General features: G+C 43.5%; 5 protein-coding genes and 1 long non-coding RNA gene across 23 annotated transcripts; 2 read left to right on the top strand and 4 right to left on the bottom strand.

The window, feature by feature from the left end:
* Positions 1 to 1,030: 1,030 nt before the first annotated feature.
* On the bottom strand, positions 1,031 to 7,451 carry LOC133162251 (monocarboxylate transporter 2-like). Its single transcript, XM_061291327.1, has 5 exons — positions 7,218 to 7,451; positions 5,857 to 6,077; positions 5,037 to 5,180; positions 4,128 to 4,952; positions 1,031 to 2,788 (listed from the first exon to the last, which is right to left on the bottom strand). Exons 2-5 carry the CDS (start codon positions 6,071 to 6,073, stop codon positions 2,520 to 2,522), a joined length of 1,455 nt encoding a protein of 484 aa, XP_061147311.1. The 5' UTR covers positions 6,074 to 6,077; positions 7,218 to 7,451; the 3' UTR covers positions 1,031 to 2,519.
* Positions 7,452 to 9,139: 1,688 nt separating this feature from the next.
* Positions 9,140 to 13,975, bottom strand: kbtbd8 (kelch repeat and BTB (POZ) domain containing 8). The gene is made up of 5 exons (XM_061291326.1): positions 13,903 to 13,975; positions 12,173 to 12,380; positions 11,769 to 12,075; positions 10,836 to 11,655; positions 9,140 to 10,594 (listed from the first exon to the last, which is right to left on the bottom strand). The coding sequence occupies exons 1-5, from the start codon at positions 13,916 to 13,918 to the stop codon at positions 10,131 to 10,133; spliced, it is 1,815 nt and encodes a 604-aa protein (XP_061147310.1). The 5' UTR covers positions 13,919 to 13,975; the 3' UTR covers positions 9,140 to 10,130.
* Positions 13,976 to 36,880: 22,905 nt separating this feature from the next.
* Positions 36,881 to 58,624, top strand: lrig1 (leucine-rich repeats and immunoglobulin-like domains 1). The gene is made up of 18 exons (XM_061291653.1): positions 36,881 to 37,890; positions 44,371 to 44,442; positions 44,988 to 45,062; positions 47,280 to 47,417; positions 47,620 to 47,763; positions 48,216 to 48,359; positions 48,503 to 48,646; positions 49,548 to 49,691; positions 51,006 to 51,086; positions 51,971 to 52,042; positions 52,590 to 52,661; positions 52,751 to 52,914; positions 53,022 to 53,363; positions 53,847 to 54,128; positions 55,162 to 55,596; positions 55,773 to 55,907; positions 56,580 to 56,825; positions 57,136 to 58,624. The coding sequence occupies exons 1-18, from the start codon at positions 37,688 to 37,690 to the stop codon at positions 57,315 to 57,317; spliced, it is 3,075 nt and encodes a 1,024-aa protein (XP_061147637.1). The 5' UTR covers positions 36,881 to 37,687; the 3' UTR covers positions 57,318 to 58,624.
* LOC133162448 (uncharacterized) lies at positions 47,620 to 55,166 on the bottom strand. Of its 2 annotated transcripts, none has more exons than XR_009716223.1 (4): positions 55,016 to 55,166; positions 52,532 to 54,754; positions 48,480 to 50,040; positions 47,620 to 48,369 (listed from the first exon to the last, which is right to left on the bottom strand). It is a non-coding gene; the product is annotated as an uncharacterized LOC133162448 (long non-coding RNA). The 2 variants fall into 2 exon arrangements; XR_009716222.1 differs by lacking the exon at positions 55,016 to 55,166 and having other exon boundaries at positions 47,620 to 47,911; positions 48,178 to 48,369; positions 52,532 to 52,756.
* A 915-nt stretch (positions 58,625 to 59,539) lies between the features above and the next one.
* On the bottom strand, positions 59,540 to 78,413 carry slc25a26 (solute carrier family 25 member 26). Of its 3 annotated transcripts, none has more exons than XM_061291655.1 (10): positions 78,258 to 78,412; positions 77,221 to 77,377; positions 76,463 to 76,581; positions 73,085 to 73,189; positions 72,955 to 73,002; positions 65,322 to 65,366; positions 63,607 to 63,676; positions 62,655 to 62,719; positions 61,663 to 61,736; positions 59,540 to 60,080 (listed from the first exon to the last, which is right to left on the bottom strand). In XM_061291655.1, the coding sequence occupies exons 1-10, from the start codon at positions 78,288 to 78,290 to the stop codon at positions 59,981 to 59,983; spliced, it is 816 nt and encodes a 271-aa protein (XP_061147639.1). In that variant the 5' UTR covers positions 78,291 to 78,412; the 3' UTR covers positions 59,540 to 59,980. The 3 variants fall into 3 exon arrangements, 2 of the variants coding, with proteins under 2 accessions (XP_061147639.1, XP_061147638.1); XR_009716221.1 differs by having other exon boundaries at positions 60,005 to 60,080; positions 61,663 to 61,955; positions 78,258 to 78,413; XM_061291654.1 differs by lacking the exon at positions 59,540 to 60,080 and having other exon boundaries at positions 60,917 to 61,955; positions 78,258 to 78,413.
* Positions 78,346 to 100,279, top strand: LOC133162444 (death-inducer obliterator 1-like). 15 transcript variants are annotated; one of them, XM_061291636.1, is made up of 19 exons: positions 78,346 to 78,484; positions 80,941 to 81,058; positions 81,438 to 81,547; positions 85,475 to 85,528; positions 86,401 to 86,516; positions 86,741 to 87,719; positions 88,350 to 88,737; positions 89,020 to 89,370; positions 90,236 to 90,461; positions 92,174 to 92,708; positions 92,789 to 92,948; positions 93,057 to 93,173; positions 93,239 to 93,394; positions 93,612 to 93,768; positions 94,154 to 94,613; positions 94,833 to 94,980; positions 95,070 to 95,159; positions 95,240 to 95,435; positions 95,616 to 100,279. In XM_061291636.1, the coding sequence occupies exons 5-19, from the start codon at positions 86,435 to 86,437 to the stop codon at positions 99,824 to 99,826; spliced, it is 8,256 nt and encodes a 2,751-aa protein (XP_061147620.1). In that variant the 5' UTR covers positions 78,346 to 78,484; positions 80,941 to 81,058; positions 81,438 to 81,547; positions 85,475 to 85,528; positions 86,401 to 86,434; the 3' UTR covers positions 99,827 to 100,279. The 15 variants fall into 15 exon arrangements, with proteins under 15 accessions (XP_061147620.1, XP_061147627.1, XP_061147628.1 ...); XM_061291643.1 differs by having other exon boundaries at positions 94,836 to 94,980; XM_061291644.1 differs by having other exon boundaries at positions 93,239 to 93,346.
* The last annotated feature ends 43,410 nt before the right edge of the window (positions 100,280 to 143,689 follow it).

Raw genomic sequence — 143,689 nt, forward strand, 5'->3', positions numbered from 1 at the left:
TGGTAAAGAATACTAGAAACATTGCTTTTGAGACTTAAAATTAAAGATTAAAATCGTATTCTTTCGGTTGGCAGGAGAGCTGAGAGGGCAATAGCTAAAGTTAACAAATATAATAAATAAATGAATAAATACAAGACAAAGGAGAGAGTGCAGCGAATGAACAGGCCCGAGGCGGCAAACCTACTGAGCCAGTGCCTCACCTTACTTGGGGACACTTGAAGTCAGGAAGTAAATGATGAGAGGGGGCATAATATCGTAGTGCCCCTATGGGAGCCTGGAGGTGTGCGGTGGCCCAGATTGCTGCAAAAATCTGACCCCGGCGCAGCGGGAGTGATGCTCCGTGAATTAGCATGTCGGCGGCCCGATGCCCTGTCATGGCAGACCCCACGCATACGCATAATAAACGCACTCCATCACCTCACCTCGCTCGGCCCGACCACGCCGCCCAAAGATAGCATATTAATTATAGATGTATGTTAAATGACTTTCATTACCTCCACTGCTCAGCGAGTGGGACAGTGACAGGGATGATGGATGGAAAAAGGTTTGCTACGCCTCCCTCAAGTAGTAAGCGTTCTTGCTTACGTTGCCAAATTCTTCTCAAAACCTTTTGTTCTTCATTGGCCGTCAAATATTACCAGATGTTCTGGCTTTTCCAGAATTGAAAACGTGCCATTAAGAATTTGATCATAATTGCCTCATCATATTTGTATGTATCTTCTCAGTTAGCTTGTACCTGAGTAAAATACTGGTTTGCAATCACAGGCGGAGCTAGATGTTGGAGCGTGGGACTCCCCCACCCTCCCGAAATATGCTTGAACCACTCCCTGGTGCCAGCCCGGATAACTTCCAAGAAACGAATAAAGAAAAGTAAGTAAAGTGTTGTATTGTAGCGTATTTTTAATGACAATGTGTTATTTCAGGTATGTATCAAACTGCTATCCCTTCTCATGAATCAGTACTGAATTAGACGGTCTGTTTCAAAAAGGTTGGTGACCCCAGATGGAAAATGAACCAGAGACTATGTTGATTAAGGAGAGCAGGTTGAATCAACACAACAGAATGCAATAGCACGATTCTGAGTTTCTCAACCTTTATTGAACCAGAGCAGCCAGAAAAAAAAAAAAGCAAACAAAAGTATCAAATCTTGACTTGGGGCCCAAAGGCCACAGTGTGTGCACACATGTCACTGTGAGCCCGTTTCACTGTGGTTTGATTTCATCCCAGCCAGGGAAAGCGTTCCATCGGCGCGTCTCATGCTTGCTCAACAGCGGAGCGCTATCTAATCTTTGTTGCTCTCCAAATCCCATTCAATTTCTTCTCCTGATAGATGCCGGCGCTCTTTGAGCCTCGAGGGAACACATTCTTTCTCGGCTGCTCGTCTCAGACCGGCCACTCGTGTAAGACCGCTCCCGATTCATCGGCTCAGCCGCCGATTGTAAACAAGGCGGATTTGATTCTTACAGATGCAAAGGTCGGGAGAAAGGTGGGTGGGTCATCAACATTCTAGACGCGCTCTCTCATCTTATATGTCGCTCCATCCGTGCGGTCGGTCCGAGTTGTCATGATTATGTTTGGCTTTAATAGGCTTGTTAATTTAAGTGATTGCAAATAGACTCGTTTTATATTCAGTAGAGTCAAATTCATTTCAACCAGTGGTTCTTCACCTTGTTAGAGGTTTCATATGCGCATTCACCGGATTTGTGAAAAATATATGTTTTTTAAATTCAAGACATAGATGGTTTTTTTTTATTGGTGCACAAAATGAGCCGTGGATGAACATCACCTTGTTCAAAGGACAAAATCAACACAATGCATAAACTCACAACAAATTGCATACCTACACGATAAATCAGGTTTGTTCGGACCTCCTCGGTGGAGGCTCTGTCGAACCCCTGAGACCTACTCACCGAACCCCTAGGGTTCGATCGAACCCAGGTTAAGAACCATTGATTTAGACGTACCGAAGAAGTAATTCACAGTCTGGTCACTGACGGAAAGCAAAGGAACCGTTTTACACAGTAAGAGTATCGAACACTTAAAACAGTCAAGTTTGGTTGACAAACACAGTCTCAAAGGTCAAGCAGTAGGACTCATCAGTGCAATGTTGTCAGGAAATGGCACAGAGGAACATATATGGCCTAGTGATGTAAGTACGCTGAAAAAAAAAATGTCGGCTTGGGGGATCAGTGTAACATTGTACTTTTGAACAGTAGAAAGGAGGGGCACGGACTGTAGGTGAAAGGTAACAAGATAATAAAACCTTGGAGCTGTTTTGAGTTATTCAACGTAAGCGCCACTTAGGTCCTGGGAACGATAAAACAAAACAAAAAAAATCTGAGCCTATCTCTGGAAGAATGAAGTATTCCATTTAAATGGAATGTCTTCTAAATAGAATTCATAGTCTATTTTGTTTTTTATACTGCCACATTGGATTTCATTGAACATTAAAAAAATAGGGTAATGTAAACATCATTTGAACCATATTCTAGCCAATTACAATAGACTTGTTAAAAGTGTCAACTTTTAACTGGGATGCTCGCTAGGTCTTCTTTACACTCAAGCACGTCAGACTCCTTTGGACAAAAAGTGTGAGTGAGCCCGCTCGCCATCTCGGCCTGGTCCTGGCCTACTGTGTAATTTGCATTTGGCTGTCGACGCCTTTCTTTTTCCAGCATACGATAGTTGTAAATATTCATGATGAAAAGGAAGATCCCGCCGGTAACAATCACTGCGCCGCACAAGAAGAAGAGGTACTTGTAGTCTTCAAATTTATCCACCAGTAAACCTGTGAGGAAAGCAGACAAGATGGTGAGTGGTGAAAGGCTAAACTGCTCGGGCACACCATCATGATGAAAACATTTTTGAAGAAACACCCAAGCAGCAGAACGCTACCTGAATGAATTCATAAAGGTGCGCTAGAAACAAAGCAAGCTTTAAATTGAGAGGGGGCCACGGCCCACCCTGTATCTCCAAAAAGGCAATTTTGACAGCTGCTACCAAAACAAATCAGATGAAAAAAAGGAAAAAAAGGGCAAATGTGCCTTTGGAATCATTTGACGCTTCCAAATTCAGATGTGGATCAACTGACAGATGACTATCGGTCTCGCTTTCAGTGTGTGTATGTGCATTGAATCAAAGTAGCACAAAAAAAAAGATGATGCATAAAGTGAGCCATCGTTAAACTTTGAGCAGATGGAGAACTTTTCACCGTGACAGCTCGATTTGCGTCATCAGATTGATAGCTGTCATATGGTGAATGCACACAAGTGACCCCCATGCCCATTAAAAGGGGCTTGGTTTGGCAAAGTCTTAATGGGGTCCATCTGGCATTGTCACCTTTTGTACCGAGCATAGTCCAGTTTAAATACGACGCAGGTCCACTGACTTACAGGGTGGACCATCATTAGATATCCAAAAGCTCATTAAAGGGACTTACCCGCATTATTGCTAATTGACTTGACCCAAAGGTTTGGCGGAACCATAACAAGAAGACAAGTCAGGGTGGAGGTAATAATTGTGCCCTCTGGAGGAGAATGCAAGATGTGCAGGGAGCCTCTTATTTAGTTCACCTTTTTAAATGAGCGCCTCGAAACAGGGTCACGCCAGACGAACCCGGGGGCCTATCAATTTCCACCTCATTAAAACTCAGGTTGCCGGCCGGCACAGAAGGTTTGGAGGCGTGCAGCTGATTAAGTTTATGCAGCGTCAGTACTTATTCAAAGCCTTCGTTTTGGGGACTCCGATCCGTACCGCTGACACCAACCGATGCACCATGAGAGAACTGATTTGTCTTATTTAGTTCTTCGGAATTGCATTTAGACACAGATTCCGGGCCGGATAGAATTCAAGTGTCCCTTATGGATGACATTATAGCGATTAATGCTCATGGAACAAAGAGTGCACTGTTTGCAATTAGCTATGACCAATGGCAGAACATCGTCTGTGCTGAGAAAAGGAACAGCTGAGCTGTCTCAAACAAGAAGCACGTGTGTTATTTGATTTAGTTCTCGTGTGGTAATTATGTTTTCCATTCAACTTTGGTTCTGAGAAAGCAAGTTGTTTGCGAAACTCACTATAGCAATACATACGTGACTAAATAATGGTTTTCAGCAGATTTAAGTTACCTGCAGTGGGCGGTCCCAGCAGCATGGGGACGCACTCAATGATGGTGACCAGTCCAACGGCACGAGGGAAGCGTTGATTTCCCATCAGATCCATCAGGCACTCAAAGATGAGGGCGAAAACCATGCCGAAAGCCACGCCAAAAAATACGGCGTACACCACCAAAAAGGTGAAGTTGGTGATCAGTGGACAGAGTAAATGGCAGGTGCCATTGAACACCATGGCAAAGCTGAAGAAGTACTGGATTCGTGGTCGGATCCACTTGCTGTTGGCAATCAGGCCTGTGCCGGGGCGAACAAACATGTCCACAAAGCCCATAATGGAGAGCAGATACGCTGCCGAGTATTGGTCCACGCCACGACTGATGGCGTAATCTTTCAGGAACATGATGGGTGCGTAGGCACCGAAAATGAACATGATGTTCCCGATGAGGTAAATAAGAAAACCTCGATCTTTGAAAAAGGACCAGTCAAAGATGTTCTTGGCACCTCTGCTGCAACTTTGCTTCAGTGGCTTGGTGTTGGCGTTATTTGATTGCTCCTCCACTTCTTTATTACTTTTACTACTTTTAGCGGGAAACGAGGTACAGGAAGCGAGGGGTCTCATCAAGGCCCCGGCCACACAACAGTTGAGCATCAGAGCCCCGAGGATAAGAAGACTTCCTCTCCAGCCAAACTTGTCCAGTAGAAATTGATTAAAAGGGGCTAGGAAGCACAAGAAAACAGGACTCCCTGCCATTGCGAGACCATTGGCCAAAGGACGCTTGGCCAGAAAATACTTGCTGATGATGGTGATAGATGCATTCAGGTTTAAGGCCAGTCCACAGCCTGCGGCGAGACAAAATGGGAAAATGAGTGAAAAGATGTCAGTAGCAAGCGTGACTAACCAAAAAAAGTAGTAAAATATCGTACCTGCAATGACGCCAACGCACAAGTAGAGGTAAACGATGGAGTTCCCGAAAGAAGCCGCGACCATGGAGGCCCCGCACATCAGCCCCCCTACAATAACTATCGGTCGGCTTCCAAAGCGATTGACCAACGCGCTGCTCACCGGTCCTGTGAAATGTATTGGACATTAAGAATTGAACAGAAACCCTTCATTGGTATTGTATAAGGAATCCTGGAATAGATGAATTAATTTCCATCGCAGCATTTTCTCTTTGCCCAATACAAATTGGAGGTGGAGCAGTGGACTGGAACTAAACTAGTGGGGTTGTCAAACCAGAGAAGCAGGAAACCTACTCCTTTGTAAACCCCTTCGGGACTGTAGGAGGCAGATCTCGACAACAAATAGAGGCAGCAAACATGCAACAGTCGTAGATAGTAGATACGCAATGTTGTGTATGCGTGGGGGGGTCAATGGCAAGGCTCTGTCTCAATCGCGTATGTTCCATACTGCACTTCACCTATCATTTGACTCCTTGAGTCAGAGTTTTATCTAGAAAAGGCTGTCAAGTCTCTCTCGGAAGGGGAGGGGAAGGGGGACCCCAGTTTGTGGGACCTTCCGCTGATGTATTTGCGCTGTCGCTTTCCGCCATTTGGTGACATTGCCAAGGACGATATGATGAAACCTATTGCCTGAAACTCAGATGAGGCAAATATTTCACCAGTTTGGCCTCTTTGAGTTAAGGTTGGGTGAGGCAGAGATTTTTTTTATTTTATTAGTAGACGATGTGATTATGACATTGACTGAGAAAACCACAAACCCCAGAGGAGTAGTGGGTGGACTCACCTCCAGCATACATGGCTGCTAACATGATAGATGAGATCCACGCTATGTCACTCTCGCTGGCTTGCAAGTCTGATCGGATATCCTTGAAGAAAATGGAGAGGGCTTTGGGTGTAGAGTAGGCAAAGCCAATGGAAATATGAGCCCCAATCACGACCATCCAACCCCAGCCACCATCTGGTGGTTTCAAGGCCTGCTTATTGGTTGGTGTAGAGGACATGTTCCTAATGAGAGTCAAAAACATGTTATTTATTTCACAATTCGGAGAAACCTTGACTAATTCAAAAATATCTCATTTTGTTAGTCCATCATCTCGGTATGGCGTTGTTTTGTTGTATGATTGCTTTAGAGTCATTGACGAATTATATGCTGTATACTAGATATAATTTGAGTACGTTGATTTGATTGGTTAGAAGGTTTCATGGGCTAGTGTGATTGAGTATAAAAGACCCGGAAGTGCCCGGGCTCATTAGTGATCAAGGCGCATTGTGACCATGTCCGTATCAAGTGCCTTATGAGATCGACGCTGTTTTATTTATTGATTTCTTCAGCGAACGATCCTAAAACGCAAGAACTTTCCATAAAGCCCGTCAAACTTTGATCGGGAAGCCGCCACGTACCCCAACTACGACGCGCACGCAAGCGCCCGTGGCGGGTACGCTTACCTGGAGCACCTGGAGGCCAGCGTGGACCAAGGCGTTCAAGAATGAAAGAAGGAAAAAGAAGAAACTCAACTGGTTCGTGAGTACACCGAAATAATGACGGAAATGTATTATGAGTGGATATTATTATTATTGTTATTGTTGTTGTTGTTGTTGTTGTTATTGTAGTACAGTACTGAGGAAAAAAATCGAATCTATTACATCATTCATTCACACTAGTTGACGTCACTAAGTCGCGCACAAATCAACATGTGCACAGTTTTGCCGTACTATTGAGGGCAATGAGAATTCTTTCGCAGCTTTCCATGTCTCTCGTCTTCTACATCACTTGTGTTTAGTATTTTTCACCCACTACCGTGTACACTGTACGGCACACAAGTAGTTTTGACCTGGTAATAATCAACATGTGACAGTGAGCGATCAATGGGAACTGTAACGTGTTGCATTACAGGGAAACGAGACTTGCAACCTATTTTAACTGTAGTATTTATACGAATTATATACATTATACGTTTTCAAGAATTCCCTAAAGTGATGCCACACTGTACGATTAAAGTCGATCGCTGATCGCCTCATCTCACGAGTGAATATAATACGTACTGTAGTCGTGCCTGAACAAAAGAAAAACAAACTTGCACGTTAAGACGGTTTAGGGCAGCACTTCCGAGTCGCCGGAAAATATTGGTTTAGCGAGGAGCTTACCTTTTGTTGACAGAATTCGCGACGACTAAAGTGAGTCGTTCAAACTTTCATAATGCGGCTTTTGTCGTTCACGCGTCACCCGGCGAGTAGTGGGCAGGCTTCCAGCTACCACGTGCTCCGCCTGTACTTTAGTATTTGTACTTGAGTATTTCCCGAGTACATTTACTCTGCATTTGAAAACATTCCAAACAGCTTATTCTCATGAGGGTCGTAGGTTATTTGATAATAGACCGCTAGTTTTTGCATACTTTAGTCATGGTGGGCTCGTTACTATGTTGCATCCTCCGGAAGAGGATTAGGGCCAGTGAAGATAAATAAAAGGGGGTGACAAGATTCTGACTTCCGTTGCATCCTTTAGTCATACTGGGCTCGTAACTATGTTGCAACCACCGCGGATATCCAGACGTCAAACTGAAGTAGCTCTGAATTCTACTGAGCAGAGAATGAACGAATTGAGTTTCACTTTGAATTATTTTATTTTCAAGTTATGTGCAACGTGAATTTCACAGTTGAGCTCAACAACCACTATAAACCATAAGCCCAAAAAGACAAACCAGCAAAGTGGAGAGAAAAAGAAAAACATGAGAAGTTGAGTTAAATGCACAAACGTTTGATGAGATGAGCTTTGTATTGCAGCCCAGGGCCATGAACTACCTCTTCAACATACAATAGATTTCATAGCTTGTAGTAGTCTGTCATGACTGGTATTTAAAATGTTTAGTTTATTGATCTGCAATGCTTATGTTTGGTGAGAAGGTTCTGTACTACAGTGTAGGGGGGAAATCAATTCAAATGTATTAGTCGTGCAGGCAATCTTCTCAGAGCAGGATTAGTCTACCAAAACTAAATAGCAAATAACATAAGCAAAGAGAGAGAGAGAGAGGGGGGGGGGTACTGAAGACAACAAAAATCATCTACTCTTCAAGTTATAAAAGAAACTGAAGTTTAAAAACTGTGCAAGTACAGCAAACCTATAGTACAGTATAATACACACAAAAACAATTAAAAATACAGTACTGTTTCAGTAGAAATCCTGAGAGTTCCCCATTGCTCACTTACCAACTGTAAATTGTGTGAATGAAGCTTTAACATCAACTCTGAGCTGAGCCGTTAAAGTCGACGCCTCTGGTATTATGTTTTTTTTTTAAATGAATGCTTTATTAGCACGTAATATTCTTTTCGGGTTGATTGTAATAAGGTTGCTGAAGCTCTTTCAGAATGTGGGCCACTCTTGTGTAGTAGTGCAAAGCTGACACAGGAACCAGCATGACAAAATTGACAGTAATGTACTGAAAATGTCACACGGGCAGAGAAACACCACGTAGCTGTGGGACGAGTTCTTCTGTAAAAGATTGTCAAAAAAAAAAACAAAGAAAAATAAAAGCAGCACCAAAACTCTTCGTCCACTGGCGGCGGCATGTAAAGACGGATTTGTGGCCTTTTTCACAGAGGTGCTTCTTCAAGATGAGTTTGCAGTTCAGATCTGTTGACGTGAGAGCCATTCAGTGCAACGCCGAGTTAAGACTTTCCCGCTATTGTTCATCATGCTTTTTCTTTCGGCCACAGGCACGTGGGCATCTCGAGCGATCTGCACAAAATGACATGTCGCTCCGAGCCGTGCTCCAGTGGAACTAATGTCATTTCCATACCGGACGAGCACACAAAATAATCAACGCACTTTGACTTAAGTCATATAAAGACATGTAGCCTCATCACAGTTCTGGGAATTATTGCTACAACAAAACGCTTTCCAAATTCCGGATCAGTTATTACAAGATCGCAAATGCATTTTTGTGGAAGGCTGTTTTGACCTTTTAAAACTGGTTAGAATGAAACTCTAGAAAGCAATCCAGACCGAGCTCAATGCTGTTGCTTCATTAACACAAAACATCCAGAAAAGTCCTTTTTCTTTTTTTTCCTCCTCCTCCTCCTCCTAATGGAATAGCTCTGAAGTCTCTGAGGTAAGCGTGGTAGTTGGTCTGAACTTCCCACTTAGTGTTGACACAAAGTTCACTCTTGTCATTTCTCCAATGTGGAGAGGGAATATTCCAACATTACACATCACAAATTGTCCTCATGTGTGACACACAAAATGGACACTGACTGAATGAAAGGGTGGGAGGCACGAGACCCCCTCCCCCCCTAAGCAATTGGAATCTAAAACCAAAACATGAAAACTGCTCAGAAGCCACACACAGTGAATTGTTTGACACACAGTCGCTTGTGGAGGAATAGCGGGGGGCATCAAAATATTATACAAGCTTCAAAACCTACTGTAAATCACAACTAGACTTCAAAATAAGTCACCTAGAAAAAAAGGAGCTTCCGAGATTTGACTTGCAGGGCGGTTGGGGTGGCGCAAACAAACCTCAGAGCCGGCAAACTAATAATGAGCAATGCTATTCATATTACCCGTATGAATATATAGTTTATATATATATACTTTTTATATATGTGTGTGTATATATAGTATTTGACTTTATGCTGAGAAGTAGCATTAGTATCTCCAGAGTGCACGCCATGTTTACATGCTTTTGTAGAACATCGGTCATGTATCCAAACCAAATGACAAGAGCGTGGCTCAACAATAAGCAACACAAATTGAGTAATTGCACTTATGATTCGTTGTACGGTTTTCTAGGGCAAGCATCTGTGTGGGTAGTTGGTGGTGGTGGTGTTGGTGGTGGGGGAATACTGCCATTTTTTTTAAAAGCACCCCGGTCTTGATCTTGTCAAACCCAAAAACGTTTGACCGCTTAAGACGTATCGAAAACTTATAGACCCCCCCAAAAAAAAAAAAAAGGTCTTTGTGGTGCAAAGCCGAGGTAACACCAGGCACAAGGCAGGCAAAACCACACCGCTCGCTCTGCCTCCCAGATTGGGTTCACAGCACAAGCCACGGCCACAGCTTCATCAAAGCACCCGCTGTAGACACTGTGGATAGAGTTTGGCTACCACGCATTCAAAATGGCGGCCCAAATCCCAGAGGCGGTCAGGCGTCTCGTAGACTTTGGTCCATGCGTCCGCCTGATCGTCATACTGGTAAAGGGAGTTCTTGCGGCTGGTGCGGAAGACGTGCTCCTCCACCATGACCTGCGTGGCCCGTACAAACAGGTGCAACTTGCCTTGCAGCAGCATGGCCTTGATGTAGGGGCTGGTGGCTGGGTCAAAGGGCAGATCCCTCTTGTGGCTCCAGCTGTTGCGCTCAATGTCGTAGACCTCCACCGTAAATGTGCGCTGGTGATTCTTGCAGATGCCGGCAATGTAGTAAATGCAGTTCTTGTAGAGGGCGGCCAGAGCTTGGCTCCGGGGGACGCTCATCGGGGAGAGGTGACTCCAGTAGTCCTTACGAGGGTCGAAGCAGAAGAAATATTCACCTGTGAAGAGATAAGGAAATGCAATTCGTGGTCACTTTGTTGTGTGTTAACTTTGGCGTAATTCTAACATGAAAATGTAGCAGCTTGAAGTGTAAATGTTACATTTTCAGGGTTGTTCGCCCCTTCCCTCTCTTCCATCCCAAAGTGTTTAATGAAAAAGCAAGTCCAGGCAGGATACATTTCCAACGTGAGCATCTTGTACGCAAAAAGGCCTTTGTCCCACTAAGAGGGCTTAACATACCTTGGAGGACGTAGATCCGGTCTCTGTACTCCACAGCGCTATGAAACTCCATGGCCACCGGCATCGGACTCACAGCCGTCCAGCAGTTGTCCCGGGCGTCGTAGCATTCGACCGATTTCAAAGCGTTGCGGCCGTCGCCTTCGTATACTCTGCCGCCCAACGCGTAGAGCTTGCCGCAACAGTGTACCAGTCGGCAGCCGATCCTGGCTCGCAAAAGTGGCGCGTGCGGTAGCCATCGATTGCCAGCGTGTTCGTACTGCCAGAAGTCGCTCTCAGCCCGATGATCAATGCACACCTCGCTGTTGCTCGGTCGGTAGCCCCCGGCAATGTAGATGTCGTTTTCTGAGGACACCAGGATGCCGACCTCTCTGAGATCGTTGGGAGGTTTGCAGAGTTTGAACACCCTGCCCGTGGCTGTGTCCAGGCAAGGTACCGTCTGCTTCTTTCCTGAGTGTTTGTGAGCGGCATCGAAGCAAATGACCATCTCGGAAGCGGTCATTCCCAGCCGCTGGGGGCAACCATTGGTGCCGGTGAGGCGGGCTTTGGCCTCGACTGGGTCTTTGGACAGGGAAAGGGCGCAAGCGAAGGGCGCGGGGATCCGACTGAGGAAGGTGTCATCCAGCAATGGCAGACGAATGCACTGGGAGAACACGTCGGCCAGGTGAGCCTCGCGCCCGCTCAGATCGTGCTCCAGCCAGCGAATGATGCTCTCGTACACATGTTCTTCTTTCTCCACGTTGAGGTCGTCATTGTTCAAAATGCTGACCAGCTGCTCCTTGGTCATCTGGAGAAACTCTTGCTCTCTTGAAACACACAGGAACTGTCACCGCCCACCAAAAAAAAGAACGACATTTACAGCCGTTAGTCAAAGCATTGGCGTAGGTAAGAGACAGTATCAGTGCATCTCAAATTCCCAAGCTCGATTAAACTGACCTTTTTGCGAATGTAGTCTTGAGAACGTTCCTTCAGCTCTTGGTGCCCGTACGCATCTGCAAACATGAAAACCCCAATACAGTTCTGCGGGTCCAGCCTACTGATCATAAACTGGGCACACTGGTCCTGCAGGGCAGGGATCTGGAATATGCTGGCTGCGGTGAACAGGGCCTGAACGTTGTACTCTGAGAGCGTGACCCTGGACGTGTAGGCATAGTCCAAGACGAGGTGCATAGATTCCGATTCCACCCCAACGATTCTGACCTCCCGTTGGTTGCTCTCTGTAAGGCCACTCGTGAACATGGACCTGGTGAGCACGAAGACGCAGAGAAGACCAAAATCAGCTATTCACATGCAGGAGTGCGTGTGTGTGTGTGTGTGTATTTTCTTTTTAACGTATTTACCTAAAATATGGGCTAATTGCGGCAAGAACATTCCGGTGACATGAGAAGGTCTTGCCGTGGTCCACCTCTACGACAATGTCTGTGAGCTGGGCTTCGTCGTACAAAGCTTTGAGCTGCTGAAGGATGTTGCAGGCGTGTATGGCATCTACCCCATTGTAGTTGGTGCTTGGCGGTGTCCCATTCTGAACTTGTAACAGCTTCCCTACCTCTAAACACAGAAGAAAGCGCCACAGATCAGCATAAAGGCTGGTAAGAAACTATTTGAAATTGTTCATTAGTTCTAACAGAATAGTTGTAAATGACAAAAAAATGACAAAAGCCTTTTGTTTTTATGTCATATTTATCTTTTCTTTCCAGCATATGCATTATTTACAGATCTATTTAATCCATTTAGCACCTTCATGGTGCTTGACAGTCGATACCTGAAAATCAACAAAGTTAAGGACTTTGAATCAAATAGACCTGAAGTTAGCGAATGATTGAGTTTGAGAACAGGCTAACAAATTGACAAATTTTTACTGGGCCCAATGTGTTTTCAAAAAATTATACCATTTCATTCAGTTAGACCTTAAAAAACAATAGCACTTTTTTGTTTTCAATTTAAACCGAAATTACGGATTAACTTTGTATGTTTGCAAAAAAAGTTAATGAAGCAAAAAGAATCCAAAAACCATCACACATTTAATCTGCAAGCAGGTTTAAGAATGATATCCCGAAATTGTCATTGTATGTTTGGTAATGGTTACTTAGTTGTGATTCATGAGGAGTCTTGCAGTAGAATACTTTCGGAAAAAATAAATGGGAAAGTTATTGTTTTACATACGTTTTTCTCTGAGTCCTTTTGTTGTCAGTCTTTTTAACTATTTGAAGACCACTAGTTGAATGCATCAGTCAATAAACTTTATGGTTCGACTGTTTTCCTTGCGTTAGTCCGTTTGTAAACATGCTTTGATCTGATTTTATGCAGTGGAGGGGGCGATAAAACTTTCACAACAAATACCTCGTGTTGAGCAACGCGAGCTACTTCACAAGACAAAGAGTTGAAACAAGGGGATTGCCAAACACAGCGGCGGATGGGAGCTAGCTGGCTAACTGATTTTCTTTAGTGGGGAGGATGGACGCTGCAGAGGCTCAACGCCAACTTTCCCAATCGCCAACATAAGGCACGTCGCTGGTGGTCAAAACCGCAACTGTGATGATTCGAAGAGACACATTCGAAACGTTGTCTGGTAGACAACCACGCTAAACTTTTAGCAGACGGCTAATCACCTAGCTAATGTTTAGCAAGATATCACTCAAGCATTACCAGATCAAATTCGGTGATAAAAACTTCAGATGCTTTAAGCTCTAACCTACATCTCTGCTCATCAAAACAACCTACGACGCGGTATATTTGTCATTAGCAATGATAAACGACGCGACGGCTTGAACTTTCAAACCTTTGTTTGTGGTGACGAACAAGTGTTTACACAATCAGCTGTAGGTAGCAAGCTAACCGGCCGAAAGTTAGCCGCACGGCTAACGTTAGCCGCAAATCCAACCTAGCGACAAGCAAACACTTTTGAGGAGTCATTTATAGCTCGGCCTCGTTTAACAACAACGCAACATGTCACGTATAGGTACAACATCGTTGACACTTTAGTCCACACGTCTAGAAGCACATCATTTATAACGTAGATCGTGTTATTTACGTCTAGGTTGTACACAAAACGATGAAGATTTTCGCTAACCTGCACTGGCAGCCATTCTCTCCAGTCTGTCTCAGGGGGGTAGCCCGAAAAAGCGTCAGAGTGCACAGTGGAGCCACGGAAACAAGGAAGAGCCAATCGGACGCCGAGGCACCAATGTGACATCCAATCACAATCTTTCTATCTAAAATAGGGCAAAAAAGTTTATTGGCCTAATGAGAACATGATACACATTGGTGCAGTTGTCGGTGCGCGTAAATATTCCATAATAAACCAAAAAGATCAGGGCAACACTTTAATTTGAATTTAAACTAGGAACAAATAAAAGCAAGTTGATTTATTTTTGCCTTTACTTTCACTGTGTATCAGCTGAACATGTCAACTTGAAATGTATTACTATCCAACTCATTTCAAGTCATCTTTATTAATAAAGAAGACATATCATGTAAAATCATTTTTTTAGCTTTTATATACATTTTATTGTGCACTTGGAGTCTCCAGGATTGTAGAAAAATTTAATCTAATCCCTCCAGGTGCTGCAGAGATGCCTTTAAAATCTGTTAGGGGGACATTTTTTACTCCATTCAATTTTCTATTATGTATTTTTAACTGTTACGTCACAGTCTTTGGGGCGGCACTACCAAACAATGTATTGAGTGTGGCCAAACGGTTTCACAAATCCGCAAACTTTATTACTGGGAAAGACTTGTACTCCAAAATCAAGGATGCCAAAGGTACAAGTGGAGAGAGCTGTGGCCTCTGTTTTCACTTTTTGTGAATGTACAGCGATATCTCTACTTACGAACCTTTTGAAAACCTTTTGAGGCTTGCAATTTCTTTGCATTTACTCCCGAACCAATTTTCGACTTCCAACTGATGCCCCAGCCAAACCCGCACTTTATCTCAACGTTGCACCGGTGTCACTTGTTACACCCTTTTGGCTACACCCCTTTGACATTAAAACTTTCACGTCACAGCCTCAATCATCTTTACAAAGACAGTATTTAAATACTCCATTAATTGAAATAGAACAGATTTTCAGTATATCGCTGATATTTGAGTAGAAAAAGAGTTGTGAAATGCTAGTCCATATAAAAATGCTAATCACAATTCAACTTGTATATAAGCATCATTTTTATAAAGAATAGTATTAGTTTAATTATATATAATTCTACAAAATGTACAATTTTACATATATTTGGTTGCAAAAGAAGAGCTACAATATTGTTATACGAGAACAGTATGGACCTGGAGAGTGTCCTTATCTTTGCTGAGCAGACTAGAAATGCATTCTAACATTGTCAAATGACAAAGAGGGAGACAAATAAGACTACAAGTGCAATGTAAGCGAGCAATTTCACATTTTCTTTCTCTTGATTTCTTCTCATTCCGCCACGGCGCAGCCTGTGAAATTGGGCCAAACGTCTGTTGAATGAGACAGAGGGGCTTCCTTTGCTCGCATTTATTTCATGATAGATCTGCTTTCTGTCGCTCGGTGATACATTGAAACTGATCACCTGATGCATTCTACCTGTCTCATACAGAATTTTCCGGTCACAGCAATATGAGCACGAGATTTATTGTTACAGTGTGCAATCAGAATGTGCGCTTTCAGTCTGCAACCGTGCAGGAATGGCCCACGCCAGTGGAATTAGAAGAGGCATCTCTTGAAAATATATACGAGCAGTGTGCTTTTTTGCTTACACTTGCCTCGAGAGAGAGAAAAAACAGCTGCTCTATTTCCCCACAGGAAAGTCTGCCATCATTTTCTAAGAGCAAAAGTTAATGGGACTACTTTGGAAAAAAACAAAAGTCTTCGTTTAAGCCATTTAATCAGACCATTTTATGTGCGATAAGCATAGGGAGTTATTTCTAATGGTTGTTTTGAATCTTCTGTCCCACTTCCCCTCAAATCAAACTTCAGGAGGTGGGGAGGGGTCCTGGCAGGAACGTGTAAAACTGGATTAGAAGACTCCCCTGTTGTGTGCTACCATGCAGTCATGTGTGAATCCTCGTCATCAATATTGAGGCAGTGGCGCAGGGAGATGTATCAGCAAATTCGATTGCATTCGAAGAAATCTGGGGTCCCACCAAAATGCACTGGGATGGTCCCCCCCCCCCTCACAGCCCCCCATCCACTTTCCTTTGACATCATTTCATGCCCCAGGATTGTATGCTCCATCACGTCGATGTAATGTAGCTCACAGAGGCAATCATGCAACCTCTTTGGCCTGGAGGGCTGCCTGCTAGGAGGGGCCAATGCAACTTTTGCACTTCATCAGCTCAGTCATACAATAGATGCCACACCAGTCTTCACTATTTGAAACAAAATATCTCACAGTAGCGTGTGCGCTGGCTCGAGGCCTTTTACTCCATTTCTGCGCCGTTCCATACTTTTCTGATTGAATCCCACCGCCTGCTGAAATGTCCAGATTCGGGAATTCTATCTTCTCACTGACGAAGGGCATCATCCTGGATTTTGAGGATACTTATTGATATTGGCTTGTATGCGTAACGGACATTAATATTGCATGTAACAAAGGCGAAGGGATTACATTTGATACAATGCTTGTCTAAGTATGCCCGAGGTCAAACGAATAAGGAGAAATACTCTGTGCCGTGTGTGTTTTGGGAGGTGAACATTGAGATTTGTTTATTATCAGGAGAATCAGAAGATTGATTGGCTTGTATGCGTCGCCTCAGGGGAAGACACAGGAAGAGGACAAACAAGACCGTTCCCAATGGACCTCTCGGAATCGGCCTCAGGGAGGTCGAACCGGTTGGACGAGAGTAATACTTTGTTCCACTGTGAGTGCTCTCGCTTTACTGTGCGCGGACCCAACGAGCGAGCACATGTATTATTCACGGATCCCGCTGGGTGATGAATGAGAGCCCTCCTTGGTGAAGTGTTGGAATATTCACCAGTGCTTATCTCTTTTAATCCGCTGACCTCTGGCCAAGTCACTTTAACTGCGCTTCTCAAACTGCAGAAGCAAGTTTGTTTAGCAAAGGCGTTTATCAATGAGGTGATTGCTGCTGATGGCTTTTTGATTGCATCACATTGGCTGGACATTCAGAATTGAGTTTGGCTATGTGTATGACGCGTAGTGTAAAAAGATGATCCTGAAATAGTTTGTCTAAATATGTGACGTGGTGTTGATATGATCTTGAGGAGATGAGGTGAGGCGTTGGCTAGTGTGCAAAAGGAGCCTTTTTGACTGGTCATTATTGAAGTTGGCTGTGACCACTCCCACAGCGGTGCAGCCCTTCATCTTTAATCTTAGAGGTCTCATACGCATCTGCTTAGAAATATGCCACGCTGGTAATGCTATGTTTAAAAATATTTTTATATTGCTGTGTGTGTGTGCGTGCGTGTGTGTGTGTGTGTGTGTGCGTGTGTGTGAAAGAACTAAACGGAGAATTCCTCAAAGCTTTCGAGTCCACATCTCGCCGCCGGCTATCTCCGTCCTCGCTCATCTTCGCCTCTACACGGCAACTTCTCTCTTGCCTTCTTGTTTCATTTCGATCCTGATTATGTGCCCGTCTGCCCAACTTTCAATTTCTCTACCAATCATCTCAAACTTGCCCAACTTTTTCAACGACAGGAAATTTTAATTCTCACCCACCATAGCATCTCTCCCAGTCTGACAGCAGGTGGCCAGGCCAAGATTGAAAACACAGTCATGCGCCTTCTCACACACACATATACACACACACTAGGAAATAAAAAGACGGAATCCTCTCACTTTTATGCCCATGAGCGTAGCAGTGGTTAAGCTTGTTGGGCAATTAATGGTGCTCCTTGTGGCTAGGAGGAGTTTCTCTATTCTAAGCAAAGCCTATTCATGAGCTGAGAGATAACCCCTGCGCCTTCATTTGTATCAAGGAAAGAATAATTACCCCCCATGCAACTAATTTGTCTCCGTAGCTACTATGTGGTCGTACGCTCTATCTGGTTAAGGAGCTATCAGTGCTATCGTTGCCATTCTCTAATACACACTTCCCTGCAGGCGTCTCTCGAATGCAGTGAGAATGCAAATTTATTTCCAGATGTACTTTTGTATAACACTGAACATTATTTCTCGGCTGGTACGCTAGTCCGATTGCAATGTCGCTGATGTTCAAATTTGGTTAGGTTATGTATGTTCTATTAAGAGCACAATTTTTTAAAATATATTTTTAATTTCAATGGCATTTCTTTTAACATTTCTTGACTATCTGTATTTAGTATTATTATTATTTTTGTTATTTGTTAAATTACTACAAGCACGTGTTTAAATAGAACAAGTCAATGTATTGCAGGTTTTTTGTTCGTTTTTTTAGACTTAAGGTAGCAGCAGCAGCAGCAGCAGCAGCAAGGCTTTCTTGGGAAGAGCAGCATTGCCATCTATCATCTGGAAAAAGAAATGCATGCATTCAAAAAATATAAATCTCTAAAACAGTGAAAAGGTTCCGTCAATCAAAGTGCATTACAGTACAGTATCCCAAATTCAGGTGGAACTCTTTCACCATTAGTCATTCTTTGCTCTGACTTTTATCTTTATCTTATCTTTACCTTTATCTCTTTATCTTTAAATGGGTATAGGCCTTCTTTGACCAATTTGGTTTATCCTTTTATTTCAAAGTCCCTCTTTTGCTTAAATCCAATATTTCAGAAACTATGAGGAAGCCCAAAAAAAGTCAGCACAGAATGAATTTCGGTAGGATAGATAAACCCACGTTTGATATCACTATCATCTTTTTTCTAAGTCCCAAGCAGTTGATTTTCCTTTTTTCTAACTCCTCCTTCCCTCCCTCCCTCCCTCTCGCCCTCCATCCTTTGCTCTTCAGCGCTAACAGCCCTTGACAGCTGGAGATGAAATTGAAATTTTGATATCAAACACCTACAGAAAGGAGCGCTGACCTTTGATCAATGCACTGTTTGATGTCGTGACATGAAATTTGCATTACAGGAGCTCGGGCGGCCCGACGCTACCACAAAGGACTCATGTCAGAAGGCTGTCAGGGAGCTGCGAAGGTCAAGGATCTATTAGAAACGAACAAGCCCTCCAATCCTGCACAAGAGCCCGGTACACCATTTGAAGCTCAATACACCGAAATAAAATAGAAATTTGATCGCCACTTACAAAGCGGCCACACTCGGGCAACCATTTCGTGTTAGTCGGACTGATAGCAAAGTATACAGAAAGAAATTCACTCTGATGTTGTGTGTAAATGTTTTATTGGAATTGATGGAAGCACATTTCAAGCTCATACTAAGTATACAACAGTAGTCGACATTAAAAGGGAAGACCAGTTGAAATAACAATAACTGCTGTGGTTCTACGAGTAATATTGCATTAGTGGAATTACAATTAAGTAGTAAAATCCAACCTTTTTTTAAATCCATCTCAAGAGGGCGGTTATCCCAATTTGAGGCGATTGCTGTTGCGAGCCACTGGGAACATACATGCGTCCCGCTCTATGTCGTCTATTGATCTGTGAACAGATGGATCAGCGGGTCACTGAAGCTGTTCAATTATTCACAGCGACACATCATTTTTCACGCCAAGATCTGTTTCATAGCACCAAAATAAACCAGTCAGTCCGAGTGACCATCTCTCATCATCAGTGTGCGGCCTCATTATACCGCCGCAGAGGAGGTGAGGCAGGGTAGAACAAAATGCGGGGGGGTGTAGACTTTTGCTTCTTTTACTGAAATGTTTAAAATCATTCCAGCCAAGATCCCACTTCTCATCCACAAGTCATTTCCGTGGATAAAAGTAGTAGAAAATGGATGGATGGTTGTCCCCCGTGCTCCAATGTGTATCTGGGGTCACCAACAGAACAATTATGTATGGCATTACCTCACTCCACATATTTTCTGACAACTTTACGAGGCAAGGCTGAGCAGGTCAGACGGTTTTAAGACTTTGCTGCCCTGATCAATAATTTTGTTCCCTGTAATTATCTCACCATTGCACTCATCAATTACATTTTCGAGGCTAATTTCTTGCCCGCAGATGTCCATTCTGCGAGGGCGTCCAGTGGAGCCGGTGGGGGAGGGGCTGATTAATGTAATCTGTCTCTCTGTCTGAAGTTGGCCAGCACTCACGGAGGCTCGAATGCACGAGCTCGGTCACATGACACTTGACCAAGTGAAATGAGCTGTTTGGCGGCCAAATCATTATGTTCCTCTGATGAGCCAAGTTTGCAGAATGTTGAATAATCCATCAGACAAACCCCCCACCCCACCCCCACCCTGCTCCCCTCTTCGAGGACATTACTCCACAGCATCATATTTGGCGTTCTCCTAATTGAGAATAAGAATCGAATAAGAGAAAGATTGGCCAGGGCAGGGTTGAGGTCAGGGCTCAGTCGGTTAATAGAGTGAATTAATTGAGGCAGCCAAGTTTCCGATTTCCTAGTTCTTATTTTCAGTAGTATCATTGTCTGGGATGCAGATGCATATATTTGATTTTAATTTGTAATTTGATTGTAAATGTATTCCAATGTGTTCTTACCCCCTCCAAAATAGGCCTATTGTGACCGATTGTGATTTTTTTTTTAAAATATCAGTGCATTTTTATTTGTATTGTAAAGAGGGTGAGAGGGCGATAAGCTTCTGCATTCCTCGAGTATTTTAGATTTTTCAACAGCACTCAACAGCGCTGAAGAGCCTTCTTGAAGTACCTTTCCTCTCCACAGGGGGGCAAACATTAACCATTATTTGCATACAGTGCAGACCATAACCATTTAAATAAAAAAGCAAGGCTTATATTGTTTATGAGAATTATTTGAGTGCATTTAATAAGAAAAAAAAGTTTTACGTGGTACATTCACGTTTAAGTTTAATTCAAATATAACCCCCCTCAAAATGAAGCATATCTGAATGTAAAGTTGGAAATTTCATTAAGAGCTTCACTAATGAATTCCTTTGAGAAATATTTCCGGTTTATTTAGAAGGATTTGGTGAATTAGTCTTTTAGTTAACTGGTGTGTGTGTGTTTAACTAATTTCTCCCTTTCAAAAGTCACTCTGCTTTTGCCTCGGAAATTAATTTTCCACCCCGATAGACAAACTTTGCTATTTCATCCTCTTTTCAGTTTTTTTTTTCCGCCTGAGGCAGGAAGCGAACACAGGAGGTTTTGTCTTCTGCTGTAGTGCCCCCCACCTCAAAACACCCCCCATCCCCGTTCTCCCGGCAAGTCAACTTGATGTTGGGAGATGAGACGGGAAACAGGTGTCACCAATGACCTTCAGTGTTCAAACACCGCAGGCCTCACAACGAGGGGCGCTCCAAGGAGTTGGGGAGGGGACCTGACCTCCTCTCCTCGCAAGCTACATTACCAGGACCATCCCCACCCTCCTTATCGCCTTAGCAACAGTGACAAATATGAACTCATCTCACCCTCCCATTTTTGCCACTGGGGATTATTTCTGTCACAGCTGATGCGATTCCGGATTGTGTGTTTCACTGCAATACTTCAATCGCATGTGAGACAATGTTTCTCTTGGGCTCTCACCTCCACCTCACATCGCTATGACCCCGGGGATAAAGAAGGCAACACATAGTAATAACCTCAAAATCCCAGCCGGGGGCTTATGTGAAGCCCGAGACATTATGGAAGTGAGCTGCCGAGAGGGATAAACGTGCGTGCGAGTGCGTGTCTGCATGTGTGTGCGTGCACTTGTGTGTGTCCATGGCACTTCTCTCAGCGCCTCCATGCTGCTCCCTCATAAAACAGATTAATTCCACAGATTATCAAGGTTGAATAAAGTACTTACTGTTAGCCAGTGATTAGAAGAAGTTGATGCCTTGTTCAAACGTACTCAATGGGTGGCCAAGTTGAGGTTAAAGACATGATGGAACTTCGACAAAGTGACGGGCACAACTCGACTTTGTGAGAAATGATTGGGTGGGAAAACTCCAGACATAAGGTGTGGAATAAACAAAATGATCCGATGTTTTGACAATAAGGATGATTTTGTAGAATAGATTTTAGGACGCTAGTGGTCTATAAAGGATTTGGATACTAAAATCAGTTCAACCCCGGTTCTGAAACAAACATGCTGAATCATCAATTTGCTGTTATGCTGCTGCAATATTGTTTTACTTTTTATGGACTAATGGTTATTTGGGTTGTGCATGCATGGCATGTCACTGAGAGAAGCAACTGTTTGCCATAAAGACAGATGGCAAGCAAATGCATTTTATTGCCCGCTTTGACCACATGTGCATCCCGATCACATCAGTTCTGAAGGCTGCGTCGGACGCAACGTCTCTTGATCAGCTAAGCTCCCTTCACCGTGAACGTTTCAGATCTGCAAGGATGCTGTGATTCAAGACTTTTTGCATGCCATCTCCAATACTGTACATTCACACCAGTGTACCCCCCCCCCCCCCATCTCTCAATGTGTGCATGTTTATATACAGTACATGCTATGTGCACATTCCGAAGATGTTTGTGGACGTCCGAGTGTCATATTGCCTTCCTATGAGCCCGGAGCTACAAGTCACACCTGGTGTGTGAGAGCAGTTCACCAGCTGCTCATGATAGAGTGTCAGATGCACACTCACACACACATGCACACACAAACACACACCAAATATGCATTGCATGCTCACAAGTGTATGTTTGCTCTGTTCATTCCTGACACATTTGCATTTATACTTTCGAGTCGTGCATTCACATTTGCCTGTTGGTGTCACGCACGGTGCAAGAATACATTTTTGTCGCAAGGACACGAGCACTGAATGCTGAAACGGAGAACTTGAATGCACGAAAAGAAAACGGGATTCTATTTTCTCCCCCCCACCAAAGAAATTGGAATAGTTTACAGTATGCATAGGAAGCGGTAACCAAAGGCTTTAAAATAATGCAAGTCATTATTAATTTATCAGACATGTAAAAAGTTGATTTTATTATCCACCATTATGCAAACCAAAGTATCCAGTATGCAGACTATTTTACTATTTAACTGTTTGCACACAATTTAGTAGTAGTGCTAGTAGTATTTGGAATCTATTTGGAATAGATCCAATATGACAAACACAACTTTTTTACGTCAAAGTGCTCAGTATCCAAGAAGTCGCTGTCAGTTACAAAACCGTTGGTGAGCGTTAGCAAGATGTTGTCATCTTTTTGTATTTGTTAAGGAGGAGAGATGAGGATGAGGCGGAAGGCAAGGAAAGCACCATGCCTCTCTTCGGACATAGACAAGACCCCTTTATCCAGCGTCGTCCGAGTCGAGGCTCATAATTGGACTTTTGTGCTGTGTGTGAATTCTTCGCCTGCACACTTTCCCAGACTGCTTCCAGCTCACAAACAGATTGGAAAGCTTGTATGCAGCAGGAAATCAAATTGTGTCCATGTCTCACAATAACAAGAGAAGGACTTTCAAAGGGTCTTGCACCCATGAATGTGTCGGTCCAAAACTCACAGACTCTCGCGATCCATTTAAATTTGCAGGAGAAAACTTGACAGGAAAAGGAGACTGGTTTGTTTTTTTAGTTTTTCTCCAGGCGTTATTCAGATTACTAGTGAGCACTGCGGCAAGTTGCATGGCAGGGAGGAAAGCACCGCATCTCCAAGGTAACCACGGGGCCTACAATTGTCTCAAAGTCCTTTAGAGCATGCAGCTGCAATGGCACTCGTCTGAAAGAGCTCTCTTTCGGCCATTGGCAGTAAGAGCGAGGAGAAAGGGGGCAAGAGGATGGAGGAGCGGGGCCTCCCTTTTCAAGGTCTTTCAAAACAACAAAAGCATTTCTATACTTTTTGTCCTCCACTCATCTTTGTTAAATTGCCAATCTTCCTTGACATTCACTCCTGTCTGTCTCTCTCTCTCTTTCGATGAAACAGAAAGTAGTTTACTGACAAACAACAAAACAATCATAGTGAATGCTTTTCTAGAATTAAAATTGATATCATACTACCACTAAAGTGAGACACGTTGCGCAATCGATTTGAAAGTTTCGTGTTGGACAACAAACAGCTATCCGATGTTTCCATGGCTGAAGGTCCATGTGTCTCCTTTTTAGGCAGTCGAAAGCGGAGTGTAACAAAGCACTTTTTGTAATTCAAAGCATACGAGTACGATGGGCCCTGCTTGGGATTGCTTCCAAATCAATAGTCATGCTTTTTGGATGGAATGTAGTTGCAACATCTGCTGCCTGAGGTTGGAAGAACAGGTGCCATACAGCACCAAAGTGGCGTGAGAAAGCAACATTTTCTGGGAGGGAGCATGGCAGAACCAGCTGCTCAATGTGTTGTGTGTGTGTGTGTGTGTGTGTGTGTGTGTGTGGGTGGGGGTATTTTATTAAATCACCAACAATAAAATGCATTAGATTGTAAAGCCCTGGAATCAAAATGGTATTCCCCAGAATTGTTTGTTTCCCGTTGGGCAGTATTGTCTAACTGCTCCGTGTTTCTTTTTGTAAACACACCCAAATATGTCGGGAGTTCAACAAACAGCAAACTTTGTCGTTCCAAGGCCTCGCCACAGAAGCCAGCCTGAAGGAATTAAGGAATTTCACCACTTGACTTCAAGTGGGCAGAATGTCAAGTCAAGAGACTGCAAGGTGTCTCTGAAAGTAGACAGATTGCAAAAATACATTTTGTTTCCACATGATGTTTTTTGCAAGTTTGTTTTTGATCAGATTTGGATGTTTAAAAGTGGTGTGATGTTTCACAGAGAGGGAATTGTAAATTCCAGACAGCTTTAGGTAACAGCTGGTCTCTGCCCTGGAATGAATGTGAGGCTCATGGATACTTTGTCAAGCGTCCAAAAAAAAAAAAAAACTTATTTTGAATTTCTATAAACTGTTCACTGATTAACTGTAATGTAATTAAGATCTAGAACATAGATATCAAACTCAAGGCCCAGGGGCCAGATACGGCCCGCCCTGTAATTTTATGTGGGCCGCAAAGTCAAATTTTCCATAGACATTATGTCATAACAAAAATTACAAAACGGCTTCACTTTTAAAAAGTAAAGATATTGCTTGCAATTTTTATTACCTTTTTTTTTTTTTTTTAATATTTGAACAGTTTTTATTAGTGTCTGATTTCAAAACAAGTTATTCATTAGTTTGTTTTGTAGCCTATACTTTTGACAATCAGAATAGCCCTCATATCATCAATTATAATAGATGTGGCCCATGACAAAAATGAATTTGACACCCCTGATATAAGCTTGCTCAAACTTGCTGCTGGTTGCTAAGCAACAACACAGGAAGTAACCTGGTGTCTTTTTCCACTGTTTCAGACGTAAAGTAGATGGAAGCTCGGCAACAATCCGTCACAGTTGCAGCAGAAAGTTTGCTTTGCTTTTAATTGCGCACCGCTTCTTCTCCTATCGAACGTACTGCATCCTGACATGATGCTGGCAAATGATCAGAACAGCCTGAAGACCCAAGTACGCTGTGGGAGGTCTATGAGTGTTGACGCTATGCCCAGCCGGATTATATTGCATTTAAAGCTGATGCATATCAGCAAGATGACTTTTCCGTATGGCTCAGAGTGTCACATCAATTGTGTCGCTTTTATTCGTGTGCTGTAATCACCAAATCAACTTTGAGTGAATGTCTACCTTCTTAAGTTACTGAATGGAAGCAGTGTTGACTTTAAAGAGGAGACCGCTGAGTATCCTCCCGATTACTTTACCTCATCTATCACAGCACATAATCTGGACCTCTCTTGGGTTCTCACTCACAGATAGCTAAAGGTCAAGACCATCAGCAACCTTAAATGGAGCCAGCAGTCTATAGGGAGAAAAGACACTGAGGAACAAGGAGCAACATTGGCACAATGCAATCAGTCCTTTTCAAACCCCCTGAGAAAACGAACTCCTTCGCTCCCATTGAAGCGGTCCAAGTTGTAGACAATAACGATGCAGACTTTCCCTATAGACACCCGGAGACTGAGGTCTTGCAGTATCCCTTACACAGTTGAGAAGTTTCTGCATATCCTTGATAAAACAAAAACCTAAAAACAGATTCGTTCAAGGGAGACTGTCTTACTAGTTTAGGTTGCATGAGGAGAAAGAATCGTGTATGTTTCTATTTGGGTCGAAGCCAAGGGACAGTTGGGGGTGGAGTGCCACACACCTGTTTCCCCTAATCCTGCCATCAACCTTTGAGTAACTAGCGTGAGTTTTTAGGGAGTGGTCTTTGGTCCTAAAGGGCGAGGACAGTGTTATTGTCACCCATTTAGAGGATGATGGGGGACACGTGGCGCACTCTTTGGAATGCTGGCAGGGTTGAGGGTGAATGAAGGCGTAGCAGGTGCTTGGACGGAGGTGCCAACGCAAATCAGCGTGGCAAGATGTGGTCAGGGTGTGGCGGTCACAAGGAGGAAACTGAGAGGGGGGGGTGGTATCCAAGCAGAAATGAAAGAACACCCTGTGATTGGCCAGTAAGCAGTCCAGGGTGTACCCCGACACCCACCCAACGTCAGCTGGCTCCACCTCAGAAATATGACTCAGCTAGAGTTTCCCTTGTAGCATCTCCTTTCAATCACTAGGACTTGACTAGCTTTACACATATGCCCAGAAACCTGTAGGTCAAGCTGTTACTCAACAGAAACCGGATCTTCCTTGACGGGTGCCCTCACTAAAATGCCAGTCTCCAACCTATTGGAGTTAGAGCCCCTCAAGTCTACTTGGGTGGCACAATGTACTGTTCCAAAACTAGATCTGAGGTGAAGCTGGTGAAGCAAGCACGACACAAGTGGTAAACATGAGCTGGGGAATGTCTGATAGAAGTTCAGAGGTTAGAAAGAAGCATGCCTTGGCAGGGACAGAGGGACATAGCCACCTGGTCATCTGGGTTAATTATAAATGAGGCGAGCCACAAGGGGGGAAGATGAGCTGGACAGCTGCCGCTTCACACTCACATTTGAAACACACACACACACTCCAGACTACAGCCCATGCGCATTGTCCACTCCACTGAGCACCGGATCCCAGGGGCCCAACATGGCGGAAAAGTCCTTCAAAGCAGCCAGGTGGAACTAGGGAAAAGTTCAGCATAACAGCCGGTAAAATATTTTAAACTGTTTTTTTTTTTTTCTTAGACCTTTCATAAGAAACTGTAAAAAGAAAAAAAATATTCCTTGGGTTCATCTGGCATAAGTCTACAGCGTTCGTGCTTTTGAAGTTCATTTTGCTTCTCTAATCGATGTCAACATTATATGTAAATACTCGAAAGGTTCACAATTGGTTGTCCTAATTCAAACATAGATTTGTCAGCACCTCTTCTCAGCAATCCCCTTGGGGATATGTCCTCAAAGATAGTTGTCTGTCTAATTGTCATATAAGCGTTTTTCTATGCTCAAGCAGAAATCTGAAACCTCACAGGTGGAAGTAGCCCCCCCCCCCCACACACACACACATCATGACATGCCACACACAGAAATTGTAGTCAAATTGATAGGTTGATTCATAGGGAATAAAAAGGAAAGCCACAGGAGTTTTACAAATGCTAAAAGTAAACTTAGCTAAATGTCATGTTAACCAACACGCTGAATGAAATGAGATGATATGAAAGTGAGACGGCGAGAAATTTCATAAACTTGATCTGATGCCACCAACTCCCTCACACATTATGGAATTATGCACCGTGTACCCATATCAGTCATATTCAGCACTCCCATTTAGACTTGATAATATTTCGCAGGCTGAGTGGTGATGGATGTAAAATGATGATGCAGGCTGATTATTTTGTGCTGATCCAGTATAAAACTCAGCAGACTATAGAGTCACAGCTACAAGAAATTCTTCTCGGGTTTCTCCTCCAGATACAAGAGAACAGAACAGAATGCACTTGACCTTTGTATTTTTTTTTGTGTGTGTTCCAGAATATGTAATATTAGTTGAGCAGTGCTGCAAAGTGAAGATTACTGACTCAGTTTATATCCAAAGTCTCCCATTTTGGAAGTACTCTTGCATAACAGACCGAAAACCTTTGGTCCAAAGATGACATACCAGTTTAGCAGCCCTCTCAGTACATAGTACAAAGTACTGTATCATTCTATCATCAAATGACACAAAGATTTATTGCATTTCTGCGAGAGACAAAGGCAGCTGCTCGAAACTTGCTGTTTACGGCAGATGGCCTCAATAGCATCCAGCCAAAGATAAATAAAGAAAAAGTGTCGATCGGCTGCAAGTTGAGACCAGCTGTTGCTAGCAGCAATGGAGCAGAGAGCCGGCCGGGTAGCTGACAACGACAATCGTCCAGCGCAACGAGAAGGCAAGAGGTGAAGTGGCAGCCGTGGGAGTGCTGAAGGAAGCACGGGGGATGAAAGGGATCAGCTCAGAGTGTTGGATGTGTGATAGCGTGGTGTTGGGCCAAGGCCTGAGGAAGTATCAGATGTGACACATTCATGTGAGTTACTAGGGGATGAGTCGGTCTCTGTGACTGCTCGCCTCAAGTAATACTGACAGACGTGCAAAAAGCAGGGACACACCCTTGAGTAGGGTAAAAATATCAGTGAGCTCCCAATGACAAATAAATAAATCATCATTATCGATGAGTGTGTATGGGTAGAACAGCTGAGTATTCAAATTGGAAATGCACCGCCCCAAACAAAGTGTTGTTACCTAATCTGCTGGATTTGGGACCCCGCAGCGTGCGAAACGTTGTTTAATCCCTTTTATCGAAGCATGCACACGTATTGGAAAGCGTAAAAATGTCAACCAAAGCCGTGATACGGAACAGACGTCTTTTAGAAGACAACAAAAAACATTTGGCATATGAGAGCATTCTTCATGCAACACGGATAAAAGGATTCAATTAATCCCAAATGTCAGGCCGTGTGTATAAATCACCAGGCAACTTCAAAAGCCATAGAAAGACACCTTAGACTTCTCTTCTATTTGTCTTTCAGTTCTGCACGTGACTCCAATCGGCATGCGACAGTGTCACGGGTAACGCGAGTGAGATTTGCTTCGTCGTTCTCCATTCCACCCATCGTGACTGACAGCTCGACGTTCAATAATTCATCCGGCCTGGGCTGTGTGAAGGTCAGGAGATCATCTGCGAGTGTCGCTGAGACGAGGTGGAACTGTCATCAAACATTCATTAACGCGCTGTACTGCCAATACCTTCTCAAAATACCCAATCTCTTCCGCTAACCTGCACCGATTTGCACTCAACGCCACCGACGCCGTTTCATGCTAGCTCATAGTTGAGGTTCAAATTCAGTGCAAATTGTTGCTAGGAAATATTTTATGGGAAGGTATCTTTACCAACCCAGCCAAGCAGCTGGAGAGACGTTGCAAAAGCAATGACCTAATGCAAGTCCACACGTGCGCACAGTCACAAAACGCAAATACACACTTATCTTAATCCGGCACATATTACGCTCTACTTACTCCTCGATATTAGCCAGGTGCTGCTGTTGTTCGCCGCAGCATTTGTAATCCTAAACTGGAGCCGTTGGATGCATCCATATCAGCTTGATCCGATCAATGACTTGTTGCTATTGGTATGCCACAGCAAATGGAGCAGCTGTTCCAATACAAGACTTCTGCCTCCATTTGTTGAATTAGTACATTATCTCATCCAAAAAGACATGAGAAAATAGTCATGTGATTTGACTGAGGATTTATGGAATATGTGAGCAGTTGTGTTGGAAGTCAGAGGATGGAGCCACAGGTGTTAAACAGCTAAGCACTTTAGCGACTCGGGCGGGGATAGATGTTAGTGAAGCAAGAAGGCTTCTCCGACAAGCCCCTCTGCAGAGCAACTCAAAGCTAAGAGGTCAAAGGCCACAGGGGGCGCAGTGGGCGACAATGGAAGCCATTTGTTTGCTTGTCGTGGCTCAACAGGTGAGCACTGGCCGGGGGACCGGCTTCTCAAAACATCTTACCCGATGAGGAGAAGAAAAAGAAAAAAAAAAAAAACATACCCCCATGGACTCAATGTCAGGAATGTCCACCGCACACGGTCAGTCACTCAGCACATACACGTCACAACAAGCCGCGTTTGCCGCTGTTCACACTGCACTGTTTGCTTTGTAGCTTTGTGAGGGGAGCTTACCCTGTAAAAATGCGACAGCGCTGAGGAAAAAGAAAAAGCACGGCCACCACCGGTGAACAGCTCAATGTTTGTTTTCATTTGAATGTCACAAGGTCTATGTTTTTTTGGGTTTGTTTCTTTCCCCCCATGCACCTGTGGAGCAACAGCCCAGGACTGGTAGCATTGTTTTGAATGTGATCCAGCCCGAGGCTTTGGGCCAGAACAGACTTATTATGTATGATTGTTTCCTTGAACATCTTGTTGCACCCGTTCCTCCTTAATTCAGACTTTTCTATGTATCGCACGATCACTCGAGCTTTTTCAGCTCATTCATAGAATTTGAATGAGGTTTTCAGCAACATTTTTTTTTGGAAGGTTCCTGATGGGCCGTGGAATCGAGATAATTACATTCAAGCGTTGTCGTTTAAAGAGAAATGAGCTGCAGGAAGTCATGATGGCTTCTTGCATCTGGTTGTTGTGTATCATGGACAAATTCGTACTTGGTCATCGCTCGTAATCACGCAAACACTCAGAACAAACAGGTTGAGGGTGTGAAAATTGTCCAAACATCTTATCCCCGGTGCAAATCACATTGTTCTGCTCTGACGAATCGCCACTCTGCAGTTCCACATTCCGGTGCGGTTGTAATTGTCTGCTTTATTCCGATTGTTTCCAAGTCAGGTGTTGAAAGACGTAGCTGAACGGAGACGTTGGGTTCTTGACAAGTTGTTTGGATCTTTCTTTTACACTGGAATACATGAGAAGGAAAATGCTTTTTTTTGAGAGCGAGTGAGATTTATCTTTACGAAACACAATTTTGTCCACTTAGTCCTGACTGCAATCATGAACAATCCACAGTGGGTAGTCTAATCTTCTCTAGGGCAACTAGATCTTTGATACAAAGTTGGCAATGTCAAACTGACTCCTTTTGATATCTCATAATACTGTAACCCTAAAGTGAGTATTCCTAATATCTTTATATAACGGGGATTATCCTAAAAAGAGCAGCGCCTGAATTGAGCGCACAAGCTAATTATCTCCTTTGGTTTGGACCAAGAGAGGAAAACAAAAGAAAATTCAGAACTGTGGCACAATGTCACGCCTCAAACCTTCCTAATGTGCCCGCAGGTTAAAAAAGCACAATAAATTGAGCACAGGTGTGTGCGTGCGTGTGTAGGAATGGAGACGATCAAGCAGGTTTGACACGCAGAAGCACTCGACGGCAAAACGAATTGCCTTCTGATGTCTGTGGAGCAAAAGGTTAAAGAGATCTGTCAGGATAGAACCATGACGGGGACGAAGAAGAACTGCGTGAATGACGAACAAAATGACGATTGCGTCACTTCAGCGGTCAATATGGTCAAGCAAATTAAAAATATTGAATTGAAACAAATATGGGGGTTGTTTATGCTGCCAGTTAATTACTGACCTCAAAACCACTGAGAAAATGGATCTTTATGAGTGTTGTGCAGATTTGGCCAAATGCTACCACATAGATCACACGGAAGACGTTAACGTCTTGTGTAATTCCAGATGTCAAAAAAAAAAAAAATTGACATTTGACGGCATGACGAACTCTTGTGTAAATGTGTTCTGTGTGGCTTTTAGCGTTTGTCAGGGTCCAGGGGAATGTTAATACAGCACACGTGGCGTATTCATCTTAGTGTTAGTTTTATAGTCGTGCCTGATGATGGGCCACTTCCTGCTTCGGATCAATTGATGCTTGCTGCCAGTCGTGGGTCAAGACATGATTTCAGTTTCTCAAAACCCGAAAGTTGGGTCCGATGTCATAGCTGCTAAGTCAAGTGATTGTGTCAAAGGCAAGTCTCATATGTCTGATTCATATGACCACAATCATTAATAAAAAAAGGATTAATTTTACCGTGGATTATTGAGTCCTTTACTGCTGAGAAAATTCATGAATGCAATAAATAGAAGTCAATAAACACCCTTGGGAGGCGGACATATTGTGTATCATAACGTCACAGCAAGTAGTTGGAATTAAATGACGCTGTGTACAATCATTACTTAATTTGTACTTTTAATAAATCCACACAGAGCCCTCAGCACTCTTGTGTTGATTTTAAGTGTGCATAACATGGCAGCCTTTATCCTATTAGCAGCAGTAGATGCCCGAAGGCAATAAAAGAGGAAGTCATAAATAAAAAATGAAAGAAAGGCACGTAAGCAGAACACTTCAGCACAAAATACATTTATTGTGTTTGTGTGCCTGTTCAGTCAAGTATGCTTATTACAACACAAATGTTTCTTACAAAACAATTTACAGATGATCTAAAGTCACTCATCTGATTAAATTATCATTTGTCTTAATAAACGGGGATGATTACTACTGTACTTCACAAAAAGCAAAGAAAAACCGGACTAACTTTGGTTGGTTGCTGTGAACAAATTACAACTTTGAGGTTCAGCGTGGCATCATTTGCCAGCGCCACAGTCAACCTCGCCCTTTTGAACTCGCCCCAAACAACGGGCTCACCGACAGCTTCATTATAACATGCTAATTTCCATGATGATTGATTAAAGTAAGCCGCTTCTCTTCAGTGTCCCGCACTGACCCGTAGAGATGAATGTACAGCGGAGGCATAACAATATGCAAAAGCTCAAGATCCTTTACCACACTTGTTTTTTTAACATTCCCTAAGTTCCGATCCTTACTTATTCAGGCTCTTTTCACAAGGTCTCTATTGAAGCCAAGGAAAAAGGCTCAGCAGAAGCAGGTGGTCGCTCTTTTCTTCTAGGCAGGTATAGAGGGGGGCCGGGAGCGCTCTGCATGAGCGAGTCCCACTCCTCCATCCCTCATTCAGCTCCGCTTTAGCTTCCACTATTCACAGAGGCCCTATTTTGTCAGGAGCAAAGCAACGTGGGGAAAGAAAGAGGGATCATCCTTTTTTTTTTTCCTTTTTCCCCTTCTTTGTACGGCACATAGTCGTACAAGTGGTCCCAAAGCCTCTGCTAACGAGCAAGCCTCAGACAGAAAAGAAGGTTTCTGGAAAAGAAGAGGCTTGATTTATATGGACTGCTTTTTTTCCTCTCACTGATGGAATGTCAGTCTTAGCCCGCTGGGTGGTTTTGTACCTTTAGAATATATAGAGGAAGTCCATGATAAATAAAGCTTACACTGAATGTGCCAGTGTGCATTCAGCAAACTATAAACTTATTCAATCATTGTCGTTATGCATTTCAGGGGGAAAGTAAGTGGGTTAAACGTGTGTGTGTGTGTGTGTCTCCAATCTGTGCGTAATCAGACACGGTGTGTGCCAGGAATAGCAATGTCGATGCAATTACATAGATATAATTTCATAAGTAACGATGCAGAATAACATTCAAAGAAATATAAACAACATATCCCAAAAGAGACCATTTATGGCCCTTTGTGCCATAGAAAAATATCCAGTTACTTCAATTAAATGGAATTTTCCACCACTGGCTTGTGGTGTGTTTGAAGGTCTTAATTGAATTTGAACCAGCGAGCCACTGTGAGTTAGCTGGCTAATTACATCTTCGGTGTGGATGTGCTGGGACTGTGGTGTCAACCAACCGTGTAATTCATCATAGAAATATTTTGCTCAACTGCTGAATACATTCGGAAATAGAGAAGCTGGAAGAATGGAAACTTGGGTGACCCATTAGTCATTTTCTCGTCAACACGACTCCCACGACAAAGACGGTGTGAGATCCTTTGGTGGTTCGAATGCAGTAAAAACAGAGAAACAAAGCGTGCTGGCAGACAAAACGGTGTTTGGCTGCAACAGATGTACAACACAGAGGTCACCTTTCAGAGAGCCAAACGAGCACATTCCTCTCCTTACATGGAACGAAAACAGTTCCAGGCCATCGCTTCTTTTATGAAATATTCTATTCACGAGGCTTATTAAAACAAACACCTTGCCCGTCTACGTACGGCCTCGCCGCTTCATCGTTGTCAGCGCGGTGTTGACACAAGTAAACACCTGCTGAAAAGACGTGGAAACCAACCGCCATTTTGCTCATACTTTCAACAATGCATACCTTGGTCGCGGCTTAAACTGTTAGCATAACACACTGGGCGAACACCTCTACCCACGCCCACCACGTGACAGAACAGGTCAGGTTGGAGATGTGGAATGGCGTGTCTCTCATCGCTTGCCACCGGGCCACCGAGATACGTGTGGAACCGATGACAGAAAGTTGGCACGGGAAAGCGCTCCTCATTAGACAAACACGGAGAAGAAGCTCCTCATGCTTATGAAAGACGGAAAATGACGAAACCATGGGAAAGAGAAATGCCGTGTTTAAACACCTGCAAATGTTGCCGAGGTGTCAAACAGCTGTCATGTCTTCGAGTACTTTTTTGTGTCCTGATCCGTATTCTAGTATCCTTCATTGTACTTTTCGCTACATCTGTATTGCAGCTTAGCAGCGAGCGCTCTATTGACACACAGCCTTTCTGCTTCCTATTAGCAAAGCATCCCCATACTCCCGCAACAGCCGTTAGCCATCCAGTCCCAGTATGGCCAGTTGGCGGCCTTTCACGCCTCTCCATTTTATAGCTGATGAATCGCTGCAGCAGATGCTTTGTTATCTTTGAAGATTCCAGAAAGACAAGCATGATGAATCCCCCATAGGCCGCGCACATCCATCAACCATTCGCCAGACATCATGATGGCCCCAGAAATGCGTGCACCTGAGTCGCATGCGGCTTTCTGTGCCAGCTTTCCACTGGAGACTTGCCTGCGTTCAAGAACAGTATGTCCATCCCAGCTATGAAAACAACAATATGGTTGGTGTCAAAAAACGCCATACAGAAAATGGAAATCTGGTGTGGTCGTTACGTTTTTTTTTCCACCGGGCATTGTCACGGAAGCCTCACGTGCACTCCGCTCATCCGTCGCAATTTCACACAGCGGCGCAAAAGCCGGCGGAGTCTACCAGTGAAAAGGAACCAGTTATGGTAGCAGATGTCGTTAATGCATTCCTTTCCATGTCAATTCTTTGCAGAGCTCATGGAGGTCATAAATCTGCCACAATCACTGCAAGACTGTGCCGTGTCTAAGGTTTAAGGCAAATAAGGTTGTATGACGCTTCTCAATTTTGCAATGAATTTAAAGTTGGACTTTACAAAATGAACACCTTTGGCTTCTCGTGTATTTGCCGTATGTCACACTGCAGAGATTTACAGTTGGACTATTGGTCAAATTTTTAACCTGTTGGATTAGTTAATAGAGTGCTATTAAAAGCAAGTCATGCAGCGAATGAATCACACAAACATTTCCCTTAAAATAGATTCCAAAGCACCTGATCTGTTGTAGGCGCGTGAGAATACTGTGTCAAGCATATTTGGGGCAACCGGGGTTGGAGACCACATCACTTGTTGCGTGCAAATACAGAAGCAGAAGACAAGCTTTTTTTTTTTTTTTTTAATTGTTGGTCTTTATTTTGATACTCAAACATGAGAAATGCATAAATCATCACTTGTTTCCACACATCATTAATATCAAGTATGCTTGTGAAATACACTGTAATTCGTTTTGGCTGCAGGATTTTACGTGTCTGAAAACAGCTACAACTACAGCCTTAAATGAACTGTTCTAGACTGAAAAAGAGTTGTGATTAGTTGTGAGTTTTAAAATACCGTTTAGTGAATTTAGTAACACTTTTCGGAACATTAAATGAATTTAATTCATGATGTAACACATGATGTTTCACATTGCTGAAATGGCTTCTTGACACTTGTAGAGAGATGGAGGCCTCACCTGCAATGTGAAACCTGCTTTTATTTCTTGGAAAAGAAACAAGAAACCAAACCACTGAAGTGCCTGCAGTGCTGCAGGTGCGAATATCTGTTTCCCTGTAAGCATGATTAATAGTAATGAAATGTGGGACTTCTCCCAATACGGAACAATCACCCGTTCCTTGACGTCATCAACCAACAAACACAACATGTCAATGCCTGGTAAGTTATGAAAAAAATATTTGTAGGTAAGGAGTCTCATGGAAAATTGATTTACGACCTATGTGCATTACTGAGATGACATAATGTACGATCATGATGATTTGAGAATTGAAAATTATGTTTGTTGATCAAATTGAAATCTGAATTGATTTTAGGTACCTACTAAATGATATTTAGCTAGCTGTTGTCTGTTTGGTCACACTGAGCTGTGATTGGCCAAAGTAACTGTGATGTCATTTTCAATCGACAGCAAAGTGGCAAAATGGCCGCCACCCTGAGACCGATAAAAACGGATGGATTTTGCGGGTTAATTCATCGTCCACGCACGAAATATTAATCAGAGTTTAGCCCTGCTGTGGCGCATAAATCAAATTATTATAAATAAACCCATTTCAATTGGTTTCATTGATTGGAAAATTAGATTCCCCAAATCTGCTGCATCGTGTACCTACACGGCTCTTTTCAGAATTTATTTAAGATTAAGATTAAAGTCCCAATGATCGTCACACACACACTTGGGTGTAGTGAAATTTGTCCTCTGCATTTAACCCATCCCCGTGTGATTTTAATCCATCCCCTGGGGGAGAGGGGAGCAGTGAGCAGCAGCGGTGCCGCGCTCGGGAATCAGTTGGTGATCTAACCCCCCAATTCCAACCCTTAATGCTGAGTGCCAAGCAGGGAGGCAATGGGTCCCATTTTTATAGTCTTTGGTATTTCCTTTTACGGTCGCCTCAAATGAAAACATAATGACATTTTAAACCAGTTTTGTGATTATGGCTTGTTGTAAAGCGATTAGCTGGGCTGTCTCCGGCGCTGGCGGCCCCTTTAAGAAAGAGCGAGAGTTAGCGAGAGGAGGCGGTGTTTGAGGTTTCACACCCCGGAGTGGGAAACTTGGGCGGGTCTTGACACCGCTGACTGACAGCGGCCCACAACGCCGCAAGTCGGACGTACACGGTGAAACCAAAAGAACCAATCAGGGAAAGGTGTTTGCGCTACGTCATTTACAAACAACCAATTACAGCGCTCCGAAGGTGGCTCTGGAATCACTGTTGTGCTTCCAACGTGGGACTACACTAACCTACCAGAAAAAAAAAAAAAAAGGAAAAGTAAGCCAGAGGACAAAACTCATGGTGGCGGTGCACGGTCAAAAGGAGCGGGACTCTTCTTTTTCTATTACTCGGACTATTTAGTTTTTGTGCTTACAGTCTGCAAATAATAAACCCCCGATCGGGTCTCTATCGGAGTTTGGGGAGCTTTTCTAAGTTGGACTGGAAGTTGGATTGAAGCAATCGGGACTGAGATTTGAACGCTATGCTTCGCTCGGCTTGCTACCAACGCTGGAGTTATTTTTCTATGGAAAAAGTTTGGGGCTCAACTTTAGTGTGCGGGGGACAGTAAACTACATGCGCATTAAGTTCATTGTTGAAGCGACGTTGACTTTGCAACTTGCGGGCTTGCTATTGCCATGTTTCTAGTGATCCGGGCGCACTGTGCCCTTTAAACGTCTTTTTTTTTTTGGTTGGACGTTTGCAAACATGTCACTCAAGTTGGTGGGCACGCAGAGAATGTAGCGTTAAATGTTGCATCAATGCGTAACAATCATGAAAGTGAGTGGGAATTGACTTTTTTTTAATGACCAAACTGAATCACATTCGATTCAAAGCGCGCCTCGGACATCGAGGAAAAAGTTCAACCTCTGTCCTCAATGACTTTTTCCTGTTTTATCACCTACCTTTTGCCTATCGTGCACAATTCATAGGAAACTTTGAATATGCTCTAAAGTGCATCCAATTTTTACAAGGCTGCACTAATATTCCAGTTTGCGGGTTCTGGAGAACTCAGCCGCGGGGCTCTTAGTAACTGGATACAAAATGGCGGCGTCCTCGGGACGTTTTGGATATCCCTCTCTTTGTGTTTTTTATTTATTTTTATCACTCGAACTGTGGATCAGTCATGGATTGACATCAGAGTTGCAGTGTGCACAGAACTGTACCTGCAATGGAGATTCAGTGGACTGCAGTCATTTGGAGCTGGCAGCTCCGCCTGTTGATGTGCCTGTCAAGACGATTTCATTGTAAGTGAATCAATTATTATATGAAGTCCCTTAATCACTCTGTAAATATTTGATTATAACTTGAATTGCTACTGTCGGTCTGAGACTTGAAAAGTTTCCATTTTTTTTCCTTATCGTGTCTGGCTATTTTTGCATAAAGCTGCAAGACCCGTCAGCTAAGTCTCACTCATTAACCATCAAGAGAAGTTTGCAAAGTCTGCTGTAACCTTTTGTTTTGTCAAGATGAAGGTATTCTGTTAATTGTGCACGAGGCCAAGGCTGTCAGGCCCAATGTCGTACCATATTTAGCACTGCTGGATGAACTGTCCATTGCATCATCTCACGATGGTGTTTTATATGTGCTTAAAGTGAACACACGTCTAATAATTAGGGGTGTAAATCGCGGGTTTTGTCACGATACGATATAATATCGATATAAAGAACTACGATACGATATTTGCCGATATCTTAAAGCCTGCTGCGATTCATTCACGATATATCGCGATATAGTGCTCTACGATCGATTTTTTTTTTTTTAATAAAAAATATAGAACAATATCCTGATTTATAACAATTCATACGCAAAATCAACAAGGTACTGCAAACTCTTTATTTAGGAAATTACAAGAGTATTGTAGTATAAAAATTGCTTACTTTAACACTGAACTTTGATGTCGTGTTTTTTCTTTAAATGTGCGGCGAGATTTGTGCTCCCCGAATATTTGATCACCGCATGGCAGGATTTACGAACTACAAGTGTCTTGGCCGTTGAGTCATCTTTTCTTTGGAATCCGAAGTGCTTCCAAACGAATGACTTGAAGCCTAAAGGGGAGCAAATTTCCTCGTCTTTTTGGACACTAGCCATAGCACCAGCCCAGGAGCCGCGTACTAATTGTCGCCTCCCCTTTCACGAGCGTGCTCTGCTCACAACACAACACGCCCGGAAAAAGGAAGCAAGCCACAATGAACTGGATTTCAAAATAAAGTCGCGTCTAATTCCGAGGTCAAACACGGCGATATAAATCGATGTTTACCTTTAGCATCGATGCCAATAAATCGTAGAGCATTATATCGATTAATCGATGTGTATCGATGTATCGTTACACCCCTACTAATAATGGCTAAGTTTTACAGTTTTTTTTATTGTTGTTGCACTGGGTCATAACTTGACGTGACTTCACTTGGCAACTGGAGTATTACGATGCTCAATGGATCTCAGAGACCACCACTACTTTTGATTGCTGGCGAATTGTGTTCACGCCCACAACGGCGCAAACACAGGTTTTTAACTAACACCAAGCTGAGTGCTTCTTCGAAAATACGAAAAGAACTGCCAGTCAAGTGCAGCACTGCATGTGTTTATTGATCATGTTTGCAAACACCATCATGGTTGCCCTGGCAGAAGGTGTGTAACTTCTGTTGAGCTAGCGTCGTATCATAACAGCTCCATTTGCATCATGTAAAATAACTACTGATCCAGCGTGATCTCTTGAAGTTTTGTTATCTCGGGTGAAACAAGCTTTACAACTTTTAAATGATTGTTTTTTTTCCAACCACGAGGCTACATGCTTCTCTGCTTGAGCTCGCCGGTTTTTGGCAGGCAACTCTAAGAGCAACTCTGTTCCTGTAAGGCGTTGACCGCGCCTCGATTACGCTAACTAACCACAAAATGGTCATTTCAGGATTTCATGAAAGAAGCCATTTTTATTTACCTAAACATAATTCTTGCAAAATTACGACAGTTTATTTGTGACATAGTTAAAAAGAGCTATTCATATCATTACAATAATTAAATCCAATATCTACAAGGAAAGTGCAAGACAAATTACTGTTCGAGTTGGCGTTTCAGTAACGAACACGGAAGAGCAAACAACTCATCTTTTGCCATCCTGATTTTAGGTGGTTCTTTGCAAGAAAGTGGATATATAATATTATATATAAGAATGATGAAACATGATGGTTCACCCTTCGAATCCATCCGAGTCGTCCTTGTCATTTGAAGTCATTCAAAGCAGCTTTCCTTCCTTGCGCTCTCAGTGCCTCATCTTATTTTCAGCCACAGTAATGTGCATAAAAAGCACTTTGCCCACCGGGCACTGGGATTAATGGTATTTTTTTTAAAGTAAAAAAAGAAAAAGCATGTGCATTATTTGTTTTGACTGTTATTCCATGATGGGCTAGCAGATATAGTGTCTGTCTCACTCGCCCGCATTTCTCACAAGCAAATGTGCTTTATTTAGTACACAAACCGCATTCTATTGTACTTTCCAGTGTTCCCTACGACACACAGTACAGCTCAAATTCTGGTGCCAAGCCAGCGGAAGCCAACTACTGAATGATCCTCTTTGTACCTCAGCATTTCCCAAGTGGTTTTCCAAGTTCCCTAATATACTGCTTGTCCCTCGAACCGTACCCCCAAAGCTGACTTATTGGTAAACAGTCGCCCTCAGGAAAGGGATTTGCGTCGGCGGTTTCCCGGTTGACGACTGGCCCATCACACGACCTCCGGGAATCTAAGGGTGCAAGTCGGGAGGACTGTGGTGGCGTTTTTCTTTTTTCCAGCCTCCCTCATGCGATTGTTTTGTCAACATTGCGGTCCGCCGCCGATCCCGCCTTCAGGCTGGATCCACTCGCGCCGCCGTGCGCTACTTGACCGCCACTTTGTCCGAAATGGCTTTAGTCCCATCCCATTACGTGCTTATTAGTTATCTCGCCGCATTTGCTGTCAAGATCAACAGACGGGACAACAGCTAAATGGAGACACGCTCGATGAACGTTTGGGGTGGCCGCGTAGCAACAACAGCGGCTCTCGGTGGGGTTTACAGCACTTGTGGTTTCACAGCAATTTCACACTAGGCCGCATTGTAATCCCGCGGGATTGAGAGTGAGTTTGTTTATTGCCATAGTTTCCCTTGCTGTGTGCCTTGCGTGTTCCCTGGCAGATATTTTCAAGTCACAGTTTGACCATCACGCCGGGTTTTGGCTGATGTTATGTTTGGCCCCGATTTTCATCAGCTGTTCTTCGCTGTGGGTTTTTATCAGAGGTTATTGGCATGAGGTTAGAGGTGTAGAAGAAATACGTAGAACATCTCCTTGGTAGAGCTCGCGTTAAAAGATAATAGCTTGGTCATGCTGTGCCTCTGGCTACTGCTGACCCTTTCGCCCAAATTTCTCTTGTTTGCAAAGCGTTGTCTGTGCGCCAAAGCACATGGCCCCAAGATGTGGCTCGACATCCTGCCCGGGAAAACCGAAGAACTCGCCCTCCCAGTCGGAGTGGCCGCAAAGGCTGGAGGAACTCTTATGCTGCGTTGTGTGTGGGCGAGGAGTATTCTGTGTAACAGGTTCCTGCTCTGTGTTTCAAAACAGGCACCTCATTTCTTAGTGTTCCGTTTTAGCTTCAGGGTCATTATTTTTTGCTTGAAAGTGAAGGATCTCCTCATTATTTTGGTTGTGAATGAAATGTTTCTGTGGATTTATGACTCCAATTAACTGTCACCATCATTTGTTACGCCAATGAAGACGAATGAGCCTGTCTGAGAAGAATCATTCAGGACGACATTAGCTTCACTTGCGTGTTAGGGGATCAGAAGCAAATTGTTTCTTTCTTGAAGGAGCAGCCTCACTATCATCCATAAAACCTTGCAAACGAGCTTCTTCTCCTGCTGTGGCCTTTTGTGGTCTTCTTTGCAGTTCTCGCAATGTTCTCGTCAACAGCAGCAGTTTTTTTTTCTTTACCGTACTCGCTCAACAAGTGTTACAGTAAAGGACATTAGAAATAATTGAATTGGCTGCGGCCAATGTGCAAGTGGTTCAAATTGATTTTCCATCTTTGCTTGGCTTCACAATCGCTCCTTTTCCCACTAATAGACCGCACTGTGATTTTCATGTAGGTTACACAACGACAACTAATGCGGTGACACCCATGTTAAGTTTAACTTAGCACACAACAGCAAGGTCAAAAAGCCACTTCACGTTTCTCGCTAAATTACCAGGAATGACTTTTGATAATTTTCTTTTCCATTACCGATCCGCATTTTAGATCCGACTTTTACTTCATCGCTTCCCTTTAACTGACACGTAAAATGGTATCCAGGAGCTGCTGCTAGTTTCTGTGTACACCCAGACGGCAGTTGCCCGGCTATAAAGCAGACCCCTGATGACAGTGTGTTTGTGTGTGTGTGTTTGCATGCGCGTAAGTGTGTGTGTGTGTGTGTCTCTCGGACACACAGGGTTATTATTTGATGAGTTTTACGATGCTATGAAACTGACCACATTTAAGGGCGTTTGTGTCCCCGTGGGGTTGAAAGAGCCTCGTCACTGACATCACTTAACGCTCTGGATGAGCAAAGTTCATACAGCGTTAATGTACAATAGGAACAGGAAAGAATCATGATGATGTATCGCTGTATGTTCTGACTTACATCATGTCATGTTATGACATCATCTTTACACTCTGGTCCCTCAGCACCCATACATAGTGCAGCAAATTTTGAAGAAAAGCTTTATCATCTCTTTTCGGCTGAACTCCGTGTTTCTTCACTTTCGCTTTGTCAGACCGGCCTTCGCTTCCTTATTTTACTCCGAGAAAGATTTCTCGGTCGGCAAGTTTGACGCTAATGTCTTCGATTAGCCGCATATCCTTCCGGCGATCGGGCCACTTAAAATGACAAATTCTGACCTACACTCTGAGGTGAAGCGGACTATAACTAACCACACGCACAAGTTATGAGTCACAAGTAATAACTTCAAGTTGTCGTTTGGCAGACTTATTGGTTTTGACTCTAAAGGTATTGAGTCAAAATCAATAAAATGTTTTTTTTTAGTGTCCACAGGAGTTTGTGGATGTGATTACAACAATATGTGAAGCATTTGCAAGGCGTTCTCTGTACATCCTTTCACAGCTGGTTGTAAGGAACAACACGCCATCTTGTTTTGTCTCCCGTCAATCAATCCCAAATGACTTGGAGGAATCTGTTCTGTGCACTGCAAAATTCTTTCAGATGCAATTGCTGGGCCACTATCTGGAAAGCATTAACCACGCTTAGTAGTCCCACTTGGATGAGGGAAGGAGGGAGATAAACTCCTGTTATCAACATATTCTCATACAGTAGGTGTTAAAATGCCACCCATCTTATCTGATCGGCAGGAAAATAAATCGGGCTGAATGAAGCGAAGACAAATACACTTGTCGAGCGTATGCCGCAGTTGGCTGGAAAAAAAAAAAGGCCGCATGCAAACAAAGGAATGCTTTTGTTTGTTTGCCGCGACCTCTCGCACCCGTGTAGCACTTTTGCCACATTTTGCCTGCGAGGCTGTGTTTTCCCCAAAGCATTCCTCGAAAGCAGCGGCGGCCCCAATGAAAGTTGCCGGATCGTTTTTTTTTTTTTTCTTTTTACACTCATCTTTGCCTTAAATTGCCTCCTGTTGCAGGGGATGACAATTTAGTGATCTAGACCACAAAGGGAGGTGGCCCATTAAACGATCATAAAGCAGACGCACATGTACAACTAACTCCCTGTCAGGCCTGCGCCCGGAGGGCAGACACATGCTCGGCTATTACTTCGTCACCCTCTCGAACAAGGAGAAAGACACGTGGAGGGAAGTGGTCATTATCTGCAATCAAGCCCGGGAGACATAAAAGGAAAATGCGTCGAAGGGGGGAAAGAAAAAAAAGGATTTGCAGTCGTAAAAAAATAATCGTATTGTCTGACATGAACTGTCTTTTGTCGGGGGCAATGACTCTTAATTTTGATCAGAAATGAGTCCGGTAGCTACGTCTTTGCCGTTTTCCTCGTGAGGCACGAATGGAGGAATGTGGCGCGTCAGGTAAAAGTGTCCGCGAACAAGAACTCATTTCTCAGCAGGCCTGCGAAACATTCCTGGTCGCTCTCTCACGTCTGGACAAACGGATGGAGGGGGGAGGGGATGGGTAGACTGGGATCTGCAGATTCCCTTTGTCGAGTAAACGCCAGCAGCAAACACAAACGCTGCTCTCACTGTCCGATCCTCTGCCAACGGGCGGCGGCGGCGGGCCAGCAAAGTAGGAGGTGTGTGCGAGACATACCATAAGTTGGCCTTGTTTAGGCCTGACATTAATTTGATGAATTTGGCATGGGACACCGTCTGTGAAATGCAGATGTTTGCCCTTCAATGCCCCCGTGATGCTCACCCCCCCCCCCCCCCCTCCTCCTCCTCCTCCTCCCCCTCCCACGTTGTCTGAGGTAACTCAATTGCTGAACAAGTCTCTCATCCTCTGTAAATCGAGTGCCGGCTATTAAATCTAAGTGCAGATTGATTGTCCAGACGAATGGCCTGTTAGTTTTGTTTGTGGAGCGAGCGAGCAGAGAGAGTTCCTCCATTGATAGTATTGATTCCGTCCTGCTTGTAGTCAACCGGATGATTTTACACTTTGTTTTCAGTTTGAATTAGCTTGCCTGCTGCACATTATTCACACTGCAAATTCATTATTACCACCTTTTTCTTTTTTTTCTTTTCTTCCAGAAATCTTGGCCACAGCAAGCTGACTGACATCAGCACCGAAGTGTTTTCCAACCTATCAAATTTACGAGAGTTGTGAGTATTCATCCACACCAAACATTCACTGTGTATATATTTCGGAAACGGTTTCACCGGCACTTCTTAAAATGTCTGCCAGGTCAGCACAAACAAGCTTCAGGTAACCTACTTATCGTAGTTCGGCTAATAAAAATGGGAACGTCTGTATTTGGGACGCCATAGCTTTATTTGTTCCCACACACGCAATCGGGACCGAGCTTCTTTTTGCGGCACGGCTTCGTCAATTTGGTAACGTTTTGCGGTCGACACTCGGTAGCAGCTTCCTCGTCGGTGTTACCTTGAGCTAAGCCCGATTGAGAATAAGTGGTGGTTTTCTATATTAAGCCTCTCCTCCACCACCTGATATTGTAGCCAACACTGGCCTTGTCAATAATTTATACGGCGAGGAGAGGACTTGGCTCGCTTTCACTCAACACAAAACACACAGAAAAGCTTAGCCGCACTCGTGACATCATCAGGCCAACCAATTCTGTCACACTTGTGTCACTTATAATTTGAGTTTTAAAGTAGTCTCCATAACCTGCGCGTTGGTGACTTTTCAGGCGGCTGGACCACAACGAGCTGACCTCCATACCGGATTTAGGATCGGCGGCTTCAACGATTGTCGCACTCTACCTGTGAGTAGACAGCGCTGCTTGTCGCCAGAATGATCTGCCTCTTGGTATTCTTAGGCTACTGGCCTCTTTGAAATGCTCTTGAAATAGTCTCCTGACATCTGTCAAGGATGCAAATGCTTTTACGTGTCACTTTTAGAACAGTGGCACGAGCGCTACAATGTTACAGTATCATCCAAAAAAATCACAAACTAGATTTCCATTTGAGCTCGTTGGGTATCATTCTGAGATTTAAGAGTATAATCTTATTAGGCAGACATTTGTGTTATCTCGTAAACTCAACGTTGTTTTCTCCGAGTCGTGAAACCGGGCCTGCGGGTACTGGCCGCATTGGCATCTCACTGGAGATTTATTGCCTTATTTGGGAGGGAGGGAGGAAGGGAGAGCGTACGTATGTGCCAGTGCTTGTCTGCGTTAAAAGCAGGAACTCTGCAGACAATCTTTCAAATATAAGTTTAGTCTATAGTAAGTCATAATCTGAAAACGGTGGACCAACGTTGCCAACTTGACCTAGATTCAATTTAACTCCTACTAGTCATTGAAATGTTCAGAAAGGGTTATCTCATCCACACGTTTAATTTTCTCCACACCTTGCTGGAGTGCGGGCCGCCCGCCTGAAAACCTGCAGCCGCTGTCATCTTTTGGTTTCAGTGGTGAGCATTGCAAGGGTGGCACCTTAGCCTGGTGTGCTCAGAAGCCATCCCGAAGCCTTTTTGTGGTCAGAGTCTTTCTGCTTTTCCTCACGACAGAAAACCTCTATTCGCTCCAAGCATGGAAGTAACGCCCCTCCAAATAACCAGGGGGGCTTTTTTTGGCCGGACTTGAAGCCTGTTGCCAGGGAAGAGCCCGCGGGGGCTGACAGGAGAAGAGACGAGAGGGAGGGGTCCAGTATTTACAAAGCCACACAGCTGAAGTGAAGGCCCACCGAAGCACTTGCAGCTGCAGCTGTCCGTCACATAGCTTACAGTAAAATGGGTGACGGCAAGCCGGGGGAGGAAGGGATGGTTGACGTCACTGTTTGGCGCGAGAGAAATAGTGCACCAATAAAGGACATTGTCCGAGGGTCATGTTAGAAAACAGAAGTTTAAAAAGAGAAATGAAAGTCGACGGTGGACGGTAAGAACATAAGGATGGCGCAACAAAGCGTAAAAATGGTGTCATAGTCACTGACATCGCCCTCCATGTCAACTTCAAATACCGTTATAATACAGACTTTGTCTCTTTTTGAACGGACCTCCTAATTGCCTTCAAAGATAGCGCTGGTCTTAAATGACCGATGCGTTGCCTGCATCAAAAGAAGTGTCAAGAAGGAACCGGGCTCGTGCTAATCAGATGCTCGACGGGCCACGTTATTGAGATTTGGAATTAAGTACAGTGGATAAATCTCCCGGACTTCAAAAGCCGAGCAGCAGCGATTCATCAAGGTTGTCACCAACAGTATGATAAAGACGGCCGCCAGTGTCGACCGGTCAAGCGTTCATAAACGCCGCCATTGTCCGTCCCAACTTCAAACACGCCGGGCGCTCTGTCTCTCTCGCACAGCTGGATCCTCGAGCGTGGGAGGGAGCGAGTTTGGGTGGGGGCCGGCCGGCCGTGGTGGAACTGGAAGGAGCGAGAGAGGTCAATCTCTTCCACCAGTCTGAGGCTGATCTGTTTTTCCCAGCAGAGGTCACCAGCTGTTGACCCTAGCTCACTTCTTAACTATCCCCTATTTTTCTCCTCCCCCATTCTTTTCCCTTCGCGCTCTGTGCTCAAAGTAGCCACTGTGTGTTACTCTTGTTTTGTTGTTTGTGCGCTCGCACGGTTCGGCCTGAAAGCATTATGGCCCGTGTTTATTCAGGTGGGCACTGCGGCGTGACCCCCTGATGCCCCCCCCCCCCCTCGACTAATAAATGAGCATGTGTGTGTCCATTTGCTAGCTGAAGGCTAGAAAGGAAGGAGGCACCGACCGACCTTGTTTTGACAGTGTTGGAACACCTGCTCTCTTTTGCTTTCTTTGGCTCTTTGGACACAAACGACCCTGGGAACGAAAGCAGTCGTTCGCAAAATATCGCGGAAGCTTGATTGAGTATGAAGATGGGTTCAATTAGTGTCTCCCCTCTGGCTTTCCTGTGCGGAGGTCAAGCGCCAATAAGACCGATTTGAAGCGCTGCTTATGCAACCAAACGTCAGGCATATTTTTGTTTGTTCAGTAAAACATCTCTTTTTGCTCTTCCTCAGACATCATAACAAAATCCGCAGTATTGACGGCGCACGAATCCGAAACTTGGTTTCCTTGGAAACCTTGGACCTGAGCAATAATGACATCACTGAGCTACGAGGGCACTCCTTCCCCGCAGGCCTCCGGATTAGAGATTTGTAAGTATGGTTCAACTACTCATTAAATGCAGTTACACAATGAATTCCGTGTTAAGAGCACTTAATGTTTTTTCAAGCCTTTGATGTCGATAGGAAACTCTCAGTCCTTCCATTTGCACAAGCATAACAACGACATCGTGCGACCTCACCCGAAAGAAGAAATGTGTGTAGTGAGCGTGCAGCTGTGTTTGGGCGTCCTCAGGTACCTCAGCAGCAACAAGATCAGCACATTAGAGCCAGGAGCGCTGGACCGTCTCGGCTCCACTCTCCAGGTCCTGAGATTGAGCCGAAACCGTGTCAGTCAGATTCCCGTCAGGGCATTCCAGCTCCCGAGGCTCACCCATCTGTGAGTGCTTTTGAATTTACATCGGTGTGAAAATGTGGGTCAAACGCAAGCAAGTTGTAGGAACAAACATTTATTGGCTTCTTCCAAGTTCATTCTTCGTCCTAGCTTCGCCAAACTTCCTTTTACTTTGGCTCACCGAAGTCGGACACTGTGTACACAAGAAGTATCGATTGTCTACGCCTGTGACTGGAAGAGTAAAAGCGCTTTTGGAATGGAAGTCTAACCTGTTTTGACTCTTATCAGGTTCTACAGGTGTCTTTTTTGTCGGCCAGCCAATTGCGTGACGTCAAATTAAACACAAACAAATAGGCCAGGTTGTTTATTTCCTCCTTTGAGGGCAATTCTTTTTCCTTCTTAATTGCTGATGTGATGAAACAGTTTGTATGTTTATTTTATTTTTAAATAGTTCATAACCTTTTGTCATGATTTGTGTGCTTGTGTCCAACCCGCAGCGAACTGAACAGGAACCGCATCCGTCAGGTGGAAGGTTTGACTTTCCAGGGTCTTTCCAGCTTGGAGGTGCTGAAGCTCCAAAGAAACAGCATCAGCAAGCTGACTGACGGTGCTTTCTGGGATCTTGCCAAGATGAAAGTCCTGTACGTATCTCTGACAAGACCCGGAAGACATTTATTTATGTTCAATCTTCGAATAACGATAAACGACTTCTTATCTCTGAAACGCACGATTCGATTTTTCATGGTTGTCATGATTGATACCTGATTGATTGTTTGTAATCCAGACACTTGGAGTACAACAGCCTGAGCGAGGTGAACAGTGGCTCCTTGTATGGTCTGACGTCCCTTCAGCAGCTCTTCCTCAGTAACAACTCAATAACCCGCATCAATCCTGACGGTTGGAAGTTCTGCCAGAAACTGAGGGAATTGTGAGTGCCTCCTCAGACTCCAAATCAAATTTGTTGATATATAATTATTCCATTTTTTTACCGTGTAAAATATCTACATCCATTTTATCTTCAGCAATATGATCTTTCTACGTTACAAGGGTTAAACGCCGCAGCGCTTGTACACTCAATATGCTCTAGGAAGGCTAATCCTGTTTATCCCATAATTAGACCTGAGCTCAATAGCTTTGGAACTGTTCCTTTGCTGTCTTTTTCTTCATCCCTTGAGTGTATGCCATCTCGTGCTCGCCGTGTTGTGGTAATTACCGACGGATCGCATTTGCCCCCCTATTGTCAAGTGAAGGACAAGGTATTACCTGAGAGCCTTCCTCCTTCTCTGTTGACATGAGCGTCATTTCACTGCTATAAAATGCTTTACTCAGCTGAGGCGTTACTAACTGCGAGGTGGACCGGCTTTGCGTGTTTGTCCATGTGTAACAGTTAGACAAGATTACCAGTTAGATGTAAGTTTACCGTTCATATCTGAGCGCCATATCCTGTAAACACGTCTATGAATGATAGATTGCCTCCTGGCTGTCCTCTTTGCGTTTTAGTGGTCCTTTGGCTTTTTTTTTTTTCTTTTTATCAGGCGCTCTGCATATGTGAGCAAGAGGAGAGCTGTAGGAAGTCACAGGAGGAAGACTCACATATTCAAACTCTTGTTGATGACTATTAGTAGTTACTTTTAGGTGTTGTCCAATGTTTGAGAGTGATCCACCCATCTTCCTTTCCATTTGAAATTTACCGTAAATAAATGTCTAGTACGCACCCCCCCCCCCCCTCCTTCCAAAATCACTCTTAAAAAACATTTTTTTCTTCCTCACTGCTATGCCCCGCTTGTCCTAATTGCTGTGTGTGTCTCACCCGCATTTTCTCTCTCCAGGAATCTGTCGTATAACAACCTGACGCGTCTGGATGAAGGCAGTCTGGCTGTGCTGGGGGATCTCCACACCCTCCGTCTGGGACACAACGCAATAAGCCACATCGCCGAGGGAGCCTTCAGAGGCCTCCGGGCTGTGCGCATCCTGTAAGTCTACACCCCCCCCACACCTCATCTGCCATTAGCAAGTCAAAATTACTCCTGAGATGTGCCGCAGGGGAGTAGTGAAAGCCGAGATGTTGTCATATTTGAATAGCTCTGTGAATATGCCATGCTGATTTGAGGTCTTTGGTGTTTGATTTCAAGGTTTGATCACATAGGCATTTTTGGGACAAATTGTTCCGTGTTCACTTTTGTCACAGTTTCTTTGGCAACTTTCTGGTCTTTCTTGCTTTGTTCCTTTTGTTTGGTTTTGTTTTGCTCCGAAAAGAGTCACTTTGCTGCCTTTGGAACTCACGCAATAAGTTCCTTTTTTTTTTGTTGCAAGATCTTCAACCTGTTGGGGAAAAAAAAAACATTAGTACGTGAAAGACGAAAGCCTGGTGATTGCACTGTGGGTGGCAGAGCCAGGTAGTGTTGTGCCCTCACAGCCTCTCTCTGCACACTGGCATTCCTCCTTTTTATTTTCATGAACACACACTTTATCTGTTCCCTCATCCTCCCCGTTCATCCCGGCACTCTTGTGTCTTTGAGGCAGCCCTAATTTAATCAACCGAGGGAAGAACAGCCATAGACCGGGCCCGAAAGTTAGCCGGGGGAGCTTTAATTGGTCCTGCTTTGCTGGCTGAGCTGACACGCCACCCGAGCCTGCGGCGGGGTGTGAAAGCTCCAAACAAGCCCGCATGGTCCCCTTATTCGGCCACGGGGGTTGTTGGCCCATCGCACCGCCCCCACCTTGCTCTTGAGCGCCCCGCCCTCCCCACCCGACACCCACCACCACCACTGGCCTTGCTTTAACAAGCCAACAACCATTCACATCCAGCCAGCCAGAAAGAGTTGGAAATTGGCAGGTCCAGTTTGGCAGCCAGTGGGGGATGAAAAGAACAAGGGGGGGGGGGGGGGGGGCAGTATTATGTTATTGTGAAGACGGTGATGGGTGGGTGTGGTTGGCCAGCAACCTCAAAGGTCTTGAGTTTGAAAAATGATTTACTACACTAGTGTTTGTTCCCTTCCTAGACAGCTGGCCTTGACTGTATCGTGAGCGAAAGCAAGTGAAACACATTCAGCAAGTGTTAAGGAACTCCCAAAAAGAAGGTTTTCTTTCAGTAAATCTATTCAACCTTTGCCCGGCCATTGCTAAGCTTGCTCTGTAACCCACGAAGACTTCTGGCCCGAGAGTACAGCAGCAGAGGGGCTTCTAAGGCCAGGTGTGAGCGGGCAACCCATGACGAAGAGCACCGACCGAAGCTGTCCTCCTCGCGACGTTTTTATCCTAACCCTCTTTTCTCTCATTCTCTGCAGGGAGCTGGACCATAATGACATCTCAGGCACAATAGAAGATACCAACGGGGCCTTCTCGGGTTTGGACAGCCTCAGCAAGCTGTGAGTCTCTAATTCTTGTTTTCCCCTTTTTAAATTGGCCTTTCCCATTTTCACCATGAACCCCAAATAGTTTTCAAATTGGCACGTAGTTCAATGTGACAAGTCGTCAAGTCTCCCGGGATGGAGAGTCGGTGCTGGCCTTTGAGTAGTAATTCCTAGTAATCAAGCCACAGGATGAAAAGACGATGTCCAGCCAAGATGGTTCTCAGTGTGTGCGCCGCTAAAGGAGAAAGAGGAAGAGAAAGGGCCTTTTCTTCACACTGGCGGGGGTTCGCTCCCCCCAATAGGCTTAGTTCCATTTCTTCTCCGTGCTTGCGCTCGACCTGCCCCCGCTTTCACACTCTCTGTTGTTGGGAGCTGAGAGAGGGTGAAATTGAAGGCCGCATTCAGTCATCCAAATCAAACGCCTCACACGCCCCGAACCCTGACCCCCTACGTCTTTTGTCAAGTGTGGGCCCGAGCGGCTCGCTGCATCCCGAGCCTGCTTAGCTGAGCCGTGGGAGGGAGAAGATGCAAAAAAAGAAAAAAATAGTTGGCGGCACCTCAAAGTTGTGTACACAAAGGCGTGCTTTCAATAATTCTTAACGCAAATTGCATGAAGATCCAATGGAGGGAAGGACGTGGACTCCAAATAAGAAAGCAGCAGCTGGCTGAGCTTCTCATGTAGTAGCTTAAATATCGTCACAAACTCCGTCGTGTCATTGCTAATATCATTCCACGCAAACACAATTTCGCACACTCACTCTTTCACCTTTTGGCTAATCTCTAGACAGTTCCGATTTCCATGTTTTCGATCCCCCGCCGCTTATCAGATTCAGCCTTGCTAATTGTGCTCCACTCTTCTCCCCATCCCTGCGTACTTGGTCCACATCCATCATGGTCAGAACGCTTTTTGGAAACAAGATCAAGTCCGTGGCAAAGAAAGCCTTCGCTGGACTCGAGACCCTGGAACACCTGTGAGTATTCTACAATGGGTGGGGTTCACATTGTCTGGGAAGGGGGGGGGAATGAATAGCTGGTGAGGAGATGCTGACTTCAGTATGTAGCAAGGGGGGGGTGTCAAATTGGTTTCCCCTTAGAGGGCCATCATGACTCTGAAATCACATAATTGTAATATTTTTGCTTATCATGTTATAGATACTAATTTGGAATTTAGAAGCCATTGAAAAAATGTTCAACTTGGTTCAGTGGATTTGCTTTAGCGGGCCATAGAATGAGTTGGCGGGCCGTATGTGGCACCTGGGCCTTAGGTTTGACACCAGTGATGTAAAGGCAGAAGCCACGGCAAGCGCCCAGCTGCCTCTTCCTCGCTAGCCCGGCACAACTTCAACTATGACCTTTTGGCTTCCTGCCGCCGACCAGGAACAAAGGCTGTAGAACATGTGGTGCATTCTACCAGCCGATTGCAAATTCCCCTAAGCTTTTTCGCAACCAGGCATACACACCTGGATTCGGTTGTATGTATCTGAGGACGTTTGTTGACTTGCTGCCGCACCCCCACAGGAACTTGGGCGACAATGCGATCCGCTCCATCCAGCCCGATGCCTTAAGCAAGATGAAGAACCTCCAAACTCTGTGAGCACTCGCCACATCATCCAACCCACATTTTACCTGTACACGTTACGTCCCAAGTTGATTTTCAGGTGCTTGCTTCTTCTCCGCAGTCTCATCCAGAGCGACAGCTTCTTGTGCGACTGCCAGCTCCGCTGGCTGCCTGAGTGGTTGGTGGCCCGCGGAATACAGAGCGGCGTTAACGCCACGTGTGCCCACCCTGAGGCTCTCAAGGGTACCAGTGTATATCAGGCTCCATCCAGCAGTTTTTTGTGCGGTGAGTAATCTGTTTGTTTGCTATGCAATCGTTTTCATTCAAATTCCGTACTTACTTTGACGTCGGCGTTTCCCGTCCCCTTCTGTCGTCCGTCCTGGACTCTTTAGATGACGTTCCCAAACCCCAGATCAGCGTCCACCCAGAAACCACAGTGGCGGTCCTCGGCAGCAACGTGCGCCTCACCTGCACGGCCGCCAGCAGCAGCTCGTCACCCGTGACCTTCACGTGGCGCAAGGACCAGGAGCTGCTTCGACACGCCGAGACGGAGAACTACGCCCACGTGCGCCCTCGCCCTCAAGACGGGACGGGCGGAGGCAGCGGCGTGAAGGAGTACACCACTATCCTACACCTGCGCCACGTGACCTTTGCGCACGAGGGCCGCTACCAGTGCATCATCGCCAACCACTTTGGCTCCACGTACTCAAGCAAGGCCCGTCTCGTCGTCAACGGTAGGCTTTGTTGGTACGAATGGAATCGCCAGAAAATCGACGACACGGCAGTATTTCTTTTGGGGGATTTTTTTGTACCGCCGTTGACAAAAACAAAACAGGGCTGTGCAGCCAAATCACGGCCATCAGTTATCTGCTAACGTGTGCGTGATTACATCACTTCCGCCAAATAAAACGTCTGTTGACATTGCGCTTATCTGCCTTTCAATTGTTCCACTTGACAGAGGCGCAATTGAGTTCGGTAGCCATGCGGGAGTTTCTCCTCTTTCGGCCGAACAAAAGTCTCCACTCTCTTTTGCCGTTCGTAACAAATTGATTTGACTCCATGACAGAAGCCATTTCTCTACCGCTCTGCCCCTCGGCCTTTGTGACAGAATTATTCTTCGGTTTGTCATCTTGGTGTCATGCCTATGAAAGCTTGCAGAATTGTGATTCCGCCTGCGTCCAATTTAACGCACGTTTTTCGGTCTGCTTGATCCGCAGTGCTGCCATCTTTTGTGAAGACACCCAGGGACAGCACCATCAGAACGGGCCACACGGCTAGGCTGGAGTGCGCCGCCGAGGGCCACCCGGCGCCGCAGATCGCCTGGCAGAAGGACGGCGGCACGGATTTCCCCGCCGCCCGGGAGCGGCGGATGCACGTCATGCCCGACGACGACGTGTTCTTCATCATGGACGTCAAGCCCGAAGACATGGGCGTGTACAGCTGCACGGCCAAAAACACGGCGGGAACTGTGTCTGCCAACGCCACGCTCACCGTGCTAGGTAGCGTTCGCTTCTGCTCGTTTCGGCCCAGCGTTGATGCTTTTCCCACAACTCCAAAGGAACGCGCTTGTAAATAACTCCGCTCTCGTGTGGGAAGCTGTAGAATGGCCGGCTTTATATTTTTCCTTTCCTCAGCAGCTGTGGCCTTGCTGTGCGGGTCGGGGGCCAAAGGCCAGCGTTGAGGGTCAAAGGGGATTGTTGGGGGAGCGAGCGCGACTCACAGAGGGATGTTTGTTAGACATTCCCAAACAACCCCCACCGTTACACCTCCACTCTCTGTGGGAGCGACCGACACACGTTATCGGCCGCTCTGTCTTGTTGGTTCAGACCGAACCGAGCTCACTAAGATCATCTTTGTCTTCTCTTGTCGGGAATGGAAAGAATAAACGCGCCACCGTTTTCATCGGGTCGCCCTTAAACGAGCTCTGGGTGGCGGTACTTGAGACCGGGGCGACTGAGGACTAAGCCACTCAACAAACGGGAAAAACAGAAGCGAGCGGCCGTGCTGATCAACTGAATCTGTGAAGGAGCGGCGGGGGTGGGCGCGGAGGGGGGTCGGGCGGCCTTCGATGGGCCCCCTGTCTGGAAAATCCTCTCGGTGAGAAAAATGGAAGCCCGAGACGAGCCTGGAAAGGAGGAGCGTGTTAGTTGGGGGGAGTGGAGAGAAGATTGATAGGAGAGAGACGGAACACTGAAGTGGGTTAAGTGAGATCTCTTTATCTGTGTATGTCCTGCTGTGAGGGGAAGTTCTCAGTATGCACACACACACACACACACACTGGTCAATGTGCTCCATAGTTGCCGCAGAAACATTTGAATTATTGTTCTCTAGAGGCTTTTGTCCCTGGAGAAATCCTCTTCGTGCTAAGTGAAAAATATTTCCTTACCTTAAGATGTTTCATGATGTTCACAGATGTCAAGGAAAACAGTTCGACTGCAGCCAAGACGTCTATATTTTTTTCGATACTCTGAATTCAGTTTGTGCTGGTTAGTTTGTGCGACGGCTCAGACGATATTCCCTTTGGCCTTGCAGAAACCCCCCACTTGGCGCAGGACCTGGAAGATCGCAACGTGGTCGTAGGCGACACGGTGGCGCTGCAGTGCAAGGCGCTGGGCAGCCCTCCGCCCCGCATCACGTGGCTGCACGACGACCGGCCTCTACGCCCCTCCGACCGCCATCACTTCACCCCCGGCAATCAGCTGCTGGTCATCGGCGCGGCGACCCCGGAGGACGCCGGCCGCTACACCTGCCTCATGTCCAACACGCTGGGCACGGAGCGCGCTCACAGCCAGCTGCTGGTCACTCAGCGCCGCGGGCCCTGCGCCGCCGCGCCCGGCCTAAGCACGGTCACCATAGGCATCATGGTCATCGCCGTGGTGACGAGTATCGTGGTCACCTCCCTGGTGTGGGTGTGCATCATCTACCAGACGAGGAAGAAGAGCGAGGATTGCAGTGTCACCAACACGGGTTAGTCTTCTTCAGCAACACGTGACTTAGTTCAAAAACAATCCTCAGGAATGTGGTTTGACCTGTTAACCAGACGTAAACCCCCGAGGGCAACTGTATTTTCGCTTTTTTGTGGCCGCTCGTCGGAAATTGAACTTTCGGGCTTGCTCTAATTCTTGCGACTCTCCCACCTCCAGATGAGACTATCGTTCCTCCCGACGTGCCGAGCTACCTGTCCTCTCAGGGAACGTTGTCGGAGCGCCAGGATGTTTGCATCCGCGTTGAGGCCGCCAGCGGACCTCAGCCCAACGGACACCTCGTCGACTCGACAGGTAGCTTCTAACCTCCATCTCAGATTGGCTAATAATCCATTTATGGGTTGTTAGCGCTTTTTAGTTTATGTCGCAATCCGACAGCCTGAATTTGCTACATGACAGCTGCGGGCACAATTCATCTGATTGCGTCTTGGTGGCTGCTGTAAAAATAGAAGGCATTAAAAAGGTAGCGTGCAAATCCTATTGTGCGGCCTCAGCTTTGATTGAGTCCAATTATGTGCACATTTCCTCATACCTGATTATTTCGCCTTTATTTATTTTTGGGCTACAATCGGCTTACGCCTTTGAATGTGATGTGTTTAGTTCAGAGCCTGAGCTTTGGCTGCCTTTTTTCCCGTCGTCTAAACAAGGCATTTCATTTGAGAGTAGAAAACACTTTTTGTAGATTGTTGTCAGTGGAAACATTAGCTGGCCTATTTAGTATGCTTACGTCATTTCGCTTCTTTCAGTCCCTTGCTGAAAGGGCAACAAACTCACTCTTTCCGATCAGAAATATTTGCAAGTAGTTAACTTTTTTTGTGATAAAGTCCAATTATATTGACATTTAAACATGCAATTTTAGTCATTATTATTTTGAAAATGACCAATATCAAAATGAATTGGTATATACTGTGCTACACTTTGCTACACTACATCCTCACATATGATTTGATTTTAAATTTCCCGCAGGTTTCGATGGTCCGGTCCTGTGCACGGATTGCATGGAGAGCAGCGAGCTCTACTCCAAAGACCCGGACTACCAAGTGCACGGCTTTGCCCCGGGTGGGCTCGGCGAGTATCACCAGCAAGCCGCCCCTCCGCCCTATTCGCAATGTTCCTCGGCGGATCGCGCGGCGCCCCTCTGCAACGGGATTCGAAAGGACGCTCGAGGATTTCCAAACAAGGTGCTGCAAGTGAATCCGCACGACAGAGAAGGTAAATCAGACATGCCCGCTGGAATTTCAGATTGCATGTGGAGGCAAATACTGCGTCTCGGCTAGTCACTGTTGATTGATTAGCGAAGACCAGCGCTTACAATGTAACAGTGTTGCATGCCCCGAGCCATGAGTGTGCGGGCGCTGCTGCCAAGCTCTTAATTATACGCCTCAACATGTCTTGCTGATTGTTGAATTGCTCCAGCGAGACTCAGACGCGGCCCGCAGGCCACGCTTCCCTTAGCGCCGCTGGACGACACCACGCAAGCAAATCTCATATTTGCGTCTCTTGTTCTTGTCTTCCTCCCCAGCGAGCAGAGCGGAAGGAACACCGGCCGCGTACACGTCGCAGGAAGATACTTTTCACCCTCCGGTGAAACTGGTGAGCCGAGGACATGTTGGCAATGACTGTGAGCCTGAGCTCAGACAGACTCTGCTGTCCAACGGGCACGCCGTAAGAGCCTCGCCCCCCCTGAGGAGAAGCATCGATTAGCGGTGGATTCACTCTAGCTGCATGGACCTGTTTTTTGTTTTCTTTCTTTGCACTGGGAAATGAACTGCTACCTCATATCGAGGCCAAGCGCTCCCGAGCCGCGTGGATCTTGGAGCGCCGAGGGGGGGGGGGGAATCCGGAGTTTGAAGGCGGAGCTTGTGTGGGTGGCGTCCCATCTGAGCGTATGTGCTGTACATAGTTTAAAAACCTTCTGTTGGGAGGTGACCACTAAGAATTTTAGCTCCAAAAAATGTGACTTGCTTTTGAAGCAAACGGTGCAGTGAAAATTGATTTGCCCTCTTCTCGAAATCGTTTCGCCATATTATTTTTTGTTGGATGATCTTAAACATTAAAGCGGGGAAACAATGCAAAGTAAGAATTTCAGCGGAGGCCTCGCCAAAACATTTTCACGGCACCGTAAATGTCGGCAACCGTGTACAGTACGTAAACGTGCAGGGACATTAGACTGTACATAAGAGTTTTCTTATATATCTTTTACAAAAGAGTATTTGGATTTATGTGCATGACAAAGGAGTGATAGTATTTTTATTCAAAAGACAAACAAAACAAAAAAAGCCCTTTTTAAGCTTTTACCAACAGCCAGCTGTGGTGCCTTATTGCATGCTCAAAGTGTCGTAATAGCAAACTGTATGTGAACTTTTACCGAGAGACACTGGTACACGATTGCAAGCGAAACACTTGATTGCACTTGAATGTTTGCTTTTCTCTCGAGCGAGCCCACCGGTCACAGCCAAATGCTTATTACTACTTTCATCATTCGTGGATGTTGTATGAAGGACAAGCTTTTGGTGTCAATGATGTCAGCGGTGGACGGGGTTACCATGCCAACAAAAGCACTTGTTTGCTCCCTTGGTAGAGGCGGCGGCAATGCAGGTTTTTATTTTTTTTTCCTCAAACAAAGAAGCTTTGCGTCTTGACTTGAGGTCATCGGCGGCTCCAATGGCTGAAGTTATAAAGATTGTCATTCAAACTGACGTTCAGCTGTGTAGGCTATTAATAATAATGATTAAAAAAAAAAAAAGGTCGCCGCTGTTGTATTGTTACTGCTGTAAAGTGAATCCGAAAGTGACGGCCCCGTTCTCAGCATCACTGCAGCTTTAAGGCAAATGCAAGTTGCGCCCTTTATCTGAACTGCGACCCTGTCGGGGTCAATGAAAAGGGACAAACAACCTGAGGGAGTTCAACTTTTAATTTATTAAAACACATTGAATGTCTGCGTTTAAAAAAAAAAAAAGCTAGTGACTGCCATGGTATTGAGGTGTCTAATAAAATCCCATTTGGCTTTACAGACTCGCTTTTCTAAACAGAATCAAGGTGTGTTTTGTTTTGAGTCACACGGCCGACAGCCGACTTGGCGTTTAACACAGATCACGTCCTGCTGGTTATGGAGGAGTCATCAATTCAAATGAAGCGTGCACACCAGACATGGAACCAAAGACCTTGATCTTCAAAGCGCGCATGGAGAGACACGCATACGTAGCTGATTTTCCCAACAGGAATGTCTTCTGAAGCTCCAAAGACAGCAGGCATTTTTGCCCTTATGCGGGCTGTTTAAAATATTAGCCACGGAGGGTCAGTCAACGTGCATTCCAGATCGAAGCGGGCCAGACGGCAGCCTCGACCATTTTTGTCCAACAACCTGGTGACAAGCGGCTTGACAAACAATCCCACCTGTGTGGCATCTGTTTTCCCGTATACGCCCCTCAACTGGATTTATCACGTTTTCAACAGACTGGCCAATGGAGAAGATTGCTCAAACAAAACAAGTAAAGGAACAAATCTACCACAGGGTGTCCAGTATTGAAATGCAAGCAGATGTAAAAATGACAAGACATTGTGACCGTTTTGAACGAGCAATATAGAGAACCCCCGGTTGCTCAGTCACTGAATGAGGTATTCAGTGTAAAGCATTTTGGATGGTGGTAAAAACCTTACATGTAACCAATTCATATTACAAATCATTTACACACCACCCGAATGACTAAAGTAGAAAATGCCCACGATTAACAAACTTTTGCAACATGACATTAGTATTTATCGGAAGCACTACATCATCAGTTTCCCAAGATCTGTATTTAACAGGAAAATGTCACTGCACTTCACAAAAAGTACACTGAAATCATGCTCTTGACCAAATTTACCCAATGTGAAATGTTTGTTTTTTGTTTTCATGCCGAAAAATATAAAATCAAAACACCAGACACGTTTTCACATAAATGTTTATTAAAATAATAATAATAAAAGTAAATTTCAAACCAGCAATCTAATGTGAAATCGAGATTGTTCACTCTCGTTCACTGAAAAGATTCGTTCTTTTGAACCCATCGTTCACTCACGACCCAACAAGAGTAAGCAACTCCGGTCCGGTATGTTTTCGATCTCCCTGGTGCAACACTCCTGATTCAAACGATCAGGAATGTTACGCGGCTTCTGCTAACCTCCCTAAACATCTGACCATTTGAATCAAGTGTGTTGCAATACAGAGCCACAAAAAACAGGCACAAGCATTTGCCTACCCGTGTATTAAAGGAAGGCCTTCGGGATGTAACGGTAAGTAACCACCGATTGTGCGTAACGCACGATTTTTTTGCTGACAACAGTTCTTTGGAATGAGCCGTCAGCTACGTGACGTTCACTGACGCTTACGACAGCAAAGTCCGGCGAGTTTTCTCGTAGGCTCCCAGGAAAATAAAGCCGCCCATGCTGATGAAGGTCATCCTCGGTATGCTGCCTGCAAACAACCTGCGGACAAAGACAATTTTAGACGATCTGCTGCGACTATTAGCCGTAAAATGCTACTCCCTACTAAAGAGAGAGAAGGAAAGGGAGCGAGAGATTCCGAGCGAGATAGACATAGAGATAGACAGCGACATCGAGTTCGAGTTAGATAGCGACATAGATAGCGAGATAGAAGTCGAAATAGATGGCGAGATAGATAGCGACATAGAGATAGATAGAAAGTTAGAAATTGAATTTGACAGCGACGTAGAAATAGATAGCGAGGACGAGATAGAGGGCGAACTCCAGCTAGATATAGAGATAGAAATAGAGATCAATGTAGAAATAGAGATAGATATTGAGCTAGATATGGAGACAGAGATGGATTTAGATATAAATATAGACAGATGTAGACAAAGATATAAATATGGATAGTGGCTCACAGCTGTTTTATGAATTAGGGTTCAGCCCCCAGCCCTCCAATTCATGACCCGAGCCTTCCTTAGTCTTGCCAGCCAAACGACTCATTTTGACACAATTTGCAGATTGAGATTTCCCCACCCTTTTCCATGAATCGTTTTAACGACAGTCCAAATTTTCAGTTCAGGGATTTGAGGAGATGGCAAATTTCACCCATGCATGGTAATGACTTGTTGACCTAAATGTAAAATCCAGAGAATGCAGGTAAACGAGCAAAGAGCGTCCCATTTCACCCGTCTGCGATGGCTGGTTTTGGCTCATTTCTTGTTTCGTCTCATCTAGCATTACGTTTTCTGTCTGGTACGATGCCCACCCGTGGACTTGGGACGTCAGAGCTGAAACGTTTCCCTCAGCTCCCCCGCGCACCCTGACTCATGTTGACGTCGCAATCGGACCGGCTGCTATGCTCTGGTATTTCCCCACTGTCAGCCAAATCATCTCTCCTGAGGAAAGAGTCTAAAGATAGCTTCATGCTTTTACCCAAGCATAGAAGAACTGCGGCTATTTTCTAAAAGACAAAATCCCCAATCTGCTCGTGTGGGCGGGTTTTTGTGCCAAAATGCAAAGAAAGAATTGTCTTTTGAACTTTGCCTTGTGAACTGTGAAAGCGGCCTAGTCGAAGAAGTTGTCAGTTTGGCTGCGTCACGCCGCTCCCTCCCCGCCTGAGGTCTGCGGGGCACGCCGCACACATGGAAGCGCTTTGGAGCTCGGCTTCACCGCAATTGGGTCCATTAACATAATTGGCGCTTTAAAGCCTCAGCAATTTGTACAGGCCATGCCCGAGCGCGAGCGGCAGGCCTTTGGCCCCGCGCTACGACGGCACCCCCTTCATTTTCTCATCATGGTATGGTTTCCCTCAAAAATAAAACCGCCTTTGCAAAACAATTCCCTTTTTTTTTTTTTTTGGATCAACTACAACTACCGTCGCCATCAATACGACACGTCCAAGACATGGCAGAAAAAACTTTTCCCGCATCTCCAGGTGTGGTTGTATATATTTACCTCCCTCCACATTCAGGCCTCTGTTTTGTCTTGTAACTTTCTTACATGAGGAATGAGGTCATGCCAGAAAAGGAGCCGGACTAAAGATGTCGTGGAAGGTCAAGCTCTGCCTCTACACACTCACCCGGTAAGCCCTTGCCGCTTCCACACATCACAAAGCACCAGTGGGATGTTGCCGCTCGCCGTGGTTGAGCCGGCCTAGGACAGACAGACAGCGGGAATGAGACACACAATAGAGGTGTGATGAGGGATAAAAAAAGTCTGCTTAACTTCCTGCTTTGCAGAAACGAGAGAAAGAGAGAGAGAGAGTTTAGTCTTCAGATGAGCTTCCTTCAGCCACCGTCCACTTGACCCTTTACTCCTCATGGACAGCCAGGTGAGAACTCCCGACAAACAGCCAGACAAGCAGTTAGAATCCTGGTCAGCCATTTGCCCAGCCAAACATGCACACACAGACACACACACACACACAAACCTACAGTCTAGTGCTCCTTATTTACACAATAAGGCTTAGCCGGCCGGAGAGTTTTGCATCCATCTCTGTAGGGTAACGCACACCCGCAGGACGAGGGTCAAGTCAGTGCACATGGCAAAGAGACACAAAGTCAGTGTGTGGTGTGCGTGTGGCTGACTGAGCATGAAAGAAACAGTGGGAAGCGTCTGCAGCGAATCCTGTCAAGTCGATCTGCTTGAAGGAAAAGGTAGACTCCCCTCCACGTGACATGAACGATTGCGGCTGTGACAGGGGCACATCGCTTGCGTGTCAATGCGACTGCGCCGTGAGAGTTCCCGCGGGGACTCGAAACATTCACGTGTGTTTATGATGAGAGGATGTCCCATGAGGAGTTAACACGCAGAACCTTCTGGTTCGCCTCTCGGAGACAAGCGGCCTTGAGATGGAAACTCTTGACGCAGTCCTCTCTGGTCCGCCCCCACAAACATGTCTGCCCAGCACGGTGCGCAGTCCAGATGGGATGACAGATGTGTGTGTGTGTTTCTTCAGTGTCCCGGTTCTACCTCATTCAGTTCGCAGCCTGCGAGGCATCACCTGACAGGCTTGTTTAAAAAAGGGCCGTGTGTGCGTATGCAAGAGAGAGCAGAGAGACGTTTGCATACCTTGGCGAGCATAATCCTCGTCTTTGCCACGTCGAGAGGATTGGTAACAAGCGCTGCCACCGCGCCTACAGCCAAACACAAATATGAGGTCAGAGCCACATTAAAGGCGCACTGTCAAACACAACATACGTTCGGGTAAAATATAAAAGCAGCCATAAACGGTGAAGCGTCGTCATGGCGTTCATCATGGGTGATAATATGATCCATCTGGGAGCTCCTCTGTTAGGCTACAAACACACACACACATTTTGAATCCATCTGACTCATTCCTCCCTCGAGCAATACTCGCTGACACCTAATCAGGTGATGACCTGAGATGTGTGAGCGTTGTGCGTAGTAGTTGTAGCGGTGGTCGTACTAGTGATGCGGAGTTGGTGTGACAGGCTGGCTATGATTCTATTTTCACATATCCTTCCCAATTTGGTCTTCGTTGGCTTCCTTCCAACTCCTCTGCCTTCCTCGACAATGGCGCACCTGTCAAATGGGAAGTGGTTGAAGGCTGTAATGCCACCTCCAAATGTTTTTTTCTATCTCTTGGACAGGTTTTGTCTGTTCCATGTCATTGCACCCTGACGGACTCATAGTCCGGTGCTCAGGAGGTCGCACAGCTGCAGGGACCCATTCCCTAGAACCGGCTCCTCTCATCTCCCCTGATACTCATCCAAGCTGAGACGAGACCATAAAGTCTGATGTGGTTGCTGTTCATTGGCTGACATTTTCCCTACTGACAAAAAAAAAAATCCAATTTAATGCTGTTCAGTCTGGAATTGTTTTTTTCTATTCTCCCTTCATTTGTCTCTCCGCCAGCCGATTTGCTGTGTGAGTGAGGCTGAGCTTTACCAGCTGAATGACCCCCCCTCCCCCAAGGCTGGTCTACATTGGCCTTTTCACCTCATCCAACCATGGCTCCCCTTCCACCTTTTCCCAAAACAGCACCCATAATCCGTCGCACCTGCAAAAGCTCCGCACAGCGCAGCTTGCCAAGAGTGGAGCGTGTGACCTCGTCGCTGTGACCACTGAGTCTGCAAGAGAGAGCAAAGTCAAAAGAGTTGATGAGAAAGGATAATAAAAGAGAAGAAGAGAAGGGGAAGGGCAAAGAGGGGAGCATTTTGTTGCTTGCTCCGGTCAATGCAGACAAGTAGGATAGTAGGAGAAGCAGGAGAGATTGAGGTCATAGTTCCCAGATGCACCCCGAAAGAGAAGGCCTTTGACAGCAGGAGACAAAGGCACAATTGTGCCTACCAAAATGCAACTGTCAGAAATCAGGACACACACCGAGATACGCACACACAACGGCTGTGCAAATTAGCTGAACCATTAGCCCCCCCCCTTAACATTGACGGAATGTTTGACGGTCCCCTTCCAGTGCCCCCTGAGACATGATGTCACCCCAACAAAACGCAAGAAACCGCTTTTAATGTGTCCGGAGCCATGCAATTAAAGGGGGAGACAGGCCGAAGGCGCGGGCCAGGGAACACATTAAAACATTTAATTGTAAAAGAAAAGCCAAGGCGAGACGGGCACGGGTGGATTTGTAGAAGACGTTATGAATTGTGAGCAATGATAATGGTGGGTGAAGAACCCATTAAACCGAGATGGGACCATCCATCTTTTCGCTGCCACTAAGGGTTGGTTACTCAGCTGTAAATATGTAACTGTATTAATCACTGGGCACTATTATTGTAAATGATGATATGAAGAGATAGGACAGATGCAATAATAAAAAAGGGGGTATTTTAAATGGCAATAAAAATTGCTCCCTTTTTTTTTTTTTTTTTAAAGACAATTTGTAATTTTAGTATTGAAACAAAGTCAATGCATAATTTGACTTTGCGGGCCTCATAATATGTTGTAGACCAGGGGTCCCCAACCCCTGGTCTGCGGACCGGTACCGGTCCGTGGATCACTTGGTACCGGTCCACCAAGCCGCACAAATCGACGTTCAATTAATTCAGGCGCTCGTCCCGGTCACGTGACATGTTTCCCCCAGTCGAGCCCGCAGAGCTAGCAAAATGAGTAACAATTTATTTTGAAAAATATATAATATCCGCCGGTTCAGGTGAAGACGCTCGTCTCGGTCACGTGACATGTCACCTCAGTCGAGCCAGGTAAGCCTAGCAAAAATGAGCAAGAAACAGAGATGTTTGCAAAGCTTCTTCGGAAAGGGAAGAAGGCCCAATGAGGAGACTGAAGAAGAAGAGGCTACGACTTCGAAGCAAAGCTTGATTTAAAAAAAAAAGTCCTACTTCAAATTTGAATTTTTCGTCACAGGTGACTGACTTGCCAAGCAAGCCCACTCTGCATAATATGTGGCGACTGGCTAGCTAACGAGGCAATGAAGCCTTCAAAAGTGCTTGGGCACATGGAGACCAAGCATCCTGTATTAAAATTACGCCGGCTCAGTGCTCTCACGAATTCAACGTAATGGTGAGTTTTATTTTCATGTCGTTTATACTTGTTTTGTTTTTATGCCAGTCGTACCATTTTATTTCATCGTATTTATATATTGATTATAAATGTATTATTTATTTATACAAATGTATTATTTATTTATATAAAGGCCGGTCCGCGAATTTATTTCTGACACGTAACCGATCCATGGCGCAAAAGAAAAAAAAGGTTGGAGACCACTGTTATGGACCAACCAAGGAAGTATGTATAACGTACCTTTAAATATTCCCAAAGTGGAAACTGCACCAGAGAAAACGGAATCTGAAAAACACAATATTGGAATTCAAGGAAAACCAAGTTAAAATAAAGTGACACTGATCTTTGATGCTGTTAGGATTTGATCACAGCAACAAGGGCATCATTCAACCATCTGCGCTTCTCGTTCCCATCTGTTTCATCGCACATCTACACAAGTGTGTTTATGACATTTCACGAGCTAATTAAACACTTGGTCCAAAGCGAGTTGACCTCATCTAAACAGTCAATCTGGACATAGTCAAACTCAGCACGTATCTAACAACATCTGCTCTCAGAGCGCGGAGAGAAAAATTGCCAAGCGCTTTGCAAATCATTTACAACTAATTGGAGATTTATTTGGACTTGACAAAGTTTGTTGCTGAATTGGGATTTTACAGTCGCAATTAGTTGCTCCTAATAGGGCTGTTTCTGCACGACGAGAGCCAGACTGAAGCGAGTTCAGGAGCAGGTCGCGAACAGTTTAGTGAGTTTACTGAGCTCTGCAAGAACATCCCCACTCAGTAAAACAAATATCCGTCGAGAGGAAGAGTTAAGAGAGTTTCGTGGTGAATGCTCGACGTGCGTTTCTTTACACAGCTCATTTCTATCAACTTTGTGACTGCATAGCAAGAACCATAAAATTTGTAGTGGCTGTGGCTGACTCTGCTCCTCTGTCCTCTCTAGGCAGACAGAAGAAAATCCAGATGATCTGCAATCTTATTAAATGTAGGTCCAGCCAGGACAATACAAGGAATGAGAGCCCCCCGCTGTTTTCCAGCTGTGAGCAGGTGAGAGGGTTCTTTTCCAAAGAATAAATAAAAGCACCCTTGTCTTTTATTAGCAGTCCAAAGAGTTTTGCAACCTTCCCAAGCCAAGGAAACAGATAGACTTTTGCGATGACATGCGGAAAGTGGAATTTGAATGCGAAATTGTCTTTGATTATACAGCAGCCTGCTAATACAAATTCTGAGACCAATCATAATGATAAGAACGGACAGATGGGTTCTGGAGTGGATTTGAAAAAAACAGATCCACACCATATGCATGCTGGTAAAAGGCTGAAACAAACTGCCATAGTCGTCTTTTGTTTGACCGAGATGACCATTTTAAAATTTGAAGCTCAGACCCCACCGATCCGTAACAGACATGGCTCAAATTCTGGACTGGCTCCAAACCCTACGTACTGGCTTGGCACAGACTACAATAAAAACAGATAATCTTTTAAAGTAGTGCAATTATATGGAGTTGAGTCTATTCTGGCAAAAATCCTGTCAAAATAAGGCTCAGCATCTTGGCTACATAGTGAAAACTTTGTTCCAGGAGCTCAGCGGCATCTGCTCTCAAAGCCCTCAAACATCTGTGTTATCCGGCTGGCCCGCAGGGAGACGATTCCACGGCTGGGAAACAAAACGATTTCCCCGCATACATACCTGCCATATGGCTAGCTTATATTTTTTTGCATGCGAATATCATTGCGCTTGATTATTTATGACCTGTTGCGGGCGTGTCGGAGATGAAGCGTGAGACGTGCTCGCCGACACATTTTGCGGCTGATGGATTGTGACAGCGCCACTTGCTCTCCCTGTCAACTTCTATATACTATTCATACGGAGATGTGGACTGCGTCACTCTGCTAATACAACTCCAGCTTGTGTGTTTGTGTGTACAAAGTATCGTCGCCAAATGTATTAGCGGGGGCTTTATTAGTATTCCGAGAGGCTTCGGCCTGTCACAGGTCCTTAGGCGCTCGGCGGAGGGCAGAAAAACACATGTCAAAATATATTCCGCATGAGCCTGATTGGAGGACAAGCCAGTTGGCTGCAATTTGACAAACGACTTTTAATAGGTCAGACTGCCGCTTGTGCATACTGATGAGGTTTTGAAAAGAGAGCAAGGCAAGATGATGGATGTCGAGACAGAAACAAGAAGGCAAATGGATGAGCAGCGGCGGCCATGCCAACCGAGAAATGGTATTAGTCTTCTTTCTGCAAATATCTCATCCTCATATTTTCTGAAGCGAGAAAACTTCTACTACTAGTTGCTACCTTCTAAAAATAAATCAGCATGTTGTTGGTGTATCGTCACAATCGTATCATATTAAACAATCGGACAGTATCGAGCCAAACAATCAGAGAAAGATGTAATCCGCTAAAAATTTGACAGTGACGATGACCAGTCGCCCTGTACGTAAGCAAAGAAAGTCAAACCTTGAAAAGAAATCAGGAACAAGTATGTGCTGAGTCTGTTCCACACTTGCCACCAGATGTGGAGCAAATGATTCATGAGCTAGAGAATGCAGCTGGATCCCATGTTAGTACTTGATACCCAATGACCACTGCAAATCCATCTGTCAAAATGTCCCTAAGCCCTTGGATTTGGAATCCACTGCAAGAGTTATGGAGCATTAAGAATTTCAGATGCAATTTATAAAACGAGCGAATAAAATTGGATTGGAAACAATCTCGGGTTGATCGGGAATTAAGATAACGCTTGTGCTGGTGCAGCACATTTAGGTGCGTTAAGTCGTTTTCCAATTGCATCACACTCTACTTTTTCCAAAATTGGAGCCCCTATTTGATCCGATCCAACTTTTTCTTCACAGAGGGATAAACTCCATCTGAGAATTCGGACAAAAATGTTTGTAAAGCAACGTATATTGTGTAATGTCATAATAATTGCTGGTGATTAACATCAACTGATTGTAACAAAAGAATCCTTCTCAAATACTGACGGCTATCTACGAAAAATGTATAATACAAATCAAATTTATAATACTCAAATGTGTCGAAACAAGTTGCGTTAGGATGATTTTTTTCCCTAATAAAAAATCCAGATGGTAGTCGGATGGGGAAGCGATCAGCAGTGGCCATTGTCATAAAGTCAAATGAAAGTGGGTCAAGAGAAGACCACAAGTCCACGTTTATCTGCTAATATGACATGATCGATTCTCTTAAGGAAGGATGAACTGTTAGACAGATAGATATATGACCAAGTTGAAAATGTAACAATATTTTCAAGTGAATATAAGTTTAAAAAATTGCATAAAAAGCGAATGTTCAAACATAGTTATCAGTTGACCGACTTATTGCTGTTGAGCGATTGCTGGCTGTAGGTGACATTGCTTGGGTTCTTAGATTAGGATTGTGTGTGTAGACAATTTGTGTTAACTTTGTCCTATGATTTTACAGGTGTGTTTGTCTACTTGGATATTGTGTTATCATTTTGAAAATAAGAGTGGGAGTGAAATCTCTTCAATGCAACATTGAGTAGATGCAGTAACAATGAAAAGGGTGACTTTGGAAATTTAATTAAAATTCATGGAATAAAAGAACTCAGGTTAGCCACCTCTCACTTTCCAAATGTGTACAGTGTAACTGTAAGGAGTGTTCACCCTAGACTAGAGCGATTGGCAATCACTCATCTGAGCCTTTCCAGATCCCCTGTGCTGCACAAACTAGATAGAACGTGTCTGACTGCACTTGCTGAAGAATTCCACCTGGCAGTTTTGAATGCCAAATGCTCAACTCCACGTGTGTGTGTGTGTGCGCGCGTATTTAACAAACCAAACCGGAGAAATTTAAGCAAGGGCATCTCCCACAAGCCAATCAAACAACTGTCTACTGTCGCCTCAAGCTGCTTCATCCTCGCAAATGTCAGTGTGGGTGCAGTATTCATAACAAATGAGGACATGTTTCGAGGGGAAACGAGGAGACAAGGGAGCTAATTAAAGTCGAGTAAAGCATGTTAAGGAATTTGGTAGGCCGCGCGCGCAAGTGGCGATTTGCTGAAAAAAAGTAAACAAGATTTTAGACTCACTAAAAGGAAGTCTAAATGGTGGCACAGGAGGTGTGATGCGTTTTTGGTGGATTTGATGCAGGCGGATAGATTTGGTGCTGCGGGGATGTGTGTGTGTGTGTGTGGGGGGGGGGGGGGCAGAGTTAGACTGCGCTTTGTATTGGACTTGCATGAGTGTGAACTCTGTGTATGAATAAACATGCCTCTTGATTAATGATTCTTCCTTCACAAATAAGTGAGACGAACACATTGATAACATGGCATCACGCCAATGTAGCCTCGGCCAAGACTCAATCAACAGACGTTAGTGTGTAATTGAGGCACCGGCGCTCCGAAAACGACAGGTCAAAACTGACTTGGCCAGCAGCAAAAACCCTCGCCTGGATAAGAGAGCCTAAGTTGAGCGAGGCGATTCGAACGGAGATTCAATTCAGCCCATTGATTTTTCTTTCAACGTGACTTGATCCTTTTAGCACAGCAGACGAGGGGGCAAATTTACAAAGCAAAGGTGTATCCATTCCCAACAGTCCAAAACCAGTAAAACCAGTTGCAGGAACAGTTGTTGGCTATGGTCCCGGTGTTTATCATCTTGAAGATTTATAATATTTTGAATATTAACTGTCCATGCAAAACTGTGCCCCTGAGAGTATTTGCATACAAGTTGGGTGGGCTATTTCACAAAGTTTCCGGCCTTCATAGGGAACACTTGTGTCGTTTCTGATTGTACCGTATTGAGAGGACTAAGAAACAATTATACCGTATTATGATTTTAAAGCTAAAACAATAAATATAGTGATAGCTTTATATTTTGCAGACATGTAGATTTAAAATTGCAACAAAACTACACATGATTCCTCATAGTCAGTCCAACTGAGCCTGTTCCAAGAAAGCGAAATGAATGGCTTTGAACTGCTAACCTTGGCCGGTGTTGAGACAGATAATGCTCCTGCTGCAACTGACACTTAAGATCACTTTCGTGCATCGGACATTGAGCAGTGACATCACAGCGTGCCCCTTGACTTTCAGGCATTTTGTTCCAGATGCTGCTGGGTCGTTAGCGGCCCTGCGACCAAGATGATGGCTGAGGCAGAGGTAGAAAAAAAAAAAAAAAGCGAGGGGGTTTTGTTAGCAGAGGCGGGAACAAAACAGAGGGACACGTTGGGTTGCCAGGGCAGGTGCAGTTTTTCAGAAGCCCTCTGGGAATAACGCAAAGTGCAGGACAACCCTTCATGTACACAAAAAAAATAAAATCCTAATTTAATTAATAAATTCGTTAAAAGTCTTTCCCTAGCCTTGTGTTGTAAAAAAAATAAAATAATAATCTCTTTAGTCAAATGCTACTCATGGACTGCAGTACGTTGTATTAGGTTACTTGTCTGCTAAACCCAAGTAGAACAGGCATACTTTTCAAGCGTTATTTTAGCATCTTGCTGTCGAGGGAATTATGGATCACCTTTAATCTGCTCCGCTGGCACTAAATTCCAAACGATAAGGGCATATTCCTGAAACTCATTTCCTTTGACATGACATCCAATCCACTCTAGTTTCACTTTCCTCCCAGCCTCCACCTACCACAACTCTACTGCTCGACACGATTAAAACCACATGTAGGGCGCCAGAGGTTTTCTGGATGGATTGACGCAAGCAAAGTTGCGGGAAGAAAATAAGGCCACGAGGCTCTTAATGAAAACATGGCCTCAATGTTAATGTCATGTGAACGGGCGGGTGGCAGGTGCAAAAACAACCACAAGTGACCCTCCGCATCAGAAAATGCCAGCGACTAGAACGTGGTAGCAACTCTGAAGGCACAGACACCTGCTTTACAAATAATATCCAGAAATGATGAATTGAGCTTGACATAAGTGTGTCTGTATGTGTGTGATCCATAGGCCTCAGGGGCAAAGCCTTCAAATGCCTTATCCAGAAGAGTCATGGGCTCTTCCAGAGTCAAGTCGGCACCATGCAGAGCACACATGTGCAGGCCTGACAGCGCAGCAGCAGATCTCTCCGCATCTGCCAGCAAAAGCAGCCTGACACTGAAAACTGGTAAACTATTTTTTTTTCTTAAATTGGATACTTTTTCCCGATGAGTCTCATCTAATGAAGTATCTCAATGTGTGTGCACGTGGGAGAATGGCAGTTGCATCTTTAGCGTCATTGCAGATCACAAAAAGTCAGACAAGCACACTTGGTCAGGTCAAGTCACGTTAAGGGCCTTATCACCCAAAAGTCAACAAGTCATTTAAGGCTTCTCTCAAAGAGCAAATACTAGATGAGGCAACACAGTAGCTAATCTGAATTGTCTTACTGCGTCTAATGACTTGAATAGTGTGCAGTGAGTGCGCTCAATAGTCAATCAACTGGGGCTCAAGGTGCCTCAGACTGTCACTTTCACTTAAAGCCACAGTCATTATACCCACGAAACCAATAAAATATCTAATAGCTCATCTCCGACTCATTACGCCGTTTCAAATTGGTGCAGTTTACATCAAATTGAACGTCACCTTACAGAGCTTTAGATGGAACGCTGACGGCATGTAGTCAGTGTAGTGGCTGATATTCCAAACTCAAGTGTGATGAGGTGATGGAGCGATAAGAGGGGGGGGGAAGTAGAGCCAAGAGAAAATCTGATATCCACTTTCGGCAAGACTGAGATTAGCCTGCCACCTTGTGGTACAACAAGGCAATGCAAAACATATAACTGTTTTTTATTTTGTTTTTAGCAGTACTATCCCAAAAACAAGTCAATCAATTTCATAAAAGTTTGTGGTTGTCTCTCTTTTTTTTTTTTGTGGTTACAAATTCAACCCAGATGTGACAATTTGCCAAAAATGACACATTATGGATTTACGGCTTTTCAACTGTCTTGTATACAAGCAGTTGTTTCTTTTGAACAACCACATAAATCACAGTCATGCGTCTAGTTCTGATAAAGTGCCTGAGAGCGAGATGCTCTGCATAATTGACACGATAACAAACAATCCCATCCCCATCCTCTTGCTCGACCCGCTTGCATCGCCCCCTAATGTGCTATCATGCCCATCAGGAATGTCTTCTGAAGGCTATGAAATGGATACACAGCACAGGTAGGACCCCAATTAGTCGGTGGGCCAGAGAGGAGAGCGGCACGCCACAGCTCATAAACAAACTTATCTTGACAGAGTCGCTTGGCCAAAGCAGGGAGATAGGCGGCTTGTGAAGGGGGCAAAGAGAAAACGGATTACCTTCCCGACAAGCGTCAAAGCCAATCACGGCGCGGGATCCTTTGCTGTTGCCGCGCCACGTATCCCCGCTGCCAACGCCGCGATTCATCTGCCCGTGTTAGTATGCACGCAGGTCGTGCGCCGGGCTACAAATGTATTCATTTATTCTGAGTCCCTGCGAGAAATCACAGTGTTTTGTTGTCCTTTTCTCCCCCCCCACCCCAGCTGTCCAGATGGAATTTGCGTGAATAACATCAGTTTAGTGAGGCAGAAAATAAGTACAGGCTCGCACGGCGGAGGGGACAAGATTACGCCCTCTCCCACCTCCACACACCCAAAAACAAAAAGAACAAAAGAAGACAAGTGTCACCTTCATATACTTCTTTGTGTGTCTGAACCCTCCCGTATTTGCTTCCAGAGTAGCTGGAGTAGAAATCAACTTTGATATTTGACTATCGTTTTTAGTCTCAAGAAAATCAAGCAACTACGGTTGTCGGATGAAATAATTTTTCATTGTTATGCTGTTATGATGCAAAGTACTTGATAAAAAGAGTCCTTAGTTTGATAAACATTGGTACTAAACGTAAGGAATGAGAAAAGAGAAATAATCGTACCTCTCTGAGGACTGTACTGCTAAAGCCTCTGTACAAGCCTCGGACACCCTGACAGGAAAGAATACAAATGTGATAAACAACACTGAAAAGCTGACAAAAAAAAACAAATGAAGTGTCTCTATTGTTGTACCTCTTCCTTGAGTACGACCACAAGCATGTGGTATGTGCTGAATGACGTCGACACTTGCGTCCTTTGTTTAACCACCTCTGCGGGCACTCGGATCAGACACGCCACCTACAAGATGGGAGAAGAAGAAATTTTAGGGAAACTTTCCCCACCGTGCTCTGGTCAAAGGAGAAGTTACAACTGCTTTACTGCCAGAGTTCCGACAATTAACATGTGAGAACAAACAGCAGACATGTCACCTGAGTGCCAGGTCAAAAGGTCACCAGGCGTACTGTGTCGGTATCCAAGCCTGCGCTGCCATCAAAATTGGAACACCCACGAAGACGTTACGTGGCGCTTGGTTCCGACACATCGACCATATGTCGAAAGCAAAAGCTAGACGTGACTATTCCGGCTTCATGAGTCCCATTTCCCCAAAAGGGCTGGCAAAGCTGCCCACCTGGCGACTAGACTTAACCCATCGGTGGCTCCAGCTAGTCCAACAGATGTCAGAGTGCCACTGTCACTTTGGCCACTACACAGAGGAAAGCGTGAGCAAGCAGTTGCAATAAAAAAAAGAATTGTGACTCTTCTCACTTCCTTATTTAGCTTCAAGCTCGAACAAAAGTTTGAGGAGATGGTCCCTCGAGGATATTGCTATAAAAAAACAATATGGGGGGGGGTAAAGGCAATCCCAACAGCTGTTAGAGGACTCCAGTCACAGACAAAAGGGTGACTTGGGAACAAGTCCGTGATTATAGGGAAGACGTGACGTGATGAGCTTGCAAGCACAATCAACAGTTGAACATCTGAAGCATGACAAGTGGCTCAAATCGAAATGTAATTCATTTATTGTTTGCTGAGTGCGTCTTTGGATAACATCATGTGAACTTGACTTTAGTGGAAGACTCCCAATCTCTGGTCAGGTGTTGAGTAATTTTAAGCATGGAGCAATAGCACCACCAAGTGGTTAAATATCCACATGCCACCCCTTATTATGTCAGCCGCGGTCATCTTTTTTTTCTTTATACCAAGTTTATAATACATTGCATGACATGTTTTTCCTAAAACAATCTTTCAAAGAATCAAAGTAAGGAGGCTTAATAGAAATAAAGTGTCCCTGACAAGTCATTGCTGATTAAATTGGACTGCAGTTGAGATATCTTTTCTTCTCCTGTCACTGCAAAGGTGAATTCAGAAATTGGATCGATCAATTCAAACAAATAGATTAGGGACACTTTTCATTTGGAAGTTGTTTGGGTAGATTATGCAATATGCTAAAAACAATCTTAGATCAGTGAAAACGAATGTTGACGTGACAGGCAAACTGCTGCAACAAATGGGAAATGATCAACACTTTTCCCTCTGTCTGCAAATATGATTAGGACATACCATTGCATGACAGTTTATGGAGATATATTCATTAAATACAAACAATACTTGACAGTTTCTGTATATTCAATTAAATACAAAAAAGGCAGAATAAACATGTGAAACTTGTTCATTTGCGGGAAAACGTAACCAGTTTTCTGCCGTTTAAAAAAATCCATTTGGACATTATTATGATCTCTCTGAACCTCATCAAATTAAAACCTTAAAAGATAAAGTAATGGGGAAAAATATAAGACACAAGATGGGTGGAGAGGCTGGAGTAAAACAGGTCATGCCGAAAAAAGCAAGTTATGAGGACACGGGATGTCTCCCAACTTTGAAACAACAGCCAATAAATCAACAGAGCGCAGCGCTGCGCTTCGAGGCAGGCATGGATTATTTCTCAGTGCCAACTTCAAGTAGCTGCCAGTTTTACCATCTTCGACTCCCCACTATATTTTCCCGTACATGGATGTGAGGTAAGAGAAAGGGTACGGCAGGGTGGGTGGAGCGGCGAAAGAAGGCTGCTGCCGCCCGCCTTTGACAAATGAGCTTTCACAGCAGACGTCGAGCGAATGGGAATGAAGATAAATCTGATCTAATGGCTGGATAACAGCCTGGCCGAGCCTGACAGCCACCATCATCTTACACATTCTTTATGGGAGCATCACCAAGATGCTGCAGCTTGGTTGGTGTGTGTGCAGGTGTGTCGCAATGACTTTTGTTTACACGTGAGCCCTTCCTTCACACAGGCTACTATGGAAATAATTATTACACTTATGACAAAGATTTCAGACATTAAAGAATTTTGAACATAATGGTGACCAATTACTTGCTCAAGCCATAAATGAGCAAGCAAATTAAATAGTAGTAGAACCTACAATTAACTTGTGTCGCCACCTATTGACAACAGAATAAAACAAAAGAATATTTACATCGTATGTCATTTGAATTATATTATAACCTAACATATTTAACTTACCATAAAAATAGAACACCTAAACTAATATAAGATTTATCCAGCAGTGTGCTTTAAATATTTTGAATTTAGATTTTAGGATGCGTTTCTTACTTAAAGAAACTTTAATCCAACATAACGGATCATTTGCCTCACGCTAATTTGCTCCACTAACATTTTAATGACTCCTTTCATCACATCCACACCAGCCTAAGCTCACGGAGCTGCCACACTCACAACAGACCAATAATGAAGACTCAAGAGACAATATGTGCTTGCGATTGCATCATCGTGCCAACATTTAGACCTCGGATACGACTTAGCGCTAAAGTAGCCTTTTCACGGCCAAGCCCGAAGATTACTCTTTTGAAGCGCACGCACGCGGAAGGCCGACTCAAGTGGGCTACTGAAACTGCTCTGCTCCACATTTCCATCTTTGATGTGCTCAAATCCAGAACGGGGGGAAATGGGTGAACGCTAGTAACGAACTCGGCCTCACCTTTCACACTTATCTGGCTTTAGCCACGAACAAAGAGTTGAAACCGAGTGCAATTTTTTTTTTTTTAGGGGATCATCCACTCCTGCAGTGATGTCTCTGTTATAATGATCCTTGCGAATGAATTTGCACTAATGTGAAAGTCAACGGCGCGAGACTCCGCAGGGACGCAGACCCGCGGGGAATATAAACCAGTTTCATAAACATGCAAAACTTGGGGAGATTACATCCATCGAAAAGCCATGAATACAGAAAGCCTCGTGCCGTGGTATCGCAGGGGGGCATCCCCTTTTTCTGTACCCCCTATCCCTCTACTTCTATGCTTTATGCCAATATGAATACCCGTGACCCACAGAGCATGACTGTGAGAGTATAGGTAGAGGAAATGACACTGCTCTTAGCTTTCAGTCACTGGAGAAACCGGGGCCAGCATGGTGAATTAACTAATGAGATTGTTTTTTTATCCAGCAGGGGAAGTAAATACGGGCATGGCCCGAGAGAGAGCCACCCAGCTGGACCTCGAAGGCAGAGAGGAACGAACTGCATCGCCAAATACAACAGCGGCAGTCACACTTACCGTCTCACCCAGGGAGGCCGCCAGCATGTGAGTGACTGAAGCCACCGACGGGTCTTTTAGCATCCCGCCGGAACCAAGGAAGGACTTTGTGTACTCGTAGGTGACAAAAAAGGCAGCGGCTGAAAGCAAGCAAAGCGGCCAAGTGGTTAAACCGAATATTATTTAATTTGCCTCTCTAGCAGTGACTGAGCTCACCGGTGGGAAGATTGTTGCGTGGGTTGCATTTGCAAAAACACAAAACACAGGAACTGCTAGCGGCATCAGCGGCTATGTTCAGTTAGTTGTATACAACATCAGGGAATCCTTTTTTGTTTCATATTTAAAAATACAGATTTTCTTTCTTTCAATATTTCTATTACTTTGAGGTGTTTTCAATGCATTTCAATGGGCGTGTCAATTGCATTAGCTAGCTCTGAGATAGCAAAAATCCATGTCCTATTGACTCCACTGAGTCCACTGTTTATCCTTTTATTTTGTGGCTGAGGTATTCACTCTCATTTTTTTTCCCCCAACCTCCGTGGATAATAACAGAATGCTAAAAAGACGACTTCATTGGGCTTGTAAACACTTAATGACCAGAGGTGGCAAATCAACCACTTGACCGGAAGGTAAACAAGCTCATTTACCTACTGTTTTAAGTACATGCACCTTTGGCTAAAGCCAAACTGTGGGTTTTACTTTCAGCACCTGGATTTGCCGCCTCTGCATAAGACAACAGAACAACACAGTGCTCGCTGCAATCACCCTCACTGTCTTACCACTCGGAAATGAGCCGAGAGCAGCAGATGGGACCCCTGCATAGATGCCCCTGAAGCCCCCGGCCCTGTAGAAGCCTTGCTGGCTCTGCAGTCTTGTCTTAATGGTGTCCAGTGGGAAAAGGGTGAGGTCCACACACATGCCGGCACACCCTCCAGCCTGGGGAACATAATAAGCACTGTTAAAGCTATAGTGCCTTTTCTATTTTTTATTTGCTTGAACAGTTTGCTTGTACGGAGCATCATAAATTTTGCCTGTCGCTTTCTCTTCTAATATAAAACACAAAAACTAATAAACAAAGAATCTAAGCATGTAAATGTTGTAATACAATGATAATAACTGAAAGAAACTGCTGTGTTGTGTCTAGACTTTAGATGTAATTTTTTAGCAAGATATGCTTCACCTTGCAGAAGGAGGAGTCTGGAAAATTCATCACTAACACTGCAAAAATCCTATGAGGATAGAAAATGTTTTTTTTTTTTTTAAGTTGTTAGTCTGACGACTTGTTGAATAAAGTGTGCAAATACTGCACTTGCAGTGCAGGGCCGCAGGGTGAGGAGTGTCTTATTATAAATTAGACTGGATCACACCCTCAAAACCCGCTTGAAAAAAAAACCTGAAATGATGGTAAACACCTTGGTAAGTATTTTTAAAAATTCACAATATGTTGCTTTAAGTAACTGATATTTGAGACAAAACAGAAAAAGTGCTAACATGGTAATAATAATAATAAGAGCAGATAAATATTCATTCATTTATTCATCTTCCAAACCACTTATCTCCATTATCTCCATAGTATGTGAGGCAGACGTGCGCCACCGAGCCGCCCTGTTGTTGTGATAAAAGTAATCCCGATAATGTTCTTTCAATTATAATTGATACAGTTCCTAGAGAGAGATACAGAGCCTGTCGATATGCATGGAAATTAAACTGCTGTAAAATAATTTCTGTCTTCCGGTCATTGAAACTGTCAATCAGTCTGCACTAAGACTCTTTCATTTAAATACTGTCAAAATAAAAAGTACAGTGCAATTCATACCACGAGGGACGCGATGAATTCTCGGCTCTCCATGATCCGCTTTCAATGCTTCCGATCGCTCGCCTAAACTATGCTCGTGTTTGGCAGGGGGCGAATGGAAAACACGCCCGTTCAGGGCGCCGCCATGTTGACTTCCGTGTTTTGACGACGTCACAGTCACATGACACCAAACGCCAACAACAACGACAGGAGGTCAGTCTCCCCGGATGCAGTACATTCAAGGACCAGTAAGTGTATTTTGAATCCCAAGTGTTTATTTTATAATCCCGTAAAATATTCGTTTTAAATCATCTAGATGAGCATTATATTTTTGATCGTTACATTATGCAAAATCTTGGGATAAAATGTGACGAGTGTATGTTTGCATTCACGTTGAATTTTAACAATATACATTAGAATAGTTGCAACGTTGTTGTCATTGATTCATTGATTCATTGAAAGGTAGAAAGCAGAGGGAAGAGTCCCTTGTCAGCTCCTTCACTTCCCGGACGTTGAAGGGATGCTACCAAGCCGCGGTTGAAATGTCGGAAAAAAGTCGGTACCGATACCGCGGTCGGCAGTTTCACCATTCAGTCTGTAAACACTGCGTCAATACTTCTCTTGAAACTTTCCTCTGACTGGGCTGTGATACATGATTCGGGTAGGCGGTTCCAGCTATTAACTACACGGGTAGAGAGAGTAGCGTCCCTAGTCTCCCTAGTAGTAACCCTAACCCTAACCCTAACCCTACAAGTTTATCAGGATCCACTTGTTCTTGTTTGTGTCTGCATAATTTGTACCTTTCTCGTGCCAATTAGCGGACGTTACTTTTTAATATATACGTACGTACAATGGAGTCAATTGTTTTCAATGAGAGGGCAGCTGTGTTGCTTTTTAAGTAACCTTGTCAAATGTTTTCAATGAGAGGTCTGTGTCTCAATTGGTTGGTTGCCTTGTCAAAAAATTGAGATTAACCGTGTCCTTTTTGTGGTCTGATAGCGTGACTCATGAAGGGGCTCTGAGCTGCTTTAAATGCACGTTTGTACCCCAGATTTATGATTAAATAATACTGAGTCCTTGACCGAATTAAAAAAATAAATAATAATGTGCTCATATAACGTACTTTAGCTCAGTCCAGAAATTCAGGTTTCACATATATTTGTGATGCTGTGGCGTAAATGTTTTCTTTTCCAGTGACAGACCAACTCGGTTATTTATGGGCTACTGTCAGTCAGGTAGTGTCTCCTATTAGAGAGGAGCAGGCAAGGGGCTGCCACCTTCTTATTCAGCCCGGACCCAATGATGTCTGGGATGAGTGCGCCCAGTTTGAAACGCTGTGCCCATCATCTATCTTGTTGAAGCGGGTCTCGGAGGGATCCCTTCGAATGTGAGCCTCAGCTGGACTTGGACTTGGATGCTGTCTCATTCTCCTGATGTATATTAAGCCCGAGGAAGGCTAGACAGCTTCACTTACGATCTCCTTCTCACCTTTTTGTTATTGTTATAAAGCAGTGAGTGGGACCTGGTTGGTGTGTGGATTAGTTTAGACTTTCTATCCTCAATTATTATTCATTATTATACCAAGTCATAGAATTTGAGAGTGCTTAATAAATAATTAATTGGTTCTACATAGTTTGACTGGTTAATAATTCATTTTTTTTGGTAGTTTCTAGATAGGATAAGTATTTGTTTTAGTATGTGTTTCCCCTTATATCCACACAATTAGTCAGGTATGCCAATAATAGAGTGGATTATGTTTATTGTCATGTCATAGTTGAAGATCAGCTCACACTTGATGACCAATAGAGGTCATCTGGAGTGGTCCTTTACTTTCAGCTGCAACTGTAACTTCAAAATTCAATTCAAAGGCTGTCTGCCCAATAGAAGGTGTGTTGCGTTACCCTGTGTAAGGTTAATAAGAAGCACTCGGAATTTGTGCAGATTTGCGGAGAGCACCATTGATCTCGACCCAGTCAGAGTATGATCTCTGAGATGAAAAGGGATGAACGAGAGGGGAAGTGATTCACTGTCAGCCACAAGTCAGCAAAGGGCAATTCTAGCCCGCAGGCCATCTTTGAAAAACTGAAGAGTAAAGCATGGTGGATTAAGCCACAACGTGGGGAGGGAGAAACCCAAGCAGCCAAAAACTCAAAGCGTCATTGTGGTAACAGAGGTTTGCCTCTTCTTTTTTATTTTTGGCAAACATGGCAGTGTCTGTGAGGATAAACTCTCGAGTCAAAGGTTTAAAAGACTTGCACAGGTGAGAGAGGGCATATAGTGGTCTTTTATTTTCTATGGGAAGAAAAATGAGATACCAATGACTAAATACGATGTGCTAGGCCGAAATATATTGTGCCGTCGTGGGAGCTTAAAAGCGCTCACACACAGCAAGACTTGAAATCTTTCTCGTTGAGTCTCGAGTTTCTGAAGAAATGCCTGTGAATTATATATTAAAATTAGATCATTTTTTTCAATCTTTTTTTTTACGTATACCAGCGAGCACCATCTGCGATGACAGTTCAGAAAAGCGCACATCAAAGTGATATTATTCATGAGAGAGTGCGGGCGAGCCGCGTGGCCAACAAAATTGTTACTCATTAGGCAGTCTTAACATTTGCATCATTAGGCCAGCACAACAGCAGGAGTGGGCCGAGATGCAGCGAAGCGCCTTTCAAATCAAATCTTTTGTTTTTTTTGCCTTCAGGATGATGTGCTACAAGGCTTCCTGACAAGGAGCGAGACCAGAAGGGAGCAGCGAGAAGATTCTCAAACGGAAGAGAGCGGAAGGTGACAGCGAGAAAGGGGTAAAGGAGAAGAGAAAGGTTAGAAAGAAAGATGAGAATAAAACAACATTCATTATAAATTCACTGAATCGACAAGCTGTCACACCACCGTGCTGTCCGCGGAGCACACAAATCCCCGACACGGAACAACTGTGCCTCCATAACGCCACCCGAAACTTGAATTATTCACCTTTGCTTGCATTTAACCTCTATAGTATATGAGCGACCTATAAAACCTAGCTAACATCCTGTCATAATCCTGTCTTCCCATTCTTTTTTTTTTCAACACAAAGAATTTAACACTGCTAGGCCCATCAGTGAAATATGAGCTGCCTGTAGCATATTGATCCTACGCTGCGAAGATGGATTGATCACAGACAAGACAAAGCAATGGTGACGCATTCTTGTTCTGCTGCAGAAGCGGCGCCAGTGGCTCGGGTGCTTGTTATTGATTCCTGAGATGAATTCGGCTGTGATGCAAACGCTTGGATTTGGTCCTCTGTGCTATTGCATTTTCACATCAACCAGGTGAGCTCAGGGAAAGCCTGTCACCCACACCTTTGTCTTCCCATCCATCTAGTCTCCGCGCCACTTTTTGTCGTTAGGGTCGCGAGTGTGCCGGGGCCTATCTCAGCTGGCTTCGGGCGAGAAGCATGGTACACTTGGTCGTCAGCCAATTCTACACCTTTGACTAACAATATGGATTTTAACGGGCTGGAAATTATTTGTATGTATAATTAAACACAGTTTGTGTTTCTTCTCGAATGAGAATTGTGCCCAACTAATTGTCACAACTTTGTCTTCAACAAGGAGTAAAAACTCTGCTGGAAAAAAAAATTCTCCATAGCCACATTTACTGCGTTTTGACTACACAACCATCACACGCAAAGAAAGCAAGACAGAAGCGACACATCCACTAAACCTTAACCTAAGTGTTTGATGCCGCTGTTCACATATTTATGAATGAAATACACAAATGTGTTTTTTGATAGAATGTTGTGATGATAGGATGAGGAAAAAAAAAAGCACAAAGGTTTTACGGTCAAGTCTCCCTTTTTTCCCCCAGGACAACACTGAGCAAAAACTCAGTCTGTGGCACACCATGTCTAATTTTTGTTACGAGATCAGTGAACAAGTAGTTTCATCTTTGCGGCCAGACGTTCGTTTCTGGAGATGGATCAATAGCACTGGTTCCCCGTTTCTCTCAAAATGAGAACTCTTAAGTGGCTTTTGTGGAAAAAAAAAGCGGATTTCTAGGCGGGAGGGTCGATTTATGCCATGCACATTTAATAGAAAAGAAGGAGCAGGGTAGGAGTCCCTTGAATGTGTGTTTTTGAGCATGCATGTATATCTGTGAACCCTTGGAGTACCCCCCTCCCTCCCCAACCTTCTCTGTAGTTCAATGAAAACTGAGAAGCTCCATCCCAGTAAAATATGCACAAACATGCTCGGCAATCTTGTCCTATCTACTCGGAACGTGGCACCTAATAGAAATATGGATCTGCTCTGGTATGGTCTGTGGCACATTGACATTTGATTTCATGAGCCGATACAATGGCCCCAATCCGTCTGCGTGATACATTGACACTTTTGTGACGCTTTTAGTCACAGGAGAACTCTTGACAAATTGTCAACATGTAAGTGGGAAATGTTTTAACACTGCTGGGAATAAAGTGTTGATAAGATTGACCAGAGCAAAGGAAAAGAACACGCTTCCCTCAATGTTCACCTTTGGTTGAAATCGGAAAACTTTTCCAAACTGTGATAGTGATCCACCCCACGCCCTGCGATAGACAATGAATATGAGTCTGAAGCACAAATGTTACATCAGATTGTCCTCTGCTTGCGAATGATGACCTTTCAAATAGCAAAGAGTGAGAGCACTGAGGGAGAAGCTAACCTTTAAATTTTAAATAACATCTGGATAACGAAGGCGGTTTTGCTGCAGTGTCACAGTGCCACCTTGCGGTGAAATGGTGCAGCACACTAATACGCTATGGAGCAAGTGTTTCCCAACTTTTTATGTCTTGTATATCCCTAAACTTTTTTTTTAAAATCATAGCATACGACCTACCTCATATGGGATAAGGACTCTCTAAAAGTAGAACGTAACACAACTGATCAGTAAACAAAAATGATTTTATTTCGTCCCCTTAATTTGGACAGTTCATTCTTCTAAGACTCTATAAGCATTCATTCTATAGGCATTTATATCTTCTAACATTTGACACAAAAAATGGAGCTCCCGTCAATAAGTCCCGTTGCAATGTGCTCGGCGCTCGCAGGTTAGGAAATACCACAATAGCTTAGTGCAGTTAATTTGTATGTTTAAGATAATTCTGTGTAAAAACCAGTTTGTTCACTGAAGGTTAGGCGATACTACTGTAGCGTACTGCAGTTATCTTGTATGTTTAAGATAATTCTTCGTAAAAAACAGTTGGTTCACTGGAGTTGAATGTGCATGAGGCATCTTTTTAGAAATCATAATGTACAACTCCATTAGCTCTGCATGCATAATTGATATATTTCACATTTGTGAGCTGTCAGGTCATACATATACTCGCATTCGTATTCAGCATATGGCAATGTTCCCATCAAGTACCTCGTCAAAGAAAGCCTTTTGGGACTAGCGTATTTGACTTATGTGATAATAACCAATTAATGTGCTATTTTCAGAATTCATCTCTTCAATAATTGCTGCCATCAATATCTGATGAACTGACTGTTGCCCTTGTTTGCAGAAACATAGCTAGGGATTTTGATTACGCTCTGCATGGTTATGAATGATTACATCAGAATTACAACAAATACACAACAAAAAGCCCAATGCAAGGGAGGGTTTCATGAAATAAAACGCACACAATAGCCGAAACCTTGCGCAACACATTCATAACACAAGCAAAATCAAGTCTGAGTAAAATAAAATAAAAACTTTCGCTGATCTTAATTTACTAATGCCAGTCATGTCATAAACCACATTCCATCACGCAGAAATAAATACCAAACGCGTGTTTGTGAGCATTTACACTCCCACTCCGGTCCACTGGGGAGCGGTAGTGAGTGAGGGCGACGCGCGCCCTGTCGATGCTCAGGTCAGCCATCTGGCGCAGTCAGCTAGCTTCAGCAGTATTTGGGAAAATGGAGGCACGACCGAAGAATGAACGAGGACATATTCGTATCTCTGCCGTGTAGGTGGGTAGAAGATTGAGGGTTTTTAGTCGCTTTCTGTGGATATTTGTGGGATGCATCCGATTCTTTAACCAAGCCGCTAGTTCTAGTTGCAGGATTTTCTTTTAGTCGACGCCTACTGCAGGAACGTAGGTTGAGGTTGAACGTGCTTGCTTATTCTTGCCAAACAACTCGCATGTAACCGCTATGTAGGCTTTGGTGACAAACGAGCGTTGTTCTCCACGAAAAAGAAAAACACTTATTTAAGTCGTATATGCCTCTCCAAATGGCTCATAAGGCAATTTATCGAACTCGCTAGCCAGGTAGCCGAGGCTCGCGGTAAGTGGCCGTTTTAAAAAAAGATTTTTTGAAATCCAATATTAAATTACATTACTAAATTTAAAACTGCGATCAAGTGGAATTAAAAAAAATACGTACATTCGAATTTTGCTTTTACTTAACAGCGATTTGCCCAGCTCGGTTCTTTTAAGCAATAAACAACGCGGTGTCGTGTTAGCTAAGGCGGTTAGCAAATGAGGCTTTGCGGCCATTACATGTTGATGTGCAGCCACACGCATGACCCTGTTGCGCCGATCTCCGCAAAGACTGACTTACATTCGAAAGTGTTTGACATTTTACGTGATCAAACTTGTAGTACGCCATTAATTGATCAGGCCCTGGATTGCATTTGTTCAGGGCCGCGTATTGCCCCGTTCTAGACGTATTAACGTAACGTCATCAGCTAGCATAGCACTGCTGCTAACCACTTTCTCGACATGTTTACACAGTAAAAGGTCGCCATTGTCTCTTTTAGCGTGTCCACAATTACGGTACTTAAATTGTGCATTCGTAGCTACATTTGAGCTTGTCTTTCCAATTTGCGAACATCGCGCCCAGTCACGTGGCACGGTGCTGCGCCACAGGCGCCCTTTCGGTGGAGTCACATCAATCTCACCACCAATTCTTTATAGTGAAGGAAATTACTGCACGAAGATACCTTATGAGTTGCGCAATATATTTTATGTTGCTAAAGGACTGTTCGACGCTATGCTATTGAATCGATTGTTTGTGGATGACCAAAAATACAGGATCAAATAGCACATTGTGTTCAAGTCCACTGTAGTTGGAAAAGGTTGGAAATGCCTTCACATTATTTGAATCTTAACAGTGATTGGTGTATTGCTGTGTACTAAAATTTTCTTGATACATTTTGATACTTAAGAAACTGAAATAATTTATTTGCTCGTGAGGTGCATCCTAAGTTGCATGTTTTTCTTCTTCTGGCAGATCTTCAAATCCTGATTGTAGTTGTGAAGCCTTTGTTTTGTTGAGGAATTGCAGGTACATTCTTCACAATATTAGTTCATTTTCTTTCTTAGGCCTTTAAACCTTAACCAAGGCACAACTATATACTTTTGAGTTTAGGAGTGAAATATATTAGAAATGAATTGAACTGTTCAACTTCAATTGGATTTTATTGCAGTGCAAGCAATATTTTAAGAAACACTTCCCATTTGATTTGTTCTGCAGCTGATGTATTCTTATACATCCTTTTAATTTTTGCATTAGGCAATCTGTATAAAAGATGAGTAATAAGGGATCCGTGCCACTTGTGTTACACTCGCGTGGCTGACATACATTTCCACAGCTTCTTACATGGTTTTGTATACATTGCAGCTAATAAAATAAAACTGTAGCATTTTACCAATTTCTTTAAATCTCCCATTTTTAACAATATATAAGTGTAATTATAGGAATCACCGGGGTTCCTGTGCTTCCATAAAAGTAAATAAGCCTAAAAGCTAGGCCTTAATTGGCATTAAAAATCAATCAACATTTTTTAACACATAATAATTTTGATTCTATTTTTGTAAATAGCATCCAATCTATTAATGAATTATAATTCTTTATAAAAAAAAAAACAGAAATGACTTGTGGTAACCGCAGCACCTTTGAATAACGTGACAATAGGAAGTTGAGCTTGTATTTTGTTTCAATTGGAATTCAAATGTCTTGAATTTATTCTGCCTTGAGGTGTAGGAACCCTGTCATACTTTTCAAGGCTTGCAATGATTTGCACAATGATAACGTTTTTGAAACGACAAACTTGAAGCAAATTCTTAAATTCATTCCCCATTTTCCGATGAGTAGAGAACTGCATTTACCCCCTTTGCACTTCATTAGTGACTCTGTTGTGCTCTTCTCTTAACTAGTGATTCAGTTTCAAAGTAGTGATTGACTCCACCCATGGAGGAGAATGTGAGCCCTGAGCTCTCTCTAGCTCATGAGCCAGAACAGAGCCAAGACCATATGGATAGCTGCTCTCAAGGTACCTTGAATGAGCTTGTTTTTCCCCTTAACGAAGGCCGGGCATATCTCCCTTGCATTGGGTAATAGTGTGGTGGGATTTCGTAATAACCCTAAACAACTTTAAATGGGTGGAAATTAAAGGCACACAAGGGGGGAAAAAAATCTAGTTGAGCACTGAACAATAGATTAAGTATTTTCAAGTTAGCTTAATTTTCACATTATCTTTTTGTGACGTGTCCACAGGTGATGGGGAAGAGCGACTCAGCGAGCCAACGCAAACCATCCCGACAGAAAGTGACGAAGTGGCAGAGGAGCCAATAGAGAAAGCGGACGGATCTTCCAAAGCCAACAACGAATTGAAGAAAACGTGGACATTCCGTCGCTCCACTGTTGCTCAAAGAGAGATGCCAGTGGAAGCAGCACCCGACAACCACGAGAGCCGCTATCCTGTTCGCCGAAGCGGCAGACAGTCCAAACGTACTGACAAACTGGAGGAATTTCTCTCCACCACGAAAAGAGTGCTACGGAAGAGCGCGCCGCCGTCCCTGGAAGGCGGGGATCCTCCTTCGCAAACCCCAACTGATGCAGAAACCGCCTCTGAGGCCAGCTTTGACGGGAACGCAGACGCAAAGACGGCGGAAGACAAGGCCGAGGCGTCCGACAGGAGAACCCGAAGCAGGACGAGGGAGCAGACTCGACGGGCGACTCAGCGCGGCAGGTGGACACGCCAATCCCAAAGCGCCACGGTCAAAGATGAAGAAAGCTCAGAGAACGAAGACAGCGAAGATGGCGCCGAGCCGCAGGACAAAGATGCGGAGCAATCTGGAAAAGGGGCCAAGATAGAAGACACAAATGCTAATAAGGAACACCAGCCTGGCTTGGATATGCAGACAAAGGAAGAGCAAAAGAAGAAAAATGTTAAAGGGGAAGATCAAGAGGAGAATGACGACGACGACGACCATGAGGAGACCACAGAAAAGGGCGGCTTGTTGGTAAAGCGCGGCCCAATTCGAACATACGTGAATAAAAAGCGGGCGGCAAGTTCAAACAGTACGTCTGCCAAGGGACAGACTCCCATGCAAGCTGTCGGCAAGACAGGCAAGCCTCGGGAACAGGAGGACAGCGACGACGGTTCCTCTTCCTCATCTTCAAGCACTGATTCTGACGAAGGATACGACCCCAATGCACTGTATTGCATCTGTCGCCAGAAACACAACAAAAGGTTTGTTTTGAACGCTTCACTGGGTGGCACATTCCAAAAAATAGCGAAACTTTAACCTTCCCCGGTTGTTTTCAAACCCCACTGCTTATCCGTGTGTGTTTTTCCTCCTGATATTGTTCATGGCAGTTGTGAGGAGGTAGTGTCGATTTATATGCGGCTTTAGCTATTTGCAGTTGCCATGATCCCTAGTGATTACATGTCTTAAAATCCTATATTCTTCCCTCATTTCCCCAAACTGAACATGCATAATAATTTGAAATAGAATTGGTGAGGAAACTTTTCTTATGTTAGATTTAACATTGCTGGTGTCCGGCTGACGCCTTATATGTCCAAATTTGGGCAATTTAATGTTTGCTGTCAAATCCATATTTGTCAGTCCACAGGTGTTTAAAATGGCTTGATCCCTCTCATAATGCAATATTTAGGGATGGCTCAACAAACCATTTTTTTCTTGCTGAGAGATCAGCTCATGTAGAGGCCATATTTTCCAGCGTGGCGGCCATCTAGAGGCGTTCCTAGACAACCTGGGAGACATGCATATATATGATTTGCTTTTTGACAATTCGTGAGGATTAATAATGAGGGGATTCCTCCGACTCGGTTTCCATTACAAATGTCCTTCCTCACTAGGTTCATGATCTGCTGTGACCGCTGCGAGGAGTGGTTCCATGGAGACTGTGTGGGCATAACAGAGGCTCGGGGTCGTCTGATGGAGAGAAATGGCGAGGATTACGTTTGCCCCAACTGCACGGCTAAAAAAAGCCAAGTGATCAGGCCTGCCACCTCCACGCTGTCCCTGAGCATAGACCTCAAGACCAAAGCTTGTGCATTACCTCTACCTCCTGCTGGTGGCGCTTTTGGTGACGTGGGTTCCATGACAAGATCGGTGGCACAGGCACAACTGGCGTCAACATCGGCCGGCAGTGACGAGAAAGGAGCGGAGGACATCGGGATCAAAGGCAGGATCGAGAAAGCCACAAATCCAACAGGGAAAAAGAAGATAAAAATCTTTCAGCCGGTAGGTCATCACTAATAATTTGAATTTTTTTTTTTTTATTAAGAGATAATCAAGGCGTTAAAAGTTTACATCTTGGTTTTTATCTGACTTAACAGTATGAAAGTATATAAATATTCACTGTGGTTGCTCACGTTGCATACTTTTAAAAGACTAAAAATGTATGTTGTAAAAAATAATGGTTAGGATGGGAATACTGTCCAATTCTGAATGATGATATTTTCAAGCTGGCCGCATCTCAATCACCTTGCTTATGATGAGCTATTGTGTACTCGTTTGGAGCAGACGGTACAGCAGGCAACGCCACCAAACACAGGCCAGAAGGGGGCGCCTGTGTCAGAAAAGGCAGCGTGCCCCACAGCAGAGCCAAAAGCACCAACAGAGATGGAGCAGGAGAAAGTGGCTTCAAACGTGGAGGTGAAAACAACCGGGATGGAAGAGGCCGAAAAGTCGGCGGCAGCGGAGGACGTGTCCCTTCCCAAATGCATCGGTCCCGGCTGCGAGAGCAACGCCCAGCCGGACTCTGTGTACTGTGGAAATGACTGCATCTTGAGACACGCTGCCGCGACTGTGAAGTCATTCGGTGAAGTCAAAGAGCCTCAGAGCCAAGATCAGAAATCCAGCTCTGCGTCAAAGGTAATTTGGACTATCTTAAATTGTGAAACGATGTCAAGTACAGTTTCCTGCAATCAAATACATTTAGAACCAAGTTGACTTTGCTCTCGCAAGCAGACACGCAGTTGACCCCTCTTCAAAGGATGAAAGAATAAATGCCCTTTATTGTCATTTTACAAAGCAATTGTATAATGAAATTCACCAAGATGGCAGCTTCACTTCAGTCTATTCTACAGGCACACTTTTCTTATGGTTGTGTGTGTGTGTGAACGGCGAAGTTTATCCACACAGAACATTAACGTGACATGATTGTACTGGTGCAGTTTTCTTTATCTTTGTTGTCTCTGTTTTGGTATTTAAAAAAAAAAACAAATGCCTTGATCGTAAAGACTTTATGATGGAGGATTTGCTTTGATCATAACAAAAAAACAGTGCGGAATCTTAGAGCAGTTTTGTGTGCATGGTAAACTGTAAAGTTTCCACATTGATTATCAACACTGGATCTTCGGGGATGAAATCAAGTTTTGGTCCTTGTTTCGATCATGCGTGCAAAGGAACACACTGCTAGCATAGACTGCATTTTGCTATCAATACAGATCAAACGGATCCCCGTCCGATTGTCTTGCATTTGCAAGTTGCTAATCAGCGCTACTAAAAGATGGCGACCGGAGTTATTGACGTGCAATTGGATTTCTCGGAATATTTGCAATTTATAGAAGGGCTGGCCTAGTTGATCAATTTATCATGATAATGCAATCAAACCTGAAAATAGCGTTTTGGCAAACTGCCTTGCATTGACTTCATAGATGCACAGTGGCGAACAAGAGCAAGCTGTTGAGCTGCTGTCCTGACCCGGCCTTAATGGGTTTCTCTTTAATCCGTCCAGAGGGAAGCCACCAGAGAGACGAGGGCCCAGAAGGACAGCGGCGAGGACTCTGAGAGCGACGGAGGAGATGATGACGACGACGCTCCGGATGAGGATGATGAAGACGCGCACGCTGTGGAGCAGCCGCCGCCTCCCGCCACTGCGTCATGGTGCAGCGACCATAATTACATTGCAGTACCACCAGAAAAGACTACACCCATATCAACAACAGTTTTAAACACAAAGTGTATGTATCTCTTTGAGGGTCTTCTTGTTAAACTAGTTCCGTGGCTTGCCGATAGTGGTTTCTATCATGCTAGCGTAACCTAAAGCAGGACATTGCTGAAGTTTCTGTTAGATGTAATCATGACTCATTCATAAGTGTGATTTTCATGACGTGTGCCTCTGGGTGGAGCTGCTGAAAAGGTAAGTGTGTGCGATCTGCCTTAGTGGTGCATTTCAACAGAAGCGCTGCAAAGATTCTCGCCATCGGTGAGATGCTGTCGAGGTGATGTCAGTAGCTTCTAAGGAATGGCCAGCTTTGCAAAATCGACCCCCGCTATTAAGGTCAGGCGATTCCTTATATGGGCATCAAGCAGTGACCGTCGTCGTCCTGCTAAATTGCCTTTTGGCGGATTGGACATCTGTCAATCCGGTTGTTAGCAAAATGAGCCTTTTTTTTTTTGTCTAGCTGCAGAATTTGGGTATCCCTTTAAAAAAAAAAAAAAAACAATATGGGGAAAGCCCTGTATTGTAACGTCGGACACAAATTTGACATTTTATGGCTCAGTCATAAGGTTGTTTTTGATAGAATAGGCATGTGCGTAGGCTCGTTTTAAGTCTCTGCTACTGGTTCATCACTCCAGCAGGTACATCTTGTAACGGCATCACTCCCAACGCCCCGCAGACTATTATGATAGTCTGTAATATGATATATTAAACTGGTAACGAACTTGATCTACTGTCCCCCAGGTTAACGCGGCGTTTTTTATTTTAAATCCTCGAGCTCATTCAATATGATGCATCTTTTATAGAGGGAAACTGTCTTAAAATAAAAGATGATGTGACAGATTTTTGAATCCCTTCATTGATTCTCTGAGCAGTGTCAGCTTGCTATCTGGTTATGTTAAAGGTCAACGACATAAGCATTTTCGTGTGAAAAGGCACTGGAGGTCGAGATTGTGCAGACCATGGTCCACATGGCGAGCGGGTGAAACCGAAATCTACCAGGTGTTCCTCTCCCGAATGGCGTAACGAAAGAAGAGAGGCCTGAGAGAAGTTCAGAGGTCATACTGGAAGAATGAAGCTGTGATATACCTGCGCGCGAGGTTTCAACCAATGGTCGTCACAGTGAATACTTTGACACAATGGGACTGTTGACACCCAAGTGTGGTTGCTTTCATGTCCTCTGTTGACCCTTAAAATCTTTATTGCATGAGCATTTAGACATTGTAAGGTCAACTGTCACATGAGGAAGTTGTGTGTGTTGACCACTGGTTTACTCGGCTTTTGTTTTTCGTGCACTGCAAGCTTGACCATGTTGCTCAATTGCATTTATACAATCAGATTGAACTGAGCTCATCAAAGATTTGATCTTTGTATCGCAGGTTTTTCCATTTTGACCTTCTCTAGTGGTCTGTCGTTTCACACTTTGGAACATATTGGATGTAATATAGCTTTAGTACATTTTAAATAGTAAATGCTGATAGTTATGCGTGGGTACTAATCACAAGGTTACTCTTTGGATGAACTGATCATGCAAGAACCAATGCTGCCCCCTCTTGAGATTGTTCATTGTGTCAATTTCTTTGATATGGCCTTTAAAGCTGGATGTTTTTATAATTATTTAAATATGCACTCAAAATATTCAATGACCCCACAGTAATTATTTGTCAGTATTGTGATTGGCAGTGAATTTTAAAGTGTTTGGTGTTTTTCTTTTTTTCTTTTATTTTGCAGCCCCTCCCAAAGAAGAGAAACCGTCAAAGAAACAGGTCCCGGCTCATGTTAAACCCTCTTCCGATTCCAAGACCTCCTCCAAAGTGAAGAAGACCATGACCACTCGGGCGTCCAAGGTGTCTCCAAAGAGCAAGAGGTCGTCCTCTCAGTCCAGCAGCTCTAAAGCAACCAAGAGGTCCGCGACTCCGCCCAGTAAAGCCGCGACAAAGTCCAAGAAATCACGAACGACAAGCACGCCGCCTCAGTCACCGTACCCTCCTGGGCCGATCCACGTCACGGGAGCGCTAAGAGTCACCAAGACCAACTTTACCATTCCAAAGAAGCAGCCTCAACAAAAAGACTCTCCATCCCAGCATCAATCATCGTCGTCATCAAGAGTCCCATCATCTCCGGCGTCTTCAGCTTCCTCCAGCCATTCGTCATCCCAAAGGTCTCATCATGCCACCTCATCCTCGGCATCCACCATCCCACCGCCCGCCAACCACCAGATGAGACAGAACATCCGTCGCTCCCTGACCGACATCCTTTACAAGAGGTGAGTCTCCTTCAAATTGTATTCCTACTAAGTAGAGCATGTTTTGAGGCAGAACACCTCCGTTGCACTTTTCCTGCCAGGGTGAGTGACAGCGATGATCTGACAATGACGGAGAGCGAGGTGGCGAGGCTTGCCGTTGCCATCGAGAAGGAGATGTTTAACATCTGCCTCAGCACAGATAGCAAGTACAAAAACAAGTACCGCTCGCTCATATTCAACCTCAAGGACCCAAAAAATAAAGTGAGTCAACAGGATTGTCAAACGTTCTCATTAAAATATATATATATTTTTTTTACTCTCTTGACTTTGAATGGAGAGCTTAAATGAATGGTGTGTGTGTGTGTTCAGGGCTTGTTCTACAAGGTAATTAGAGGTGATCTTAGCCCTTTCCGACTGGTGAGGCTGAGCGCAGAAGATATGGTTTCCAAGGAGATATCGGAGTGGAAGAAGCCTGACCCCTCCCAGGTAAATGTTAGTGAGTGGCCTTTTGATGATGAGATGTTTTTAACATTACACGTACCGACCCGTAGAGCCAGTCCTCAAGTGGAAGGGCCCATTCAGGTCATTCCAAAACAAGCAGTAGGCACGACTCTCACAAAGTGGATGCGGAGGATGCCCCGCCCCCTTCCGATACAGATGTATGTATTCCTGCCACAGCTTCGTCCTCTCGCATGGCTTCTGCTGTCGTAAGTGGTGGCACACCATCTTCCTCCTATTTTCACACCTTTTCTTCACTTTTGCAAGTTAATACATTAGTTTGGGTAGTAGTGCTCTTCAACTTTTCGGCCGTCCTCTCAACTTCAAAGCCTTCATCTTACTTGCATCGACTTTGCATTTAATTGAGGGAGTCCAAAAGGTTGTCCTGGTGTAGGATTTGACATCCGTCTTATTGTATTCCCTTAGGACCAAGATGAGCCCAGCGTCACTGCTTCAGCTGCACCTCAGTCTTCTGCGACTGAGGGCGGCGGTAGTATGCCAGATATTTTCAGTGCCATGCTCAAAGACACAACGTTGGAACACAGGACTCATTTGTTTGACCTCAACTGTAAAATATGCACAGGTAAATGAGACGGGGCAATTTGGATCATCTGTTTTAATATAATATAGTATTGTAATATAGATTATATTTATAAGACTTATTGTTTACATCAAAGTCAGCTTTATTGTCAATCTTTTCACCTGTCAAGACACACAAAGAAACCGAAATGACGTTTTCTCTATCCCACGGTGACTAGACATATTACACGATAGACATACAAGTAAACGACACAATATAAAAACAAGAAGGCACAAACAATAAATAATAAGAGTGATGAATAAATAATAAACAGATAACACAATAAATAAGAGGCGCAAAACGCAATCGTTGTGGTAGGTTACATCCCTTTTGTAAGACATTACTACCACTACGGTTTCCTCCTAAGGTCTTTCTCCTTTCCACATAGGTCAAAAGACAGAAGATGAGATTGCATCCAAAAAATCCAAACCCACCAGGAAGTCCGACCAACCCAGACAAGAGATGCATTCGGCCAGTGCCGTCAGCCAACCGCAAGCGGCCACGGTCTACCAACAGCTCATCCCACCGCCATACCAGCCCGGCATAGAACCGGCCGTCGTCGTCGAACCACAGCCACAACTTTACCAAGAGGACCCTAACAATATGGCTATGCAGGCCATCGCCCCCCCTGTTTCCTCCGTCAGCATCTCACGAAGAGACCCGCGCATGGCCAGGCATGGCTCCGGCGCTACGGTCACTTACACTCCTTCGGAGAAACCTCCAAACACCATGGCAGAGCCACTCCCCGCTCCTGTCATTGCTCCTTTGGATGTTGCCACCAAAGCACCCCTTCCGATGCCTCCTGCTCCTCCATCCTTGTTGGCTTTGTCAAAACCATCCAGAACAAGGTACATACTTTATTGAAATGATCATGTAGATGATCTGAGACTGTTTAGCAACCTATGTGTGTGTCTTAAGTTAAAAATGATGCATTGTGGCAACAATCTAGTGAGGGTGTTGTGCTTTTAAATCTGCCTGCCCTGATTTTTGTAACATGATCTCAGAAAGATCTTTTTTTATTTTTAAACTAACGGATTGTTTTTCAATCTTCTTTTTCTTTTTCCCAGTAGTTCTGAGCCTCCTCCTGAGGGGGAGACTGCAATCTTCCTCCATGGCCAAGAGAGGATTTGGAAAGGCTTCATCAACATGCAGTCTGTGGCCAAGTTTGTAACCAAAGCTTACTTGGTTTCAGGTTCTTTTGAGTACCTAAAAGAGGTAAGTTAACTTCTCTCGTCATGTTGCGAGTGAATTTGTGTGCAGGTTTTAAAAACTGCAACTCTTCATGTCTAATCAATATTACGCAGGACTTGCCAGACACCATTCATGTTGGAGGACGCATCTCACCAAACACAGTGTGGGACTACGTTGGGAAGTTGAAAACATCGTTGTCCAAGGTTGGTTTTTGAAAAGGCTTAATTATGGTGTTTCTCTCCTTCATTCAGAATATTGATCTTGCCCCTATTTCTGATCTCAGGAGCTGTGTTTGATCCGATTCCAGCCAGCCACAGAAGAAGAGGAAGTAGCTTACGTGTCTCTCTTCTGTTACTTCAGCAGCAGGAAAAGATTTGGTGTGGTAGCTAACAGTAACCGGAGGATCAAAGACCTCTATCTGATTCCTTTGGCCTCAAAGGACCCACTACCCTCCAAACTTTTGCCATTTGATGGACCAGGTATGCTTCTTAAAGAAGAATCAACTGGACTCTTGTTTGTGTCTCAGCTGTCTCACGTTCACCCAAATATAAATGGAACGGAACGTCTGACTACCTAAAATGATTTAGTCTTAAACTACAGTCTAACGTCTAAAACTTCTAGATATTGGAGTCTTAATTCACTCGTTTGTTATTTTGCAGGACTCGAGCCAGCCCGGCCCAACCTTCTACTGGGCCTCTTGATCTGCCAGAAGGATAGAAAGCGTCCCGGTGTTCCATTGGAAAGTGATGAGAAACGATCTAAGATGCAAATCAAAGATATTGATGAGACTGGTCTTCCAAAGCCACCCCTCTCCGTCAAAGTGGATCGAATCACACGCCAGAGTTTGGACATTCCTTTCAGTACTACTCCCCCAGGGTCTCCTCCTGTCAGCTCCTCCGCGACCCCAAATGTCGCTGTGGCCACCCCATCTGTCTTTTCTCTTTTGTCAACCGTTAAAGCGCCTGCCACGTCCTCTGTCACGGGTGTGGAGTCTCCATCCTCATCCAGCTCTATCCCTGCCCCTGCAGCAACCGCCACTCCTCTCCAGACGATCCTCAACACTCTGTTTGGCAAGAAAAAGCAAGACTCTGAAGCTTCCAACTCGCCATCTGATCAGGGCGCCGAATCTTCCATTCCGCACTCGACAATGATCGATCCAATTGTGCAACAGTTTGCACAGACAAAAGACAAACAGGTTGAGGAGGATGAAGATGACCGACCATACGACCCTGAGGAAGAGTATAACCCAAGTATGGGTTACAGTGTGCCTATTAAACCGATTGAGGTGGTAAATAAACCGGAAGTTGTACAGAGCGAAGGTGACGACATTGCATACGACCCCGAAGATGACTCGATATTTGATGAAGTCCAAACTACTGTAGCAGACGAAACTGGAAAGTCTTCATGTGATGACGTAACGGACCCGGAAAAGATCCTGGCAAGCCTTAAACAGAAAGGAAAGCTGACACTCCCAAAACAGGAAGACAAACATGAGCCAGCCACTGACTTGCCCGGGGCTTCACAAACATCCCCAGCCATTTTGGGCGGTAGTCAGTTAATGCAGCTTGGTAAAAAAGTGGAAGAGCTTGTGAAATCGGCCACACCCGCGATCAACCAGAGCCGAGACCCTCGCCAGAGCCGGGAATCTCGCCAGGGGGCGAGCATCACAACAAAAACAACAGATGAGCTGCTTGATAAAGAGGAGTTGTCTTCCAATGACTCTTCTACACCTCAGCAGTCAGTTCAAGAGCCACAGGTGGCTTCTGTTGCTCAGCTTCCCGACTCCTCACAAGACCCGGAGAAGCCATTACCAATGGAGGAAGAGAAATCGGAGACGTTGCCCTTTATGGAGACTTCAAAAGAAGAGGTGTCCATTCCTTTATTAGGAGAGACTTTGGAACCTGATCTGGAGTATGACTATCTTCAAGACAATGAAGAGAAAATGAAAGCAGAGCAAGATGAGAGCGTCCGGGCTGAAACCGAGGCAGACAAGTATAGTATTTGGCCGAATGCCGCAAGTATTTTAAAAGGTAAAGAGGATTCCGAATACGACGACAATAGCCAAGACGCGGCGATTTGTAGCTCCTACAACGAGCCGCCAAGCTCCTCGACAATTACTTCGGCAATTCCAGTCCTCGGTGACACTCATTCTCATTATTCGCGACATCACAGGGCAACATCAGACTTTGACGATGATTATAGATCGCAAAGTGACATCCCCCGACCATCTAGTTATCTCCAATCTCAACCAATGCACGGACAGAATCCCATGATGAGGCCTCCATCAATGTCAGTACCACCACCCATACAAGGCATCTCTTCAATGTCTGCGCCACAGTCTGTGCAAGGACCCCCACCAGCTATCCACGGTCCTCCTCCAGTACTTGGTCCTCCAGTACTCGGTCCTCCAATCCAAGCTGACAGCAGCCATCCATACGGCCTCCCTCCGAATTTCCCCCCCTATCAAAACCAATGGACACGCCCCCAACTACCACCTCCACAGCAGCCGCTCTCCAGACCACCTCCTCAGAACCTTTTACCCCCTCGAGTAACACCACCACTTTACCCACCAATTGGCCAGAGAGGTCCTCCACCTCAAATGTTTGATCCTCTTCTCCCCCCTCAGCATAGTGCACAACAAGGCCCTCCTCCAGGCTTTCCCCTCCCACCTACGTTTGATGGACAGAATCAGCTACCTCCTCCACGATTTGCTGGTCCACCTCCACCATTTAATTTTCCTGGAAACAGAGGTCCTCCTCCACCTTTCACAGCACCACCACCGGGACATTTTGATAACCGGCTTCCACCCCCTTCCATCTTCTCAGGGCCAAGGGGTCCGCTACCATCTCAATATGGTGATCCAAGTCCAATTCAAATGCAACCCCCAATGGGAGACCAAAGCCGTGGCCCCAGGGACCACTATAGTAAAGATAGTCACTCATTCACACATGCGGACCAACATCTCGGTCATCCTCGCAATATTTTCAAAGACAGCCCGGCGACCGCTTACCGGGGTCTTCCACCTAGTCAGTATGATGACCCAAGAGGCCCGCATTCTATTGTGGAGATCAATCCACAAAATAAGTTTGGAGTTCCCAGGCCACACTCGCCACCACATCGAGGAGGTCTGGATGAGCATATAGCTCTTCGTCAGGAGAATAGGAACAAGTTTGGAGGTCCTAGGCCACACTCGCCACCACATCGAGGAGGTCTGGAAGAGCACATAGCTCTTCGTCAGGAGAATAGGAACAAGTTTGGGGTTCACAGGTTACACTCACCCCCACATCGGGGAGCTTTGGATGAGCACACACCTCTTTCTCCTCTTCAGGAGAATAGAAACAAGTTTGGGGTCGCCAGGCTACATTCGCCACCACATCGAGGAGCTTTGAATGAGCACATGGCTCTTCCTCCACTTCAGGAAAATCGAGCAATGAGAGATCAGACTCAGCCTTTTGGTGGCTCTGAACGCTACCGCTTTGATAGGTTTTCAGATGAGGCAAGAAGGTTTTCTGATGAGGCAAGACCTGTTCGCCACAGTGGCCCTCTGCTACCGACCCCCACCGAGGCTCCTATTGCTCCTCCGAGTCACATAGCCGGTCACAGTCCAGATATGCGGCGAGAGGACTTCTGGCGCCGACATTCCCCTGATGTCATGAGGAGAACCAACACCAACCGAGAGGGCTCAGAACCGCAAAGCACGGAACCCTTCGGTCACTTTGAAGTCGGGCTCCGAGAACAAGTTTCTGCTCCCGCTCAGTCATTGGAAGAAAGACTTAAGGAGCTCTCCGGTGACTGCAGAAGAGACAGAGACCGCGACAACCCTTCCTCCGCGAGGTCCTTGTGGGAGAGGAATCAGGGCAAGCGGTGGAGCAGAGAACGAGAATGGGAGAGAAGCAGAGAGCGCGACACCGATCGTGAATCCAGCAGAGAACGGGATCGCAGCAAAGGAAAAGAGAGCGAGAAAAATCAAGAGGCAGAGGTGGAGCGACACAAGGATGAAGACACAGACAAGAGGAGAGACCGTGACAGAGAAAGAGAAAAGGACAGAGTCAAGGACAGGGACTCAGACAGAAGGGATTATGAGCGCGAAAGAGGACGGAATCGCGATAAAGAGCGAGACCGTGAGCGAGACAGGAGACGCGACAGGTCCCGAAGTAGAGACCGGGATCGAGGGAAAGACCGAGGTAGAGACAGAGACAAAGAAAAGGACAGTGACAGAGACAAGGACAAGGACAGGGAGAGGGACAGAGAAAAAGATCGTGACAAAGATAAAGACAGAGATCGTGACAGAGGCAGAGACAAAGCTAGAGATGGAGAGAAAGAGCGAGACAAAGATCCAGATAGAGAAAGAGAGAAAGACAGAGACGTAGACAAAGACCGGGACCGGGAAAGAGAGAAGGATAGAAGTCGAGAAAAAGACAGATCCCGTGACAGAGACCGGGAGAAAGACAGAGACCGGGAGAAAGACAGAGACCGGGAAAAAGACCGAGACCGGGAAAAAGACCGGGACCGGGAGAAGGACCGGGACCGGGAGAAGGACCGAGACCGGGAGAAGGACCGAGACCGGGAGAAGGACCGAGACCGGGAGAAAGACCGAGACCGGGAGAAAGACCGAGACCGGGAGAAAGACCGAGACCGGGAGAAAGACCGAGACCGGGAGAAAGACCGAGACCGGGAGAAAGACCGAGACCGGGCGAAAGACAGAGACCGGGAAAAAGACAGAGACCGGGAAAAAGACAGAGATAAAGACCGTGGCAGGGACCGCCGAGAAACAAGTAGAACCCGGGAAAGGAGAGAAGATAAAAATAGCAAAAATGAAAAATCCAAGGAGAAAGAAAAGACTTGGGTAAATGATAAAAACTCTTCCTAGTGTATTGCAACTCCGCGAATTAAGAGACAATTTCTAACCACTGAGAATCCTTGTTGTGAATGACAATGGCAGTGTTTCATTTCTATAGATTCCAGCGTTTGTATTTTCTGTCCTGATTTGTTAGAAATTTACGAAACATAACCGAAGAACATTTTAAGTTACTTGTTTTCGCCGTGTGGAAAGTCACTACTCAGTCAACCCCAGTTTAAGTAAGAATTGTGTCTAATCACACAACAAATGTAAATATGATTGTATTTGTGTACATAATGATGTTTTTAATACTTTTCTAAGTAGGCAAAATAAAAGCCATATACTCTGGATGGATCAGCGGAAAGAAAACTGCTTAGAACCGTGGCTACTAAACAGAATGAGAAATGGTTCCATTTATCTACAGTACAGTACCAGTACCTAATCAGTCATTTGTTTCAACTCAATTAAACATTTTTGATCACATGGATTTGCCTTTGTTGTTTTTAACTCTGTTAATGTTTGTGGTGAGCAGGTCAACTAATCTATTTAAGTATCAAATTATGAGTGGCATTAAAGTTAAGATCATGCACACACCATTTGGTTTCGTTTAGAATTCCTCTGAACAGATTTTGCTTTGCACATTAAAATTCCACTCCACAAGGCAACAATGCATTTTGTAAAGCGGAATAAAAACTCAGCATGCAGCGATAATGCTGCTCTGATGTGAACCCAATTAGTTGAAAATCCATCTGCGACTGAAAACTTCAGTGAGCCGCCTCGAATAACATGCACAGCCACCCTCTGGAGACCCAAGTCTCTTGAAACGGAAGTTTTTCAGGTAGGATACAATTATCGATACTATACTAGCCTGAAGCATGATGCGTAGTCTTCAATACAGCACCACAATGCGGAGCTGATGTTCACATATTCTTTTTCAGATATGCACCGGTCACTTGCTATGGCGAGACGTCCATTACCGCCATTTAACACTAGAGGGCAGCATTGTTGTGGCCAAGATTCGTGCAAGGTTGATGGGGCGCATCAGGATGCTGGTACACATAACAGGTGATGTGTACCAGCATCCTGATGCGCCCCAATATACTTGTGGATTATTTAACATTATATTATTATTAATATATATTATGTAAATACATAAAGAAATGTCCATATTTAAAGCCGTTATCCTCAATATGGACGCATACATAAAGAAAGAAAAGTATCCATCCATAATGATGCACCACTTGAAATTATAACAAACAGTCGTACGCATATTCGTAACTGGAAAACCTCCCCGATAGCGTCAATCAAGTCAACACATTTTAGAAACGGAATTTTTATAATAACTCATTCGATTACAAGGTCATAATGATCAGTTTTCAGTCCTTGGCCACCTTCCGCTATGTTGTTTATGCTATGAGCATCCATAAAAATAATTTCATAGTATTATAGTCGACTACAAACAGCAAAAAAAAATCACATTAATGAGACTGCTTATCTATGAGAAAATGACAATTATCTTGTGTATACCCCTATACTTCTTCCACTACTATTATGGAATGGAGTTTTAATGAATGTTTTTCTTCTGTTTTGTTGTGACAAAGTTCCTAAAAATGTCAAAACAAGTGCTGACCAAGCATCACACAGTACTTGAGTTGCCATTAATGCACAGAGTAAAATTGGTCATATACAATAAGCACATAGACTCCCACTGCACAAAGCAATGTCCATTAAATAAGAACTGGAAAAAAAAATGCACAAGAATCTTTTACTGATAACTGCATTTGCAGCATTGCAGCAACCCACGATCATTCTTGATCATTCGGCCATCATGCATGGCTGAGCGAGTGAGTGAATAATTGATTAGTTAGTTAGATATATTTTTTTGTGAACACATTCAGTCATTACTGTCCACTGCTGAAGAGCCTTTCATGTGCCGTCACACAGCCGGCGCAAATGCAAGATTCAATTAGAAGCAGGCAGTCGGTTCAAACAGAGGCCAACACGTACTTTGGAAAGGCTAACTATCATTGACCTGCCAGTAAAATGGATGAGGAGGCTTGTAATGGAAGCAACGGGAATGCCTAGTCATTTTGTAGTTGACAATTTAAATCAAGCTCGCCTGAAAATTCTATAAATGCTTTTTTTTTTTTTTTTTTTTAATTCAGATCAATCAAACAAGATCGAATCGAGATTTTCTGAACAGCATTGGGAATATGGGACCTAATCAGAAAGGTAATTGCTCATTACTTTTCATTTTCAGCCAGTTTGCTGCAGATTGAAAAGGCTGTTAGCTCCCTGAGCTTGTCCTACTTTGCGTCAGACAAAATGCCCTGCTTGAATAATTGCGCTTTGAGAGTTGGGCGCACTCATTGAACCAGGCGCTGCCACTTTAATGGCTCATGACAATGAGACAATTTGGGATGTTGGTTGCTTACAACGAGCCACAAACAAGTCACTTCATATTAGCCGGCCAGTCTCTTCATGCACTCCTAAAACGTGGATGTGGGGTTGACTGAAAACTACAAATGTGGTGTGAAAATGAGTGTGAATGGGTGTCACACTTAGTCATTTGACCAAGTTCCCCCTCTCTGTGACCCCGAACAGATAAAAAAAATAAATAAATGATTGGAGATGAATATTCTGCAGACGACTTTTGATCGGGCCCGGTTGATTGAAGACTGACATCGTTGTTACCCATTTCCTCCTCACTCGTAGAATGATTATCCCCTTTTGTACACAGCCTTGAGTGGAAGAAGCGGTGTTGAATCGGAGCGAGGAGTGTCAGCAAGAAAGGTGGAAGAGGTTGCGTTTCCTGTTCTCCTTGGCTCGTAGATCTGTGGCCGTGAGGCAAGGCTGTGGCCGGTGGCAGATTAATGACTGTGAAGGTGTCTTCATTGGATGCACGGGCTCCTCTGGTAAACGGCAAGCCGTAAAAAGTGCGACAGTAAGGAGTAAAGTGGGACTGGCAAAGAGGAGGAAAAAAAGAAAGAAGAAGAAGCAAGTTGAGGATGAGGCATTATAAAGAACAATGTCACCATGAGATGAGGCTGTCTGTGTTGTACAAAATGTATCATGCCCCACTGGGAGAGCGCTGTTTCACAACGTTGCCTTTGAATATGAATGAATGAGATAAGGCCATGGAGCAAAACACAAACACAAGGCCATCAATTCTCCTGGATGAGAAATCCATCCTATAAAAAAAAAAAGAAAAGAAAAAACGTCATATGTACTGTCCAGAGAGAAAAAAAAGAAACGGGAACAAATAGTTCCCAGTGGAGAAATGAAACTCAATTTATTCATAGTCCTTCAGCTCAGTACTGTGAAGATTGACAACCGAGTGATTTGCCACAACTGTTAATCTTCTAAAATGAGCAAGTCGTCAGATCTTTGCTCCAGTACCCACACTAAATAATTCACTACTTTGCGCTTCAGTTTCATTTCATTTACAACTTTGTACCCCCTTGTCAGCTATAAGGATTCCAGTCATTGTCATTGTATCATGTACCACTTTGTTCTGCTCTGCTCAAAGCCTGCACTGCAAAGAACTGAAAGAAAAGAAAAAGAAAGCGCCTCTTCTGCCTTTTAAAGACACTGTCAAGTACTGCATGCAACACAACAGGAAAAATAAATGAATATACATATATGTATTCATGTATACACTCTTTCATATTGAACCATCGCCTTAATGTTTTCCGCAACACTATTTTTGCCAGCCAACCCTTGAAAAATATTTATTTATCATTCTTTGATATATCTAATAATTTTTCTATTCTATTGAGTGTCTTTGCTGGTCTGCTGAGCAGGAAGCAGACGTTTCCATCAGCAGAGCGCCGCCTGGTATTCATCATGAAAGGTCTAAGCGAAAGCTTATGCTGATCAGCATCTGCTTGGTATGCCAACGATGCGAACATCCTCTTCATCATGCCCACGCTGTTTTTTTTCTCCTCGCGACTCACTTGTTAGGTACACAAAAAAATAAAACTACTGCGGTGTAATCAGGACTCACTTCATTTTGGGTAATTACATTCGGATTGTACACAAAGTGTTTGAATGAGGTGTTTACCCAATCTCAGTTGATTGATACAAATATTGAAATAAAGTTCAGCATGAACCTCAGCATTGTTATCATTTGTGATATTGCTGCAACATCACTATTAAAACAACACCTGTATCACAACCTATTCTTATTTTCTTCATTTTGAGTTACTATAGCGGCACCTTTGGGGGTCAAAATCTTTCATTCGTGCCACAAATGTCTTTACATTTTCTTCACAAGTAATTCAATGTTTGGTTGACATATTTCCGCTTCATGTGCCACATGCACAGATCAGCACCCTGAGTATCATCTAGTAAGTGCCAACTCAGTGATGAATAATTCCGACTGAGAATTGCACTCTTGTCGAGCTGTCAGAAGATGTAATACCGATGTTAACCACAGAACGGCAAACATCAGCGGCTCCAACTCGGAAGTAGTTTGGAAATGTACGCGTGTCACCGCTGGCCACATCAATCAGTGCACAAACAAATGCGGTTTTGGATTTGCAAAGTGCATGATGATTAAATCATTTCGTATCCTCTAAAAACATGGAGATATTCAGTACAATGAGATCTACTGCACTGTTCGCTCAGATCAGTAAGTTCTTGCACAAAATGTTGTTTTTGAGTGATCTTTGAATGGGAGTTTTTTTTTTTTTTTATGCAACAGAGCCTTTGAACCCTACCCCTTGTTTTACAATACATAATTTGTTGCGTAAAGAAAACCTATTACCTGCAAAACTAGTGTCAAGAAAAGTCAAGAACCACCATTAATCTGAGGATAGAGCTCATGCCCTATGCATTATCATACTATATATAAAAAACTGCTGAATCAATATTAATGCGTGCTCCAACCATCAAATACTGCATTTTTTTTTTTTTTTACTTTGGCTCAATGCAAAGCACCAAAAGTGTCAAATATACAATCAATCAACACGGCATAGAAAATACACAAAAAGGAAATTCACAAGGAAACTTTTCAGTTTCTGTTGATTATAGCGACGCCATATGGACAAAGGCGGTAATGTTTTGCCTAAAGTTGACCACATTTTTGTGAAGTCCTGAGCTACTGCTCGCCTGCATTTGGACTGCATTTGGACTTTTGAAGATGAGATTTTCTGGGGTAAAACACCCGTAATCTTTACTCCGTTTTGTTTCCGTGCGACTGCTGTCACATGGGAACTGGTGAGCCTACATACATTTCATTTGAGAGTTATTCTTTTCCTGCATTTCTATGCCTCCTTGCAGAATCCCTAACCCTCACGGGAATTGTGTTCTTTTTTGACAGCAAAGTTGGGAGAATGTCTGATTGTAGCTACATACTACTAAGTCAGACGACTTGAGGGCTCAGCCTGCAAACACCTCTGAAAATCCAGGTAAGAACTGAACCTAGTATTTTTACAGACAACCCACAAACACAAAATGTCTGCATATGTGGGAGTCAATTGTTATTTGGAACCGTTATTCTGTGGTTGGAAATTCTGAATTCTAGCATCTTGATTTCTTGGAACTAGAGGCGGGGACCGGTGCCGATTCTAGCCTTATTTTAAGGTATCAGTACTTGCGACGGAGGTCGATACCAGTATCGGTTGTCCTCTTATGGCCAGCTGTTTTACCATAAGGAGCTATACAGTAGAAATTAGAAGAGTAGAAAATGACCATTAATTTCAGGAGATTTTCAGGAAATATTAGGATACATCGGTCTTTTTGTAAAATGACCCTTTAGTATCGGTGACTTCTTAATAATCAGTACTTGCACTGATATGGGTCTGAAAAAAAAAAGTAGTCAAACATCCCTCCTTAAAGCCAAACTATAAAACTCCAAATATGGCAGAAGACTTGAGTGAAGTTTTTGTTATAAGGCTCCAAGACGCTGCGTGAATGTTTTATCACTTCAATGTGAAGGAAAGCGGCTTTAAGGTTCACCGCGATAGCCAGGGTTAGAATGAGAATTGCAGATTACATTCTTGAATAATTCAAGAACAGGTATGTGAATGGCACTTCATGTATTTACCTGAATATGCTCCAGGGACTTAATGAAGCCTTGAATGTCAGGGGAGAAATCGCATTTGATAAGAGCTCTTTTGGTATTCCGCAACTGCAATATGCCCTTGCAGATATAGTGGAGAGGCGACAAATTCCTTAATTGATAAACATTTGAACGCTTGTAGAAGTCATAAAGAAGCGCTTCTAAAGAGACGTAAAGGACCTTGCTCTTGCTTCCTTCAAAATCTCTCTTTGTGGCTGTGATGGGATTAATTAGCTGCGGGCGAGTATCCAAACATGATTTCACTCAGGGTCAAAGCTGAAGAAGTGATCTAAAGAACAAAATGGAAAATGTGAATGATGATTAATTTGCAGACGCAAGTGAGCACAGAATGTACACCTCTAATAGCCGCAATACATTTCAGAATAACTACGGAAGCTTGAAACTGGAATCGATGGCGGTGAATAGATGAACTCGTAGTATTGAACAAATGCTAGGAAATATTTGTGAAAAGTGTCAGATTTGTGAATATGCCAGCCGAGAAAATAAAACCCATTTCCTTATCATCACACAATAATAATTCAAAATATAGAAATTGACACAAAAAAAAAAAACACTGGCCGAAGCAACCATTCATTAATTATATGCAGCTCTGAAGAAAGTGAAGCCTATTGTACCATTGCAAAAAGAGATGCACAACACCAAGAGCGAGAAACATGGCGGCTGTTTAAATCAGTGGGCAAAAGGTGATTTTTGTAACTGCAGATTGATGAGTGTGTGTGTGTGTGTGTGTGTGTGCGAGAATGTGTCCTGCCTGAAGCCAACTTGGCTCCGTGGGGCTATGTATCCCTTGGAGAGGTGATTAAACAAAGAACTAGGAGGCCTACGTCTGTCTCTGTTGGAGTCAAGCTGAATCCGCGTGTTCCTGTGGCGCTTCACGTGACCCCCACGCGACCCCCACGCGGGCCCACACACTCAAATTGTACACTGAAAACGAAGGGACTGACTGCAGCACAAAGGAAAACACGGAAAGAAAAACAAAAATGCATCAAGTCCACCCCCCCCCCCCCCTTCTCCAATTGGAATATATTTATATTCATATTCAGACTCGTGTCTCCTTACTATCAATGGACAATCTTCCAAGGTCTGCTCCTTTGGTTTCCAGTGGAAGGTCATCTGGTCAGAGTTTTTTTTTTTTTCTGCCAGGCTCCAGATTTTGAGCTGATGATAAGCAATAGTTCTTGTGAGGACACGGTCTGTCTCGACCCCCCCTCGACTGAAAACCTCGTTCCCACCTTTTGAAAACAAGTCACGACTCGTGTGAAGGCAGCTCGCTTTTCATTGTACTTTGAAGTTAGTTGTTCTATCGTTTCACCTCCCGTAATTGTGATGCACTCTGGCGTCTGCTACCCAAAGATAGTACGGCAATTCTTTTTTTTTTCCACGCGCAAAGGAATGTTGACAGTCTTTACAATAATTAGCTTTTGGTTTTGTTTTTGCAATCAGACGACAAGTGGACGTGTTTCTCCGCTAATTGTTTTTTGATTTCCGAGATGTTTGTTTGTTAGTCCAGCTGTCAGATGCAGGCCCTTGAAAACTTGATGTGTTCACATTAAAAGCCCCATTAAAGTGAGATTCAAATTTCAAACTGCACACTTTGCACAAAACACATTCTAGACTGTTAATGACGGCTATTTATTTATATGTGTAGATTTTCTAACTTCTCCCAGAATAAACATTTTTTATTTGGGGGGATATACTACTTTCCTGAAAAATTGGCTCCACAAAAAAGGGGAACAAATGATGTGAAGGCTACCAATGTGTAATTGTGTAAATTCTTCTTGGTGTTCGCAAGGCAAGACCATTCGCATAAGCCACATTCATTTTGTCTTTGCAATAAAACTTGTTTTAGAGGCAGCAACTAAATGCTGCTTTTGAAGTCTGCAAAATTGATGAGAAAAGACATTTCCAAATCATTTAAAAATGAGTTGAATGAAAAGCGAAGCCGAAGATCTCGCTCATCAAACAAAGGCAGCTCAAGGCTGACTGAAGGAGGGACTTGTGTTAAGATGATTATTTATATTCTTGTGCACATGCCCCCAAAATATAACACACGTAAACATTGATTTTATTGGCTGCCTTTGAAAATGACAACACTTGGTTTGAAATGAGATGGATCAAAGTTATAAATGTAACATTAGAAAACAGATTGTTTATTGATGTGTTTGGAGAACAACATTGGAAACCACAAAAAAAAATCTGGATTTTGAAACTGGTTGGGGGAGAACTGTTCCTTCGCACAGTCAAGTTGCCCTGGAGCACATTTTGACATCTCTCCTTCCCTGCATGTGATGTGCAAAATGTGTGTGCGCGCGTGTGTGTGTGTGTATAATGCATCCAACACAATATACCCAGCAGAGTGAAAAATTAATTTCTCCAAGGACTGAAATAACATAATGCATGCAAAACAGTGCTTGCTTGGGGACACTGTATAAAAGGTAAAGATAAACAGAAAACAGTGATCTGCAAATCCTTCTCAACCTAGATTCAATTGTATACACTATAAAAGACATTCAGGTGAATATTCATTTATTACTGCTATTATTTTCATCCAGATTCTTATCAGCAAATCCAAGCCTCTGTAATGCTATGAAAGCATCCCGACTCCCGTAGTTGTGCTTTCCAAAAGCTGAATGTCCACAGTCAGCCTTGAATAAAGTGCTGACAATTTCCGAGCAAATACACATAAGCACACACTCACAAAGAAGTGCAAAGTAAGCTCTAATATGAAATAAGAACAGCGGGTCTCATGGTGGCAGCTTCCAAAACATTAGTTTGTATTGGACATTAATCTAAAAAAAAAAAAAAAAAAGAAAACATTTCCAATAACAACATGCCTGCAAACAACAGCAGGAGTGTGCATGGCTGCCATCTTTAAACTCCTTGTGGCCACACAAGGATAGATGACTGCTATACGCTGCCCCCCCCCCTTTTTTTTTTTTTAATATTCTGATGGTAAATAGCCTCAAAAAGAAGCCCCACTGTGATTTGCTGTTTCTGATGCTGCAATGCAAGTTGCAGAGTGAACAACAACCCCAGTGTGACATGGGAGTGCAACTGCTGCAGTAACCCGGTGATGAATGATGCCACTCGCATTTATTTCCAAAAAAGCTTCACATTGTCTTTCATTTCGCAAAGCGCTGTTTCACGCACGCAGCGGGGCGCCGAGCGTCGTGCAAAATCATACGGGCTCTTAATTTTCTCTCCTTCTTCCCGGCCGCCGCTTGTCTGGTGATGAAGTGGCTCGGTACGGCTCATTGGACGAACAGGCGCGACACTTGTGAAAACAGTCTCGGAAATTACGAGAAGGAAGCGAGTTTAGAAAATGAACACCAACGTGGCCTCCTAAATGTTCACGTGTGCTACAAACACATTTCAGGCTTTTAAGTGACACTTCTAAACATACACACAGTCGCCTGAAGACATAATTTATATATATATATATATATATAAAAACGTATATATATATATATATATATATATGCATATGTATTAAAGAGTTTTTACGTTTTTTTTTACTGTTCAACTTCTAATAGGGCTTCACCTTTGTGAACTCTACAACATATGCTCCATTCGTAGCACCTCCAAAACGTATATCTTGATTTCTGTCAATCAATACGGCAGTAACACGATTTATATGACTGTAATTAAATGAAGAATGACACAATGACCAAATCAATACAAATATAATCCTAAATGGATCCAAACAAAATGAAAAATCCGGTGGTGTCTTCTTGTTGTCATCTGTAATAAAACACCATTGGTTGGTGCAGTCAAATGTTTTTTTGGTCATTAAAAGCAACCGTCTTTCAAATATATAAAAAAAAGTTAGCTGCTAAAATTAATTTCCACTAACAACGGGAACATTTTTTGTCCAAAGAATGATGGCTGTAAAAAAAACAAAAAAAACCATGAGACAATTCCTTTAGTGGCAACACCACTTTAGAGGCTCCAAAAACTCCAAATTGAAGACCGAGCTCAAGATAACAGGCTGCCGGCGAGGCAAAAAGCTTCCGGCTTTGTTTTTGAACTATTTGCTTTACTCATAGCGGCAGTTAAAGCGAGGTTATGCCCACTTTAATTATGCATGCCGCATTTTAATTAATGCGGCGCTTTGTCTTTGCTGGAATGTTTTTCTATTTTGGCTCCACAGTGCATCCTTATCTACTTGTGTGCAAATGGAGTTATGAAAAAGCGTGTAATGTGTAAACACAAGAGCGCCTATTGATACAATACTTCTAAATGTGTCCTCTGGGAAACTTGTGCTGCAATATGAAAGGGGAGAATATGAATATAAACATGATGAAAGCTTTACAGATTCTATTTTTTTACTGATCTGGTAATGATGAGCTTAAAAGGCCAATGCCACTTTTCGCTTACCTTATATGCCAAAATTAATTATAGGACAAAAGGAAGGCGTTCTGGAACTTGCTCCACAATTTCAAACTTGTTTCATGTGCTTACAGTTCCGCAAATCACTGCACCCGAATCTGCAAATGCATATTGTAAAATCTTCTTCGCCTTCTCAATCGGTCTCATTTAGATGATGTCTGACGACACAATTTCACAGCCCACCGATTTATCTCATCGCTTTTTTCTTTTTGCGCAAATGATATTAAAAGTGCATTATGTCCTCAGATTTTCCAAGCAGAGCATTTGTTGTTTGCACTCTCGTGTTCATCGTTCCGGGAGCACGCTGGAGGCGCATCGGTCATTGTCAGACTTTTTCAGTTTAGCCATCGAAATGTTTTCTTTTATCGAACTCACGAGTTGCAGTTAATCCATCAAATGTATTGCTCTCGCTGCCTCAAATATTTACCCATTTGAGTGAAATTGGGACTCGGTGACAGTCACGGCGGGCGGGACAAGAGGGAACGACCGAGTGCTTCTGCTCGACTCCTTCTCATCTTGGCGCGGCAGTTGAACGTTTGAACGAGGAGTGTCGAGGCCCAAACCTTCGGGGGTATCTTTGAGATTAAAGTGCCCTCGATCGCGTGCTCTCACATCACATTCAATATTATCAAGTGGGGATTTCATTTACTGGCACGGAAAAACAGGGGGGGTCGCTGGGAAGAACTGTCGAGAAGCCTTTGTAGGGCCTGAAAGCATCTGAAGTCTCTGAGGTGAGAGCCTGCCGTTTGCTGCAAGACGGCATACCGAGATGCACAAAACTGAATATGTGTCGTGGCTTGTATTAATCATTTCCTCCTTTTTGGCAAATCGGCATCGCGACCGACGCAGATGGCAGAAAGAAATTGTCCCCATGAGCGCGTTCTAGCTATTGCACCGCCGTATGGACTTTGAAATATGAATGCGGATTGACTAAGAAAAATGTGCAACCTATTTTCCGACAGCTCAGCAGCAAAGTGTCTTCTTAAAGGAGACGTACTTCTATGTTTAAGGCACCCTCGTAGGCTCCAAGTAAAAAAAGATATTTTGGTCCACTCATTCTCACCCAGCTCTCCTCGATTTGACCCCTGCTCAGATATACATTACTGTTCAAAGGTTTGGGGTCACCCAGACAATTTAGTGTTAATCACAAAAACTATCATAATTGCACAAGGATTTTCAAGGTTTTTCTAATCATCCATTAGCCTTCTAGCACAATTAGAACACTGGAGGGATGGTTGCTGGAAATGGTAAATATAACCGGGAACATTTCGGAACGTCCTCTATTCAATTTTGTTGTCTTTTCCTCAACTTTATGTTGTTATGAGTGGAGCTGGCCTCTTGTAGCAACGTTGGGAAAAATGAACTCAATAAACTGTTTGTGGCACCTTTTAATACATTTCAAGTTCATTCTTCAGTTGTGTTGGTGTCGAATATCGCTGGCTCCAACTTCTGTTCTTCTCAGTCACATAAATGAAAAGCTTGCAGCCAAAGGGCCTGCCCGCTAATGATACACTCTCTTAATTAGATAAAGCAGCTCTCACTAATTTGCAGTCTGCCTCACGAGTACAGTAGATTGAGGCGAGCAAATGGATCCTCGGTGCCAAGAAGGGCAATTTTGTCAGGATGTGGCTTTCTGGACAGGAAATAACACAACTTTGTTGCACACAATAATAATATATTGCAAGAATGAGAAATGCTTGCACGCATGTTGTGTGGAGGACAGTTACGTATTAATAACGATCCCTCGACATAATACCCTTAGAACCATAAATAATTGCCTCTCCTGGTTGGGGCAGTTGGAATGTAGTGCGTTTCATAATTTCAGGGATGCCTGATGGTGATGATGATGATGTGGGAGTGCATTTGTGTGTTCGAGTCCTTAGCAGAAAAGTGTCATCGTCTGCAATGCATTCTGCCATCTGAGGATTATGACTAATTTAGGAAACAACCAAAACACTTGTAAGAAAATGTCCCTCTGATGATTTGACGGCTTAAGTTATTAAAATGTAATAAGGCACCGCGTGTACGGTTTTCAAGTGTTGGGCCATTGACTTCGTGTCACTGATTATTTAAGGGAATAGAAATGTACCTATTCATTCATCCATTTTCTTAATAGCGTAATGCAGAATTTCTTATGTTAAATCAGATGGGCAGTAATGGAAAGTGCTTAATGTGCTTTTCAAGGGAAAATGAAACAGAATAGCAAAGCAAACAGCCCCCGACATATTCTGCCGACTCGTTAGAATCAAATTGCTTCCTTGCAATATGTCAAGACTTGAAATTTTAAAGTTGTTTCAACTTGAAGGAATTTTATTTGTTTCAAACATGTAAAGTATACATCCTCAATCAAATGAAAACAAAGAAAATAAAAAGCAAAAACAAGGTGAATATATATATATATATATAAAGTAAAGTATAAATACTAGGTACAATCTACTGCACAAAAACTTCAATTACTTTGAGCCCGAAAAATACAAATTGTATTGTTTAAAAATACAAAATGTAATTTTTTACAGTATATTTCAGTACACAAAAAAACCTCAAAATATCAAGGCAACAACAACCAATGAGAGAGAATTTATTTTCCAAAGCCACCCAAGACGGACTCATTTCTTAGACGGACTGATTATTTCTCCTGCACGAATAAACTGTACACAACGCCCACTCTGTACTTTGTCCTTTCAAATCGAAATAGCCTGTTCGGAAAGTGCAATTGATAGAAAAGCAACACGTGTTGCGAAAGGTCTTGACCTCAGCACTGGTCCACCTGCAAACAAATGTCACCACGGTTGGTTCTTCCTTGAATGATGATGAACGTAATCACAAGGAAAGGTCTCTCGAGTGACATTTTTGAAACCGCTCGTTATTGCCGCACAAGATTGTATTATTGCCCTCGCTGCTGTAAAGATCGGGAAGCAGATGTCGGCAATGTTGACAAGGTGTCACACTTGCAGGCGCTAGGTAACACAACAATAAGGAGGAAAGAGCGGGAAGATAATTGGGGCCATCAGTAAGGAACCTCGGCGAGCGTTGATGTCGGGCTGTCCGCAAAAGGATCATAAATGTGTTTAGAGTTTGGCGGGAGAACGACTCCTTTAGGATCCATTTGAAGATCTGCGTTAACATACTGCTGCTACTTTAAACAACATCAATCACATTTAGCGAGGCTCCGGAGAGACGTGTCCTTTATGATGCACTTGTGAATTGATTACTCCCTCGGGATTTAGTTGCTCTCCTTTTTTAGAAATTTCCGTACCTCTCTCTCTCTCTCGCTCTCGCTCTCATTTCAAATTATGAATAAAGGGACTTCACTTTGGTCAACACGAGATCATGTAGCCTACGTGCAGGAGATGAATTGTAGAAAGAGGGAAAATGTCTTTAAATATGCCTCCCAATTTATCTTCCATTTCCAAGTGTCTGGTGATTCTTTCACTTGTACTGTGCTAAGCATAACAGGAATCATTATTGATATGGCAGATACACATAGATAGACATAAAATAAAAACCTGTTTAGGATCATGTGTAAACATTCATTTTTGTGTAAATGATGAAATACTAATGACACGTTTCATGCGGGTGGGTATGATGACTTCAACGTTTGGATGTTCAGGTGTAATGAAACAGTCCCGCCGTGACTTGGTTTACAGATTGGGAACTTAGTGAGTGGCTGCCACCGGTTGACGCCCAATTGCATCAGTGCGTCCACATGTCCACCAAAACGTCCACATTCATTTTTATTTTGACACATTTATTATTTTTTTTTAATTATATAAGTATAAATTGATTTTCGTAGGGCCATCATCATCCATGGCTTGTTGGAATGTAATGATTTTTTTTTCTTTTTTAACCTCCCTTTATGACAACTTTTCAATTAATGTTAGTGTTAGTATTCTTCATGTGCGTATCAAATCTTCCAATGACAACATTTATAATTACCCATTTGTCATATTCCACATAACAAAAGGCATGCACAGTGCACCGCGACACCTACTAAAATTACGTTCCCACTCCCGGCGCTAAATCTGTCCAATGACTGTCATCTTATCAAATTTAGGTTTTATCGCTGAGCTCTGTAGGAGTATTTCTTGCTGAGGAAGGGAGAGAAAAAATTCTTACTATATCAGCTTCATATCACATTTAGACGTGTTTTCATATTCAACAAAATCTAGGCTTGATGAATTCCTAAAACGTTTTCCCTTCTTCAATTCCATATATTGCATACGTATTGATATTACAGAATTTTGTCTGGTTGAGGTATCCTTTTAGTTAAAACATTGGATTGCAAAAATAATCATAGTTTTACATACCTAATTACCATAATCTTAATCTAATTGTGTCTCAGTACCCGTAGCTGCTTAGTTATTCATAGCAAAGAGTGGATGTTATGTTTTTAATGTTTTATGTTTAAACACGTGTCTAATCTGCTAGTATAACAATAGCTAATGAAGTTTTACACTGCTAATAGCAAAAAGGAAGGAAGGAAGGAAGAGTACTATACTTTAGGGAAACGTCGACTGAGGGGTGAATCTGACATTTTGTTTGATGCAAGTCCTCTAATTATCATCTCTGTTTGGCTTTGAAGCCACATTTCCATGTGAACAGTTTTGGAATCCCGAGCGAACCGACCGTTTTGTTGCCATATCGCTCCAGCTTTGTTCGCCTCTTATTGGCTATGATGTCAATCCTGGCATGGAAATATGCAACACAGATTGGAGAGAATAATCAACTTTACTATTTTAGATTCTAAACTTTCTTGGATGCGCTGGGGAGGGCGAGCGCCCAGAGAAAGGTTCGGAACCAGAGCTATGCGCGATGAAATCCAGAACCGAGAAAGCTTGCCAGTGAGGACGAGGTATGAGGTTGAAGAAATCTCGAAGGCAGAGCAATGATTGATTGCTGACAGCCGCTGGCCCGACTCCCACACTCCAGACTCGGCTTCTGAAATTAAACCCACACATTGGAAGAGAGCAAGTGAAGGTCCAGACTAGAAGAGTGTAGTAAAAAGTGTAATTACAGGGTTAGCTGAAAAGTAGCGCCATGCGGTTTGCTCTCAAAGGTGACGCTGATCATAAATCAGAACCTTGTTTGCTTTCCACTCAAATCTGGCCGGATTGTGATCTTTTCGATGAGGCAAATAATATTCACACGGAGTCTTGGTAGCCAACGTTCACCTCTGCCTCATTCAATAACTACGATGCATTCTAAGCTGCCCTAATGCACAGGCGCGGGCGCTGGCTTCATAACACCGATGATCTTGAAGGGCTGTCTGTTTTTCCGAGCGATCACTTATCTAATTGACGTTCAAGGACGCGCGTCATAGTGCAAACTTCCATGGAGGGCATTGTACGCATGTGAACAGCTTCTTCCCCAACGACATCAAGGCGTTCCGTCATACTTTTTGAACTCAAATAAACAGTCACAAATGAATAATTGATTTTGTATATGCATTATTTGGGGTGAAGGACTCTGGAATATGCATGTCTGGAGTTCTTCAAAGACATACTCGATGCATAAGTAATGTTTTACACTTTCAAGTGTAAAGTCCCTATTTTGCCTCAGGTGCTCGATTTTCTCTGTTTGCATCGGCGGACTTTTCTCCACAAACATAATAATTTAAAGCAAACTAGAAGGAGAGGATGAAAGAATACGGACTATGCTCACATCAATCTATTTGTGATTTATTGGTTATCTTATTAGCTACTTCTGTCGACGGTACTTTTAGTGCACGATAATAGTAAGAGCATAGCACTTGTTGTGCTCCGTTGGGGTCATGTGGAGTTATTCCACGCCAGTGGCATCATGGGCTTACGTAATATCTTTTAGGCCGCTAAGGCAGTCACTAGCTATGGGATGCTCATAATGTAATTCTGTTGGAGAGATTAGATTCAGACCACTTGACCCTGCGGCAAAGCTTAGCTCTCCTCTTTGCACATCTGTGTGGACATTAATTGGCTCCAGTGGTTCCAGGGGGTCTTTCTTAGAATTGGACTCAGCTGAAGGGAAATGTTGTGAGGTCTCCTGTAAATCAATGTCAGGCTTCTGGGGAGATTTGTAGGAGGCTATCAAGTGCATAATGACGGGCAGAAGAGTGATTGTACGTTCGGTTTAAAAGGCCAAGCTTTTGAGGCCAAAAATTTGCCCAAATATAAATCCACAGTATGGCTTGGGTTCTACAACCAGGGGCTTCGATTGGGCAAAAATCAAATGGGCTCTGTTCACTCCCTCAACGGTGCAAACGCCCCTTTCGAAACTTCAACACTTCACTCTGGGCCCAACGAAGGTCTTCCTACATTTCCTACCACCTATCCTGAACATATCCTAGCGTACCGTGGCTGAAAAGCAGACTTTAACCCGGATTAGTCGGCAGTCCATCACAGGGAACACATAGAGCGTCAAGCACTTCCATTCACACCTCAGTGGCTGAGTGGGAATCGATATCACACAGGTTTCTCAAAAGTAAGCCATGTGGACTAATACGTTATTAGTGAAGCCATCTGACAAAAAACAACAATACTCTGTTCCTGATGAGGTTGGATCATGTTTACATTTTGTGATCTCGTTTCCTGAAAAGTAACCATTGCACCTGGTCAAAAGTGATTAATAATGCAACCAAATACAAATAAACTGAGGAATGTGTCTTTATTTTATATCAATCTGCTATTTTAATTCATACTTCAGAGTGTGGTGAGAGTAGGAAAACTATAAACAAACATGAGATGATTATTCTTCTTTTTTTTGACATTGCATGATTAGAACATTATCTCGTGATATGACTCGCAGCGCCACTCAAATTCTGCAAGGCTCAATGTACTTAAAAAAAAAATATATCTGATGATATTGGTGTAAGAGAGATAGAATACATTAAAGGCAGAAGTAACAATCTATTTTTACTTGTACTTTTGTTACAGTTGCCATAATGTGCATCAATGATGGAATTGCTCCTCCACAAAGTGAATCAGTTGTTTTATAGATGTGAATTGATAACACATCGTGAGACTGAGTACAGGAGTATATTATGGTATTGATGTTTCCGCTCAACGCTTATATACGCTGTGGATTTATTTTGAGTGCTAAGAGACTTTCCTGCCTTCCTCACCTCCCTTATTCAGTTCGTTGTGTCCTGGGACTGATTTACAAATCAAACACTGAAGGTAAAGAGCAGAGTTATACATGGTAAAAGGCTGGATAATCAATGCCAAGTACCTAAGAGCACAATGACATGCGAGTGTGTGCGTGCCTGCGTGTGTCTTGGGACTCCTGAACAAATGCTGCTGATTGGCCCGACTTGGGTCACATCCAGTTGGCGCCGTTCCGCTGGGAGTAAGTCGTGCGATACACTTAATTATTTTTCTTACAGCGTAGTAGAGATCCAGTCAACCTGAGCCCTCAAGAATATTTAACAGTTGAATGGATGACACAAGCAAGGGGGGGGGAGGGATTTCCTGAGGCTGTCAATCGCTTTTGGTATTGACAACCAGTTTCCTCTTGATGCCATAATGAAAAATTTAAAAGGCTGGGGTCGACACAGCATACTGAAGAATATCATTTCGTCTCGCGCTCCATCAATGTGCCATCCTCTTAGTAATCCCCAAAAACAGAACATGCAGATGACTCATAGGTCATTGAACTTTCAATCCGGGCAGTCAATTAGTTCCTTAAAAACCAGCACCAGTGCAAAAAAAAAACCCCCCGAGTAAGTCCATCATCATGATTTAAAATGTACTATGCAGCTCTGAGGTACAAACATTTGTTCATCCTATCTATTGTTTGGATCGCTTCATGAAGTCGGACAGATTCTGATAAACAATGCGATGGTGCCCATTGTGACGACCCAGATGAGTATTCCCACGATTGGGGGTCAGGCTGCAAGGTAAATCAGCTCTGATCCCTTTCAGAAAGAACTAGCAAGAGCAGAAGAAGACAACAATTTATATCCTGCCGTCTTTTGGTGTCGAAATAAGATACTCCGTATGCATCTCGAGGATTTGATTTTGTCTTATATCAGCAATTAACGATGAAGCGGCTGATGGTGATGAAGCCAAAGTTAATTAACACGTTCACACTTGGAGTACGACCGTTGCGCAACATCGGTTCAGCTCAGACTGTTGTCTGCTATGGGCTTGGGTTTCTTTACCCTTCAGTGATAATAGAAGCAGGCAAAAGCAGAGTAGAAATCAATGAGGAGAGATTTACCATTAAAAGGCCCCTTGTGGCTGAATTGGGGTAACACACACAAAGAGATGAAATTACTGCGCTCAGTACCGCAAGAGCTCCAATTCCACTGCATCGTTTGTTGAGGTCACTTGGAATTAAGTAGGCCAAACGACTAATGAGCTGTGTTCAAGTGTAAAATTCGGGAATATGATCAAAGAGAGCAAAAGCGAGATGATGACTCATGATAATTAATTAACATTTTTGCAGGGACCCTGGGCAATTAATACAAATAAATAAAAGTAAGGGTTATCCCACCATCGCGTTTGTAAAAGTGAAGTCAAGTCATTAAAAAGGTACTAACTGTATGTTGTTGTTTTTTTTTTTACTGGCTTAGTTTGCAATTAGTTTTTGATGACCTTGATTCGACCAACTTTGAAATGTTCTCGCAATTTTTTTTTATAATTAACTCTTTATGTTGTCTGGATTTTGGACCACTGAGGCCCTCGGTGAAAGCTTTAGCTTTTATAATGTCACTTGATCGTGGGGACACCGAAAATGGCAGACGAGAGACAGGACTTGCGGTTTTGCAAAGGAGGGCATCCATTATCCATATGGCTTATCCTGTACGGGATTGTAGGCGGCTTGTGGAGCCCAACTGACACTGGATGATCGAGAGGAGGCAGGGCACATCCAAGACAGATCAATAAGACCAGGCGGATAGGGGGGGGGGGGGGGTCTGCTCTCCTCATTTTAGAAACTTAATATGATCTAACTCGGTGACATTCACATGGTTACAAGGTTGCATCTTACTAGCTGAGAGCCGCCTGCAGGCTTTGTTTCCTTTCAGTTTTGGTCCACATACTCAAGGATGATAACATTTTTGGGACAGAAAGATTTCAACATCAGCATTAGGTGTTTCCTTCCTCTTAACACAAAACTTATAAATATTTGCAAATATTAAAAAGATATTTACACTGTTGAAAAAAAAAAAGCAAAATAAATAAAAGCTGAGGTGATCAAAATTTCAAGGCAAGTTGGTAGCATTTCAAGTTGGGTAGATCAACTAAATATTTTAAGTTTTGCTCATGTGGAAATTGGTTTTCCTTTATTTTCAGAGCTCGCTTCGTTGTGCTAACTGACATTGTTGTTTCAATTCAAATGAGTATTTTAGTACAACAAAAATACAAGTCGTGTTTTGTTTTTTTTGACTGTATGAATTTTTCATCTGTGGTTCCACTCCAAGGCTGTCTCAGTGATTATTTTCTCACACGTGTCCTTTACCTAAGACCTGGCGTGGTAATATCAGTGCTAACAGCAACAAATTTTTCGAGTATCATAATCCAAGAGATTCCTGAGCAGCACGAGTAAGGCCAGCAAAATCGAGAGAGAGTGAATCCTGGACGAAGGGTCTTACAGCCAGCAAATCCGGATGTCTCCACTTTAAGTAAGGAACTAAAATGAGGGAAGTGAAGAAGGGAGGATACCCCCTCGGGGCGGGCTCCATCACGCTCTTATCACCAGCAGCAGCCTGTGGCCGGAGGGCACCCAACAAATAGCAAATGGGTCGTTTCCAGACAACAACGAGCGGCACAGATGACAAGCGGCGCTTAGCCCTCGGATGCTTAAATCACCCTCGAGCGCTTCTACAAATTGTCTGTGATCCACCAACTAGATTCCATGTTGTATTGTCTTAAGATGTTGTTTGTAATTAGGAGGACACAAAACGGTGGCATTTCACTGGACTGTAGTTTTCTGTCATAAGGGAAAACACTGTTGAAGAAGAAGGCAACATAATGCCTTTTCAGAGAGCCTCATGTCTTATTTTGATAGTAGACATGATGTGGGTTTCTTTGTATTCCACTCAGTAGCGGCATCTAAGCTTTGTCCATTCATGTCCTGTGATTGAATCAAAAATCTAAAAATCATTTTCACATCGTCACTGCTTTGTACAAAACACGGCCGAGTAGTTTTATGCCTGCGGGTCACGTATGGAATTGAGCAACAACAGTAAGGCTTGCTTTGAATCGGGATGCAACAGTCGTTTTTCTGAGTCTTGGCCGTTTTGTTGGCGGAGATTATAGGTTTGCAATGAGGATTGGTTGTGAGGGAAACGGGAAGCTTTCACTTTTTTTTGCCCTTGCACTCTCAGCCACTTCAATCCCCACTGGGATAGGAGTCCAAACTGATCCTGCTGATCTCAGTCTGAGCCACTTTGTATCCCTCGTACAAAACCTGGACCTTTTTACTGCGTAACATTTGCTTTTAGCCAATGTACTCACCAAATGGACGGCAAGTCAGAATCAAGACAGTAGGTAGGCTATTGAGGAGCATCAGTAAATGCAGCCATTAATACATACAAACATTTCTAACAAATAGTTTGCGCCGTTGTGGGTGTGAATACAGACCATTTGATTGGAAGTAGATTTCTCGGTTCTGGATATACACTAGCATCCACTTCTGTATAGTATTCAGGAATTATTGATCCTAGGCTCGCGTTGGTCAAAATTACGATATAAGGTCGTATTGAGCCTCTGAGGATTTTTAAATCGGGACCTGGCACTCAATTTTGGGAAGGATTGTGCTAATGTTTGATTTAAAATATATACGGATTTCTAAAGAAACGAACGGCTTAAGATATTCAAAGGCAACGCAAAGAGAACAAAAGAATTGTAAAACAATGCACAGGATTTGTTTGTGTTGTGTTGCCCTTCTGCATTTAATCAAGTGGGCACTTGTGTCTCAGAGTCGGTCTTGGAACTCAGTTTGAACAGTTTTTAGGAATGCATTTTACCTTCATGCATCTGTAAATTCAGTATTGTTTGGAAATATTATTGATTTATATAGAAAATGAAATCTTTATGGTCACAAAGTAACAAGCTATGCTTTGCAGTGGACATCACCATTTGGGGTTTATTTTAAATTGTGGGGGTGGATTTTATTTCTTTATGATACCAGCACGAGAGCATTTTCAGCCTGTGTCCTTGCAATGATGACATGACCAATTTGAAACGCATCTGTCCAATTACACCTGACAACCCCGAGATAATTAATTCACTTCCCCCTGGCTTCCGTTGCACCACTATCGATTTCAGCAGTTTAGCAGCCTGTAGAAGTACTTTGTCAGTCCCAGCATATATTAACATTCAACACAAGCTATATTGTGCAGAATCACATTAGGAACGTGCTAGTAACTTTGAAAACTACTGGAATTGTCACATCAACAGACGCCATTGTTTCAGTGAATAAAAACAATATTTCGTCATTGCTTTCAACAAACCGCAGCGCACTTGTACTTGCTGACTGATGAAGACAAAGCAGATCGAGGATTTCATCACTAGAGTGCCCTTCTGGACAGAATAGCTCTCTGCGAGCAACTCCACTGAAAATCAATTTGCATCCCTCATGATGAGCTGTGGACGATTCCCACGGATATGTTTAGTCGTTCCCGTCCAATGAGATTACAAAATACCGTCGCAGATTCATTTCTTGACGCATGTAAAGCGCTGTATGTGTAAGTGGTCAGGGTGCACTGAGTTTTATTCTGCGAACGGATGGAAATAAACATTTTCATTGCCCCCGCACGTCATTCAATGATGTATGATGCGTCCTTGAGAAATTGTTCCACTGGCTGCCTTTCCATTCTGGCTAGGAATGAGACATCTTGAGATATTCTACCTTCAAAGCCAACATATGAAGGATCAAAAATCACACCCCGTGTCAAGTCAAGTCGCACGTCATCAAAAGAGTTAAGCCGACTCAACGACCCCTTCTCTGATAAATGCTTTACAGCCATGACGGCCATGCAGTTGAGTGATGCTCTACTCGTTTTCTCGACTTGGAAGTAATCCGGAGTCTCATTTTGGTGTAAAACTGCAGGGCTACTGGTCATGCACCCAGTGCATGTTCCTACCCACCAAGTCAGCAAATGACTTTCTGTTCGTAAAACGACCCCAGCTGTATGCAAACTAAACAGATACCACAAATCCATCAGAGTTGGGGCTCCTCCAGATTATGGCGCAAAACCGCCAGAGAGAACCGGGAGAGGGCCACAGATCAAGTCCTACTTCATTGGACACAAATTTCAAATCACTCCGAGTGATATACTTAGCCGCAGGGCCGGTCCAGAGGCCACTGTAATGAGATTCCTACAGCTTCAACCAGCCAGCTACATCCCCAAACTGACTTACTCATCTCATTTATTTCCCAAATGCCCTGAAGTTCCAATCTCCATGATAGATAATATGAGGAAGGTATAACGTATTTGTGAACAGTCGAGTGGGCGTCCAAAAAAAAAAAATTAGAAAACATTCAGTGCACCAGACAAGCTAGAAGATGGCTGCAGTTTTTTTTTCATATTGATTACAGCATGATGGTTTGTTTTTTACCGTCTTCATTATCAATTCATTGTTTTTTTGTTTGCTTTATTTTTGCTCCACTTTGTATGCAGCTGTGATAGTTAGTATAAATAAATAGTTTTTTAAATAGTTCAAAAAATTTGTTTGGTTCATTCAATGTTAAAAAGAATAATTGACCAATTATGTTAATTTCGGACATTGATGAAATAATTGGTTTGGTTCATTTCTTTGTGTGTCTTGGCATGTGAAGAAATTGACAATAAAGCAGACTTTGACTTTGACTTATCATATTACTTTACATGAACTAAAAAAAAAAAATCATGTTGCTCTAAATGAATTATTGACCTGAGTCAAAGCGCCTAAATAAATAGTTTTAATTTTTCCAGTGTAGCTGTAAAGATGTCAAAGTCAAAGTCAAAGTCTGCTTTATTGTCAACTTCTTCACATGCCGAGACACACAAAGAGATTGAAATTACGTTTTCTCTATCCCACGGTGATAAGACATATTACACGATAGACATACAAGTAAACGACGCAATATAAAAAACAAGAAGGCACAAACAATAAATAATAAGAGTAATAATAATGTCTCATGTATGTAGCGTTGAATTTGATTTAAATGTTGTCAAATACGCGTTTGTACATACGGTTGTGTATATCCATCCGAATGTGTGCGTGTGTTTGCACGCAAGCGTGCGGCACGGCACGTGTGTGTGATTACCGAGACCTGCTGAGAGCACCCAAATGCACCCAGAGGGGTGGCAGGGGACAGCTGGCAGCGATGGACGAGAGCAGAGGCTGCCAAGCGACGTTAGTCACAGCCATTACTCACGCACTGTGCGCTGGCACACACAAAAGCGACTGCGCCCCTGACGTCCACATCGCACAAAATTCTCATTAACAATTTCATGGAAAGAAAGGATGGGGGAGCAATTTAGAGATGGGCTCAAGATGCTTTAGAGAAAGAGATGAAGGATCATCATCATCAGTACCATAATCATCAGTCCTTGGCACAGTTACAGACATTTCTGTGACTTCCCGCGGGTCTTGCCTAAAATAACAAAACGCTAGTAAACTCCTTCTCATCTATTCAGTCTGAGAAGTGTTTCCGAGGTTCCGCCCGGCCTCTTCCACCTTTCTACGCTTGCAAGGACAAACTCGTCCAAAGTAGTGATGATCCCCGTGCACCGAGTTGTGATCTAGGCCAGGCCTTCATCTTCCACTTTTAGAAGGCTGCTAATGAAGTCACAAACAGGCTGAACCTGTGGGACACACACACGCCGCCTCTGCTACAAAGATGGAGGCAAACTTGAGGACTAATTGGGAGCACCCATATTTCCAGTGTAATTGCACTTATCCGGGGAGTCACTTTCAAGGGTCATTAAAAGCCCCGAGATTAATTGACCCCAGTGTTGCCCGGTGAAACGTAGCGAAGAGCCTCGTTTCATGTTTCGGGGGGATTCTGACGCGCTCGCTCGCGACTGACACCGTTTGCTTGATCTTGCCTCGGCTCTGACTAACAAATGCCGGCGGTCGTTTTCTTTTTATAGAATTCTCCGTGATCATCATTTTGCAGGCCTACTCCCACCAGCCCACTCTAATGGGTCAGAGGCAGCGCTTTAAGAGTGTGATGCGGTAATGGCAATGCTTTTAGCTTGCTCATGTGCAAGGGAATATGGGAATAACAAGCAGCACAACATGGAAGCAAATATTCGGTGTGGGCTGTAAATTATGACCGTGAGGCAGCTTGTTGCGGTGAGTAACATTGCTAAACACCGTGTGACTTTCCCAATATGCCAGAGCAGGGTTGATCATGAAAGTCAATGTACGGGGGTGGGCTAGTGGGGGCCAGCCATATCATGTGGCTTTGCTGCTTTTAAAGCTCATGCTTTCAAGGTCATATTGTCACCGCACAAAATAGCCGCGTTTTTACGACCTTGCTGTTCCATGTCTGAGGCGGTACGTATCTGCGAAGCTCATAAGTTTGGTTCAAGGCTTCCAGTCTTAAGTCTTTAGTCAATGTCAAAAGTTTGGCAAGATCAGCTATTCAGCGATGATGACTCAGCAGGTCGGCTCGCTCTCCTGAGTGTGTATATAGTTGACGCTGGAACACACATTAGCCCAAATGTAAGTTAGTGTTCTGACAAAATGGTTCATTTTTGGGGAAGCCATGTCAGACCTTTACCTCCTAATGAAACCATTGTGTTTATTGTTTTTGAATCATCCAAGTATATTACAACTGGAATTTAAGTCCGACTTGTGATGAAAAAATTTCCCCGCATCACTCGTGGTATTGTTTGACATCGCCATTTGCATTGCGATTCATTCATTTTTCTTTGTAAAACAAAATTGGCTTTGTTGTTTTGTTTGATGACATGCTGAATCGATGAATCCAAGCGGAATAGAATTTTGCAGACACAGTCAATTCGGACGGACCAATCAATTCATGCTTAAAACAGAACAAAAACATGCATACAGAATAGAAACAAAAAGTGATCAATCTTGTTTGTTCATTTTTTATGCAATTACCTGCTGGGTGAACGGATGGAGGACTTCTCTAGTGGTGGAGTTCTTATTTTTTTTTGTGTGTGTCTCTGCTATTTGCTTGTGCAAAGAGCAGAATTAGTCTAGTGTCTCTGCAGTTGGAAGAAGAGATGGAGTTTGATGGGCATGACCTTTCATTTGCGTGCGCCTCCAGGCATGGCCCACCAGCCTCGGAACAATGTGTGCGCGCAAACAATATGTTCGTGAAGGCACTGTAATCGTTCAAATTGAGTAAGAGGGACGAGGTTAAAAAAACGAAACGAAAAAACAAGTCGAGGAAGGAAAAAAGCTAGAAAGGTCATCATTGTGCTCTTCAGCTGTGTGCGGCAGGTAAAACCTGTTGGCCGTACTTTTGAATACTGTTTGACAGTGAGAGTGGAACACTGGCTGAAGCAAAATGTCAACGTGATAAAGCTAACCTTTACAAGCAATCTTTGCTTTAAGTGAGCTTGTGTCCCAGAATTAATAATCAGATCTATCAAATTGTTTTAGAATAATTAATTGGCAAAGGTTTGTCATATAGTCCCACCGCGGGGGTCTATAAATCCTGAGCTTGCGGCTAATATATTCGCCGAGGCGTGCTCGTGTGAGACGCCTGCAGGGGAGGAGGAGGGCTTTTTATTGGCAGTGAGGATGCTGCTTGTTAAACAAGCCTCATCAAAGCTCGGCGGGTGCCAGGCTCATGTGAAAGAGAGATCAATCTGTCCGACCTGTGTCAAGTCTTTGATAGATGAAGCGAGAGAGAGAGGGAGGAGCCATCATCATATACCTCGGAGACGAACGAAGCCCTCTGGCTGCCACGCAGACAGCTCGGATATGCCGCACGAATCTCAGCAAAGCTGTCAGCCACCAGGACTGCCTTGAAGAAAAAAGTTGATTACGTTGGCCAAACTCTGCATCCTTGATTATTGTTTCTGTGACAGTCGGAGGTCATGATGTGGATACGACCGAATCCCAGAAGGCTTTTGTTTATTTCCCAGTTGTGTTTAGAGAATGGTACCAAGAAAAACAACAATGTTATTTTCTATGCAGGCAAATAGAACACAAGACTCACTGTCCAATGCCCTCGTCCGCATTTTGCTTTACCGATTGAGAAATGACTTTCAAAATTAATTTTTATTCATGAAATATTTCATGATTTTTAATGACCCAACGTACCGTTTAATACAATTTCAAGATTTAAAAGAAGCTTTGTCTTAATTGCTTCCTGAGCGGCGAAGGTACCCCCCCCCCCCCCCTCCATTGGTTTGTAGTCCAAAATCTATGCATGGCTTAATGAGCGCTCGTAACACTGCACAGTAGAGGGCAAAGACTGATGGTTTTCATTGAGATAAGGGTAACCTCATCACATTACTGTTCATAAAACATTATTCATTAGGTCAGTGATAAAGCTCCTACCAGTTTGTCATCCATGGACAAGCTTAGACTCATGCATGCTTTGCTCTTCATTTATTTATTTTTCAGCATTAAAGGTATTGGAAATTTTTAACATTTCAGATTCTTTACAATGTCGATAAATTCCAACTGACAGTTTAAACGCATATTATCTTTATTTTTCGCAAAAAAATAAATGCAAGAGCTTTCTGCAGTCTCACTGCACAGGTATCGGGTTTGGGAAAATGTGAATACGAAGGTGAAATGAAAAATTCACAAGGGTTCTTACCAATTACTGTATTGCTAGCTCTGGTGAGCAAATATATTTCGAAGCATGCCTCGACTGTTCTTGCCGCTGTTGATGACTTGCAAGAACCCTGCTGTGCTCGTGCTTGTGTGCTCATTGAGCTCGCTCCATTGTGTGTCAGATCAAAGTTGGTGCCAGCTTGTCTCTATGAGCTATGTTTGCCAGATAATAGTGTGTTTTTTAGTACTCTACGGAGCAACCCAACATTTAAAATCAGGATTCTTCAAAGTGTTGCGAGTGTTTCATATACGAGACTTGACTTGTTGATCGGTGAAAGCAGCTTGCTCGGCCAGTGCTGTGTTTAAAGAATTGTCCAATAGTTAACTATTCTGATCGCTTCTGGTAGATTGTGCTTTTAAGGATCTAATCTGATTATGATTTTATATCAGCACAGGCCACTTTGGGCCTTCAGTGGAGTGATTCTGAAACTCAAACAAATTGCACGTGAATAATTAATACCATATACGCAGATGTGAAGACCATCTAGAATCATCAGCAACATTGTATTTGGCAAAAATATATATAAATGTATCAACAAACCATGGCAGAATAATTCAAGGAAAGTGTAGTAGCTTCAACAGTTAATGTAATACCGTTTTGTAAAATTTTCGGTGATTTATTTCACAAAAACCTTGCCGTGAGCAATATTGTACAAATGAGCCCAGAGGGATACATTTAATTAACTGTGCTTTAAATGTTAACCAAGGCTAGATGTAGCCCATAATTTAAGTATAAATGTACATTTGAAACTTGTTTTTTTGCCTTCACAGAATGTAGTCAAAACACCAGCGAGGGTGGAGATCAGGGTCTAGTAAATCCATGCATTAGTGGAAACTAATGAAGCTAATTTCTTCCCTCTGTAAAAGTATAAAATTGGGGCATGTTATAGTCAGCATGGATGAAGAAGCAAATGCAGGTGTTACATCATCAATGACCTGAATATAACTGAACACTGACCTTCGCCGTTCTTATGTTGTCTGACTAAGGGCATGTTTGATGGTAAAATTAAAAGGTCAGCGTCTCAAGGCCAGATCATTTCTTGCAGCTGATAAAGCCATCAATTAATAGAGGTGATGGAGATGACTGTGAGTCAAGTCGAAAAGAGATGAAAAACATCAAATGTGAAGAGATGAACACGTTTTATCACACAATTATAGCTTTGAAGAAAGGTATTTTTCTTGAAAGAAAGTCAACGCGGCATGATCACTGAAACGCGCTGTATAAAGTTGAATTTCCAAGTGACTGATATGAATTCAAATGGCAAATGGCAAGTAATTTTATGGTTGACGTGACAATTTCTCAGAGGAGACAGACAGCCTCTTGGGCTATATTGTTGATCTCTCTATCTTTCTATATCTGTATACGTCTGTATATGTGTGTGTATATTTATGCATATACCGTATTTTCCGCACTATAAGGCGCACCGGATTATAAGACGCACCTTCAATGAATGGCCTATTTTAAGACTTTGTACATATATAAGGCGCACTGTCGGCTTTTGAGAAAATTTGAGGTTTTTAGGTGCGCCTTATAGTGCGGAAAATACGGTATGTATATATGTATACGTATGTGTGTGTATGTGTGTATATATATATATATATATATGTGTGTGTGTGTGTGTGCGTGTGTATATAGCTTTTGAGAAGTTACGTGCGACAAAACCCCCCAGTCGATAGGCAATGAATCAATTGTGTTGCTGCTGAATCCCCTGTTGTAACTTGAGTTCCGACAGCTGTAATAAGTTAAAAGCAGACTGTCAAAAACTTATCGCCACCTCTTGGGATGACAATGGGGATATAAATAAAGGCAACAGAGCATCGATAGAAAAAATAACGATAATGCACCAAACATAAATACTGGCTAGTCATAGGGAAAATGAAAGATCTTATGCTTCTTGACTGTTTGCTCTCTTACATCATACATTATCCTAACGCAATAGGCAGGAACCGTGTTTGATATGACCGAAACAAAAAAAAAGGATTTGCCTGAAAACCATTAAAGGTTCAAATATAAAATCTCAGCTCTACCCTGGGATGCTCCCTGCACTCAAGTGACACCGGGGATGATGGCTCGGCTGTCATCGGCGCTGGCCGAGCCTTCCCGGGCCCCTGCAGGACACTCTGACAGCACTGTGCAGCGACACACTTGTACACACGCACGCTCTGTGAAGGAAAGATCTGGCTGCTTCTTCCTGTCTGCAGCTGTCAGAAAAGTACAACTCGAACACTTGATAGTTTATGTACGGACAGTCGTTTGTGGTTTTATTTGTTGTCATGTGGTTCCTGAACAAATGTCTTGTCAAGATTGCTTGAGAAGTGTGTTTGCAGCTAATGATGACTTTTACGCTCTTGAGATTTGCTGCGTAGTCTCGGCAGCTAATTCAGTCAAGGGAATTTGCAATATTCTTCATCTTGCCCAGAACGAGCCTCCGTGTTTGGCTCATCCTAGATGCTATGATTCATTGTCTCCTTTGAATAGATTACAAGATAAATCCAAAGCTACAGGAAGTGATGTCCCGAGCGATAAGACACAGAGCTTCATCATTTGTGGCCATCTTTACAAATGACTTACTTCAAAAAAATTTTTGTTTTCGCTTTCTGCTTTCTTTCCTACCGCACCTCTTATCTCGCAACTATAATTAAAGTCACAAAGGAGTATTTTATGCTGGACATATAAACCTATTCAAAATGGAATTAAAGATGTTATCACATAAACTGAAATAATAAAAACGCTGTGGGGAATTACAATCACAATCAGCAGGCTCCACTCTCAGCTTTTCTCATCCTGAATTAAAATGAGACAAGTCCTTGAAATGTGAATATTACAAAATTAAAACATCTAGCCAAGCAACTTTTTCTATTAAGAGTGCCGCAGCTGCTGCATTTGCAACTTTCTTTTGAGTTCTTGTGCTTTCTGTCCTTTTCCTGAACAATTTATCCAAATCACAGGAAGTGATTTAGTTCACTGAGATGCAAAAAGCAATGCAACCTGTGTAAGCGAATGCCAGGCCCGTGAGGCTCCATTTTATTTCACATCCAGCCTTCCACACAATCAGATCATCCTCCTATTATTGCTGCTGGGTCGCGGTAACCCCCAAACTTGGTCGTCTATTTTTCCATGACCTTATTGCGAGCCTGCAACGACAATAAACTCCAAAAGGGAACGAGTGGGAGGCAGTGTGCTTATCTATGACGCACATCTCATCAAATAAGCTGCATTACTATTTCAGTGAGGCTAAAATTGGACTTGTGTTAGCTGTAAGGAAGTCATGGTTGTATTATCGAAAATTGGATTAGAACTGTTCAATGCTAGAATGAGCTTCTAAAATATTAATACCTAAAACATAAAGTACACACAGTTAAGTATCTTATTCTGGTAATACTCGCTCCATAATCATCAACTGGGTTGTCGCGCTTCAGTTTATGGACGACTTGGAGATGCAGCCTAATATGAAATAGAACGTCCACTTAGTTTCCCGGTTGCAGTCTTATCCCTCTTGGCGGCAATCTGCATGCTCTTTGTCTTTGGGCCTGCGTATTTCCTCAACACTAACAGTGTGATTAAAAACTCATTTCAGCAGTAATTCCATCGTTAAGCACCTTGCCTTGTCCCGAGTTAGATTCTCATAATCCTCCCAGTGACGAACGCCTCTGCTTTGCCGAGGCCATTCCAACCTGCCAGTGCAACAAATGTTTTAATTAAAGGAGGAAAAAGTGAGCTCGGGTAGTTAGACATGCTTAATTGAGGTTGAGAGATGGGGCCTTTCAATGTCGGCGGAAAACAAACAGAGACAAAGCTCGGTTCAATATAACGAGGGAAGAGCGAGAAGGGTGAGATTTAGTTAGACAAAGAGCTCCCACCTGCATCTGCGGGGGGACACTCCTAGCGTCAGGGACATCAAATAACGTGGGGGGCTCTGGCAGCATTAAATATTCAAGGATACCTCTTTGAGCTTGCACTCAAATATTCTTTGAATATAAGTTTGTCACCTTTGGTTTAATAACAGGAGATTTGTTTACACCGTCGTGTCAGGCTTCTACCACACGCTTAAAAGAAACCTGCATTGGGTTCCGGGATCTCACCTGTCGGATGCAAACAGCTTTAAAGATGGAATAATTGAAGTCATGCGCTACGTTGGTAACGTCATTACGTCATCAAGGCCGTTAGAAGTGACTTCAAACTCTCCCACTGGAATTGCACTGAATGTGCACAATAGCATCAGTATGAAAGCGACTTGCATCCCTTCCTTGCTGCCTGCTCTCCATTTCTTGTGTTGTTATGATGAAATGATGGAAAAAAAGGGGGTTGGTGTCATCAGTCATGGCGATAGCATCAGACTGAACATGAATATGTTTTGGTTCAATGACATATTGATTAAATCTCAGCTACCCAGAGGCAGTGACATGGTTGTCATCAGTTCGTATTGTTTTGTTTATTCATAAAGCAAACGCCCGTGGTCACTGATTAATTATTTGATCGATGACAAGGCTCCGAAGATAACAGAAATAATGTATGCTAGTCATCGACACTATGAGGAAATCTTCAGGCGGTGGAAGTATTGGACGTGTACTGGATTTATGTATATTGATTGACAAATCATTGCGTGGATTTTTGTTTTAGCACATCTTTTATTCCAACTAGTATTACCTGCTTTCATTAGACTAAACCACAAATGTTTATATTCTGTAATTTGTGTGGTTCTGCCAACATGGCGGTCACAAAATGGATTGTGTTGCTTCTGGAATGGAGTCGGCCATTACTCATGAATCCTGTTGACACGGCACTTGACGTGTCCAATTTACCCAAATGCCTACTTTGGATCGGTGCAGAATTCAGTGACCTTTGCTGTATCAGAAAACTTTTAATTTAATAATACATTCTGGTCACCCACTGACTCCTATGTGAAGTCGGCATGTTGAATTAAACTGCTGAGGTCAGCCTCTTGAAATGCAATATCGAACGTGTACATAACCTCAGTCAGGAGAGTAAAAGGGCTCAGGTTCAACGTGGTAACGACGCTTCGAGACACACGGCAACGCCAGACATTATACGGCGAGTAATTGGCATACAGAGGTTCCGTTTGTGGAATGCTGACGTGGAGGAATCAGACCACGGTCAATATTATCTCAAGAGCTGGATGTCTCGATAGCACCAGAGTGAATATGGAGCTTCGTTCACTACTAACACGTCTTTGTCTTATCCGTTATGAAGCTTGCTGGAGCTTTTTGGATTATATTTTGAACATCTATTATGAGGGGGCAATTTTATCAGCCTGCTTGCTTTCCATGACTACGACTACAACGTTGTAGCATGAAAAAAAGCGTGGTAGCAGGAAATGGAATCCGCCTTGTTAAATTACCTCCTTTAGAAAGTATACTGCAATAAATCAGTGTGCCTTAGAAAACTGGAGGAGTTGACTAAACCCGAATCTGTGAGGTCCAGCTAAGACAAAATATGGTAAGCTATACTCAATGCTGAATAAGGGCAATGAATCAAAGGAGATGGATGTTGCTTTTTGTTTGTACCGTACACAGTGAAAGACTAAATACCTCCAAATATAATTCTTCTTGCTCCCTGTTACATTCGAAATACGCATACACACGAGTTGAGTGCCTTTAACAACGGCGAGGCTGACGGATGGTCAAAACGGTTTCTGCTGCAACGGGGACGCATCCATCAACACAAATGCTGAGTTAGGGTGTTTACATACCGAAAACAAGGCGCCTGCCAACCCGCAGAGAAGGGGGAAAAAAAAAACTTTCCATCAGTGATAATGATCCATAGCTATTCAGAGAGACAGGAAGCAGACAAGTCTAGCTTTAACAGTAAGTGAATTAATTTTCTTCAAGCTCCAGAGAGTCATTCACTGGCAGGACAAGTTGACCTCCAAGATGAATGTGCATGTGTGCATAATGCTGTGCAACATTGGACGGTGTTTTTTTTTGTAGAAGTAGGAAGGACTTTTAAATTACTTGATGGTTTGTGAACTTGCTGTGTTTGCCCTTGGTTTAATTCCATCGATCCATTATTGGTCAGTGTAAATATGAAGGTTCACTCACTCACTCACTCACTCACTCACTCACTCACTCACTCACTCACTCACTCACTCACTCACTCACTCACTCACTCACTCACTCACTCACTCACTCACTCACTCACTCACTCACTCACTCACTCACTCACTCACTCACTCACTCACTCACTCACTCACTCACTCACTCACTCACTCACTCACTCACTCACTCACTCACTCACTCACTCACTCACTCACTCACTCACAGAATGACTGAAGCCAAGATTTGAACCCACTAGGCTACCATCTTGCATATTTTATGCACCCCCATTTGTTTCAACATGACATTCTGATTTTTGCAATATGAATTAAGCAGCAGGATCCACTTGCTATCATCCATCTAAGAGGGTGGCCATCTTGCCACTTGTTGTTGACTGAAAATGACATCACAACCGTGCACATAATGCCCGTCACAGCTCGCCCGCTTAAAGTCACCATTACCAACTGAGTGAGCAAACCTGGCTGTAAAAGATCCAAATAATCCTCACTCAACCTAATTTCATAACCCATCATGAAGCCCACATGCGCACATTGGATGTCAGAGCTTGCTGGGAGCGCCCGGTAAGGTGAGGAGCTGTCAGTGCGACAAATAATAGCAGGCCGTTGGACCATTAGTCTTGCCCATTAGGCCTGTTATGATTGTTGTCTATCTGGGCCACACATCTCCAGTCACAGTCGCAGTTTGACCCAGGGCGCTCCCTCCCAAACAGTGACAGGGCCGACTGACACTTAATGACTTTTCACATGCCCACCTGGGACTCCCACCTTCCCCTTGTGTGCCGTTTGATCTGTAATGGTCACCATCCAGACTGAGAATTGAAGTGTTCACCTAAGGCTAAAAAAAAAAAAATGAAGGATTGTAAAAAGTCATTTCAGCAAAGAGAATATTAAGTGAATGCATGAGCGCCCTCAGAGACAAAATGTAATACATAAGCAATGGGAGTCAAAATATGTCAAATCGTCATCTGTTATTGCAAACCATTGGCAAATGGAATCATGTGACAATATATTTGAAATGAAAACAGTCACGTTTTGAACCTCCTGCCAGAGGAAGAAATCAATAACAAAATAGTTTCAAGACAAAAGTCACATTATCGTGGATGCACTTTGTACTGTCCTGATTTTTTTATATATATATATATATCTGTTTATCACGGTTTACCTCCTCGCCTCTGTCAAAACAAAATCATCTTTAGCATGACACCTAAAAACCCAATTTCAGCTAAATCCTGTTCACAGATCCACTAACACACCAATCCTCTCATCTGCTTCGAGGGTGACACATACTCAATACACTCTTGGCTGGAGCAACAAATGGCGAATTTGGACGAGGTCCACGAGGCCTTCACCCCCCCACCCCCATGACAATTATTCCGATTAAGACTAATCGGAACAAGGGAGCTCACAATCAAATTGTTGAAAGTTTCATGCACTGCAAACTCTTTTGCATCTGTTTTCTGCAATTGATTATTTTCATACACCTGTCGTTTTTTCTCATTATCTCTGCATCTTTAATATTGTTAATAACTCTTAAAAACTGCCAAAGGCTGTTGAGGTGGACTAACACATTGTTTTCAATTGAATAAAATGAAAAACACAATAATAAAATGAACTAATGTTTTGCGGGTGACTTTTTTTTTTAAACCGCAGTAAGGTTAGAATCATTTTGACTTAAATCTGACTATTCATGTTACAAATGCTGACATTTTTAAGACCTGATCATTTGTACAATTCCTTCCAGGATGAACACAGTGCCCAGGGGCAACAGTTGTTTGGATGTGGGCCATCCCTGTGTTTACTTGACTGCCCTGAAGGGAACCGGTCCATTGAGGGCATGCGGGTGCCTGTTGGGCCGCAAGTGCACTGAAACATATCACCCAAACTCATTCCCTGCAAACAAAAACCGGAAGGTTGCCATTTCTTGCTTTACATTAGGGGCGGGGCAATTGGCAAATCTTCCATGAAAAATGATGTCTTGGCAATCGTCCACTACCAACATTCCAGCATCGACAAGACAATCCTGTTTAATGTTAGCTCCATCTGTCTACTTATTAACGTTATAAAACTGTATCTGCCTCTCATCTGACATATACAAATAACCTAAATGTCAGTCTGAGTTAGTAAATCAGTAATCAACATCCTGATTTTGATGCTAAAAATGCTTCATTCATGTCAGAGCGCAGTGTTGAAGGACCTCGTACCTATTTCAAAGGCGTGCATAAAAATAGCAGTGACGCACGCACTCACACACTGCCCACTGCTATCAGGCTTGATACCACACTCACAGTTGAAAGGTCACAAATGGCGTACAGTATATTTTATTGTCAATCGCAAGACGATGCTTCATGCACGGGAACGTTGACAGTAAGACAGTGATCTACTGAAACAAGACAATCCTCCTGTTTAATGTTAGCTCCATCTGTACGGCTTATAATGTTCTTAAAGTGAGTGATAATTGGTGGTGAGGCAGTTATTCTTGTTTTCGCCCCTCTTGGTGCAAAGCGTTAATTGGAGTGAAGGTAACTATAATTATAGAAAGTTATCACAAACACTTCAAATGTAAGTAACAAATTACATAAGGGTCTGACATATTTATCCTGTATAATTCTATATCCGGTGAATACTGCATGGCTCATACCGTCATAATTTCAAAACTTTTGTTTTCCCCAAGGGCTTCTTTTTAATTATGGCTCAAAGGTCTCTTAACATATTTTGAAAAGAGCACAGTGCTTCGGTTTTCCCAAAGCCCTCACAAGTTTGCAGATGGTTGTGGATCATGTCGTTTGTTTTAAGTTTGCAAAATGTTCCACCCACTCTCTGCTTCCCCAGCTGGAAAGGATAAAAACAAACAAACAAACAAAAAACATATTCAAGCATATATCTGAAAGAGTCACCATGGTGTTAATTATATGCCTTCTGCCGTCTGATGCTAACTAATCTTTCTGAACACTGTTTATTTATTTGACTCATCTTGCTCTTCAAAAATGTCTCTTTCTCTCAAAAATCATCAAAATAGGCAAGGTTCACCTTACTAAAAGAAAACTGCAATTGCTTCTCTGGAGTTTTTCAAGTGCTTAAAATTTTGGTTATTCTTTCAAAGACAGAATTGTCACCTTTAAACATTGCAGCCATGTTTGCAGTCCATTTTTTTTTTCATTGTAACATATTACCTGTGCATCATTAAAAAGTCTTTCTCGGCCTGGTAGATCTTCAAATGGGTGTGGAAATACAATTGATAAGTAATTAAGCCGATCAAAGATGATGAAAAGAAAGTGTTTACAAAGAGATTCAAGGACGCATATTGGCGCTTTCAAATCATATGACAAAGCTCAACCTTTAACACTTGCTTGCCTTTCATGTGTGAAGAGCTGACCGTTGGAAGGAAATGATGGGCGACTGCTTAATATGTAAACACATCTGAGTGTTGCAAGTTCTTTCTTTTAGTCAATCGCATGAATATTTAAAAGCTTTTTTCCACAGCAGTCCCAAATACTGTTTGGAGAAACAAATAAATGCATAACCAGCGCCTGCATTTAAATCCATCTGTCATTGAAAGGAGTATGAAGAGGCTTCATTTTCTCCCACATCAATGATAGCGATCCATCTTAACTTGAATTTCCAATGCAAGGACAATTTCTACTTCTTGAAGGGATCTCTTTGTTATGGAGAAACATTTTAAAAGACAGTGTGCTAAAAATGTTTTTGTTTCCGCAGTCCATTTATAAATGGAAACATTCACCAGCACGTTATATCCGATGTGGCAGCTGTCAATCGAATTAAGATGACATATTATCTCCTTAAAGGTGCCCTGAGGTCTTTGCTTGTAAACAAACAATTTATTTCACACTACTTTACCTTGAGTGTCACTTTGCAAAATGCACATCTTGTATTTCCTCCACGATGGAACATTTCAAGAAAATACTTTCTCTCTTTTTTGCCTTGCTTGTTTTTGATTCATAATCAGTGACTTTTTCTGTACTGAGAAATAGCAATTATCATCATCATCATTGTAATTGCGGACTTGTGATGGTTACAAGAATCATCTATCAACCAGGAGACTTTTGCATTCTGCTTCTGGCCGGCTAAAGATGCGTTTAGATTATTAATCGGATTACGGGGAAAGCGGTGCCCCCACCTGACTTGACCTTCACACCGGCGACGATAAATAAAACGGCCTCAAGGCCCGACTCCATTGTGTTGTTGATTACCAGCGAGCTTCCTGTTAGCCTCCGCTACACCAGGCAGAACTTGAACCCCACTCATTGCGCTGAGACATTTTATCTTCAGATCCTACTTCTACAACTGAGACAAAATGACTTCTGAAATGCAATTGATATCCAGACACCGTGTCATCTAACCACAACCACCCCCGTCTTTTGCTCAAAAAAAAAAAAAAAAAAAATCACCCCCCCGGCGTCCTCGAAATTATGAGAAGGTATCCTCTTTTTCAGCAAACCAAATCTGGTCACCCTAAATAATGTGCTATTAGCATACCGCAAATGAATGTGGCTGTATTTCACTTATTTGCTAATTCTATGCCAAAAAAAGTCACTCCTGTGATTTTCAGTCTTGTTTCTCAGCTCAGCCTGTGATTGACCTTTATGTTTATTTTCGGAGAGTTAAAAAAGGAAAAAAATGTGGGTGTCTTGTTAGAGTTACAGTAAGCATAGGGCACCAATTGAGTTGCATTTCTCATGTATTATGTGCCTTGCGAGCAGCCTGTTTAAGTTCCGTCCCCGACTGCTTGACGATGTGTCATATTTTGGAGGAATACATTTATTTTAATGCAGTCTGCCGGTCACACTCAGTGCCTCTTTGTGCACAGTTAAACATCAAGTGACTGAGTCACGGCAAGAGAGTCGCTCTATTTTGCTGACATTGGATTTCATTTTGTGATCTTGATTTTAACAAGGTCAATAACAACATCTGAATGAAAGAGTCATGTATTTCATTTCCATATGTTCGCTTCCACATCAGCTGCAGCTTCGTAAGTAAACTTTGCAGAAGGCTTCACTGTGTGGGTGGCAAAAGACATACCAAGGCTACCATTTTGTTTACCTGAAGGGATGTTTCCTGAAAGATGTTTATTTGATTACAGCATATCTCGTTAATGTGGGCCATATGCTCCTATTTGCCACTATGATTTAATGATTATTATCAATAGATACACTATTGATTTTTCTTCTTTGCCTGCTCTGGACAAGGGGGAATTTCTCGAGCTGTGACAAGGGGGGGATTCGGTTGCACTGAATTTAATTAGGTAGTTTCACGTCAGCATAGATATCCTGCAATTCAGACCAGCTTGATATCCTTGTGTGGCCTCCTTTTCTTCTCTGATTTCTTCTCTTCAGAGACGGATGCATTACTGCGGAGAATCTCTGATCTTGCTGCCTGGCTCTGGCAAACAGATAAAAAATAAAAATAAAAAAAATAACTTTTTTGGGGGCTAAAGCAGTCATTTAGGTGAGAACTATTTTTAAATATAAATTATTGCCATTTGCTGAGTTGTTTGCATTTATATCATGAAGATGGAGGACAACACAAGGAACAATTATTTCTGTAAACTCATATCTTTCTTTAATGGAAAATGCGGGAAAGGCAATATTCACCTTAGCAAAATTTAAAATGATTTGTTGGATTGCCCAATACAAAATTAGCGTGGTTGAGTCCCTTGAAATTTTGAGTTTGAGATTGAAAAGCTCCACATTTACATTTGTATAGCGAAAAAAAAAGATCGCTTCCTCAAATACTTCCCGTTACATTATTTTGTTAATATAATTAACTTGATGCATGCATCCTTTTTTTTATATAAATAATTGATTTCAATAAGTCAGTAAATCTATGAGCTCAACAAAGGCTGTTGCTCACTCAACTTAGGTCAATGCATACGGAAACCTTCAATTATGGCCTCTATATCGGGAGTACGCATGAATCATTACTCAATTGGCAGTTGATTGAATTTACGTCCATATTTGATTGAATTTGTGTTCTTTTTAGAAGGAAGTATGGTTATTATTACCATAAGTCATTGCTGATTAGCAATTTTTCCAACGTGAAAGAGTCCATAATGACATGACCATAACATATTTCTCTTGTGTGATTGATTAGATCAGTTCTATAGACAGATATGCATAAGGAAGAGCGGGTATCACATTATGAAACATATTTCCATATACACAATAGGTGCACAACAACCTGATTGGACATCATTAATCATGTACGAAATGGCGCCGTTGCAGAATACAATGTGAATGCAAAATTTTTATTTGTGTGTCTGGTTTCCAAACAATATTTTTGCAACTCTTCCTGCAAATGATCAGACTCCTACTTGATGGTTTCATATGACAAAACATTCCGTTATTGGTGCTAATGAACATACGTCCGTGTTTACAGTGGGGAGCAGATGTAGGAAGTGCAGATATAAACGTCTCGCCTGAAAGTGTTCTCTGCCTGCTGAATTGAGACATTCACCTCTTGTGTTCTCCCTGCGTGATGAGAAGTGACACGTGAACTTCCTTCCTGTCAAGTGTGTTGGATGTATTCGCCTGACAGGTCCTGAGCTTTACTTTGCACTCGAAATCCCCTCCCCTTTCACACCACACAGGTCAGGGATTCATGCGTGTGCATGTACCAGGCGGGGGGGCTGGGAAGGCGCTGAAGCGAGTATCGAGAGAGAAGCTGTCTTCCCTTTCAGTCAAGCTGTTGTCAGGTCTTTTGGGGATAAGAACTCCGACAGTGTGTCCCCTACCTCACCTTGCACTGATCTGGGCCTGATATCCACTTTCATTCATAGTACAAATGTGTGGAGTGAGTGGCCACTCAAGTGGAGCAACTTTGTCCTTTTTCACCAAGTGCTTCTGTGAGGAGAGCACGAGTGTCTATGTGTGTACTACCCCCCCCCCCCCCCCCTTTCCCCTACTCTATGTTGCCCAACTGTTTAATATGATCTCCAGCACACAAGCCTGACTTGAGAATTAATGCTGTCAGAATACAACATGTCAGAATTTCACACTTTCTTCCCTCTGGTGACCAGAATTGCTTTTTCTAACAGAAGGGAGAATTTCGAACCTCACTCGCGAAAAGCACAAGTGAATTCTAACACGGTGGTAGCAATGTGATGGTCTGGGGCTGCTTTGTTACTTCAGAACCTGGACTACTTGCTGTGATCAATGGAGCAATTAATTCTGCTTTCTACAAACTGCCATCAGTTTTTGCCGTCAAGCTCAAGCAGGACCAGAGCACCAAACATAATAGCTGGTCCACCTCTGAATGACTAGAATGGCAAAGTGTCAGTCTAGAGCAAAAATAAATACATTTTCATCACTGCTCCAATGTGACAAATAGTCACCTTTCAGAAAGCTAATTGTTAGCTTTCTGATTATTGCAGTGTCACGGCTTTTTCTGCTCAGCACTTAACCAGCTGAAGTTTCCCGCAGATCTATTACAACAGCTCAAATATTATTATTATACCGTCAAGCAGAAACCCTTTTTCATTTATATTGACACACAAGAGTGCTGAGACCGCGAGAGCCAAAAGACTGATGAAGAAAATTATTCGTACCCTTTTATTAAAAGCTAAAAACAAATAACCCCAACAACAGTTATCACTTGTCAAATAACTTGAAAGTGGCGAAAATGGAACTTTACAAATTGCATATTAACAAGCCACAAAACTTTGGACAACTGTGAGGGGCTTTTTTTGACGAGTCACATCTCTGACGCTTACAGCTAAAAGAACATTGCACTTTCTGTCAAATATGGGGACGATCCATTATGTTCAGGGAACTGAACATTTGTTCATTTGTATGACATATTGTTGCTTTGTATAACGTACTGAGTATTTTTTTATTTTGCTACTGTACTCCTGTGATACTCTTTGTGGTTATCTTAGGCAAAATACTTGATGTAGATCTTGGATAGAATTAGATTTTACAATCAATCGTAACATAGTGGATGCAGGCCAATGTATTTCACAGTTTCTGGCCCAAACATTCACGTTCCATCCATCAAAAGAACCTGACTGCGCAGTTGATGATTTACAGAATCCACTACACCGTCGTTTTCATAATCAAGGTTAATCGCACTTTTCAATGACACAAACATAAAATGTGTCATCTCTTGCCAGAAGATTCTTTGTGTTCATCAAAGCTCAGAACACTTTAAGCCACAACTTTGGCATGAAGCCAACAACATACTGTCCTCCAAACCTGATGCTTTCAAAGTCCGTATCATCTGCTTTGTGTGTTTTCTGGAAACACGCTTCAATAAGCAAGTAGCCTCATTTTGACCTGGAATAGATTTGCGCATACGAGTTCAGCTGTCATGTAACAGCCTGCCCATGTATAAGGCCCCGCCTACCTGTCCCATCCTAAGCTTCTGCGTGACAGGCAGCAAACCAGTCCTGACAGGGTCCCCGGCAGTGTCACGGGCTGACCGTGGAGAGCACTCACTACCTGTCTTCATTCATTTCCTCTTTTCTGCTCTCGCGACCTGATCCAAAGAGCTTGCAACCTCGCATGTCTGCTGCGCCTTCCTCTCTCCTGAAGAATCGCAGACACTGCTCAAACATGCCATTCTGATTTTTTCTTCCGTGTACACAATGGCTTGGTGAGGGAGGTGTATCAACATTCATCCTTGAGAAACTACTAGGCTGTTTATTTACGCACATGTAGTGCAGTCCTTTCCAGGATGGGGCCTCACCAACCAATCTCCGGCCGTCCCAACTCCAGTTAAAAAAAAAAAAGGTTGCTGTGTGTAAACACAAACAAATCATGCATGTGACTCGCTGATTGGGCAACCTGAAATTCCATTTCCAAATGTTGTTTGGATTTTCAGTGTTGATATGCATTTTACCCGCAAGGTTATCTTACATGCTTCTTCTGGTTTTGTTTGTACAAGCAAGCAAACAAACAAAACAAAATCAACATTTATGTGAGGCACTGCCGCATAATCCGAAAGCCTAAGTGAAATCAAGGATAGAAATTGCCGCTAGGCACAAAATGTATATGCCATGTATATTTCATTAACATTGATTTGGGTCATCCTAATCACGAGTGAAAAACTGAAAAGATGGTGTATTTTCATAGCAGATAAGAAATCCCAGTTGCCTCATTTGTTTCGGTGAGTGACGGTTAAATGGCGCTAAACCAGCCCTAATATGATGTTTGATCTTCCTAACCCGTAGCGCATAATGGTCTCCTTGAATATCTGATCTTATCCATTGAGGCAGCATGATGAAAGTATCGTAACATCTCTCGGCAGCTGAAAGGAACATTCGTGGCCCTGAGCGTGATGGATTTGCAGCTGTTTCTCAAGAGAGGCACAGTATTCACTTGAGCCCCCAAAGCACTGCCCAGAGGAGTCCCTCGTGAGTACAAATTTTGTGTCCATGTTTCAGGAATATTTTGAAAGCGTTGCTCCCTTGTGTATGGCTAACACTTCAAAACTTCGAAGGACCCTGGGGAGGCAATTTTTATACTGCATGCTCCAAAAGCAAAATTGTTGCTTTGCAGAATTTTGCCTGAGAAATGGTTCTCAAGAGTGAGGCCTTGAGGAAATGAAGATGACCCGGCTAATGGAAGAACTCATTTGATTCTTTCTGGGTAATTAGTCGAATTAGTCAATCCCCTCTTCTCTGAAGTGACCCCGTGTCGGGGTGAGCGTTTGATGCACAGAGAATCTCCGAAGCAATTATGAACGACCAGGGTCGTACCTGTTGACGTTAATGTTGTGTTTATCCCAAACTCATGGGATGGAACGGACCAATTTAAAGCTTAAGTTAGAGCTTAAAGAATCGCTATCGCCGGCTGGGAATATACAGTCGACAATATAATTTTTATGTGCAAATTTTAAGCATGCACGAGGGCCCGAGCAGAGATTTGAATATGGAACCTCAGAAGTGTGAGTCAGATGTGGCTACTTTCTGCCAACCTAGTCATTTTAATTCTTATTTTTATTTTCATTTCATGAAGTCAAACGTAGCAAAAAGATAACGTTTTATCAAAAACAGACAACCACGTGTTGATACAGGCTCAAACTTTGGAGCCATATTTTTGTGTTTAATTAGAATTGCTGCAATTGATTTCACCTTATGGCGTACTGCAAAGGGAATAAAAGAACAAGAGTCCTCTATGAATGTGAAAACTCCAGGCAGCAGTTTGTGGTTATAGTATCATTCCAAAAGCTTGTAAAACTTGCCCATTCGTCATATTTTTGAATTTCCCCTCCGGGGATCAATAAAGGCTTGCCTTATATCCTTTTGCCGTTTACTCTGTGTACTGTATATCTCCAATGGAGTGTCCGTTAACGCGAAGCTTTCCAAGTCATGAATCCGATGATAACCTTCAACATCTCTCCATATGATGTGTGATCGTGCATGCTCTGTTCACTTAACCTACTTTGTCCTCTTAATATCTGAATCCCGATTTCACCCTTGGCTGACTAACAGCAGGTTAGACCACCACGGACGGACGCCTCTGCCTTTTTGCGCTCGACTGGACATTAAAATCGGCACTATAGCCGATTTCCCTCTGCTTTCTTCTTTCCGCTTAGTCTTGAGATTGCGTGTTTTTGTGTGTGCTCGTAGGCCATTAGTAAGGTGTGTGTGTTACGG

Source organism: Syngnathus typhle, linkage group LG11 (assembly GCF_033458585.1).
Source record: "Syngnathus typhle isolate RoL2023-S1 ecotype Sweden linkage group LG11, RoL_Styp_1.0, whole genome shotgun sequence".
Taxonomy (NCBI): Eukaryota; Metazoa; Chordata; class Actinopteri; order Syngnathiformes; family Syngnathidae; genus Syngnathus; species Syngnathus typhle.

What these genes read in the sequence shown, in the direction of transcription:
- kbtbd8 (XM_061291326.1), bottom strand. An exon ending in GCAATTAGCCCATATTTTAG is followed by an intron (nt 12,076 to 12,172) that starts GTAAATACGTTA and finishes CGTGCTCACCAG; the next exon opens with GTCCATGTTCACGAGTGGCC. An exon ending in AAGACTACATTCGCAAAAAG is followed by an intron (nt 11,656 to 11,768) that starts GTCAGTTTAATC and finishes GGGCGGTGACAG; the next exon opens with TTCCTGTGTGTTTCAAGAGA.
- LOC133162251 (XM_061291327.1), bottom strand. Translation starts at nt 6,073, where the DNA reads ATGTCCTCTACACCAACCAATAAGCAGGCCTTGAAACCACCAGATGGT. An exon ending in GTGCGTTGGCGTCATTGCAG is followed by an intron (nt 4,953 to 5,036) that starts GTACGATATTTT and finishes GTCTCGCCGCAG; the next exon opens with GCTGTGGACTGGCCTTAAAC. An exon ending in GCTGGGACCGCCCACTGCAG is followed by an intron (nt 2,789 to 4,127) that starts GTAACTTAAATC and finishes CTTTCCTCACAG; the next exon opens with GTTTACTGGTGGATAAATTT.
- slc25a26 (XM_061291654.1), bottom strand. Translation starts at nt 78,290, where the DNA reads ATGGAGAGCCGAGAATTCATCGCGTCCCTCGTG. An exon ending in TCTCGGCTCATTTCCGAGTG is followed by an intron (nt 76,582 to 77,220) that starts GTAAGACAGTGA and finishes GCTTGCTTTCAG; the next exon opens with CCGCTGCCTTTTTTGTCACC. An exon ending in TGGTCGTACTCAAGGAAGAG is followed by an intron (nt 73,003 to 73,084) that starts GTACAACAATAG and finishes CTTTCCTGTCAG; the next exon opens with GGTGTCCGAGGCTTGTACAG.
- LOC133162444 (XM_061291636.1), top strand. Translation starts at nt 86,435, where the DNA reads ATGGAGGAGAATGTGAGCCCTGAGCTCTCTCTAGCTCATGAGCCAGAA. An exon ending in TATGGATAGCTGCTCTCAAG is followed by an intron (nt 86,517 to 86,740) that starts GTACCTTGAATG and finishes ACGTGTCCACAG; the next exon opens with GTGATGGGGAAGAGCGACTC. An exon ending in CAACTGTAAAATATGCACAG is followed by an intron (nt 93,769 to 94,153) that starts GTAAATGAGACG and finishes CTTTCCACATAG; the next exon opens with GTCAAAAGACAGAAGATGAG.
- lrig1 (XM_061291653.1), top strand. Translation starts at nt 37,688, where the DNA reads ATGGCGGCGTCCTCGGGACGTTTTGGATATCCCTCTCTTTGTGTTTTT. An exon ending in CTTGCCAAGATGAAAGTCCT is followed by an intron (nt 48,360 to 48,502) that starts GTACGTATCTCT and finishes TTTGTAATCCAG; the next exon opens with ACACTTGGAGTACAACAGCC. An exon ending in CTCCGGGCTGTGCGCATCCT is followed by an intron (nt 49,692 to 51,005) that starts GTAAGTCTACAC and finishes CATTCTCTGCAG; the next exon opens with GGAGCTGGACCATAATGACA.